This window comes from Cryptomeria japonica, chromosome 6, assembly GCF_030272615.1.
Source record: "Cryptomeria japonica chromosome 6, Sugi_1.0, whole genome shotgun sequence".
Classification (NCBI taxonomy): Eukaryota; Viridiplantae; Streptophyta; class Pinopsida; order Cupressales; family Cupressaceae; genus Cryptomeria; species Cryptomeria japonica.
Window position 1 is genome coordinate 646,645,537 of NC_081410.1, and position 144,179 is coordinate 646,789,715.

At 37.1% G+C, this 144,179-nt stretch overlaps 1 protein-coding gene across 14 annotated transcripts; it reads right to left on the reverse strand.

Annotated features, from left to right (window-relative positions):
* Positions 1-22,861: 22,861 nt before the first annotated feature.
* Positions 22,862-88,017, reverse strand: LOC131060688 (E3 ubiquitin-protein ligase RING1-like). Of its 14 annotated transcripts, none has more exons than XR_009110414.2 (4): positions 86,888-88,017; positions 80,186-80,274; positions 79,486-79,531; positions 78,857-79,328 (listed from the first exon to the last, which is right to left on the reverse strand). XR_009110414.2 is itself a non-coding variant. In XM_057994016.2 (2 exons), exon 1 carries the CDS (start codon positions 87,863-87,865, stop codon positions 86,912-86,914), a length of 954 nt encoding a protein of 317 aa, XP_057849999.2. In that variant the 5' UTR covers positions 87,866-88,017; the 3' UTR covers positions 22,865-23,206; positions 86,888-86,911. The 14 variants fall into 14 exon arrangements, 5 of the variants coding, with proteins under 5 accessions (XP_057849999.2, XP_057850000.2, XP_057849997.2 ...); XR_009110417.2 differs by having other exon boundaries at positions 79,477-79,531; XR_009110418.2 differs by lacking the exons at positions 78,857-79,328; positions 79,486-79,531 and adding an exon at positions 22,862-23,206.
* Between the last annotated feature and the right edge of the window lie 56,162 nt (positions 88,018-144,179).

The window sequence follows — 144,179 nt, forward strand, 5'->3', positions numbered from 1 at the left end:
GATAATTCCTAGTGGATTGGTCCATAAGTATAAAAATGAAATCATTTTTCTAGTCAGTAAGGACCATTGTTGCATTCAAGTTGTTGAGCCAAGGACTGGTTGGTTGTCAGAGCTACCATCAAGAAGAACATTAATATACATATCCATAGGTAGGAAGATTTGGGTCAACTATTGAGATTCTAAACAAGATGATTTAGAAGAAATCTAAGAAAACTTATGCTAAAATAATGGAGAATTTGTACAATAGTATCAACCTACCCTCAGTGTATGAGGATTTTAGTAAACAAGCTCAGAGGAAAACACAATTTGCATCTACTTCCCCTTTGGTGAAGATTGGTTCCTTTAGAATCCTTGTAAGGGTTGTGTCAAGTGAGAAGAAGGGCTAAAGACCTAACCAAAAGACCACAAGAGAGAAGCCAAGACAGGGCAACATGAGATAAAAAGAGGTATGATGTGGATGTAGAGGATGATGTCCCTCTCATCCAAAGAAAGAGAACAATGGTCTGTTGGAATTTGATTGAAGATTGCATTGATGTACTATTGTGTTGTCATTGATGTCAATTATAACCGGTAATGATGTTATTAGGACATTGTTTTGCAACCGATAATTGAGCAAGTAAAGGAAACTGATATTACTCTAGAAGCAGTGAGATCAACCGGTAACCCTACTTGTTGACATGCCAAACCCTAACTGATGGAGCTTGGTGAATTGGTTGTGTTGATTTATGATCAAATGGTAATCGGTAATGATTATGCCACATATGCATGTTTTATGTGATGAGTTTCAAGTGGTTTTTGGCACGTAGAGATAATGGTTTTATCTTGGGAATGAGCGAGTACATTGCATGAAGAGGAAACTGCATGATGAGTTATAGGATTCGATGAAGCTATGATCAAGGAGTGGTCGAGGTTGTCTTGTATAATGTGCAATGATTGCTATGTAATCCAACGGTCATACTTGAACCGATTTGTTTTTAATCTCTATGAGATCTTAGGTTTGTGATGTGTTATCGACCTATTGTTTTGCTTATAAGGTCGATGAGTTGTTTTGTTGTAGAGTTGGCAATTTTGGTTAAGTGTTAGTGTGATTGATTTCTAAACCAAAAGGAGTATCTGGAGTATGTGTGAAGGCAGATAGGAGCATGAAAAGGATTTGATCAAGCAAAGTAGTGCTATTTACCAGATCAACAAATCCATGTTGTTCTCTAACAATTACAATAGTTAAATCCCTTAGCCAGGTAAGCTTTAACAAGGTTAGTGTTATCTAAATCCTCTAACAAGATGATCCATTAGCTTGGATTTCAAATACTCTATCAAGGTTACTCCTAACAAGGTATTGCTCCTAACAGGGCATTATAGTCAATCCATTAACCGGGTGGTCCCTAACATGATCTGTTCCTAATAGGACATTTTGTAAAGCTTTAACAAGCTTGGCTTCTAATAGGGCGAACTTCAGAAGAGTTCATAATACTTGTGGGTATTCATCCACACCGTGGTTTTTTCCATTTGGGTTTCCACGTCAAAAATCATTGTGTGAAGTGGTGAATGGTTTTTGTGGTTATGTTTGATATGGTTAATTTGCTTAACTATTAAATCCACTTAGTTAAGTTAAGATGACCGACAGTAATCTGAAATGTGCTTTTACTATTGTTAGTAAAGTATTTTAATGTTTTGGACATTGTATTTATGTATTGGTAATACTTATTCTACCTTGCTACAAAAAAAGTTACTACAAGGACAACTACAATAGATGTTGCAATGATAGATACAAAACTGTAGCACCATAGACTTGGGCACATGAGTGAGAAGGGGATGAAAATCCTTCACTCTAAAAATTTGTTGCTAGGATTGAAGCAGATTGATTTAGAACTATGTGAAAGTTGTGTTTATGGTAAATAGAAAAGAGTTAGATTTCTCAAGGTTGGGAAAGAGAAGAATAGTGGGAAATTAGAGCTTGTGCATCGGATGTATGGGGACCGGCTCAGGTATTATCTCTTGGTGGCTCTTGTTATTAAGTTATTTTTATAGATGATGCAACCAGGAAAACATGCATATATTTCCTAAAAGAGAAATTAGATGTTTTTGAAACTTTTAAGAAATGGAAAGCTTTGGTTGAGAATGAGACAAGAAAATAGTTGAAGTGTCTCAGATCTGATAATGGAGGGGAGTATTGCAGAAAATCATTTGAAGATTACTGTTCTTTCAACGGAATCTGAAGGCAAAAAATTGTTCTAGGAACCCCACAAGAAAATGGTGTGTCTAAGAGAATGAATAGGACCATCATAGAGCATGCAAGGAGCATGAGATTACATATTGGACCGTCCCTACAATTTTGGGAAGATGTTGTACATACTACTATTTATTTGATAAATAGAGGACCTTCAAATCCTTTGGATGGTGGCATTCCAGAGGAGGCATGGAATGGTAAAAAAGTAAACTATTCTTTTCTAAAAAGATTTGGTTGTGAAGCTTTTGTCCATGTTGATAAAGAAAACATAAACAATCTTGATGCTAAATATAAAAAATGTACCTTCATTGGATATGGAATGGATGACTTTGGTTATCGGTTATGGGATTTTGAAAATCATAAAATAATTAGAAATAGAGATGTTATATTCAATGAGAAGGTCATGTATAAATAACGGATGTAAGAAAAGAAGCATGAGCAGGTCAAAAAGGAATATGTGATGTTGGATGAGATTCCTAAAAATAAAATGCCATTGGTACTAGATTCTCAGCAACAACAAAATATCCCATAAACTCTTGCAAGTGTTATACGTTCTACGAGGTTAAGTAGACCTCCTAAAATATTTTCTGCTTCTTTGTATTCTATTTTATTAATTGATTCTGGTGAACCAGAAGGATATGAAGAAGCAATGCAGGTGGATGCCAAACAATAATGGGAGCTAGGCATGAAAGAGGAAATGGATTCCTTGATGAAGAATCAGACTTGGGACTTAGTCCCATTACCTACAGGAAAAAGATCCTTGCCAAATAAATGGGTTTATAGGTTGAAGGAGGAGGATGGAGGACATCAAAGATATAAGGTCAGACTTGTGGTTAAAGTTTTTGCATAGAAAAAAGGTATAGATTTTGATGAAATATTTTCTCCAGTTGTAAAAATGAATTCAATTAGAACTATTCTAAGTCTTGTGGCTGCAGAAGACTTGCATCTTGAACAACTAGATGTTAAAACAACTTTTCTCCATGGGGATTTGAAGGAAGAAATCTACATGTAACAACCACAGGGATATGAGGTTGAAGGTAAGGAGGAGTTAGTGTGCAAGTTGAAGAAGAGTCTGTATGGCCTAAAGCAAGCACCCACACAATGGTATTTAAAATTTTATAGTTTCATGGCTAAACAGGGTTACCACAAATGTAATTATGATCATTGTGTTTATTTTAAGAGATTGGATAATGGCAGTTATATTATCCTATTACTTTATGTTGATGGCATGCTTGTTATTGGGTCTAACATGCAACATATAAATGAACTTAAACAAAAATTAGCAAAATCATTTGCTATGAAGGATTTGGGTGTAGCTAAGAAAATCCTTGATATGAGGATTTCACAGGACATGAAAAATAGAACATTAACTTTGTCCCAAAGTGAGTATATAAAGAAGGTGTTGAAAAGATTTAACATGCAGAATGCTAAAGCAATTAGTACACCTTTGGCTAGTCATTTCAAATTGAATAAGGAGATGTGTCCAAAGACACAGGAAGAGGTAAATATAATGTCTAACATCCTTTATTCATCAGCTATTGGCAGTTTGATGTATGTGATGGTATGCACACGACTAGATATTGCACATGCAGTGGGAGTTGTGAGAAGGTACATGAGCAATCCAGGAATGGAACATTGGAATGCTGTCAAATAGATTCTCAAGTATTTGAGAGGTACTTATATCAGGCCATTATGTTTTAAATGATCAAATGCTTCTCTACAAGGATATGTTGACTCTAATTTGGTAGGTGATATTGATACGAGGAGTACTACATGGTATGTTTTTATTGTAGGGGAACTGCAATTTGTTGGATTTCTAGACTGCAAAAGGTTGTTGTGCTTTCAACCACTGAAGCTGAGTATGTAGCCTCTACTGAAGCTAGAAAGGAGATGATTTGTTACAACATTTTCTAGAAGATTTGGGCCACATGCAGGAGGATAGACCATTGTATACTGATAGCCAGAGTGCCATTCATCTTGCAAATAATTTTGCTCTTCATTAAGGAAAAAACAAATTCAGCTCAGGTACCACTTCATACGGTTTGTTTTGGAGGATGGCTAGTTATGGCCTGAGAAAATTCACACAAGTGACAATCCTGCAGATATGTTCACGAAGGTAGTCTTGTTGGCATTGAAGTTGTCATTGATGTCAGCATGTGTGTGCATGACTGAGTCTTTCGAGTAACAAAGAGACATATAGGACACCCACTGGATGAAGATGCAACATGCATGCAAAATGAAGCTGAAATGATTACAATGATGCAAGATGATGAGGTCTCAAAGGAAGATCAAATTGGCTGATATAGTGTTGCACCTAGTTAGCAGAGCTATGTAGGTTGAAGGTATATGCACAGAGGTTGACAAAAGTGTTGATGCGGCATCATATAACACACCATGTTATATGCACAAGGAATTATTGTAGGATTGCATCAAGTGTGTCATTGGGGAATAAAAATGGACAAGGAGGACATAGACAATTGTGTTAAAAATGTATTATGAAATATGGGCTGACTCAGAAAATGTTAGTTGCAGTTGTCAATAACACGCAGGTTATCGCATGCAATTACAGGGAGTATCAGTCGTAGTTGTCAATAACACGTAGGTTATTGCTATTGCTATGTCCTGTGTACTAAAAGGAAGTGTCAATCACATGATGGTTATGTGTCTACAAGTGTCAATAACACGATGGTTAAGTGACCAAGGATGCCTATCAGAGTAACTATTGAAGGCGGAATAACACATTCTTACTATGCTGATAGTGTAAAGTATTCTGACAGAAGAAAAAGTGGAGGACCCCTTTGTAATTTTATCGGAATAACATGCCGATATGGAGGAGGTCTTTGGAGGTCGGTGTCAAAGTAACTATGTCGATGCAGGTTCAAGTTGAGTCATCAGAACATGTGTGTACAGAAAATATAACATCCAAAAGCTAATCTGATAGTGTTAGTTGTTTTGATGGGTGTGCATTTTGAAGTATCCTATGTTGATGAAGTTTGTCACCATGTAGTATGAATTTTGAGATACTTATGATGATAAACGAAGGTAGAAAGTGTGGCATCAGAATAACTTGTTTGGTCAATCTAGCATGATTTTCCTATGCTAATAGTTATGGTTAACCCGATGAGTGATCATTTGGCTTGTAGTTTTTCAGTTCAGAGTAACTTATGCCAATAAGGTGTCTCATCATGGAGACTGTGCTCGGGATAGCGTATGGCGATAAGTGAAATCAGGTGATTTTTTTCATCGGTGTAACTCATGCTGACGAAAGGAACCAAAGGCTCACATGGTCATCAGGATAGCTAGTGAAGGCGAAATAGAGGCAAGTGATCATCCCGATAGTTAAAAATATATCGATGGAGCTCTAAGAAATACATCTTCGAGATAAATATGGCGATGAACGTGAAGAAAGAAAAATATAGTTGACAAAGTTGATCGAGGTAAGTGCTTGTTATCAACCCAATATGTCTGCATAAAATGAAGGTTATTCACAGCAAGGAGTTTGACTAGTCTGAGCAGCCTGATTGTCCACATGGAAGTTGACCTGTCTTGACTAAGTGACCTAGATGACTAATGTGAAGACACATGTACCCCAAGTGATCAAGCAGATATACAAGGATGTTGATTATGATTGACAGAGTGACTTGGACATCGAATATGATGACATGTGTGCTCCAAGTGGTCGAACATAAATGTTGAACAAGGTGTTGACAGTCAAGTGAAGCTACTGATTGATTTAAATAGGGAAAGTAGTTGGAGATTTCATTAATAGCGACCCAATAGCAGACAGTGCGCGACTCAAGATGATCAATCATATCTTATAGATAGGTTATGAGATTGGATAGTTGTAGGTGAGGCAACTAATCTTGCAGATACAAAGTTGACCAAATGAAGAAGCATTCTGATGAGATTTGACAATGGTAGTTGAGTTGTAGTAGAGCAGACAGAAGTAGGGGAAGATCACTAAAGATAGTAATCTAAACCCAATGTTTGAACTGAAGAAGGAAGTTGTTGCATTTAATGATGACGGGGAGAAAATTTCAGGAGCAGATTTAGAGGATCAAATCTTCCTGATCTATCAGATGTACATTTGAACTTCATCTCTCAGCAGGAATGTATGCCTTCTCTCGAGACAAAGTGTGAATGTGCATATGGCTGAGGTGGTTGATGATGTGGTGCGTAGAACCACCACGATGACAATTATGATCTAGTCCTCCTAGTTGAATCTAGCAGATCGACAATTGAGATTCAAAGTTGATCACAAACACAAGTGTCAATTATGAATGCAGTGTGAAGAGCGAAGCAGAATAGTGAATGTGATCTGATAAGGGTAGATGACTCACTATGAGGAGTTGTTGTGAAGTAACAGGAGAGCGTGCTATAAGCTATGGCTGAGCTACAGACAAAGAGTGTAGTAGAAAGCAAGAACAAAGTGTGAAGCTGGTGTGGTTGCAAGGTGACAACACAAAGAGGCAGGGTAGAGAACATAGAGAGAAGAAGCAAAGGAAAGATGAGAACAAGAGTGTGTAGTAGCAGGGCACAAAAGAGAGTTGTTTGTAGACACATGTAGAAAGCATAAATCAGAGTGCAACAGAACCAGAGATTATAGTGTGGAGAGAAGAATCAAATATCATAGTGGGTTGTTCATACTGTGAGAGGCAGAGAGGGAGAAGTAAGCCGAGCAAAAGACAGAGAGAAAAGCGCATAGAACAAGAGCAGAGGCAGATAGAGAGCAGCAAGCAGAGATTGAAGCTTAGGGATAGAGAGTAGAAACGAGACAAGTCAATCTCAAGTGTAGATCTGTAAGGTGTTACAAAATCTCATTTGTAACAAGGTGCATAATTTGTTTTTGTAATTATTTTGATTTTATTCTCTGAGTGGGTTCTCAGAGCTAGGGGTTGGTGCTCCTTGGGTTGGTACCCTAACGTCAAGGGTTGGTGCTCCTTGGGTTGGTGCCCTAAAATCATGGGTTGGTGCCCTAAAGTCAGGGTCTAGTGCTCCTTGGTTTGGTATCCTAAAGCTAGGTTTCGGTGCTCTAAATGTTGTAATTAGTTTAAACTGTGAGGCTGGATTGGAGCAGTAGAATCCAACAACATCACCGAGGTTTTTCTCACAATGGGTTTTCTTCATACATTTTGGTATTATGGATATATCTCCTATGTGTGTGTGCTCATGTGTTTGATACCTCTACTGATTGCTTTGTAATTAAAGTTATTAATAGTTAAATCTTTTAGAAGCTTAAAGCTTTTATTGATTACCACTAACTCACCCCCCTCTCTGTGGTCCATTGTGTTCCAATAAGTCCCACGAGAGAAGTTGATTTCCTCCTCAGTTTCTCTCGGCCTTATTGACTGAAAATCATGGAATTAAGGAACATCTGAGTCCAAGAGTTTTATCCAGTGGGAGCTGCAAGTTTAGTAGTGTCTTCCTGGATCAGTCTCCAAGTGGGATATTGTATGGTGTGGAGCCTGATCAGTCTCCAAGTGGGAGATTGTTGATATATGGTCACTGATCATGCAAGTACTATACACTTTTTATGTACCCTCGTCGATGTTCAGGGCCAGTCTGAGCCTCGAGCGGGGGTTCAGGGGTGCACTACCCAAGGAATTTTTTTTTGCCATTTTTTTGTTGAAAAAATACCGACTTTGAAAAACCCTAAAAAATAACTGACTTTGAGTGTTGCCCTAAATATTGCTTGTTATAAGTGGTTAGGATGTAAAAAGGCAATGTAATGGTGTTTTACTGATTTACTAGATAATAAGAAAAGATTGGATGACCGTGTTCTATGAATGTAGCCCATCTTGGGTGAACCACGTTAAATATATGTGTTATTTGTGTTATGTATTTTTCTTCATCTTGTGTGTTTGTATCTGCTGGCAACTGACACTCAATTGGTTGGTTTCACTATGTTGTCATTGATAGCAACATGGCAGTTTATTCTGGCTTCATGTTTTGGGTTAGTTGTGTACTGGCAGACACTTCATCGACACCGGCCCCGACACTAGCAGGTTGGAGGGAATTCTTTGGTTACCGGCAATGCAGGCTTACATGGTTTAAAATCAGGTTATCGGTATTGGAGGCCAACATCTTTTGGATCCGGCATTGGCAATTGTTTTTTATATTCATGTATTTATGTTATCTAGCCAACATGTATATTAACATTGTAATTATCTTTGTAAGCTGACATAAGGCATGATGAATTGTAAAGGGTATATAGGTTAGTTGGTTAGATCATTTTGATATATGGTATGGAAGCGAATATGGATGTTATTTAATGCGAAATATATTAGAGAGATCATGTATGTGAGCATATTTATGTAAGGGGTATTCTGGTAAAGGATTTAGGGTTTCAGACCAAAACAAACATAGCTTAACTGGAACTGTATTCAGGCATAGAAGATGATATCTTTGCACTTCAATCTTTTCTCCGGATTGTAGTCTGGATTTGTATGTATTTAGTGAGACTCCTTTTGTGATTGAGAATTGTGCTCTAGGCTGTAAGGCTTCTTGCAAGTGCAGGCCCCTATATTTTGTAATATCTCTTCCTATGGCCAGTGGATTGATATTGTGGGTCAAAAATCCCACCGTGATTTTTTTTCTTTGAGGTTTTCCACATATATCTTTGTTGTTATGGTATCTATTTATGTGATCGGCTTATTGGTTGCTTTACTTCTTTCAATTTTGTATGTACCGGTATATTGATTGGTGTATGCATGTTTTAATAAGGTTAAAATTGATCATTCTGGTAGAACAATGATTCATTGCCCCCTCTCAGTGTTCTTGGATTCCAACAATTGGTATCAAATCCTTGTGCCTTGGAGGAAGCTAAACAACTTGAGGGAGATCCAGAATCTAGAATCCATGGATATGGGCTTGGAGAAGCAACTAGAGATGGCACTTGAAGATTATGATGTTGAAAGGATGAAAAACTTAAAGCTACAAGATGAATTGAATTCTTCTAAGGAATTCATTCTTGTCCTACATGATATGTTGTCATCAATTCAAGCTAGGAGGAAGGAACTTTTGCAAAATTAGGATGATGATGAGAAATATGCACTTAAGGAATAGTATCAGAAGCTGAGTCAAGAGAATATGGTCATGAGAAATGAAATGTAAGCTATAACTATGAGAATGTCTAAGGAGATTGAAGACCGAAAGAAAAAGGAAGAAAATATTGTTGTCTCTGAAGAACAAATTTGAAGAATGTGATAGGTTGGTTCATGAGAATGATATGTTGATAACTGATTTAGTACAATCCCAGAGTAATGAACAAGATCTTAAGAGACAAATGATAATTTTGAGAGATGATATGACTATTGCAAGTGACTATAAAGAAAAATTCAAGATTAGTTCAACACAACTAGATGAGTTATAAGAGACAAAGGCAGAATGGAGATTCCAGTGGACTTGGATTTGAGCAAGGAAAAAATTCTCATACTACAAATGAAGATCAAAACCATAAGGCACTGATAAGGTAGTTTAATGCTTATAAATTTAATGGTAGATATTTTTTTTGTAATAAATTTAATCACATGGCTAGGCAATGTAGAAACAGAGCAAATCAGAACCCTCATTCTGCTCCCAGACAATGTTCTAAATATAATAAGTATGGACATAAGACAAAAGATTACAGAATGAATGTTAAGTGTTATGCATGTGGAAAATTTGGACATATGGCTAATCAGTGCAGGTCAAACAATTATACCATTTTTAGCAAAGCAATTCAAAAGAACAATGTTACATGTTATGCATGTAATGAGGTTGGACATATTGCTAAATTTTGTAGAAGCAAAAATCCACCAGATGGTAATGGTGGATCAAATGAGAAAGGGAAAGAAAATAATAAAATTTGGAAAGATCATACCCAGAGATGGGTCAAGAAGACTGAAGAACAATCTACAGATGGTAATGCACCAGTTACTTATCTAGTAGAGGAGGTTGTTCCTACACCAGCAGGAAGCTCAATTGGTAACTAAGGCAGATGCCTTAGGGGTAGAAAAAAAATCATGAAGATGCTGCATATGTCCCAAGAAGAGGTTCTGGAAGATGTTCCAGACATTGGAGATGCTTATCTGGCATGGAGATGTTTTGTTCGAGATCCGGTATCTTCCACCAGAAGTCATTGATGTCAATGAAAGGTTAGGGTTTTTCTTGGAGGATATAAGGTTGAATCCACTTTTTTTTATCACCTTGCATTCAGAGCGATTAAGAGCGATTCTGAATGATTAAGAGCGATTCGGTGTGATCGGATATCTTCTTGAGCAATTTTACCAACGACTGGAAGAGGTCTTCAGGTTTTTTCACCGACAGTGATTCACAGGTATTTATCTTCAATCATGGAAGCATAATCATCATCTGTACCTATCTTTTTTCCAAATCCGACTGTAGTTGAGGTCAAGGACCATCCCAGGATGATTTTCAAGCGATATCCGCATGTGGCTACCTTGGACGATTCGGTTGGAGATTTTTCCCGTGGACCGGAAGGAGTCATGTATGTTGAAGATGTAAGAGCCTACATCCACTGTCATATAGAGGATTTGGGAACAACTAATATCAAGAGAATGTACATGAAGGAGTTAATAGGAAATTCTAGAAAGATTAAAGCTCGATACTAGCATATTGTTGATCTAGGTTTTACTGACATTCTAGATATTCCAGAATTTAAAGATGAAATTATTAGGTATGTTTTTAGAAGAGTACATGGAGAGTTTATCTGGTTAGATAGACCTTATAATATTACAAAGGAGGCCATTAGGGCAATCACCAGTTTACCACGGGTTGGAGAATGCTTGGAGAATGCCTGGAAAAGAAAATTTCAAATGATCAAGTTAACCAGATCACCGACGTAACATCAGACAGGCAGTCAATGAGGATCAATACTATCACCAATATAGACATTAGATTCGAATGCATGGTAATTGGTTACAAGGTAAGTCAATCAAACTGACTGAGTTTTGTTTCTAGGTCCTACATTTACGCAACTGATAAAATGATGAGGGAAAATGAGAAGATAAATCTATGTGGTTGGATGTTAGATGAACTGTTGATAAACCTAGGAAAGATTAAAGGAGAAAAGAAAGGGACTTTCCAGTATGGTAACCTAATTGTCCGTTTAATGCTATTTTTATCAATGAGACTCCCGGTTTCGAGAAGAGACAATGGGCATTTGATATCCTGGTAGGGAGGCAACTGAAACAGTCTATTGCTACATTAGGAAGCCAAAGAGATGACAAAGTATGGGGATATTTTACAGAATTTTAAAAGGCTATGAATTCAAGGATAAGGTTTCCAAAGCACATTGTTGAGAAATACTCAACTAACATATGCTTCATGGTAAAAAAAGATGAAACACTCATGAAAGCGGTCAAACCCCGGAAGATCTGGATTGAGGAAATCGGTTATGAAGTTTATGATTAGATTCTTGATGCTTATGTGAAGATGTTAATTGTTGCACTGGTAGATGAAACTGTAAAAACCTTTGGCACTGCTAAACAAAAGACACAAGAGGTTGAAATTGAGCTCAACTGAAAGAAGAGAGAGAAGTAGGAAGGAAAGGCAAGTAAGTTTGTTGAAAAGGTTTCACATGACATCAAAGCATTGATTGATGTTGTCTCGAAGAAACACAGGAAGAGAAAAACACCAGAAGTATTCATTGAGCATATTGTAGTAGAGTCTAAATCTGAAGATGAAACACCCCTGGCATTGATAGACTTATAAAGCACTGAGAGGGGTGGGTGATTCAATGACACCAAATCCGATACTACTTTAAACACTGACTGGTAGATATACTTATCTAGTTTACTAAACACTATGCAAGCAATGCAAAATGATATTAAAGCATCCACAATAAGTAAAACATCCACCATAACACAAGTGTTTATACATGGAAAACCCAAATGGGAAAAACCATGGTGAGATGGGACTCGCAAGTTAACTATCTACAGTAATAGGTAACTAACCGGTTAAGGTCTACAAAAATGCTCTGCTAGAAGCGAATCCTGATAAAGGTCCCAAAGCTCTGTTAGGAGCTATACCCTGTTAAAGGTAGTACCCTGTTAGGAGTAACCTCAGTAGAGGATTTCTAAATCCAGACTAATGGATCACCTTGTTAAAGGATTTGTACAATGAAACTTGTTAGAGCTTACTCAGTTAGGGGATTTGTCTGTTGTAGTGATTAGAAAACAACAGGTGGTGTGATCTAGAATTAGCACAACTTTCGTAAATAGATCCTCTTCTGCACACTCAAAACTGCATAATCAACATATTCTACAATGCCTTCAACAACTTAACACTTCTATCTTCGCATCAAATCATCTCATATCATATATCAATGATAGTTCATCATAATGTCATTATATAGACATTTAGATTTCATGTCGGCTTTGGAAATTATATCACAATTTCCTAGGTGCAATGTATCTGGACAATCAAACATAACTCGTCACAAATTACTGCCAAAATTTGTCGGTTCTAGGGTAACTCATCACGACCGGTGATAACTCATCACATAATCAATGAATACTAGTTGGAACACCGATGCCAGATGGAGTTAACCATTTCAACATGTAAATCGATTGTCCTCCATTGCTTCTTTGATGATCTCCGCTGGAACTTCAGGTTGATGTCAAGTTATTTCCTGTATATACTGGTTGTCTACATGTACCAGTTTGACACTCTTTAAACCATCATAAAAAAAACTTCTAATATCAGTTGCAATACAAGTAACTTTTAGAAGTAATACCTGTAAACAATGTGAACATATATGTGTGTGTACATGTTCCATCAATGACAACATACAAAGTCATTCATTACAATCATCATCAAGCCAACATACATTTAAAAGGGTACTAAGGAAGAAAACTAAAGAGACCAAGGTAGAGGCGAAGACACAACCAGTTAGGAAAGTCACTATTAGGGTACTGGCACAGAAGAAACACCTTTAGCCCCATCCAGTACTGGAAGAAGGAAGAAGAAGGATGACATTGATCTGGTAATTGAATCTAGTAATGTAACTATCATTCCACCAAAGACTTGTGTAGAATTAGTTGATGAGATTACTATAGATGGTATGTTAAAGAATGTACAGTTTTATTATGAACATTTAGAGAATTATGAACAAAGAGAAGTAGAGGAAGCAGTTTTGTTATATTTGGGTATTTATAAGAAACCCTTGATAGAAATTGAAAACCAAATACTGACAGAATTGTATGATATGTTAGATGCTAGAAGACTATCATCAATGCAAGAGGACAAGCATATAAAGATACACTAGTTGTTATCTATTTGTTTGTCTATTGCTCCAGAAGAGATGGATAAGACACTTGAGGTGGCAGACGGGAAAATCTTTAACAACAAACACAGAATAACCAGTCTTATTTTAGGAAGAGTAAATGAGATAATCAAGGAGACCAACAAGGCATGGGTTAAGTTTTTTGAAGAGAATCGTGGTTTTTATACTTCACCGGAATCTAAGACAGATACTGCAGACATCTCGATTGAAGGAAAAGGAAAGGGTATTATGGGTACTTTACCCTCAATTAAAAAAAAAATTAAGATAGTGGAAATTAAGCCCCTGGTAGATACAAATGTACAGAAAAATATTGAGATATTGACAAATACAGAGAGTGTAAAGGTTGATAATGTATAAGATACTAATGTTGAGGACAACAATCCTCCAGATACAAATGTATAGGATGAGGTTACAGTTCCTAGGGAGGAACCGACAGTTACTGAGACTGCACCAAGTGGCGAAGCCACCAGTGCAAGTGAGGAAGCTATAAAGGATAAATCATCAGAGGAGAAGAAAGAGGAATCCGACAGGGAACTGGTAGTGAGTCCATCATTGTTGTCAATTGACACCTTGCAGGTTGAAAATAAAAGCATAACCGAGATGAGTTATACTAAACTCATGATGATGGTTGCATAGAAAATGATGAAGGAGGGATCTATGGATAAAGGCGTTATTGATCAGTCTATCATTGTTTTGCATAGACTAGTCCCGGAGTGCAAGTTTGGCAATGAAGCGAGCCCATCCGACAAGCTTAAGATAATCAATGAACATATTTCAAAGGATTTTTCAGTCCTTACAATAGATATCAAACCAACAAGCACTTGAGAGGTTCACACAAGCAAAGAGAGCTATATTTGATCAAATGATTGAGTTTGAAAGGAAGGAAATTAATGATAAGTTGAAATTGATAGATAATTCTTTAAAGTAAAGTACAAATATTTACAGAGTATGTTTTAACATAGATTGTCTTATAGTTAATTTAGATAAGAGGATTAAGGAAACTCAAGAGAAAATTGCAGGTATAGAAAATTCCTTTGATGGATTGAATTCATTGACTACATCCATTGATGGTTAGATTTTGGTTTTGGAAGCCCAAGTTTCTTCTCTTGAGAAAGAAAAAGACAAAATCATAAGAAGAGCCAGAATTCATAGAGGTTTGGTGAGTCCCCGGTTGGATTCACTTAGTGTACATAAGAAGGAGTGTATAGATATGGCTGGTAAGCCCACACCAACATAGTTAAATGAGAAAGAGTCATTTGCCCATATGCTAAATGGGCTTGTATCTATTTTTGACACTTTCAAATCTGGTTGGGATACTTATCTAGAGCTTTTGGAGAAGGACTATCCGCATATTTTCAAATATATTAAGCTTCGGTAAGGTATTTTTGGGATATTCATTGTATAGTATCTTTCATTCTTCGTCCCAGTTTTGGATTTTTGGAAATTTTGATGGCATTGATGTCAAAGGGGGAGTGATATAGATGTGAAAAAGAAAAAGGGAGTTGTATACATTAGGGAGATATAAGGAGATATGGAGTATTTTTTATTATGATCATAGATGAATATTCCACTCAGGGGGAGTAGGTTTAGGATGAAACCAACAGTTGGAAACCATGACCATTTTTCACATGAGTGCTACCATCAATGCCAAAGGGGGAGATTGTTGGCAAATGACACTCAATTGGTTGGTTTCACTATGTTGTCATTGATGGCAATATGGCAATTTATTCTGGCTTCATGTTTTGGATTAGTTGTGTACCGGCAAACACTTCACCTACACCGACACCAACAGGTTGGAAGGAATTCTTTGGTTACCGACAATGCAAACCCACATGGTTTAAAATCAAGTTATTGGTATTGGAGGCTGACATCTTTTGGATCCGACATCGGTAATTATTTTTGATATTCATGTATTTATCTTATCTAGCTGACATGTATATTGACATTGTAATTTCTTTGTAAGCCAATATAAGGTATGATGAATTGTAAAGGGTATATAGGTCAGTTAGTTAGATCATTTTGATAGATGGTATGGATACAAATATGGATTTTATGTAATGTGAAATATATCAGAGAGATCAATGATGTGAGGATATTTATGTAAGGGGTATTCTGGTAAAGGGTTTAGAGTTTCAGACCGGAACAGACAGAGCTTAACCAGAACTGTATTCAGGCATAGAAGATGTTATCTTTGCAGTTCAATATTTTCTCCGAATTTTAGTCTAGATTTGTATGTAGTCAATGAGGCTCCATTTGTAATTGAGCAGTATGCTCTAGGCTGTAAGCCTTCCTGCAAGTGCAGGCCCCTATATTTTGCAATATCTCTTCATATGGCTAGTGTATTGATATTGTGGGTCAAAAATCCCACCGTGGTTTTTCCTCTTTGAGGTTTTCCATGTATATCTCGATGTGTTATGGTATCCATTTATGTGATTGGCTTATTGGTTGCTTTACTTCTTTCAATTATTTATGTACCAGTATAGCGGTTGGTGTATACATGTTTTAATAAGGTTAAAATTGATCATTCCTGTAGAACACTAATTCACCCCCCCCCCCCCCCCTCTCAGTGTTCTTGAATTCCAACAGTATCTGCATATTATAATTGTTAATTTGTATTTGCTCTAGATATAACTAAACCCTAATACTAATAACCTAATAAGTGAAGACATTTGCAACTCCATTGCACCCTTGAGACCATAGAACAATCTCATATATTCATTGATTTATCTCTATCACAGGGATAACTGAGAGTGAAGATCTCAAACCTTAGATCTGATAACATTATTACCATATTTGTAGATATCAAATGAGTGAGCCAACTCGGTAAGCTAAGACTTAATGAAGTCTATCTCATCCTTGATTTTATTTGTACTAGTAGGCCATCTCAAACAATACCAATATAACCATGCAACATTATCAATCACTTTTCTAAAATCAACCAAATTAGTTTTAAGATTTTGATGTGCCCTTAGACACTTCTCTGTCATCTTGTTTGCCAAGTTAATCTTTGTGCACGGTTCAATGAATCACTACTATCATTACCAACTAAAGCCATACGCCTAATCAACACTTCTACTAGCACTTTTGGAAGTGAGTCAGAAACATTATTAGGAACAAGATTGTTCTAGAGAAGATATGTCGCAAATGCTTGTTGAATAATTTCTTGATCATATGTAGGAACAATAAAATACAGGTCACCAACATCCTTCAGACTATTAGGTCATCTAATCAAATCAATTACATTATCAACATCAAAATAATTTTCCCCACAAGGAACAAGGGAAGCAACCAACTTTTCTTCTTTTTCAACATCCTTATGCATATTGACCTTTCCCGGTTCTTCTTCATCACTTTCCACAATTATAGTGTCTACACGTTCCATCTTTTTTAGACTCAAATTATCATATTTCAATACTTTAGAGACAAAGAAAGAGGCCTTTACAGATAAATTCCTAGATCTTTTAGCTTTTGATACACTTCCAACATCACCAATTCTCTTTCCGCCAAATTTTCCTATGATCTCATCAAATGTTCTAAATCTTTCTTCACTCAAATCTTTAGGAAAATTGAGAAGTATCTCCAAAATACTTATGCATTCATCTTCAAACACCTCATAGGGAAGCTTTGACACCCATGAAGTACTCGATATTGCTACCTCCATAAAACAATTGTCCTTGTCTACTATGAAAGTAATCTCATTTTTACACCTATCTACAACTTTTGAAGGAATCTAGTTCCTGAAAACCATCTCCTTCCAAAGATCCATAAAGAAATCATATCATTTAACATTAGTATCATCCAAACTATCCAAATACTCCTTAATTTGAGCATCAACATTCACATCTTTTCTCCACACAACATTTTTCATTCCAAGAAATGCATTGAGAAAATAGAATACCAATAAAACAATAAGATAGTCATTACTAAAAGGGATACATTTCATTCTTTATCATCCAAAGATTGTATAGAAACTAACCCCTCAAGAGCTCACGTAAATCATAATCCTTGTTCTTCTTTACCATTTGATAGGCCACATACACTATCGTAGAGGAAGACGATCCTTCCCGATTCTTGAAATATATTGTACGAAATTCCCATAGTTGCATACCTTAAACCCAAATCAACAATGTTGTTGATTCGAAGAGATCGCTTATCATATACAACTCTAGTTAGCCTATTCACTTCCTCATTTTATGAGCATCACCTAGATGCAATGTGTACTAAGTGTACCATTCATTCTCATGAGAGATGGGTTATTGTGAACCACTACTCATGAAACATGGGTCAATGAGTTTGACTCAAAATATACACAGTTGATAGAAATATCATAATTTGACTTGCTATGGAAAATATCTCCTACTTATCACTTGATGAGCTAAAGGGGCTCTATCATGAATGGTTCATAAGGCACAACACTTGCTGAAGGCTTTGCAAATGGGGTTGCAGGCTTAGTGGGCTTAACCTTGGAGGAAACTCCATGGTTAAATGCACTCGAGTTCAAGTAGTATTGGGATGGGTGACCTCCTAGGAAGGCCCAATGCTTCACCTCTATGAGCATCACCTAGATGCAATGTGATGCAGGAGCACCGGTGTAGTTCGTACCGGTTGAGTAGTTAGCAATGAAATTGCTTGGAGATCGTGGCATTTCTTCTTGTTTGAGAGTTTAGCATTGTGGATTTGGATTTATTCCCTTGAGTTCATTGTCTTTATCATGTTCGAGTTTCATGGCATTTGGATTTGATTCTGGTGATATATGGATTTTGGTATTGGCCCGGTTGATATGTTCTTACCGGTTAGTCTTGCAGAGTATTGAGCGAAGTTGGATCGGGTTGAGGTTGATTTTCGTGACTTGTGGATTGTTGATTTATGTTTCTTGTGCCTTGTGCCTTGTCTGATGTTCCTGGAGAACCGCGTGATGTTTTATGCATTTTGGAGATGTTCTTAGTGATTTGAGCCGACTTGTTACTGTTTACACGTTTCATGAACTAGTTGGTCTTTGGGCCGACTTGATCAAGTTATTATTATTTGTAGATGGTATAAATAGAAGTTTGCAAATCATTTGAGGAGACAGGAGATAGAAGATAGAAGATAGAAGACGAAAGTTTGATATCGAGCAAGATGTAGTTTCAGGAGAGATTCTGGTTCGGGGAGACTGAAGTCGGGATGGCTGAAGTCCAGATCAATTTAAAACAGTGTAGAATATTACCAGAGACCTATTCGTCGAGCAAAAGATCTGCGGATCTTAGATTTGTATATTGATTCCGACGAGATTCTGGTATGGGGAGACTGAAGTCGAGATGGTTGAATTTCGGATCAGTACAAAACAGTGGAAGTTGTTACTGGATGATGATTTGTTGAGAGGATGATTTGTGGATCATAGATCTAACTTGTAAGAGTTGTTTTGTAATCCTGGGTTGTGGTCCAACATGTGGCATATGTAATTATTCAAGTTGTTATAAGATTTGTTCATACTGTTTGTCGGATAAGTATTCTAAGATGTTATTGGTTGTTCTTTCTGCTATATCTGGTGTTGTGTTATCGGTTACCGGTATATCTTGCATGGTGTTTGTGTTAGGCTGCAAGGATGGGATGTCCTTCATTGGATCTCCCTACCTTGACTGCATCAAGTGGTATCAGAGCCGGTTTGTGAGCCTGTTATTGGAGGAAGACCCGGTTATGTACTGGTTGGTTGGAAAAGGAAGTTGAGGGAACTTGGGGACTTGTTTAGATCGCCGAATTAGATCAAGTGATGGGTTTCACTTTTCAATTAACCCCGAGAGTCTGATGCAGGAGCACCGGTGTAGTTCTTACCGGCTAAGTAGTTAGCAATGAAATTGCTTGGAAATCGTATCATTTCTTCTTGTTTGAGAGTTTAGCGTTGTGGATTTGGATTTATTCCATTGAGTTCTTTCTCCTTGTCGTGTTTGAGTTTCATGGCATTTGGATTTGATTCCGGTGAGATATGGATTCTGGTATTGGCCCGACTAATATCTTCTTATCGGTTTGTCTTGCAGAGTGTTGAGCGAAGTTGGATCGGGTTGCAGTTGATTTCCATGACTTGCATATCGTTGATTTATGTTTCTTGTGCCTTGTTCGATGTTCCCAGAGAACCGCGATGTTTTATGCATTTTGGAGATGTTCTTAGTGATTTGAGCCGACTTGTTATTGTTTACATGTTTCATGAACTGGTTGGTCTTTGGGCCGACTTGATCAAGTTATTATTATTTGTGGACAATATAAATAGAAGTTTGTGAATCACTTGAGGAGACAAAAGATAAAAGATAGAAGATGGAAGTTCGAGATTGAGCAAGATGTAGTTTTCAGAGAGATTCTAGTCCGGGGAGACTGAAGTCGGGATGGCTGAAGTTTGAATCAGTGCAAAATAGTGCAGACTATTACCAGAGACCTATTCGTCGAGCAGAAGATTTGTGGATCTTAGATTTGTATATTGATTCTAGCGAGATTCTGGTCTGGGGAGTCTGAAGTCAAGATGGCTGAGGTCTGAATCAGTGCAGAACAGTAGAAGTTGTTACCAAATGATGATTTGTTAAGAGGATGATCTGTGGATCATGGATCTAAGTTGTAAGAGTTGTTTTGTAATCCTGGGTTGTGGTCTAGCATGTGGCATATGTAATTCTTCAACTTGTTATAAGATTTATTCATATTGTTTACTAGTTATGTACTCTGAGATGTTACTGGTTTTTCTTTCTTCTTTATCTGGTGTTGTGTTACTAGTTACCGGTATATCTTGCATGGTGTTTGTGTTAGGCTGCAAGGATGGGATGTCCTTCATTGGATCTCCCTACCTTGACTGCATCACAATGAGTGCTAAGTGTACCATTCATTCTCATGAGAGATGGGTTCTTGTAAACCACTACTCATGAAACATGTTCAATGAGTTTGACTCAAAAGCTCCACAATTGAATCCTGATAGCAATATCATAATTTGACATGTTATGGAAAATATCTCCTACATATCATCTTTTATATATATTTTTCAAAATCTAGGTATACTAGTTATTTCTCTATACTAGCTTAAACTTAAGCTATCTTAGTAAGGTTTCTAATGCATTTTCTTTGAACAAATCATTACTTGTTCTTCTTGAATAAGAAGAGCAAAAAGTGTTGAAATATTAGAGAGATTATCTTTATGTTAATATTTCAAATTCAAGATGGAAATAAATTTCTTAAATTGTTCATAAATACTCAACTGAACTATTAAATATATAATTCTAGTTTTTTATGAGATCTCTACAACTACCTAGTTTCAAGATTTAATATTATTTATTCTAATAATATAGTTCACCACTTTTTCATTTCCTTTCATGGGTGTCATAAAATATTCTAATATTAGCTTAATTATTTTAGAGAGCATAAATCCTCCATACATGAATTATATCAAATTTCATATATTTAAAAGGTACTCCTAAGTTATATATATAAACATGAATTGACAATATTTCTTTTGATCTCATTTAAAAAGATCATAAAATTTGCTTTATTCTAATTTCTCAAATAAAATAATTATTCACACTTAACATGTCATATTTGTTAATATTTAACACATAAGATATCATAATGAATTTATTCAATTTTAATTTGAATATAATGTATATATCACTAAAATAAATGAATTTAAAATTGCCATGCGAATTTTTAAAACATGTGTAATTTTTTAAATCAAAGAAAGGAATTTATAAAGAATGCAAACATTAATTGCCTTAGTATACGGCAGATCCAACAATATTAAAGAAAAGGAGCATCCATTTTGTTTCTTTTTGCAAGTAAAATGGAGATACCGTATGGGGATTCACATGGTACTTGTGATAAAAATGGGCGTCTTTTTATTACTTATTACTTATGCTAGTACCTTCCACTTAGGGTCAAAGCCTTGCCCAAGGATGGTTTGTCCTTTTCTATTTTGTTTTTCTTGTTTGCACTATTGTAAAATATCATAAATTTTGAGGACAAATTTTATTTGGTTTTATATGAAATTTACATAATTGTTTTAATTGATACAAATATTTGGTCTAAAATTATTTAGAAAATATCAGTATAATAATTGTGATATTGCTATCAAGATTCAACAGTGTAGTTTTGAGCCAAACATTGACCCATGTTTCATGAGTAGTGGTTCACAATAGCCCTTCTCTCATGAAAATTAATGGTACACTTAACACTCACTGCATGTGATGCCCACAGAGGTGAAAATATCTTCTACTTATCTATGAGTATTATAGTTTAATATAAATCGTGTTTAAATGTATAGGTTTATTACTATAGAGAGTCTATATGTTTTGTTTTTTTAAATGTAATAGTATGAAGAGAAATAAAAGAATCTAGAGGAAAAAAAATTGGGGGATTTGAAGGTTTTGTGGAGAAGCAACTGAAATTAGTTTTTTATCAACGATGATTTTCTAAAAATATTAATCAATATTATTCTATTTTCTCACCATTTTAAATTAAGAGTGATTAATATTTTTTTTTCTATATAAAATGTAGTCATGATATAGCTCAATTTTCTTTAAAGAATATTATAAACAATAGACATATTAATTTTTTAGGCTAACAAAATCTCAAAGTTATATCATTATCAAGGTCTTATCAATAAAATGTCATAAAATTACAAAAAGAAAATGTGTTATCTACCTATGACAATAAAGTATCTTTGTAATTTCTAACTTTCAATTGTCCTCGTCCTCTAAATATCACTGAATAGGGAAGTTGTATATTTTGTATTGGTCTTCTCACTTAAACCCACAACTTACTTCAAGAAATCCACCACTTTGGTTTTTCATTTCTTTGCCTCCATCAATGGGTTATAGTTGGTGATGAATGGTTTGTAATGCACAATTATAAAATTGTTGGTCTCCAAAGCTACATTCCCAATGGGCACTCTAAGGCCAAGGGCAAAGATCTACAATGTTTCTTATAAACCACCAAGAACATGTTTCTTCACTATCAAATCGGTGATCACTCTCATTTTTTCCTTTCCTTCTCCCAAGTCCAACATAACAACAACAAACATGGAAGAAATATCACAATTCACCTTGTATTTATGAGCTATAACCAATAACTCCTCCCCAAATAACCATCAAGAATAGTATATAATAATAGACCTAGCCTAGTTTTAAGTACATTTTTGAGCCTCCATTTACAGATAATCGTTAGAAAATTCATCTATTGGATGTCACTAATTAACCAAACACATGTATCTATCATTTTCTTGCATCTACCAATGACTGGAGATGAGTTTATAAAGTCAACATCTTTTTTGTATTGAAGAAGCCAAGTGAAATAAAGTACAAAGAAAAAGAATAAGTAGTCCAACAATGGGACTGCATAAAATGAAATATAAATTGTTCACTACCAAGACTAACTATAGCTGAAACAATTAGCTATGAACAACATAACTAAATAACACATCTGTGAACAACAAACCATAGAATAGCTGGAATAGCCAACCATTAAACAATGAACATGGTTGTTTAAATAAGACAAAAACAATGTTGAAAATTAGACACATAGACAATAGATACAACAAGGACAACCAAACTTTAAACTTGAAACTTGAAAAACTTATACAGGAGATTGGAGCACTTAAAATCTCTTTCTTGAAGCTGCAAAAACTGATATGTAATCTGATCCAAGTGATTGCTGAAACGCGCACCATCTTGATGACCATGCCTCAACTATGAACACAAAAAAATGAATTTGTGAATGAATTGAAACACGATGTCATAGTAAAACATTAGAATATCTACTTCTTGATGCAAAATATGATTAGAAAACATTGCTTTACATCTACTTTTCCAAATATGTAATAAAATGCATTGCCTCATAGAATCTGCAATCACATTCTTATAAAGACTAAGACCAAACATTGCTTCTTTCCATCTAAGAGGATGACCAAAAAATACTAGAAGATAATTAAACATATTATTCCATTTCTTTCTTTCTCTAAAATAGTCCCAAAATATATGCTTTAAGGTCTCAGTGTTGTGACAAAAAGGGCACTTTATTGAATATAGTTTTAGATATCTTAATTTATCACCCACACGTAGTTTCTAATGCAAAACTTTCTAGGCTAGAATTTGTGCATTTGCCTCAGCCTTAGAATTCCAAACTTGAGCACTTAGGCTCCTCCATTTCTTCTCTTTAATTTTGCACATCCATTTTGTATTGAGCCTTGGGTTTAACTTCATTCGAGGAAGAATATAAGTATAAATCTCTTTCAGATGAGAACATGAAAATGGATACATTCCAAGCCACAACCAGTCTCTGAAGACACTACACTGTAAGGGAGTACATAACTCCTTCATAAGCAATTTCATAGGAACCAATGACTTGACAAAAATAAAAAACCCTTTAAGCTTGTTATTAAGATTGAAGGAAATCTTGCAACTCTACCAACTAGCACAATTCAAGGAGTTGAAGTCCCATAAATCATTAAATTTTGGAACTCCCTTCTTAAAAATTTATCTAGATTGCTTAAGAAAAGAGATAGACAAGGGCTAACCATGATATTGCACAAGTTCATTCCACCAAATGGTAGATTAGCAAAGCTGAAACCATGTTGTGGTGAGTTTATTCTCCAGTTTAAATATTTACAAACAAGTTTCCAAGCCTTCAATGTGGATTGTGATGAGAATGAAGCTTTGATACGAAAAAATGGAGCAAACAAAATCTTATCAAGAAAACCCACATTTTGCCACCTATTAGTATTTTCTTCCATCCCATGTTATAATAGCAAGTAGATTTATTAGTCTCTTCCACTTCACACTACAACAAGTCTTGCTCCATTTAAGTCATTAGAAAACTCAGCCAACCATCATTCATGTATGCTCCAAATACTTTTGCAATCAATCCTTATGAAAATTGGAGTTAATATTATAATTAATATTAATAACATTGTCAATAAATTCAATGGGAAAATACCCCTTTAAGTGGCCTCTCTTCCAAATTTACAATTTTATTTCAACTTGTCAGGGAATTCATTGGGAGGATAATTACCTCAGTAAATTGGAAAGATGATAAATATTCAAGCTATAGATGTATCTACCAATAGGTTGGAAGAACAAATTCTAGCCACACTGGAAAGCTATGAATGAATGACCTCAATAAATAAAACTTTCTTCAAATGAATTGCAAGGCCCAATAAAAAATTCTCTCAAAATTGGAAATTTTGGTTAGTATGGATCTCTCTTCTAACAACCTTTCACGTTTGATCCCTACATCTCTAAATTTTGTGAATGCACTTCAAAATTTGAACCTGTCTTTAAATAACTTGAGTGGGGAGATCCCTAAAGTAGGCAGTTTTTAAAATTTCACAATTGCATCATTTAGGGGAAATATGGGTCTTTGTGGAGAATGGATGCAATTACCTGCATCCCTTGTTCACACCACAACAATAGAATTCGAATAATAGCAACAATGGTTGGAAATGTTATTGTTCCTATTCTTTTGTTTATTGATTTGGGGAGTAATTTATATGGAGCACAAAGTCAAGTACATTGTTCCTATCTTGCCTCTTAAAGTCGTTGATGATAGTGGTATTTCCTATAAAGAAATCGTTAACGCCACAAATGAATTTAACTAGGAAAACTTGTTAGGGATTGGTAGCTTTGGGTCAGTGTACAAGGGCATCATGAGTGATGGAAGAGTGGCTGATTTCAAGCTTTTAACTTTAAATAATGAGGAAGCTATCGAGAGATTTTGTAGGGAATACAAAGTGTTGGCAAAAGTTAGGAACAAAACATTTGGTAAAAATTATATCCTTTTTGTTGGCTTGATGATGATGATATAATTGTAATAGGATGTTTGATGACTTTATTTGTGTTGTCATTGATGGCAACCATATTTTTTTAGTCATCTAGGTCATCTAGACCAACCGGTAGTGGAATCAGTTAGACAACAAAATTGCTAAGTTGTTGTCAACCGGTAAACGGGAACATAGTGATGATCAAGCGACCGATACAGACGATTGGAGAAGAGTTAGATGTTGCAGTTTTACAAGAGTGTTGGAGACAGGAACATGCACCTATGTTACAAACTGCATCAGCAGATTCAATGTATTGAGTGAGTTATGATCGGAAGAATAGTTACAGTTGGGAAGAATAGAGAACTGGTATAGCAAAGTTACTTTGATTGGTAACCAATAGACTTATTGTTATGTTTTTAAGTTATGAATTGTTTGGCCAACATAACTAAAATTTAATGAGCGAGAAAATGTAAAAGGTGACTAGATTAATTGAATCTAGGGAATTGTTCCAAGGTTCTTAGCCGACTTAACAAAGTTTTTATAAGGTGATGTAAGTTGTATGATTTCATGGATCAAGAGAGAGAATTTGATCATGTGGTGGAAGAAGAGGAAGTTAGGGTTTGATGTTTAGTCAGTGATAGAAACTAAGCAGAAAAGGATCTAATTAGGCATAGAGGTGCTAACTTCAGATCAGTTGAACTTGTTGTCTTCCTAATAGTTATAGCAAAAAAATCGTCTAACAAGATCACTCCTAACAAGGTGCGGTAGGATCCTAACAGGTCTGAGGTGAAATCTTCTAACAAGGTGACACATTAGCTTGTGTTTGTAAATCCCAGTAATGTGGGTAGCTCCTAATAGGGTTGGGTCCTAACAGGCCTTATTGTATATCTCTTAACCGAGCTAAAACACTCTTAACCAGGTCTACCCCTAACAAGGTGTTGTATGAACTTAACCAATCAAATCTCTATACTGCAAATAGTTGATCTTTGTGGGTACTAATTCTTGTCGTGGTTATTCCCATTTTGGTTTCCACGTGAAAAATCATTGTGTTATGGTTTGCATGCTTTGTTGGATGTTTGCTTATGTGGTTATATTTTTTGCATGCTTATTGATCTTCAAGTTGGTGAAAGTAGTTATCAAATTTATTAAGTTTTTTCTTGCACTGACTCACCCCCCCGCCCCCTCTTAGTGCCTTATAAGTTTATCAATTGGTATTAGATCCTAATTCCCTTAAGGCTTAACCGCTTGGGAAGGATCTCTAAGGCTAACATGGGGGAAGGTTTAATGAGTTACATAGAGCTTTCACACGGGCTTGCAGAATCTGAAGAAGCCCTTGGTGAACTAAAGGTCAAGTACAAAGCTTCATTGGCTAAGAGAAAAGATTTGGCTAAGAAGTTGTTGGAACTCAGTGAAAACAATTCATTTGATGAAGCAAACATTTATGCCTTGTCTAATGAGGTGGAAAAGATGAATGATGAAAAGTCAAATCTGAGGAGAGAGTTGGAAACCCTTACCATCAGGATGAGTCAAGAGTTGGAAGCCAGGAGGACAGCTTAAGACAAAATAAGAGCTCAGGAGCATGAGATCGTTAAGTTAAACCGGGAGATTGGTACCCTGCATGCACATCTTCATGAGGAAAAAGAGGAAATACAAGCTGATCTAGACATGGCTATGTCTCTTAGACTAACAGTAAAACAACGTTGAAACTCACAAAACCTTTTAACTAAATCATTCAAATACTTTACTGACAATAGTTAAAACATGTTTCAGATTGTTGTCGATTAACATAACATATCAAAGTGGATTTAGCAATTAAGAAATTCAACCATCTAAACATAACCACAAAAGCATTCACCACTTGACACAATATTTTTGATGTGGAAACCCAAATGGGAAAAACCACGGTGGGGATGAATACCCACAAGGATTCTGAACTCTTCTGAAATTCATCCGGTTAGGAGCCAAGCCTGTTAAAGCTTTACAATAAGTCATGTTAAGAACAGATCATGTTAAGGACTACCCATTTAAGGGATTGACTATAATTCCCTATTAGAAGCAATGCCCTGTTTGGAGTAACCTCAGTAGCAGATTCGGAAATCCAAGCTAATGGACCACCTGGTTAGAGGATTTAGATAACACTAAGCTTGTTATAGCTTACCCAGTTAGGGGATTTGACTGTTACAATTGTTAGAGAACAACAAGGGTTTGTTGATCTGTTGAATAGCACTACACTTGCTTGTTTAAATCCTTTTCATGCTCCTATCTACCTTTACACATACTGCAGATATATTATCTATTTTGGAAACCACACTCTCTTACTCTCAACTACAAATTGCCAACACTTCAACAAAACAACTCATCGACCTTAAAAACAAATCAATAGGTCGGTAACACATCACAAACCTAAGATCTCATAGAGATTATAAACAAATTGGTTCAAGTATGACCATTGGATTACATAACAATCATTGCACATCATTCAAGATAACCTCGACTGCTCCTTGATCACCGCTTCATTGAACACTGTAACTCATCATGCGGTTTCCATTACATGCAATGAACTTGCTCATTCCCAAGACAAAAACCATTATCTATACGTGCAAAAAATCATTTGAAAGTCTTCTCATACAACATGCATATGTGTCATAATCATTACTGCTCATCATTTGATCATAAATCAATACAACCGATTCACCAAACTCCACCGGTTAGGGTTTATCATATCAACAGGTAGGGTTTACTGGTTTATCTCACTTCTTATCTAGCAATACCGCTTTCCTTCACAAGATCACTTATTGGTTACAAAACAACATTATTACAACATCATTACTGGTTAATTGACATCAATGACAACATAACATTTCATTAATGCAATCTTCATACAAATGCCAACAAAATCATCCCAAACTATGTGACACTAGTTGGGATGAGAGCCTATAAAGAGATCCAATTTGACCCACAACTCTTTCTTCCTAATGCATGAATTAGGACCATAAAATTTCACCAAGATGAATTGTAGATTTGAGGAAACACTTCTAATCTTGAAACCAATCCAATTGGACCCCTCTGCCAATTTGTCCAAGCAAATGGATTGAGGCTTCCAGAAAGTAGAAAAACCCCATTAGGCCCTAGTAGCCTGATGATAGCCTGAACCACCATCACTTGCTAAGTTCTCAATTTTCTCCTAATTTTTTCTAAATCTATGATGGTAAAATTGGAATCCTAAATCAAGAAGTATTCTTTAAAGAGATATATATTGCACTTGACCAAGCGCTACTTGTTATGGCATATAAGCCCCTAAAATTCCAGAATGAGAGCCTCATGGCTCCATGGGAAGGGACGGTCCCTTCCCTGATCTCAACATCATTGTGATCTTGACCTAACCTTTATCATCCCCATCCATAGATCTCTTCTCCTGATTTGTTTTCTTTCCTTTGGACTTTCTTTTACCACAATCTAGAGTAGTTTTCATGGCTAAACTTTTGACTAATGTCTAGTTTTTCAATGTTATCTACCAGAGTACTATTTGGTTTTCTATCTATTGGTTCACCACGACGAAAGAGTTGCTCTTTCTCTATTAACTCCCCTTAATCTAACAATTTCCCCTAAAAATATATAATTCGTTGGGCAACTTGATCTAGATTTGTAGACCCATCCCATATGGTATTAATAGTGTCCAACAAATTACGATATACCTCCATGAACAGAGCATTGATGTCTATGGGGGAAAGAGGAGTCATTCACTCCGCAATTGGAAGAAAATCCATGATTGCATTTGGGGTGAAATTTGGTTGTGGACTAATTTCAAAGCTTGAGTGGGGTGCGCGAGCCTCTTCAAATTCAACCAAAGCAAGAGTCAAAATGGTTTTCTCAACAAAAGGGGTGCTAACCCATAGCCCATGTATAATAGAGGGGTTCAATAAATTTTCAAATATTTGTTTTCCTTTGAAGCCGTAATCAAACTTTCCTCTAAAAGAGGTTGCTTGCTTCTATCTGCTACTCGAGCACCCACTGACTCCCCTACTACTATGTTGGCCACAAGATCTTGTTTAGGGTAAAATTTTGCCAAACAGGGATCCTTATATATCCTAATCTGCTCTAATTTTTATGAACCCTCATTAGGATCACCTGAATCCAAACCCTTTACACTATAATATATGCCCCCGCCTTACCATAATCTATAGAGATTCTCGTAAACCATCTCCCATTTTCAGTAATGATTTCTAACTCTTCTGACACCCCATCCTCTTGATCGATACCTACACAAATCCTTTCCATTTAACTCACCTTACCAATGATGAAATCCTCATCTACTCTAAAAAGGACCCAAAGCCTTCCCTATTAACCTCAAAGACTATATATTCCAAATCAAGTCCTTTCTAATGTGGTGCTTGGTTGGCTCAAAATTAGGTTCTCATTCTAGACTATGAAAATTGTAACTTTAGAAGAAAAAGGCACTATCATGCAAATTTTCATTTTTCAATTACATGTTTGTGCACTTCATTAAAAAGAAATAATTTTGTGATAATTTGATGCTTACCTATTCAATAAAAATGTTGTTCCATCAATCCAAAATTTCTCTCCTAGGACATCCTCGACTACACCATTTGACAAAGAGAAAACGTTCCTTGAGGCTATCTGTCACTAAGCATAAACTTTTTAAGGGTATAATGAAGGCTATGATCTTCAAAGGATTTATGGCATCGCTTCTTTCCTCCATTATGTCTCTATTGTTCTGATTTCATTCTTTTAAGAGCAAAGCCTTCATTATCCCAAAAAATAAGCCATTGCCCACTTCTCCTGAGCATTTCTTGTGCACTAAAACCCCACATTTTCATCAACATCTCCTCCTTTTAGTGGGATAGAATGTGTCATTGTAATGAAAGCCATAATTAATGAAGAAAAGTTCCCCATATGTCTTTGCTACCTTTTTTGCCTAGATCTTGCGTGCAAGCCATTTTTGAGACACTCACTCAATGTTTTTGATTAAAAAGTAGTGTTAACTAGGGAAACAACCCTTTAACATAATTAGATACTATCAACAACACATTAACAACAAAATCATGTCTAACCTTCGACAACCCAAACCCAACTCAAGGAGGGGTAGGGACACCCGAACCTTGGCAAGGAGGGGTTTGGAGGGGCGGGGAGAACTTCCCCTTTTTCTTGGGACAAACAATAGTCCAGGTGATACTTTCATTGGGACCATCAAGATAATGAACAGGAGCTAAGGACCTCACTTGGATACCATCAATAGAATCAAGAGAGTGTGGTTGTAGGGCAAGAATCGGCTACTGCAGAATAGCAAGGGGTTGTTGTGGAACAATAGTAGGTTGTTGCAAAGGAGCAGCATCAAGAGCAAAACTAGTTGGTGTAGAATGGAGCTGCAAGTCAGAGGTGACAGGAGTTGAATCCTCATGAACAACAACAACAACATTGTCGACGAAGGGTGGCTCATCAGTTGAGTCAGTAGCATAGATAGTCAGGTGATTCAAGGTGGCATCCATCCACCAAGTAGTCGTACTCTTGTTATGTGGGAGGGAGCAATCCAATGCTAAATGACCTGTGGCAAAGCATTTTCTGTAGCAAAAGGGGAGGCCCTCAAAATCTAGTGATTGAGTCCTAGGCCTATCCCCAACCATAAGGATCACATCCCCGAGGAGCGTCGAGGAGATGTCAATATCCACCAGGATACATGCAAAGGTGGAGTGGCCCATGAAAGTTGTCGCATCATCAACCATCAAGAAACAACCAATAGAGTTGCCAATGGCCTCATAGCAAGGGTGTTCCCAAAAATGAAGAGGAAGATTTGGAAGTCAAACCCAAATTGGACGCACATTTAGTGGTTCAGTAAGGGGATTGAAAGTAGTCCAGGTCTTAACAGAGAGGGAGTGAACTCCCTAGGCCCACATATTGCCCAAAATCATGTCACGATCAGATGAAGACGTAAAGGAAGCAATGAAGAAACCTTTAGCACAAGGAAAGAGTTCAATATTATTCAGCAAACAAAGGCTTTCATGAGTTACTCACCAAGCAATGAAGGTTTGGGAAAGAACGCCAAACTCAGAGAATCTGAACACCAAAGCACAACATTGGTAGAACCCAATGTTGTCCATAATGTCCAGTCCATAGACCACCATAGGGGATGACTTAGCATAGGCAAGAGGTTGAACCCCTTTGGGAGACTGGGTAGCAGATCTGGCCACATGAGAAAATCTATGCTTATTAGCAAAGGAAGGTTGAGGCAGATCATTAGCACCCACAACACGGTTTCCAACAACATCACCAAGCTGAGAGGAATCCCCAATAACCAGAGTATCCCTAGCAACATAAAGGCCATCTTCACCCAAAGCAAGAGCAGAGACACCTATCATAGGGGAATAGGCCACAGATTGGTCACCTAGCGTAGGGGTCATGGGTGCATAAGATTTTGCACCCACACCGACAGAAGGGCCACCAACGTAGACACCAACAGCCGAAATGGGGGTGACAGGGGTAGACACACCAACTGAAGCCACTGGCCTACATGTAGGAGTGCACAGAATGGTAGACAACAAGGCATTGGAGGAAGGAAATTTAAAACTAGGGAGAGTGAGAGAATCCATCTCATACTCTATTTGCGTTGTGTTTCCATTGATGTCAACTGGTATAGGATGGCAACCGGTATGGGTGATGTAGGTGCAGTACTGTCATTGGTACATACAAGATGTGATGTCTTTGATGTCACCTTCATCGGTACACAAGTTAGTGTTTGACTTGTTTTGAGGATATGGACAGGAGATTGGCATGATATAACAACCGTTAAATGATGACATATGTAAGACAACAAGTATGTTGGGTTGTTGATTGTGATGAAGAGGGGGAATGATAAACAAATCACATCAACACCGAAGGTGAAGTATGTGCAGTCACCATATGAAGAGATGAATAAAAGCGAATGTGCCCAACCAGATCACATGTGCATGTTTGAAGATATGCATGCTCAAATAGGGTAGCCACATTGGTGCAATGCAGGTTGCAGATGACAAGGATCCACTCCCTCTGGTAAGTGGAGCTTATCTCCTATTATACATGAATTGCATCATAGTTATCAGAGATAAGATAAAATAGTTAAAGGCAAGTGTTTAAAGGCTCACATCAGATCAACTGGTGAAACACTAAGTTGCCTTAGGTGCATGAGATCAGAGATATGCACTGGATCAGTCAGGTAGACATGATGAGTTGCCGGTACAGAGAAGGAAGGATATGTTTGTCACTTTGATAAACCAATTGATAGGAGAACAAGTCTATTGAATGAAGAAGGCAAGGTTGAGAAGTTGTAGATAGATGGAGTGTGTTGAAGATTGATGACATGGTGTCATCAAGGTGTTTACCGGTAAGTATGACAAAGTGCAGATGCAGAAAGCTCCCATCTGATGAAGATGCACATGAGGTAGGTTGGCAGGTGTGTTGACCGATTTGGGTGGTCCACTGGAAGAGAAGAAAAGTGCAAGGTTGAAGGCAGACTGGTAAGGGTATAACCGACAGGGTCTTTGAACCGGTAGATGAACCCAATTGAATGGTTGGTCAGTGATCCTATCTGGACTAACATAACCGACCTAGCAAAGGTGGATGCCAACAAAGGGGCCACATGGAGGTCAAGTGGCATGCATGCACAAGTCAGTGCGGTGAGTCAGTGAGGTTGTTGGCAACTATGAAGCTCGAGGAAGAATGGCAAAGGATTGTGGCTTGAGATCAAGGAAACAATAGAGATCCAAAAAGACTGATCTTGAGGATTGAAGAGGATGAAGGAAACAACATCACGCATGTGATCGATTAGACAAAAGGCTGAAAATCATGCTGCAGATGGCTAAGGAGAGAAGACGTGGTTCGTAAGGTAAACAGTTGGGCGATGCTCATTGATTGAGTGTTGAACATCGATCAAGGACATGATATCAGATTGGATATGATATGTCACGGTGATCAAAGATTAGATCGAATGCAAATTCGGTGCATGGTGGAAACCCTGATGTGCAAATGTTCAAACCCACGTTTAAGCGAGAAAATATGGATATAAGAGTGTGAGCCAAAGATGTTGTAGGTGTTGTTGCGGGAGAGGAGAAATCAGTCAAGTGTTCAACGAGAATCAGAGGAGAGACTGTGTAAGAGAGAGAATTGGGTTGAAGAGTTCAACCAGCAACAGTAAGGCAATGGGTAGTCTGTCATTGATTCTGACAGAGGAGTACACCCGTGGTGACTGAACCGACAGAAAAGAGCTATAGAAGATTGCAGAGAAGGGAAGCTAAGAACCGACAGGAATCAGATGGTAGAAATTTGACTAACTTATCAAGACCCATGGTGAATAGAAGCAGTGTGACAGAGACAAAAGAGAACCAACAGAGTGCAAAACCGACAAAGAAGAAGAAGAGGTTGAACCGGTAAGGTTGCAGTAGAGAGTGAGTTGTAGAAAGAGATAAGGTTGTTGCAGTGAGAAGGTGAGCAGAGAACTGGCAAAGGATTGAAGAGAGGAGAACCGGTGGAGAGACATACATGAGAATTACAAAGTTCTTTTGTAACAAGAAGATAACTTTTGTATTCAAAATATTATTTTGTAATCACTGATTTGGAGCTCGATGCAAGGGTTGGTGCTCCTTGGGTTGGTGCCCTAAAATTAGGGGTTGGTGCTCCTTGAGTTGGTTCCCTAAAGCAGGAGTGGTACTCCTTGGGTTGGTGTCCTAAATGTTGTAACCGAGGTTTTCATTGTGAGGCTGGAGTGGAGCAGTAGTCTCCAGTAGCACTTCTCACCGAGGTTTTTCCCATCTTAGGTTTTCCTCGTATATATGGTGTTATGTAGTGTCCCTTTTATGTGTGGTTGCATTTGTGTCATTCTCCCTATTTTTTGGTAAGTCTGGTTTATGTTAGATCTGTTAACTGGTTTACACACATAGGTTAGAAAAGGGCTAAGTTTGGAAATCACTAATTCACCCCCCCCCCCTCTCAGTGACATCTTGTGTTCAACAATTGGTATCAGAGAATGGGTGCACTGTTGATAAGCTTTCTCTAGCTTGGGTAGATTCTGGTATCTGAACACAATGATTTGTTTTGTGTCAATCCCTACTCCTGTATTTGATGGCCCAAATTTTCCTGTTTGGAGTTGTAGGATGGAAGTCTACCTATTCTCTTTAGGGTTTGATGTATGGATGTTGGTTGTAAATGGTTTCCCTGGTAGATTCAGTCCTCCCACCAATTCAGAAGCAGAAAGAAGAAACTAGTGTAATGATATAGCAATGAAGGCTATACTATGTGGGTTATTAGATGATATCTCCTCACAGGTGGACAGATCCAGATCGTCAAAGAGTTTGTGGGATAAATTGAAGAAGCTCTATGGAAATGAGCCTACCACTGCAGAATCAGTTTGTGAAGAAAAGATGAGAAATGCAACTCATGCATCTGTAGATGATGAAGGCAGATCTGTTAGCAGCCGCAAAAATGATGAAGAAGGAACTCACCTCTTCGTGGCTCAAGAATCAGAATATGAGAGACACACATCTAAGAATGATCATGTAGATCACTCCTACCAGCGATATGTGTTTGGCAGTGATAGTGAAGGTGAAGAAGAAGATGAAGCATAAGTGAATCTTGAAGGAGAACTTGTAAGTGCACTCAAAGAACTTAGTAGAGTGAGGAATGAATACAAGTTATTCAAGAATGTTGTAGTTGTGCAACAAAACCAGTTGATTAGATGCCTTGAAGAATTTGAGAAGTGTATCTTAGAGTTGAAGACTCAACAAGAAGAGACCAAGGAGTGTTGGTGTAATGATCTAGCATCTGAGCTAGAGGCTAAGGATAAAGAATTTCATAAGCTAGAAGGAGAAATGGAGAATCTCCTAAATGACCTTGAGAAGTGTCAAGATGAGCTCAAGGTTAGGATCTAGTTTGATGGCAGCAGTGATGCCTTGGACAAAATGTTGAAAAAGCAAAAGCATTTCAAGGACACCAGAGGATTAGGAAGTGGTGTCGGTGAATGCTCCACTAGCGAGAATGTCCACCACAATGACATTTTGTTTGTCTCCTCAAATGGAGATAACAAGGGACAGACCTTCACTGTCTGGAATACTCCCCAGAAGAAGGTTGATCTAACCACAACCGGTGAAAACAAGAAGATTAGTGTTGCACGAAGGAGAAACAATGCAAATCCCAAAGGAAAAGGGAAGATGGGAGAAGGCAGCTTCACCGGAAGCAAGAATAGAAGGAGACAGCATAGAAGCCCTCCTACTGGCAGAAGACAAGGAAATGTTACTACCCACAAGACAAAGCAAGTGTGGGAAAAGAAGAGATCGGATGGAAGAGTTGCAGAGAATGGACAATCCAAGATCCATCCCAGGAGAAGCAGAAATGGAGATACTAAACCGATAAGATCTCCTCTAGCGTGGCAAAACAAATTTGTAAGTTATGTGCCCCCTTTCTCCCATTATTGTTTTGCATGCAAAGAATACAGCCATAGGATAGATGAATGCAGAATGAAGTCTAGGAATAGACAGTATGCTCTTCCTATAAACAATAATGTCATTTGTTGGAGGTGTAATGGCTTTGGCCATAAAAGTCATAACTGCAGAAGGATGAACTTGCAGTCACATGACAACCGGTGTAGCAGTTATGCTCAACATGGAAATAGATATAGAGCATATGAGAGACAAAATGTTGCATGGAATAGAATTAGAAGAGGTTTTGTTCCTACAAGATCACAAGGTCCATCGGTTTAGCTAGCCAGTTACAATAGCATGACCAGAAGAAGATGGTCTAACTAGTTTGACAGAAGGTCCTCCAATCATGCATTTGGCATGAATGTTGTTTGCTTCTACAACAAAGTCTTCAATCATGTGGCAGAATTCGGCAAAGCAAGGACCCATCAGAAAAAGAAGGTAACATGTGCTCCCAAGACTGAAAATGGGAAGAAGAATGGCATCAAGCGGGTATGGAGGAAGAAGAAAGAAGATGCAACCATGGGCCGGCACTGTGCATTCAATGCACAGGTGATATCTCCTAAGGCTTAAGGAAATGTAGGACCTTGGGGCAAGTAACATATTGATCAGATCATCCACCCCCTTAGTGGAAGAGGAGACATGGAAGAACAAGTTGTTGTCAATATGAAGGAAGAAAATGAGAAGATAAGTGTGTGTAGTGGTTGCCTTGGCTACACACCTATAGATGAAAGATGGATCACTTTTGCATGTGTCAATGGTTGGCGAATTTGTAATTGGGATCAGATGCAAATTGACACAAGAAGACAGGAATTAGAGGAAGGTGTTCTGGTAAAAAATGAAGTACTGGTGCAGGAAACTGGTATGTGCAGAAGGTTACCGGTATGTATGCTAACAATTAATTGCATATTATGTAAGACAATGAGTTTGAGGATCATTGCATTAGCCCCGGTTGCATGGAATGAGGATTTTATGTTTCGGGTAGTACTGGAGAAGACCTGAATGACATATGGTGGCCCGATTGTTGATCATGTATCCATGCATCCTTTATGGGCTAACCGGTTTGATTTATGGCATGATGGTGATATTGTATGGCACTGTGTATATCTAGAATCATGTCATATGTTGTGATGGATATAATGGAGCTGAAAGATCATCAGTTGATCACATATGCACACCTCAACTGGTATAGGGGACAAGTTGGCTTTAGTTTTGAACCTGACAGGCAATGAGAACCTGAGATGTATGACTCGGGGGGAGTTGACAACCATGTTTTCTGATTTGTATCAGACTTGCTAGATACAGACGGTGTGCAAGTGTCTATGGTTGAACCGGTATGATTATGTCTTTGGAAGTGTCCGGGGTTGTGAGATATTTCAATGCCTATTCAATTGAAATCACAACTGGACCACCAGGAGTGTTGCTTGCAAAGAGGGAGAGTTACCTACACAAGAGAACATGCATTTGGTATTAGAAGAGATACAATTGGTAACAGTGTTAGCTTAAACACTTGGTATCAGCAAATTGGGGTCATAATAGGTTTTGCATATCAAAGAGAGATGATGTCGTCTGACCGGAAGGTATGTTGTATTCACTGACACGTGTACCTTCAATTGGTTTTAGACTTGTATATGCATGTGTTTCTGGTTTGCATATACACTTGGTTGCTAAACAATTGGTTTCAGTCGATGGTTGTGCCCTCCATATCAAGTGATGTGATTTGAGACGATGAAATGTATGATGGTCAAAGGAGGAAAAGCATCCGGTAGAGAAAAAGCAGAGAGAAAGCTCTGTCAGTGCTTGCTAGACACAAGGAGGAGAGAAACCCTGTCAATGCCCTTTGCCATTGTTGTCAAAGGGGGAGAGAGTGTTGGCTTGATGATGATTGTAATGAATGACTCCATATGTTGTCATTGATGGAACATGTACACACACACATATGTTCACAGTGGCTACTGGTATTACTTCTAAAGATTACTTGTATTGCAACCGATATTAGAATGTTTGCTTGTGATGGTGTCAAACCGATACATGTCGTCAACCGGTATATACAGGAATGACCCAACACCAACTTGAAGATCCAATGGAGATTATCAAAGAAGCAATGGAGGACAATCAGTTTATATGTTGACAGAGGTTAACCCTAACTGGTATCAGTGTTCCAACCGGTATTCATTGATTGTGTGATGATTTATCACCGGTCGTGATGAGTTATCCTAACCGACAAATTTTGGCGGAAATTTGTGATGAGTTATGTTTGACTGTCCAGATTCACTGAACCTAAGAAATTATGATATAATTTCTAAGGCCAACCTAAAATCTAAATGTCTATATAATGACATTATGGTGAACTATTTTAGAGATATGACGAGACATTATATGAGATGATTTGATGTGAAGACATAAGTGTTAAGTTGTAGAATATGTTGGTAATGCAGTTTTGAGTGCGCGGAAGAGGATCTATTCAAGAAAGTTGTGCTACTTCTAGATCACACCACCTGTTATTTTCTAATCACTACAACAGTCAAATCCCCTAACCGGGTAAGCTCTAACAAGCTTCACTGTACAAATCCTGTAACCAAGTGATCCATTAGTTTGGATTCATAAATCCTCTATTGAGGTTACTCCTAACAAGGTACTACCTTTAACAGGGTATAGCTCCTAACAGAGCTTTAGGATCTTTAACAGGATTCGCTCCTAGCGGAGCATTTTTGTAGACCTTAATCGGTCAGTTACCTATTACTACAAATAGTTAACTTGTGAGTTCCATCTCACCGTGGTTTTTCTCATTTGGGTTTTCCATGTATAAACACTTGTGTTATGGTGGATGTTTTACTTTGTGTGGATGCTTTAATATCATTTTGGATTGCATGCATAGTGTTGAGTAAACTTGTTAAGAATATCTACCAGTCAGTGTTTAAAGTAGTATTGTTTTTGGTGTCACTGATTCACCCCCCCCCCCCCCCCGCCCTCAATGTTTTACAAGTCTATCAATTGGTATCAGAGCCTAACTTCTTTACAACTTAATCACTTGGAAGGAAATCCTAAAGCCACCATGGGGGATATGAGCTACTTTGAGATGGCTAGAGTGCTTGAAGCTACCAAGGATGAGCTTGAAACCCTAAGGGTCAGATTCAAAGCTTCACAAGTCAAAAGGAGAGAGATAACTGAACAACTATTGGAAATATCTAATAATAGTTCTTCAGATGAAGCTAACATTGATGCATTAGCTTAAGAAGTTAAAAAACTGAATGGTGAGAAGCTAAATCTAAGAAGAGAGTTATAAGCCCTAACCATCTGCATGAGTCAAGAGCTGGAAGCTGAAGATGTTGTCACAGAAAGAGATCATGAGATTGCTAAGATCAAACAAGAAAATGCAACTTTGTATAAGCATTGGCATGTTGAAAAAGATGAAAAAGAGGCTTTGCAGCTAGATCTTGAAATGGCATCATCTATGAGAGAGACCCTTTCAAAACACAATGAAGATCTTACCAGAGAACTCATTGCGGTTAATGGAAAGCTGGAAAAGTTCAATAGAAGTTATACCATGCTAGATGAGCATATTCAATCACAAAAGATGAAAGGTGATACATCTGGACTAGGCTTTAACATATCTGAGAAAGGAGAGTCTTTCGGAACCAAAAGCAACATTCACAAGGACAAAACTGCTCCTAAGGCTAACAAGCCTACCAATAAGAAATTTTTTAAATATGTTTGTTTTGTTTGTCATAAGCCTGGACATACTGCAAATGTGTGTAGAAACAAACCCAATGGAAATACAAGCTACAATGCAAATACTAGGTATGTATCTAAGAGATTTTAAGGTCATTGTTTCACATGCAAGATGTATGGACATAGATCGGTTGAATGCAGATATGTAGAAAATAATCCAGTACCTCACATGAATCTGAGACCTAATGGTGACTAGATGAGAACCTATGATAACTGAGGTAACTTGAACTGGAAGAGACCCTATGTCAACCGGTTTAGTCCATTTGAGATGGAAAAGGTAACTAATGTCATTTGCACCATTTATAACAATTATGGTCATGTGGCTATGAATTGCAGAAGAAGAACTAGAAGAGGCAATACAGGACCTTGGAGATCATCTTGAATGGCATGCTATCATTGTCATAAACTGGGACACATGACGAAGTTCTGTAGATCCAGAAAGAACAAACCGATTAATCATTCTAAAGATCAAAAACAAAAGCAGAAGATAAATGTTGAGGAAACCAGAGAAGAGATGAACCAAATCTGGAAAAAGAAGAGCAATGATATACCTGCAGAAGAACCTAATCCTTCACCCAGTGTGGAGAATCCTAGACCGGTGAACTAAGTCTTTCAATAGGGCTAAGGGGAGAATAGCGATAAATCTACTTCTGGACCCCTTAAAAGATGAGTGGTAAGAGAGTTTGAATTTTGAGTTGTTAAGTGTGAAATCTTGATATCTTTTGCCAATCGATTTTCCAAAAGTTTATCAACCGGTTTTACACCTGTTAATATTGTATGTATCGTTAAGCGGTGTATTAGGGTTTGTAACCCTAGTGGTCGAGCATTTAATGCAGTAGGTAAAAAGGATAAAAGCAAGTTTTACTATGTTATTTTTACCCTAAATGCATTGGAAAGAGAATTCTTGAGCACTTGTAGAGTGAAGAGAGAATTGATAGCTAGTATTAGTCAAATTCATGACGTGATTTGCGTGATTGAAGTTGATTCGAAGGTTAGTGAAGGTTGAACTGGTGTGCATTAGAGTAATCAACCGGTAACCAAGGCAGCGCGTGTGAATTGAGGTATTTCTTTGTAAATCCCATTTTGAATCTAGTTTATCTGAAATGGCTTCATCACCTAAGCAAGTAGAGAGGTTAATGATCACATCAGAACCTATGGAGGTTGTGGAGTCGAAACGAATTGTGTCTTATAATGCTTTATCTCAAGTTCTTGACGGTGTCATTGTAAAAGGTGATTTGTCTAGCTACATTGAGTGTAAAATTGAATATTTAGGATCATTGTCAATTTATTTTAATTTGAAAACCCTTTGCGATAAGAGCAGAAAGATTCAACCCGAGTATATTAGGGTTTATGAGAAAGGTTTTCATAATGCAGCTTATTTTCTTGAATCATTCTGAGTCGTGTTCATGGTGAGAATATGTATTTGGAAAGGACACACACTATAACCAAGGAGGCTATTCAAGGTGTGAATGGTTTTTGGTCAATCGATGAAGTGCCTACGCTAAGGCGAATTTCTAAAGAGACAGTAACCACTTTAACTTCATCTACCTCTGATGGGCGTGTTTTATCTGTTAATAACATTAAGGACCCAGCGATTAAACTAGCTACTATGGCTATAGGCTACTGGATATTCTATTCCAGTAGAATGAACAGTGTACCATCTGCAGCAGTGCATACTGTCTATAAAATGATTGTTGAGAATGCAAATTATGACTTGTGTGAGGCCATAAGGAGTCAATTGATGTTGAATCTACAGTCAATCAAGAAGGACAATAGTCAGAAGTTCAAATTTGGTCAGTTATTGATTCGTTTATTCTTTTACTTTCATAATTTCCTATCGGGAATTGGTGATCTTGAATGGTCTAAAGACCTACTGGTAACTGCTCAGATCAAGAACAGCATTAAGGTTGTTAAGAACACTTTCTTTGCTGCAATGAACAAATATTTCAATGAGTTTCAGAAGAAAATGAGTATGAGGGTAAGGGTACCTAAGGATGTGGTGAAAAACTTTGCTAAGGACATCATTTTCATAGTCACCACTGATTTCTGTCTGATGGAAGCTATTGAACCGAGAGACGATGAAATGGAAGACATGAGCTATGAAGTCAATTAGGACTTATTGATTGGTTATGCCAATAACCTGTTGGCATCTCCAGTGGACAAGAAGAGGAAAAGACTGGATATTGTTGAGGAGCAAACTATAAAAGTTGAAACCAGTAGTGGTAAAGGAAACAAGAAAAAAGTTGAGCAAGCGCCTCCGGTGTCAAAAAGTACTAGAGTGACACGAAGTGTCAAAACTGAAAAGGAACCGGCACCTAAGGTATACATAAAGAAGCAGACAGCAACAAAGAAAAGAGGTCAGCAACTGATTCTTCAAGCAGAATCTGATGATACTGATACTGAGGAAGAACCAAAGAAGGTAAAGGCAACTGGCAAGAAGTCCAAACCAGTTGAAGCCACCTCTCAGCAGACTATTCCCATTAATGCTTTGTCTTACAAGCCTATGACTAATTTGGAGAGAAAGGTAAAGACATTGGGAAGGAATAGATTTGATAATGTCAAAGAATATTTTGATTCATTTGATGAAGATCAGAAGGAACAAATTGTTCAACAGGTAATCAGCTATTTGTGCCATTACAATCGATTACCTCATGATCTAGAGAAGGATATTTATGATTCTTTATATACTATTCTTTTTAATCAATGGGAAGAAGTTGTGAAGCTAGAAAATGAAATTATTGATAATGTGTTTTTGCAATATTTTCCTGATTTGTCAAAAGATGAGTTAATTGCATTGCTTGAAAAGCACAAAGCTCAATTTTATTTTAGGTCAAGAAGATTGAAGCTACTCAGTGGGAAGGTGCAACATGTTGAAGTTGATACTCATCAGATAGCGAAGGAAATTCAAAATATGTGTAAACTGATAGAGTCCCAACAGGATAATGAGCAAGATATTGTGGATTTACCGGAAATGGATGAACAAGAAATAGTGCAAGTTGATATTGTTTATCCTATCAAGAAGAAGGACGACACTACTTCCCAACCGGTAATTTTTGTTGATGATATTAAGGATACAATAGATCTATCTGGAAACATCATTGCACCAGATATGCAGCCACCTAAAATTACTGACTCACAGGTTAATATAGTGGAGATACCGGCAACTCAAACGAGTGTGGATATTCCACCCCCACCGGTAAATGATCAACAAGTGAAACCCCAACTCCCATCGGTTTCACAGGCTACTAAGGAGGAACCTTCTGAAAAAGTTGATGAACAGACCTCTGAACAGGAGAAGGAAAAAGAACAAAAGGAAGAGAAAATTGAGAAGGAGAAATCAGTTGAACAGGAAAAGGCATTGATCAAACAGCAAAATGATGATGATGATGACTCATTTTGCATTAAAGGGCCTATAATTGTTGATAATATAATTGCATCAGAATTACTGGAGTTTGCAAATGTGATGCAATCTAGAGCCCAGAAGAAGAGGCTTAAGGAATAGAGAATGGAAGTTGAAACCATTCAAAATGTTTTAGATATTCTGTCAAGCCTTCTACCGGAAACTGCTACAGGGAACTTGTCAACTCCCATTGGAAAGCTTTGCCAGTTGGTTGTTGATGCCTCTGACTAACTTGTTGGCATATGATGAACCGGCATGTTGATATGATGATAATGTATGTTTTCATTGATGTCAATAAGTGTAAGTGAATCGGTATGCAAATTGAAAGAAGTTGGTCAACCGGTATGAAGAAATGCACTGAACCGGTGTATGGGTTTCACTGAGTGTGACTACCGGTTGGTAGTCTCAGCTCTAGGGTTTCCGGTTTGGCAATCTCGCTTGTGCGATGCAACCGATGACATTTTGTGTTAAGTTAGCTAAGAGATGAAGATGAGATCGTGATGCCACGTCATCTTTGTGCACGTGAAGGATTTCCTTGAGGATCTTGCATGAGAAGATCGACTGCATTAAATGTATCCCTCGGGAATGAACATTCTTCTTAGTGGTATGAGAAGAAAGCGTGATGAGTTATTGATTTCTATGTGCGGTGAATAATGGATGATGCAGATTGTCTTGTGATCTGTTTGAAATTGTATTGCTCTATGCAAAATGTTTGGACGGTCAGGATTGGACCGCTTGTATTGTAAACCTAAAATGCTTAGGGTTTAGGGTTTATGCTACCAACCTAATTGTTGTCTATAAGGTCGATGATGTTTGTTATTGTAAGTTGTTGGAAAATGTTGTGTGTGTATCTGAGTGATGAGATACTTGCCAGACCAATAAGAGAAAATTGCAGAGTGTGATTGCATATAGTGTTGTTATCAAATCAAAGCTTTACCTGTTATCTTCTAACCATTTCAACAGAAGGAAAATCCCTTTGCTGGGTAGCTTTAACAGGCTTACTATAAATCCTCTAACCAGGTGACTCAAGTTCATTGAGTTCTTCAAATCCTCTAGCAAGGTAACCTTTAACAGGGTTTCAACCCTTAACAAGGTATATAGCCATCCCTTAACCGGGTGATCTTTAACAGGATCGGTTTTTAGCAGAACCTTATTGTAAAGTCTTTAACCAAACTAGGCTCCTAACAAAACGAGCTTCAAAAGAGTTCAAAAACAAGCTTGTGGGTATTCATCCCCACCGTGGTTTTTACCATTTGGGTCTCCACGTGAAAAATTTGTGTGTCATGTGTTGTGAATTTTTCATGTGATGATTAAGTGTTCTTTGTTTAAGTGATTATGCATGCAGAGCTAATGGTTATGGTATTGGTGACACACCACATGCATATGTTTATGGGTAAAGTAGCTATCAAGTATTAAATGTATTTGAAGTGTTCAGACTTACTGATCTATGTTGTCTGAAGTCTTACTGTGTTTAACCAATATTGCCATGGTTAAGTTCAGTGATGAAAACAACCGGTTAGTATTGTTTTAGCTTGATAAGATTGTTGGAAAGTTTTTGTATGTACTAATTCATCCCCCCCCCCCCCCCTCTCAGTACTGGTTAGGGTATCTATTGTTCATCATTATTCATCAATTGGTATCAGAGCAACTCCAGGTCCTCGGTGATATAAGCTTCACTGCTTGAGATAAAAGATCCTGCCTTAATGATGAAGAGGGAAGGTCCTAAGTTCAATAGAGATAACTTCAAAATATGGAAGGATGGAATGAAGATCTATATGAAGATTTTGGGTGCTCAACACTGGAGCTATGTTGAAAATGTCTATGTAATTCCCACTGGCACTTTAACTGATGATCAAAAAACAGAGATTCAAGAAAATGGGCAAGTCATGGAAGCCCTTATTAGCATTTTGTCTGATATTGAGTTCATTGATGTACAAGATAAGGACACTCCTAAAGATGTATGGGACACATTGGAAACTATTTATGGCGGTGATGAGCATGTAAAGAAAGCTAAGGAAGAGAGCCTTAGAGGAAAATTTGAAGACATGAAGATGGTTGAAGGTGAGACCATTCAGCAATATGGCATAAGAATCAAGACTGTTGTTGGAGATATCAAGAGCACTGGTGGAACAATTGATGATGCCACCGTTGTCATTAAAGTCTTGAGATCATTGTTACCAGTCTATGCAATCAAAGTTGTTGCTATTCAGGAACTAAGGTTTATTGACAAAACCAAGGTATCCTTAGACTCTATCATTGCAAAGTTAACTGCATATGAGTTGAATAGCTATGATGGCAGTATTCAGAAGACTGAGTCAGCTTTTAGAGCATCTGTTGCACCAACCAAAAAAGGAAAAGAAACAAGTACCAGTTATGAATCCAAGCAAAGCAGAGGTATAGATGATGAAGATATTCTGATGGAGTTTGAAGCTCTTCCTGCCAAGAGACTTCCAAAAGGTACTGGAAAATACATAGGTAAGCTTCCTTTAAAATGTTTTTCTTGCAATAAGATAGGACATGTAGTTGTTAACTGTCCTAAAAATGAGAATAAGGATAAACCGGAGAGGTTTAGAAAGTATAAAGGAGGAAATAGAAGAAATTGTCTTGTTGCGGTGGATGAAGGCATTACTAATGAATAATCTGAGGATGAAGAAAATGAAGACATAGTATTTGTAGTTGTAAAGGAAGAAGTGTCTGACAAGAAAATGCTTGTCTCTCGCATCGACAACTCTAATGAGTGGATAATTGATAGTGGTTGTTCTCACCACATGACTGGTGATAGAAGAAAGTTTTAGTCTCTAGAAGAATATGATGGAGGTGTTGTCACATTTGGCAACGATGCACCATGTTTTGTGAAAGGTAAAGGATCCATCTCACTGAATGGAAAGAGCAGTGCAGATGATGTCTACTGGGTGGAAGATCTTAAGCATAACCTATTGAGTGTTGCTCGGCTAAATGATAAAGGACTCATTCTGGAGTTCAAAGGTGGAGTCTGCAATATAAATGGAAAAAGTGGTGAACTTATTGCCACCGGCAAGCAGACCAGAGGTAACCTATTTCAGTCGAATGCCAAGATAAGTCAGTGTTTGATGGCGAAGTTTGATGACAGTTGGATATGGCATAGCAGACTTTGTCATGTGAACTTTGATAATATTGTAAAGGCTAGTAAGATCAAGGCAGTAAGAGGATTGCCTTTGCTGAACAAACTAGAGAATTCTTTGTGCAGAGAATGTCAACTTGGGAAGATGTCTTCTTCAACTTTCAAAGGTTAGTCTTTTTCAGCAGAAAACTTACTTGATCTTGTGCATACTGATTTGTGTGGTCCTATGAAAACTAGAAGTATTCATGGAGATAGATATTTCATGATTCTTACTGATGACTGCTCAAGAATGATGTGGGACACATTCTTGAAAGACAAGTCTGAGGCATTTGGAAAGTTCAAAGCCTTTAGAGCATTAGTAGAGAAGGAAAGTGGTCAAAAGATAAAATGCCTAAGAACTGATCAAGGAGGTGAATTCACTTCTGATGAATTCAACAAGTACTGTGAAGATAGCGGTATCAAGAGGTAGTTGTCTACTCCAAGGATACCACAACAGAATGTCATAGTAGAAAGGAATAACAGGACTGTAGTTGAAGCGGCTAGAACAATGTTGATCCAAGGAAAGGTTGCTCACAATTTTTGGAGAGAAGCGGTGAGCACTGTAGTCTATACTATGAACTGGGTACTCATCAAGAAAGGTAGAGTTAAAACCCCTTATGAGTACTAGACCGGGAAAACTCCCACTATGAGTTATTTTAAAGTGTTTGGTAGTAAGTGTTATATCAAGAGAGATGAGCATCTGAGCAAGTTTGATGCTAAAAGTGATGAAGGAATATTTCTGAGATATTCCACTAAGAGCAAAGCTCTAAAGTGCTACAACAATAGAATACAGAAAATTGTTGAGAGTATCAATGTCAGGTTTTATGAATCCCTTGAGGAACCTAAGGAAACCTGCAGCGAAGAAGTGGAAGATGAACTGGGTATAGCCTTTTGGGAACCGGTTAATAAAGAAACAAGTAAAGATCTTAGTGTTCCTGTACCAGTAGAAGCTGCAGTAGGAGGAGAAGAAAAGGTAAGTGAAGAAGAGGAGGAAAAAATAGCAGAACAAGCTAGAGTCATTCCTAGGTATGTGAAACTACATCATAATCCGAAGCAAATCATAGGAGATAAAGATGCAGGGATACTCACAAGAAGAAAGGTGAAAGAAAACTCTTGCATGATTTCTGAATTAGAGCCCAAGACTTCTAGAGAAACACTTACAGATGAAGACTGGATTAAAGCAATGGAAGAGGAGCTAGACCAAATAGAAAAGAATGCAACATGGTCCTTGGTACCCAGACCAGAACACAAGAATGTCATAGGTACTAAATGGGTCTTCAAGAATAAGCTAAATGAAGAAGGCACAGTTGTGAGGAACAAGGAAAGACTTGTATGCAAAGGATATGCTCAGGAAGAGGGAGAAGATTATGAAGAAAACTTTGCTCCTGTGGCTAGATTGGAAGGTGTTCGAATGCTACTTGTATTTCCAGCATTTAAGGGATTTAAGATTTATCAGATGGATGTGAAGTCTGTGTTTTTTAATGGAATCCTAGAAGAGGAAGTGTATATTAAGCAACCAGAAGGGTTTGCCTTATCAGAAGATAGTAGCATGGTGTGTAGATTACACAAAGCCCTGTATGGATTGAAACAAGCACCTAGGGTATGGTATGAAAGGTTACACTCTCATCTTGTGAAGATTGGATTTCAAAGAACAAGTGAGGATAGAAACATCTATCTAAAATCTAAAGGTGATCAGATTCTGATCTGTGAAGTATTTGTAGATGACATAATCTTTGGAGGAGATGATAAAATGAGTCATGCTTTTGTAGATGAAATGAAGAAAGAGTTTGAGATGTCTCTGATTGGAGAGATAAAATTCTTCATTGGTTTACAGATTCAGCAAATGAAAGAGGGTATCTTTATTACCCAGTCCAAGTATGTCAAAGAATTATTGAAGATCTTTGGCATAGAGGAGAGAAAACCGGTTGGTACACCGATGGTGACCGGCTGTAAACTGACCAAGGAAGATGATTCAGCGTTGGTGAATGAGAAGGAGTACCGGTCAATGATCGGTAAGCTACACTATGTGGTGCATAGCAAACCAGATATTGCTCATGCAGTAGGCCTAGCTCATTTTCAGAAAAGTCCAAGAGAATCCCACTTGGTAGTTGTCAAGCAGATTCTTAGATATCTAAAAGGAACAGTTGACTATGGATTGTGGTATCCATATAATGGTGACTTTAATCTCAAAGTATATACCGATGCCGATTGGGTAGGTAATGTGGACGACCAGAAGAGCACAACCGGTGGAGCGTTCTTTCTTGGTGGAAGACTAGTCTCATGGACGAGTAAGAAGCAAAGCTGTATTTCTCAGTCTAAGGGCTGAAGCAGAATATGTGGTAGCATTTATGAATTGCACTCAAGCAATTTGGATAAAACATGTATTGGAAGGTTTCAAAGTACCTATATCTGAACTGATGAATATTATTTGTGACAACACAAGTGCAATAAATATTTCCAAGAATCTAGTATTGCATGCTAGAACTAAGCACAGTGAGCTTAAGTATCACTTCTTGAGAGAAAAGGTTCAAAATAAGGAGGTTGTACTAGAACATATTTCCAGTAAGGAGCAGCTAGCAGATACACTAAGCCCTTAGCAAAGACTACATTTACCTATTTAAGAGATGAATTAGGGGTTCTGCCCCTTCATGAATTCAACTAAAGTTGTGTGCTCCACATCAGTCAGGTACTACAGTGTCAAATCTTTCAGGATTGATGTGTTGAAGGATGCTACTCCATAGGGGGAGCAGCATAGTGGAGAATGGAAGCTTGCGCCTCCACTTTGGCCTTGTTGTCAAAGGCGGAGAAGATATCTGATGATGCAAAATACACTAGTCTATGATGTCTACAGTTACAATGCTACACTGAGTATTGCCATCAATGCCAAAGGGGGAGATTGTTGGCATATGATGAACCGGCGTGTTGATATGATGATAATGTATGTTGTCATTGATGTCAATAAGTGTAAGTGAACCAATATGCAGATTGAAAGAAGTTGGTGAACTAGTATGAAGAAATGCAGTGAACCGGTGTCGGGGTTTCACTGAGTGTGACTACCGATTGGTAGTCTCGGCTCTAGGGTTTTTGGTTTGGCAATCTCGCTTGTGTGATGCAACCGATGATATTTTATGTTAAGTTAGCTAAGAGATTAAGATGAGATCGTGATGCCACATTATCTTTGTGCACGTGAAGGATTTCCTTGAGGATCTTGCATGAGAAGATCGACTGCATTAAATGTCTACCTCGAGAATGAACATTCTTCTTAGTGGTATGAGAAGAAAGCGTGATGAGTTACTGATTTCTATGTGCGGTGAAGAATGAACGATTCAAATTGTCTTGTGATCTGTTTGAAATTGTATTGCTCTATGCAAAGTGTTTGGACAATCAGGATTGGACCGCTTGTATGGTAAACCTAAAATTCTTAGGGTTTAGGGTTTATGCTACCGACCTAATTGGTGTCTATAAGATCGATGATGTTTGTTATTGTAAGTTGTTGGCAAATGTTGTGTGTGTATCTGAGTGATGAGATACTTGCCAGACCAATAAGAGAAAACTGCAGAGTGTGATTGTAGAAGTAGAGGAACTGAAAAGGATCTGCCTTAGCATATAGTGTTGTTATCAGATCAAATCTTTACCTGTTGTCTTCTAACCATTTCAACAGAAGGAAAATCCCTTTGTCGGTTAGCTTTAACAGGCTTACTGTAAATCCTCTAACCAGGTGACTCAAGTTCATTGAGTTATTCAAATCTTCTAGCAAGGTAACCTTTAACAGAGTTTCAACCCTTACAGGGTATATAGCCATCCCTTAACCAAGTGATCTTTAATAGGATCGGTTTCTAGCAGAACCTTATTGTAAAGTCTTTAACCGGACTAGGCTCCTAACAGAGCGAGCTTCAAAAGAGTTCAAAAACAAGCTTGTGGGTATTCATCCCCACCGTGGTTTTTCCCATTTGGGTTTCCATGTGAAAAATTTGTGTGTCATTTGTTGTGCATTTTTCATGTGATGATTAAGTGTTCTATGTTTCAGTGATTATGCATGCAGAGCTAATGCTTATGGTATTGGTGACACACCACATGCATATGTTTATGGGTAAAGTAGCTATCGAGTATTAAATGTATTTGAAGTGTTCAGACTTACCGGTCTATGTTGTCTGAAGTCTTACTGTGTTTAACTGGTATTGCTATGCTTAAGTTCAATGATGAAGACAACCGGTTAGTATTGTTTTAGCTTGATAAGATTGTTGGAAAGTTTTTGTATGTACTGATTCACCCCCCCCCCCCTCTCAATACCAGTTAGGGTATCTATTGTTCATCATTATTCATCACAACTTAAGTCCCTTGAGGAAGCAGCGCAGACCTATGTAGAGAAGAGCTACAGGAAGAAGCGAGGAGAACAGATCATGAAGGATATTGATACAGGGAGAATTGCCCTATACCTGAATAAAGATCTATTAAGAAAAGCTATTGAGACGGGAGGGAAAATTCTTGCATTTACATCTAATGTTTCATTCTTTTATACCAATATCAATCAAAGGCAGACAAAGACCGAGCAAGAACTGGAAAGGATATGGCATGCTTACATACCTTTACAGTATTCAATCTTAGCTTTTGGCAAATCTGTGGATGATTTGCAAAACCCGTTAGATGTCTATGATTGTGAACAGGCAAAAAGACTATGATCCTTGAAGGAGTTGAAGAATTTACTCAGACCAAAAGTAGACATGTTACAAAGAGCATCAAAGAATGCAGAAGCAATTTTGGCTACTCAAAAGACGTGTACACTTGATTCAATGGAAGAATTATGTACACAGGTCATGACTACAATCGAGCTCACTGAAACCTTGCTGGAGACATGGGAAAATGATTTTTCTCAATTGAAGTGTACTTTTAGTGACATTTTTCTGAGAATTGCAATGAACAATCCTTGATTCAGATTTTCAAGTGTTTGTATATGTAAACTTTTGCTGCAAATTTTTGCTATATATGTATATATTTTACTTTTTCCATTTGGCATTGTTGTCAAAGGGGGAGTTGTAATATGTATGTGTGTTGTGAAAATTTTGTACATATTAAGGGGGAGCATGTATGGTGATATGTGTGTTTTTTTTGTAAGCACACTTAGCTGTATAGTTTGAAAATTTTATAAGTGTTGCAATCAATGCCAAAGGGGGAGATTGTTGGCTTGATGATGATTGTAATGAATGACTTCATATGTTGTCATTGATGGAACATGTACACACACACACATATGCTCACATTGGCTACCGTTATTACTTCTAAAGATTACTTGTATTGCAACCGGTATGTTGTTCTCCATTTTGAAAACTTATGTTTCTTCTCTTTAAAAGTGAAAGCTACTGCCTCAGTGTTGCAATGGAAGAGAACAACAAAAGTTTGAAATAAAGACAACCATATGAGGTTCCAAATGAGGAAACCTCCTACACTTTAAGCCTTTAAAAGCTTGGGCAGGTGAACCCTTTTAAGACTATTTTCTTACAAAAATAGCAAAAGGTTTACAGAAAACCAGTGTAAATTCCTGTCAACTTTCCTTTCTGACTGGTACAACTAAAACATAAATGGAAAGTTGATTTGATCTTTCAAAAAGGATCACAAAATGCACCTAAAAACCAATAGGTAAACCAGTGCCTTATCTGGGTAGTAGATTCATTTACAACAGACTGCAACTTGACAAAAGAAACTTGTACACAAATCACAAGTCCCTGATCTATCAACTCTGAATATGCCTGACATATACAGAGTCCTAATCTGAACCAGATTTCATCATCAAATCCACACCAAAATTACTGATATCAATGACTTTGTTACAAGTATATTTATATTTTCCTCCTTGAGAAAAAGACTAAAAAACAACTTCATTAGATGCCTATCAAATCATTCAAATAAACAATCCTTGATTATTTAAATAGAATGAACATCAGTACAATGGCATAGAGACCATACAAGTCTGAGTTTAAATTCTCTCGACTATGTACTTCATTCCTATGTCAAAAAGGTTACAAGTACATCATATCTAACTCATAAATTGCTAAGAAAATGACCTCGTATTGATTTTGCCAGACTTTAGCTTGTGTCCCTTTTCAAGGTAGCCTTGGTATCCTTTTATATAAATTAGGATGCAACAAGCTTCGGACTACCTAGAAGAAAACTCTTACCCTAACTGTCATTTACTCCAAAATTTACATTGTTGTGTCGTTGCAGTTGAGGGAGAAACCTAACATTCTTTCTGGGATGCGTGCTTCATTAATTCACTAGGCATTCATTTGGAAAATGCCCGAAAGGGTAAGTTCCTATTACCCAAACACAGTTACAACCACCGACAGCTTCATAATGTCGGTCTATTATCTCATGCCAAAGCATTGATGGGTTTCACCTAAGAAAACACATAGCCGCGCACCATTATGTACTCTACAAATCTCCCTAGATACCTCTCACCAACTTTTCACTTCAGAACAACGTCGGATGGAACTTGCACACCTCTGCCATTAATTCTTTTAAATTTTGGCGCCAATGGACCAGGAAGGCCTTCCTTCTGAGTACATTTCCCTTAGTCGCTATGTCATGGCTTTTAAAGTTCGGACATGTTTCCATTGCGGTATAGCGATAGCCATCCGATCATGGAAAGCTAGCACACCCTTTAACTTACCTAAGTAATCCACTTAGAACGAGCTCCACTACTTCATTCTTCTTTTGTTGAAAAACTTAACCGCTACCACTAGTTGTCTATCGTAACCGTTCGCCTCAACTACCGGCATTAACCGTTGTCTAGGCCCGCCGCTAGTGGTTTGTCGCCATGTTGCAAGGAATAACCATCACACACCTTCGTGTTGCGGTATAGCGACAACCGTCGATCTGCATCGGACCTGCCCAATCATTAACCATTCTATCCTTCAAAGCGAGCCCCTTATCTATTTCACTCGTCTGCAGACCCCTGCCATGTGTCACCTCTGGTTTGCCTTTGGATCCACCTACTCGCCACTTGGACCTGCCACTGGACTTGGGCCTGCCTCAGTTCTTCTTCTATGCTCTGCCACATGGCACATCCTAATTCGTTCTGAGCCCACCTGGACGGCCACCTCAACTGCCACCTTACCAGTCGCTATGTCGCGGGGGATAACCATCGAGCATCTTCATCTCACGGTATAGCGACGCTCGTTGATCTTTTCATCGAGCCATCAGATCTGCTCAACTTGCTCGACCTTTACCTCTTTGTCCATCTGTGCCACGTGTCTCCTCCGGTTTGCCACCTGAGCACAGCCTCCTCTGCCACCTCAGCGCCACCGGACCTACCACTTCCTTTGGTTTGTTCGACATTATTCTTTCGGCCAAACTCCTCCCTCGGCGAGCCGTTTACAAGTCTCATTGAACCTGTAGTTTCATCGATGCCTTTATTTTATCGGCAGGACCAGTTTGGATTTCTTCGATGCACCTATGTCGATGGAACTGAGCCTTCGGCGAAACCCTTTAGAGATTTATCGCGGCCAAGGTCTTCTCGACAAGTCACCTTTGGTTTGTCTACTCATCCAACTAGCCATCATCTGGGCGCCACATGTCTACCACCTATTGCGAGGGTATTCATTTCGGGCACTTCACAACCGTGGTACAGCGACAGTCATGGATAGCCCCGAAATTTCACTCCACCGTCAGATCTTCCTTGATCTACATGCCCTTTAACCAACACTTTTTGGCACATGCTTTATCGCCAAGTCGCGGGGAGTATTCGGCGGCCATCTTTCTATCACGGTATAGTGACGGTCGTCTGATCCTCCTTGATCACCGTTGATCCTCCCTGATCTGATCGACCTTTAGCCTCTTTGAGTGGCTCTCTCTTGTGCCACGGTATCACCATGTGTCTGCAAGGAATAACCATCACGCACCTTCGTGTTGCGGTATAGCGACAACCGTCGATCTGCATCGGACCCACCCAGTCATTAACCATTCTAACCCTCAAAGAGGGCCCCTTATCTATTTCACTCGTCTGCAGACCCCTGCCATGTGTCACCTCTGGTTTGCCTTTGGATCCACCTACTCGCCATTTGGACCTGCCACTAGACTTGGGTCTGCCTTAGTTCTTCTTCTACGCTCTACCACGTGGCACATCCTAATTCGTTCTGAGCCCACTTGGACGACCACCTCAACTGCCACCTTACCAGTCACTATGTCGCGGGGGATAACCATCGAGCATCTTCATCTCACGGTATAGCGACGGTCGTTGATCTTTTCACCGGGCAATCAAATCTGCTCAACTTGCTTGGCCTTTACCTCTTCGTCCATTTGTGCCACGTGTCTCTTTCGGTTTGCCACCTGATCCACCTGAGCATAGCCTCCTTTGCCACCTCAGCGCCACCGGACCCACCACTTCCTTCGGTTGTTCGACATTATTCTTTTGGCCAAACTCCTCCCTCGGCGAGCCATTTACAAGTCTCATCGAACCTGCAGTTTCAACGATGCCTTTATTTTATCGGCAGGACCAGTTTGGATTTCTTCGATGCACCTATGTCGATGAAAATGAGCCTTTAGTGAAAGCCTGCCGCATCCAGCTGGTCATCATTCGAGCGCCACCTGTCACGAGGGTATTCATTCTGGGCACTTCACAACCGCGATACAGTGACAGTCATGAATTGCCCCGGAATTTTACTCCACCGTTTGATCTTCCTTGATCTACATGCCCTTTAACCACTCATTTTTTGTATGTGCTTTGTCGCCAAGTTGCGGGGAGTATTCGGTGGGTATCTTTCTATCGCGGTATAGCAACAGTCGTCCGATCCTCCTTGATCATCGTTGATCCTCCCTGAGCTGATCGACCTTTAGCCTCTCTGAGCGGCTCTCTCTTATGCCACGGTGTCACCACGTGTCTGCCACTAATCTGCCACCTTAGCAGTCGCCAAGTCGCGGCGATTAACAGTCGAGCACATTCGCATAGCGGTATAGCAATGGCCGTCCGATCGTCTGCAACCTACTCGCCCGTTAATTTACCCTTTTACTGCAAAATTTGGCCACTTTGACATGCGAGCACGCGGGGGACCCACCACTTCCTTAATCAGCCACTTGCCAAAATCACATAAGCTTTGACACTAAGGATGTATGCGGCCTTGATTTTAAATGCAACAAATTTCCTCCACGCGGCCAATGTGGGATAAATGGTCTACGCCTGGCCCTTTGCTTGAAAAACCCTCTGAGTCCTTTCATCTATCACACGACTCCCGCCATTTGCTTTTGCTTGAAGGTTTCTGAGCCTCTTCAAGAACCACGCAAGGGCACTGGCTAAACACCAACCAATTGTATTTACTTGGAATTTTCGCGCGAGGGGAGGATGCAAACTGGGTTTTATTTTTTCCTTCTTTGAAAAGAATGCCTATCGAGCTGACCCATTAGGTGGTCCTTTGATAGCTGATGCAAAAATTAGAAATGGGCCTCCCAAATTCATCAAAATTTTATGAGTCCCAACATGGTATTAGAAGTTTTTCTTGTGATGGTGTCAAACCGGTATATGTCGTCAACCAGTATATACAAGAATGACCCGACACCAACTTGAAGATCTAGCAGAGATTAACAAAGAAGCAATGGAGGACAATCAGTTTATATGTTGACAATGTTGGCATTATAACAGACAATAAGAGATTGTTGGCATTTCAATTAGGATATTGAGAAGGTTGTTGATAATTATGGATATAACTGATTAAGGATGTTTACTATCTTCACAATATTATTTTGTCATTGATGTCAAGAAATTGATTTTCTGATTTAGTATGATGTTGCCATATCTTAAGAAGTATGTTTTGAAGAGAATTAAGATGTCGGTAAAAGACACAGAAAGAATGTGATGAATAAGGGGAGGAATAAGTTATTCAATGGGCAACTATTACCGAGTTAGACAATGATGAGATCATGTTGTTTAGATTGTTTTGATATCCTACATATGCTATTGTTTGTAAGGTTAATATTATACTATGTTACCAAGTAAGGAACCTAGTCGGTAAACCCTAAGGTTATCGCTATCGATTAATGAAGGCGGAATGTCTACCGAGTGAAATTTAGTATTTATCGAATTGCAACCGAGTAATAACAGAATGCATTGGATGTATACATGCGTTATTTAATGATGGAAGTTGATGAGCTGGTTATGATTAAATGATTGATACAACGTGTATAAAGTTTGTTAAGGATCTATGGCAATGGAAGATCGGCAGGAAGATCTATAGCTCAAATTGAAGCGCAATACCCTAGCACAAGTTCCAAGAAATGTATGCAAGTTCCAAGGCAAGGTAAAACGTTTTCCGATCGAAGGATACATTGAACCTAGTCAAGATTGAAGATCTGATGGCTATGATTGATCATGAGAAATGTGATCAAAGAGATTAAGCGGTTAGCAAATTGTTTATAAATAAGGAACTGTTGATAAACAAGGAATGCGGGCAAGTGTAAGCACAGGGATACTACATAGTGATTACCGAGCACAGAAGCTTGAAGACCTGTTTGGATAATAGAGTAAGGAGCCCAGCAAAGGGACAAGATAAGTCCTATGACTAGATTGTATTGAGCAAATAAGAATCTGCTTTAGCATGTTAAATGCAAAGTTCCAGACATACTCATTACTATTATTTATTTGTAAGTGACAGAAAATCTCTTAACCGAGTGGACTTAACAGTCTTATTTGTAAATCCTCTAGCAAGGTGACATTCTAATTGAGTGTTTGAAACCCTTTAACAAGGTCACTTCTAACAAAGTGAAGATCCTAACAGATCTGAGGGAAATCCCTTAATCGAGTCACATCTAGCAATGTGTTTGTAATCTTTAACAAGATTTGCTTTTAACCGAGCATACTCTAGAAGAGTATATTTCTTAGTGGGTCCGAAATCCAACAGTGGTTTTTCCCTATTTGGGTTTCCACGTTAAATCTGGTGTTGAATGTGTTGTGATGTTATCTGTTTATAAGTTTGCATGTTTTACAGTTTTGGTTATATATATTTGTTAAAGCTACCGAGGTTGAATCTGTTGATTTCATGGAGGTTTAAGTTTGTATGATTCACCCCCCCTCTCATCTTGTTAGCTTGGCATCTGTACTTAACAATTAGTATCAGAACTATCAAACAAAAGTTAACCCTAACCGGTATCAGTGTTCCAATCAATATTCATTGATTGTGTGATGAGTTATCCTAACCGACAAATTTTGGCGCAAATTTGTGATGAGTTATGTTTGATTGTTCAGATTCACTACACCTAGGAAATTGTGATATAATTTCTAAGGCCAACATGAAATCTGAATGTCTACATAATGACATTATGATGAACTATTTTAGAGATATGATGAGACATGATATGAGATGATTTGATGCGAAGACAGAAGTGTTAAGTTGCAAAATATGTTGGTAATGTAGTTTTGAGTGCGTGGAAGAGGATCTATTCAAGCAAGTTGTGCTACTTCTAGATCACACCACCTGTTATTTTCTAATCACTACAACAGTCAAATCCCCTAACCAGGTAAGCTCTAACAAGCTTCATTGTAGAAATCCTTTAACCAGGTGATCCATTGGTTTGGATTCAGAAATCCTCTATCAAGGTTACTCCTAACAAGGTACTATCTTTAACAGGGTATAACTCCTAACATAGCTTTGGGATCTTTAACAGGATTCGCTCCTAGTAGAGCATTTTTGTAGACCTTAACCGATTAGTTACCTATTACTGCAAATAGTTAACTTGTGTGTCTCATCTCACTATAGTTTTTCCCATTTGGGTTTTCCACGTATAAACACTTGTGTTATGGTGGATGTTTTACTTTGTGTCGATGCTTTAATATCATTTTGAATTGCATGCATAGTGTTGAGTAAACTTGTTAGATATATCTACCGATCAATGTTTAAAGTAGTATTGTTTTTGGTGTCACTGATTCACCCCCCCCCCCCCCCCCTTCTCAGTGCTTTATAAGTCTATCAGAGAGATTTTATAGTATGTTGCATACTACATGTGTGAGAATCCATGAATCACACAAAAGGGGAGAAAGATAATTTGTAGTATGTCGAATACTACATGTGTTGACATCAATGTCAAAGGGGGATATTGTTGGCATTGTGTTGTCATTGATGTCAACCAATATAGGATGGAAACCAGTATGGGTGATGTATGTGTAGTACTATCATTGGTACATACAGGATGTGATGTCTTTGATGTCACCTTCACTAGTACACAAATTAGTGTTTGACTTGTGTTGAAGATATAGATAGGAGACCGACATGATATAACAATTGGTAAATGATGACATATGTAAGAGGACAAGTATGTTGGGTTGTTGATTGTGATGAAGAGGAGGAATGTTACCCAAATCACATCAACGCTGGAGGTGAAGTATGTGCAGGCCACCGGTATGTTGTGTGGATGTGAAAAAACAGGACTCCCACCGGATAAAGATGCAGTCACCATATGAAGAGATAACTGACAGCGAATGTGCCCAACCGGATCACATGTGTCTGTTTGAAGATATGCATGCTCAAACAGGGAAGCCACATTGGTAAAATGCAGGGTGCAGACGACAAGGATCCACTCCCTCCGATCAGTGGAGCTTATCTCCTATTATGCATGGATTGCATCATAGTTCTTGGAGATAAGATAAAAGAGTTAAAGGAAAGTGTTTGAAGGCTCACATCAAATCAACGGGTGAAACTCTAAGTTGCCTTAGGTGCATAAGATCAGTGATATGCACTGGATCAGCTGGGTAGACATGATGAGTAGCCGATACAGAGAAGGAAGGATATGTTTGTCACTTTGTCAAACAAATTGATAAGAGAACCGGTCTATTAAATGAAGAAGGCAAGGTTGAGCAGTTGCAGACAGATGGAGTGTGTTGAATATTGATGACATGATGTCATCAAGGTGTTTACCGATAAGTATGTCCACGTGGAGGTGAAGTGGCATGCATGCACAGGTTGGTGCGGTGAGTCGGTGAGGTTGTTGGCAACTGGTCCATCATTTATGGCGATTGTGAAGCTCGAGGAAGCATGGCAGAGGATTGTAGCTCGAGATCAAGGAAATAGCAGAGATCTAAAAAGACTGATCTTGAGGAACGAAGAGGATGAAGGACACTACATCATGCACGTGATCGATTAGACAAAAGGTCGAAAATCATGTTGCAGATGGCTAAAGAGAGAAGACGTGGTTCGTAAGGTAAACAGTTGGGCGATGCTCATTGATAGAGTGTTGAACATCGATCAAGGATATAACATCAATTGGATATGATATGTCACGGTGATCAAAGATCAGATCGGATGTAGATTTAGTGCATGGCGGAAACCCTAGCGTGCAAATGTTCAAACTCACATTTAAGCGAGAAAATATGGATATAAGAGTGTGAGCCAAAGATGTTGTAGGTGTTGTTGTAGGAGAGGAGAAATCAGTCAATTGCTCAATGAGAATCAGAGGAGAGACTGTGTAAGAGAGAGAACCGGGTTGAAGAGTTCAACTCGCAACAATAAGGCAACTTGTAGTCTGCCATTGAGTCTGACAAAGGAGTACATCGGTGGTGACTGAACTGGCAGAAAAGAGCTATAGAAGATTGCAGAGAAGGGAAGCTGAGAACCGGAAAGAATCAGATGGTAGACATCTGACTAAGTTATCAAGATCGGTGGTGAATAGAAGCAATGTGATAAAGAGAAAAGAGAACCGGTAAAGTGCAGAACCGGCAGAGAAGAAGAAGAGGTTGAACCAATAAGCTTGCAGCAGAGAGTGAGTTGCAGCAGGAGATAAGGTTGTTGCGGTGAGAAGGTGAGCAGAGAACCGGCGGAGGATTGAAGAGAGGAGAACCAGTAGAGAGACATACATGAGAGTTACAAAGTTCTTTTGTAACAAGAAGATAACTTTTGTATTCAAAATATGATTTTGTAATCACTGAGTTGGAGCTCGGTGCAGGGGTTGGTGCTCCTTGGGTTGGTGCCCTAAAGCAGGAGTGGTACTCCTCGGGTTGGTGCCCTAAATGTTGTAACCGAGGTTTTCATTGTGAAGCTAGATTGGAGCAGTAGTCTCCAGCAGCACTTGTCACTGAGGTTTTTCCCATTTTGGGTTTTCCTCGTACATATAGTGTTATGTGGTGTCCCTTTAATGTGTGGTTGCATTTGTGTCATTCTCCCTATTTTTCAGTATGTCTGCTTTATGTTAGATCTTTTAACCAGTTTACACACATAGGTTAGAAAAGGGCTAAGTTTGGAAATCATTGATTCACCCCCTTTGTTAGTGACATCTTGTGTTCAACATACTCCACACTCACTCAATGTTTATTCTACACTTTCTAACTCATTCTCCAATGATTATAATTACTTCATTACAAGTTTAAGGCAAACCCAATTCGTCAAATTTCAAAATAATGTCTTCTTCCTTTTGAAAATAAAAACAATTTATCGGGAAGTTTTCTCTATCCTTTTCCAATTGATTTTTTACTCTTTTAAAAATGGAAATTAATATGTATGTACCCCTCTATAGGTCACACAAAAAAGGAAATGTGCATATTTTCACAAGGACCCTAAAAATCTACAATTTCTTGCAACTACAGGTGGTGATCATGTATGAATGCTAAACCAAGATCAAGTTGAATCATGGACATACTTTTGAAGCATGGTAACCACCCCTATGATACAAGCATCACATTTGGTAATTAATGGCACTCAAGAAATGAGGGACAGTAGGTGGATGGATAGTTGCAAGTAGGTGGATGAGTAAAGACACCCAACACAATTACATTTGGTGCTCAAAACCCTCAAAATTTCTAATAAAACAATATCAAGGCCCTACTTCTTTATTGTGAGCTCCTTCTTGATCTACCAAATGCGTTGATGGCATATTAGAATTATGCAAATGGTTCATATGCTTGAAACAAGTTCTTGGTGATTTCTACAAGCTCCTTCTTAGGTTCTTTGTTTTTTTGTATCATCTTGACATTATGTGCCATCTCTCGAACTTGTATCAACAACCAAAGGTGGTTTTGGAACCACCACAAAAATATACCACACAAACATCTTCTTTATTTATCCCCTTGTTAATATGGATAGATGATTTCTTAAAACCTTGTCGACTCTTTCATGTGCTGATAAAACCACTTAAAAGTTTCAACATACAAGTCACTAAGCCATTTCACAAAGGTTACAAAAATTCTATTGAACCTTGACAAGGTTGTGAAAACCATGTCATGAGCTAACACTGGTTCTTGCACCAAAAAAAGTCAAAAAAGCAACACACGCCATTCCAATATCTTCAAGAAAAGCTTTTAAATTATCATCAAACTTCAATGAAGTTTAAGGTTGTGTAGACTTTGTCGACTTCTTAGAAATGTTTTGAAACCTCAAGGAGAGGTTGACAAATAATGACTTAATCTTCTTTTATTATTCTAAATGAATGACTGGTTGAAGTAGATGCTATGGTTGATGCTCTATCCAAGAGGGATGAATCAATAATCACTAATGTATGGTATTTCCATACTATATATAGATTAGGTAGAATGCACAAGAAGTATGAGAAACTCCAAAATGATTCAAGTTTTTTAGATAAATTTGCATGCCAAGGAAATGCTTTATAGTAAAAAAGACGAGTTGTATGTAAGCATGGACTCAACACTTAAATTTGAGGTTCTAGAAGAATTGCATGCTTCTCAAAAAGGTGGGCATTCCATAAAATCAAGCAAGATATTTTGGGAGAGGCTCAAAGGGAAGGCTAAAAAAATTGTAATGAAATGCATGGTGTGCCAACGAAATAAAGGAGAGAGTATTAAGACTCTAGGTATTTTGCAACACTTATCTATTTGAAGCTATATGTGGGATGAGGTGTCCATATACATTGTAGGTTTTGCCAATATGAAGGAGAAAATGTCATCAAGATTCTTATTGATCATTTTACCAAATATGCATGTTTTAATAATTTTCCACATACCCAGTTGTATAAAACGCTTTAGCAACAAGATTTATGAATACTATTGAGAAATCACATGGAACTCTTAAAGTCAAATTAAGTGATTGTAATCTTATATAAATTTACAAGAAATTTTTAGACTGGCTTATTTTCATGTTTGAGTACTCAATTTACTTATAATTAGATACACCATACCCAATCACATAAACAGACAAAGGTGGTCAATAAATACTTGCAGGGTTGTCTCTATTGTTTTTATTTGGATGAACAAGAAAGATGGATGTAATAGCTACCAATAGTAAAATGATGGTATAACATGTATTTTCGTACTTCTCAAAAAAGTCTATTTGTTTCACTTTGTGGGTACCAACCACCACCCATCGCCTCTTCATTACAAAGCACACAAAGGTTTGAACAAATAAAAAATGCATTTGGTGCCAATAAGAGGTCATTTCTAGCCTCATGAAGAACTTGGCAATCACAAAAAATAGTGAAACAACGAACTAGTCAATACCACATTGAAATGAATTTTCAATTGAAAGATCGGTCTTTGTGTTATTACAACCATATAAACAAATATCATTAAAACAAATAATATATGTATCACAAGCTATCACCCAAGTATTATGGTCCTTTGTAATATCCTCAATGAATAAAATAGAGATTTAACCTTTATGCACAACAAAATATAGCAATATAGAGCCACAATAAATATTTTTGTAAAATCTTGTGTTGAAGAAACAAAATACCCAATGCTTACCAAAAGATCACAATTTTTCAAAAAAAAAATGTCAACACCTAATTGCACAAATTTCATACCCAAAACACCAAAACTTCTTGTATTGTTTATTTGCATATTTGCTTACATAAATTATGTTACTACAGTAATAATAGAACATCAACAACATCCATAAGAAATGAAAAAAAAATTAAAAAAATAAATAAATGTGAATCCACACCCAAAATCAAAAGTTAATCCATTGTTGACTACTCGAACAACTCATAAATTGTGCTAGTATTGGGAAACTCCAAAATTGAAATGCAAAAATGTTGGTACAAGTCTAAAAACACACGTGAACAACCAAATAGCTTCTCTACAACAGAAAACCAAAATCAATAACCCAAATTCAAATTACAATTTAAAACCCTTCATCTACAACCTACCAAAAACACACAAAATCTCCTCCAAACTTGCACCAAACTGGATATAATGCCTAAGAAGAGTAAATCACAAAAAACACAACAAAACTACAACCAAACACAAAACAAAACCTCACGTCTAGAAACTTTTAAGATTGCACAATCAACTCTGTAGACCAAAACAATCAAAATTGTTCAAACCTTGTACTCATTCTGCACAATTGTAAAATTTGAATGAGATTACTCCTTATAATCTAAAGCCTCTTGTCCTCAGACCACCTAAATCGCATATGCATCCCTTCTAGAAGTCTCCTACTTCAATGGGTTTTCATCCAATAAAGGTATCACAAGCTTACAACTCTATGAGAGAAAAAATGAAATTAATCCCAATTGAATTGAATCCAAATAAAAGAAGTTTTTCTTTAATATGCAACATGCCCAAACTAGGCACCATAAAGCCCCTATACAATGATTTGGGAAGGAAAACCAATTTGAATTGAGAAATTGACCCGAGTTTGTAATTGACAATCAAACTCACATCTAGAAACTTTTAAAATTGCACAATCAACTCTGTAGACCAAAACAATCAAAATTGTTCAAACCTCATACTCATTCTGCACAATTATTAAATTTGAATGAGATTACTCCCTATAATCTAAATTTAAATCTACTTTTCGAAGGGCAAGGTTGCATAATTGTAGGGAGGTGAGGCGGCAGATTCATAAAGAATGATGAAACGGAAAGATGGAGCGAAGAGTTGAGCCACCAGGCTGGATATTTGATATGAGGAGGATGATTTGACACCAACTCATGTGAATCCTACTAGGGAGATTTTTTGTACGGAAGATGAGCGCAGGTGGGGTAAGGATTGTTTGTGGAGGCGACGAATGGCGAGCGTCTCTTACAAGGTTCAAATTTGAATTTTACGATTGATAGGGCGTAGTAATAGCTACTTTCTATATTTGTTCATTTAAGAGAAATTTCTCTCAAATGGTGTTATCGACTACGACATAGCTGGCGAGGTCGGGGTCTTGAAGCTCTTCAATGCCTCATTTAAAGAGACGTGTGGTGATGTGGTGGTCATGGAGATTTTTTTATTTCAAACTTGCAGAGTTGGGTGTGTTTCGGGTGCTCCTCTTTTTAGTCTTTGTGAAGCTTTGTGAAATTGGCAGTGCAGGGAATCATTGGTGGGAGCGACATGGAGGCAATTTTTTCTCTGCAATCCTCCAAACCTATGGTCGCTTTCTAGGGGCGAATTTCAGATGAATGTTTAACGCATGTTTTCAAATTTGAAGATCTTGATTTTCTTAATAGAGTCAAGATTGTGTTGGGTAATGAATATCTGAATGCCTAGTTACGCTATCGAACCAATGTTGACATTGCTTCGATATCCTTGGCATGGTGCTTTGAACTGGAGTCGAGGGATATGGTGAATTGGTTGATGAATAATTGTGTGAAAGTGGAGTGGTGTCGAGGTATTGAGAGGATAATTGGGTGGCGAGAAATGGAGAAGGTTTTATGTGCCTTAGTGGAGACTGGCTTCATGTGAGCGATTTTGTTGCTCCGTTAGGCCTTTCCTCCTTTGGAATGCTAACTGCAACAAGGAGGTGCATAGGGCATCTGCTCAGATTGGTATGAATGGTGTTAAAGAATATCTGAGATTAAGGGAAGTGTAGAGTATCAGAGAAGAGCTAGCAAAATGGGGGCCACACGTTGAGAATTTTCTACCAACGGTTGAGATTCCTTCGAAGCATAAGCGCGGGCGACTAGGGGGCTTGACGAAGGAAAAGATGGTTCGTTCTCTGCAAGATGGTGAGACCTCGAGCCATAGGGAGGTCCCAGCAAAGATAGAAAACATGCAATCTTGGAAAGAGATGGTAGATGCCAGGGGTAAAGCTATTCGGGAGGCAAGTTAAAAATGTTGTTTTCATAGTATAGATGTAGTAAATTTTGTATCTGCGGGTTGCCCATTTTGTATAAATGAGTTGTTTGGGTGGTCCAAGTAGGGGTGATTGTTTTTGCAGGCAAACTTTCTCGGGGGTTTTTTTTTTTGATAAGTTTCATGATATTTTTACAAACTATGTACCTTTCCTTTTAATTTAATATAATGCTCTATTAACCAATCAAAAAAACAATTGCCAAAATGACCGACCTGAGTAACAATCATGGATATGCCCCTTGTAAGATGGGTGAGTAAAGTCACAAAATGTAAAATATTCTCTCGGGTCTGAAATTTAATTTGGAAAATAAGCTACAATAATCATGAATGTGTTCATATCAGCTCATATAGCAAGTGTGCAAGATTGCAATCAGCCATTCAACAATATAAATAGAATACAACTATAATAAACTAGTAATATAGACCATGAGAAAGCTTGAATTAACCATAGAATGATTGGAAATCACTCCATAAGTATTTATATACTATTGAAACCATTCAAAATCAACAACCCCTTGAAAATCATTACACAAGAAATATGGAGTGCTAATGTCATGTCATACTTAAACATTTTCTTGAAGCTTCCTTATGGAATCAACTACTTTCTCAAAAGAGAAAATATTTCCAACATTATCGATTTTCTTAAGCATTGCATTCTTAAATACCAATGTCTTAACTCAAGTGTTATCAATCTCCCCAAGAAGATGCTTTATAAAATAGCTCTTATTGAAATATACCCCTAGCTATACCCAATTACTCCCAAGCATCTTTCCAAGCCTTGTTGGAGATTAAAATATCATCAACATAAATAAAATCGAAATTTCTTAGTCAAATTGTGAGGCAAGAACTTGTACTTTGTATGCTCCTTGCAAATAGATATCTGAGAATGGCTTGATGACAAATGAAAATATGAGACAATATTGGTGTATACACAAGCAATGGCATTCTGAAATCTCCTCTCTAATGATGATCCTAGGAATAGTTTTTTTAACACCTTCCTTTGTTGATTTGGAAGCAATGAAATAACAGATTAAGGTCTATGATTTCACCAAAAGATATCATAGCTTGCATATTCTTCACCACCAAACAACTTGCTACCCAATTAACTTCTCCTAAAACACCATACTTTTCTACAAAAAGATGTAAAAATTGAAAAATGAAAAATAAAAAACATGAGTTCCTTACCTCCATAGGTTTTCAAATGCTTCAGCAGTTGCATTATCTTGAATGTCAAGAGTACTAATGATATAAGTCCAGTATGGAAGATTTGTCAACTTGGAATCGTAAAAATATTTCTTTGTAGCGAAAGCCTTCTTTTCATCATCCACTTGTGTAGCTTCTAAATCATAACACTTCCTCATATGTGACCTAATCTTCCTTAGATTTTTTTAATCTATAATAACTCATCAAATGAGTGCAACATCTTATCACCTTGGGATGTGTGAAGATTTAACATTTTTAAATTACCAAACTTCTTGCTACCCATGCCACATACTCGAAGAGGATCATGCAACTATCTCTACCTTCATGGTTGCTTTATCTTTGGTATTGAAATGTTTCTCCAAAAACTGCAAATACTAAGATTTAATATCCTTATAAATTCCCATAACATAGAACTCAAGACAACAACTTATTCTTGCTCAAGGTTAAATTCAGTTTTCTACTTATCAAAGATTTAACCCATGAGATGGGCAATCTATTTGAAGCTATGATATTTAACCCATCAAAGATTTCAACCTTCAATTGTCTTTGAATGTTATCGATTTCTAATTCATTGAAAACGGAACCAATGTCCCATACACCCTCATGCATGAATAAGTTGAAACTATTGAGTAGAATATCACCTAGATCCCATATGCAAAAGCAATCTTGATTTTGAATGAATGATGCTACATGTTCTATGCTACATTTTTTTATCTTTGTCTCTATCTCCCCGCTTAGGATACTTTTTATGATGAAAGAATCTTGTAGAGACATAGTAGAAAACATTAAATATAAATGGTTTACATACCTTGTGTTGCAAGCAACATGCTTATCTACATTTTCTTTAAGAGACATTGAGATAACCTCAACATCTTCATTTTTATGACTAAATGCTCCCAACTTACAATTGACACAAGCATTGTTCTTGACTTCATTTCCAAAATCAACAAACTCCTCAATCAAAGAGATAGTCTAATAATCTTCTTGTTCATCTCAATTTCATGTTCTTCCTCAATGATGCCCTATAAATCTAACTTTAATTGCCCCTTTCACCCCTTGATTTCTTTATCCTTATCCACCTTCCTTCTTCTTATGTAATACCTATCAAAAGGTACTACAAATTTGAAATATTCAAGTTTTACCCTAAAACTCCTCAAAGATGTAGATAACCTCTCATTCTTGGAGCATAACTCTCCTCGTAAGCTACACATATTTATAAAATATTAAAAAAGTCTTAAAATCTTCAAATTTCATTATATATTCAACATACCAACAATTTTGGAAGCTAAAATGCCATTGTCCCAACTCTTGAACAGAGATTCGAAGAAACCTCTGAAAAAACCTCTCATGGTCAACAAATCAATACCCTATATCTAGGCTTTAATACCACGATGATATCCCCAAAGAATAAAATGTGGAAATTTTAACCTTTATACACCAAAAAGTATAGAATCTAAAGGCAAAACAAATATTTTTGGAAACACTTATGTTGAGGAAACAAAATACCCAATACCCACTAGAAGATTTTACCAAAAACTATCAACATCCCATTGCCCAAATTTCATACTCAAAACACCAAAACTTCTTTATATTATTTTTTTTCAAATATGATTACATAAAATATACTACTTTAGAAACCATAAGATGGCAACAATAACAAGAAGAAATACAAAATAAAATGTAAATTTGCACCTGAAATTATAAGTAAAATCCACTACTGACTACCCAAACAACTCACAAACTACACCAATGCTAGAAAACCCCAAAGTGAACATGCAACAATGTTGGTATAGGTCTAAAACACACATGAACAACTAAATAGTTGGCCTATAATAACAAACCAAATGAATAACCCAATCTCAAGTCGCAACTTCAGACCCTTCACTTACAACTTGTCAAAAACTCACAAAATCTCCTCCAAACTTCCACCAAATGGGATATGGCACCCAAAAAGAGGAAATATCAAAAAAAACATAACAAACCTACAGCCAAACACACAACAAAAATAACCACAACACCAAAAATCGCACCTAGAAACTTTGAAAAATTGCACAATCAACCTTGCAAACCAAAACAATCAAAACTACTAATACCTTGAACTCGTTCTACACAATTGCACCCTTTGCATGAGATTACTCCCTATTATCTAAAGCTTCACGTTCTCAAACCACCTAAAACTCATTAGCATTTGGTCCACAAGCCTCCTACTCCAATGTGTTTTTGTCCACTCAAGGTGTCACAAGCACATAACTCTATATGAGATAATGAAAGAAGTCCTAAATGAATTCAAGTGGGAAAAAACAAAAATTGCTTTTATATGCAACATGCTCAAATTAGACGCCCAAAAAACCCCCAAGCCATGATTTTTGACAAGAAGCCAACTTGAATTAAAAAAATTGGTCCCACTTTCTAATTGATAGTAAAACTTTGTAATTTGCACAATTCAATGTGATGAAAAAATGTCAAAGTATCCCATGCCCCACTTGTGTTGATAACACTAAAAATATAATTTAATATTTATTTATTTGTCCAAGGGATGTATATCATACGCAAACAATATAAATATTAAATAAATATTTTTCTCTATGTATCTTGTTACCTCAGACTTATTTGAGGGAAACTTAATAATTTTGGTAAGTGATATTTTGGGAAAAATGGACTTAACATCAATATAAGATGTTGCAAAGGATTGGCAATGTAACATACTAATTAAAATTACAAGTCACCAAAAATACTTTAGTGTTCCACACTCGAAGTAAGTTATCAAACAAAGTTGCAACACAAATGAACTTACCAAAGATTGATAAAAAGGATAGAATGACCTTAAACATTAAGGGAATTCTTCAAACATGCAATAAGAGGTTGTAAATGAGGACAATCAAACAATATTCAATCAAATGAAAAAACTCTATGGTTCAAGATGCTACATGGTTCAAGATGCTGCATGGGAAAATAAGAATTTTGAGCAAAACTTTTAATAATTAATTGATAGTAAAGACAACCTTCTCTAAAGAGGAAGTATGCATTGTGCCCTTAATCCTATAATCAACTTGTGGCTAGCTTAACTCTTAATATATCATATAATAATTAATAATATTATATAAGTAATTAAGTCAAGCTAGGTGACATTCAAAGTAAACGTATGATACATATAAGAACTAATTGTTAGTTTATGATCATCATATTGTAAATTGAACTCTTCTTGGAGATTTTAGGATGTTTGCATCCTTAAAGTTGCATATTAATATTTTCAAGTATTTTCAACAAATTTCCTATTGCATTCTTCTCTTGTACAAATTATTTCATCACACCAATCAATAAGATTAAAAAAAAATTACGCAAAATAAATAAATCTGACTCTTTAAAAATTCATAAAAAGTAAGACCTAGCTTATTGAATGTTGTCTTGTTTTTCTCTGCGGATAATATCAATGATTTACAAATAACTAAGATGATGGGAAAAATGTTTTAACAATCATAAATTTGAAAATACTTTTACAAACAAAGTGAAACTTAAATCTAATTTATCCCATATTGCCCACCATAACCTCAAGAAACTTTCAATGAGATATGCGTAGCACGTGCATAAATTATGCATTCGTTATTGCTAATTTAATGATCTATATATTAATATTAATTCATTATAATCATAAAATAATTATGTTACCAATTATATATTATTGTAATATCTTAAAATATAATAATTTATATTTAACTATACCAAATATTATATTATATAAATTAACTATAATATAATAAATAATAAAATTAATATATATTATTTTTATTATTTTATTGATTAAAAGGGGTAAAAACTATTCAATCAAAGAAAGAGATACAGAGCCAGAAGAGTCACAAGCCCAGCATAGAGAAAATTACATAACCCTGTCAGCGTCCACTAAAGAATCCAACACCTTGAGACATTTCAAAAGATAACTGCTCTCTATCCACAATATTTCATCCCTACCTATGATCAGCAACGCATTTGACCAAACAATCAGCAACTCCATTCCACTCACTAGGAATATGACAAAAAGTAACAAATTCCAAAGAATTGCAGAACGAAAGAATTTGCCTAATCACCACAGCTAAATGCCAACTAAACTCATCTAGTCATCGCTCATTCAGCAAGGTCACCACCACTTGAGAGTCTGACTCATAAATAATCTGATTCCAACCAAGAACACAACTACACTCCACCGCATGCAAAATGGCAAGAGCCTCCATGAGATTATTAGTATGGAAACCCTTGTAAATAGAGAAAATAAACTGAATATCTTCAAAGCTATTACAGCCAACCCCACCAATACCGGCATGGTCAGGACTCCCCTGAGATGAACCATCATTGTTGATTTTCAAGATCCTCTGAGGAGGAGGAGACCCCCCTGAAGAGAAAAATTGAGCCAGTTATAGATATCAACATCCCCGGGATGCACACCCCCCACAAAGTCACACTTCACCAAGACAGTCTCTTGAAGAGAATGAATAATTCTCCACCACAAATATTGAACATCCATCCTAGCATCCTGAAAAATCCTACGATTTCTCTCCAACCAAATATACCAAATAATAAAAGGACCAATGGCCCAAGCAACCTAGAGGAAATAAGACTTAACCAAAGAAGAAACATGCCAACAGGTCTGATTCCAAAGTTCCCACCAGAGATGCCAAATAGCCCTAGAGAAGGAGCACTGAAAGAAGAGATGAGAAACACATTCCTCGCTATTGCAACAAAGAACACACATAGAGGGACCTTGGAAACCACGTTTGCACAGATTATCCCAAGTAAGACAACGGTTTTGGACAACCAGCCACATGAAAAAGTTCCATTTAGGCCAAGAAAATTTACTCCACACATGTTTCCACCAGTGAATCTCCTCCCCTCCAAAAAAGTGATGAATAAGTTCCAAGTAACCAGCAGCAACAGAATATTTACCAGATGAATCTTTGCCCCAGGAAAGAACATCACGTCCCACCAGGGAACTACACTCTCGCAAACCAAGAATCCGAGACAATTCATTACAAGCCTCCTCAGAACCACCTAGTGGCCAATCATGAGGGTCCTTCCAAACATAACCAACAGTCGCCCCTAAATTCTAAAGTCTTATAATGCTCCACTTTATTCCAACTCACGATAGAAAAAATGAACACAGAGGTTGAAGATGTGGATACATCAAGAGGATAGGAGGATAACCATCCCAAGAGTCTAACCAAAAAAGAGCTTTTGAGCCCTTATTGCATATCCAGAATAAGCCCCTCTTAACTAGTTGAGACCCAATTTTCAAGGTATGCCAAATCAAAGACCCCCTTCCTTCCAAAACATATCGAGGACATCCAAAAAGTTAACACCTTTAAGATACTTATAAGTAAGAATACATGCCCAAAACTGATTTTGACAGGTACACCAACACCAATATAATTTGGAAACCAAAGCTTGCCCATTCAAGGTAGCAAACCGCAAACCAAGACCCCCCTCTTTAGGTTGACACACTGAATCCCATTTAACAAGGCTCCATTTACAAATATTCAAATTACCACTCCACAAGAATTGGCGAGAAAGAGCATCAAATTCCTTAAGAAAATACACAAGGGTCACCAAAACCAAGCACCTGTAGATACGCAGAGCCTGGATCACGAACTGAAGAAGAGTCATCCTAGCAGCAGTGGACAATCATCTATGGGTCTAGTGATTAACCTTGCGACGAAGATTATCCAACAAATCTTGTCAATGCAGTCTAGGTAGTCTGCCAGAAGAAAGAGGGATACAAAGGTAGACCAAGGGAAGAGAGCCAATCTGAAACCTCAAAATATTGGCAATCCTTCTCTGAATAGCCTCAAGAGTATTGAAAAAATAGATAGAGGATTTATGCTCGTTGACTTTCTAACCTGAAGCAGCCAAATAAATATCTAAAGTCACTCTAAAAAATTCAGCCTCCCAAAAACGAGCAACCCCCATAAGAGCAGTATCGTCCACAAACTGAAGATGGGAAAACAAAGGCAAGTCATGACCCCACCTCCAACCTTGAATCAAACTGTGAGAAACTCCAGACTTAATAAATCTGCCAAGGCCTTCCACCATAAGAATAAACAAATAGGGAGAAAGAGGATCCCCCTGGCGAAGACCTCTGGAAGCACCAAATAACTCAGACGGCTCCCCATTGATAATAATAGAAAAGGAAGATGAAGTAACACGGCTCATCATCCATTGGACCCACTCCTTACAAAAACCAAAAGCAATAAAAAGTTTTTCCAAGAAACACCACTTACTTTATCATAGGCTTTGGCCATATCCAGTTTGATAAACACACTTTTCCTTAGACGTCGCCATAGAATGAATGGCTTCATAAGCAATCACAACCCCATCTAAAATTTGTTTGCCTGCCACAAAACCCCTTTGCTCATCCGAGACCATAGTTGGAAGCCAAATTTTGAGCCTCTCAGCAATCATCTTAGTAATAATTTTATAGACCACATTACACAAAGCAATATAAAAAAGTCCAACTTGTTAGCACCTTCCTTTTTAGGAATGAGAACAAGGAAAGCATAATTTAGAGCCTGAAGCATTTGCTTACTACCATAAGATTCACGAACCACTTCCAGCAAATCCAAATTAATGATATCCCAAAATTCCTGAAAAAAATCAACTGGAAACCCATCTAGACTTGGGAATTAACCCTTGCACATCCCACAAACAACCTCCTATTCACACAAAGAAATCGGACGCATGAGAGAATCATTCATCACATTGGTAACTAATGAGGGAATACAAGCAAGGATCATATTCTCCTCATTCTAAACTGAAAGAGTCTCTTCAAAAAAGAGACTAGAATAGTACTGAGAAGCCTCACGAGATAAAGCCTAAAGGGAAGTCAATCAAATTCCTTCCGAACTCACCAAGGAAGAGATATAACCCTTTTGTTGACAAGCTTGAACAGTTTTATGAAAAAAGGTTGTATTCTTGTCACCTTCTTGAAGCCAATCAACACGAGCTTTCTGCTTCCAGAAAATCTCCTCCCGAAATTCCCACTCCTCCAAATCACTCACAGCTTGGTCCTTGGCCCTACCCAAATCCACAAAGAAACCAAGGTCCCGAATTTGGCGAGTAATAACATCCAGACGTGCTTGACCATTCCTCTTCATAGCATTAAGGTTACCATAACACAATCTATTCCTTCCCTCAAGTTGGAATTTGACAGACTACAATTTCTTAACAAAAGAGTACATAGCAATACCATAGGCAAGGCCACCATCTCTCCACCACCGAGTCATTAAATCATGAAGAGAAGAGTCATAGAGCCACATAAGTTAAAACCTGAAAGGAGGATTTTTAGAAACAGAAATAGAAGCAAATGAAAATTTGATTGGCCAATGATCAAAACCCCTCCAATCAAGAATTTCAGAGGTAGTACATAAATTACCACCAACACAAAAACAAGAAACAAGAAACCTATCCAACCGTTCAGATATAGCTTCAACTCCACACCGGTGGTTGTTCCAAGTGAAAATTCCATTAGAGGGTTTAATATCAATCAAGTTCAGGGAGTCCACATTCTCACGCAGAAGATTACTGGAAGGACTTAAACGAGCCAGCCCTCCCCTTTTTTCCTCCACACTTAACACTAAATTGAAATCCGCAGCTAGAATCCAAGGAAAGGTGCAAGTGATCTAACATACCGAATATGAGACAAAAGCATAGTTTTGCCGCAAAAATCAATCGGAGCATAGACATTAGTAACCAAAATATATGCTCTTCAGATGCCAAGCAAGAGGCAACCACCAAAAGAGTAGAGTGACTATATATCCACCAAAGCGGAGCAATCTTTCTCGAATCCCAAAAGAGAGCCAAACCTTCAGAAGAACCCAAAGAACCAATGCACTGACATTGACCAAAACGCCAAATACTACAAGCACTCTGAAGCATAGATTCAACTGAAAGCTTAGTCTCCTCGACACAAAAAATGTCTAGAGAATGAACTGCAACGAACTCATGAATAGCCTTTTGTCGAAGGATGCTATTCAATCCCCTAACATTTCAAGAGAGAATAATCATGAGAGAGATGGGGAGAAGTGAGCATCAATGGGTTTGACAGACCCGGATTCCATCAACATTTCACCAGCTAATTTAATCTTCTCCTGATCCTTTTAAAGACCAACTTTTGAAAAACTATTAACATAAGCCTTCTTATGGGACCTTTGCAACAAACCCAAAGCCTAGGAAGACCCTCTTCCTTTACCAAAAGCCATCACCTCCTTAGCCAAGTCTGCCAAGACCATATCATCTTGCAAAACTGCAGAGTCATGTGGATCTCTCGAATTAGAAGCAAAAGGGGATACCTCCTGTTGAGGCACATCAGCTAGACCCATAATAGTATTACTTTGCTCCTGTACAACATCCATACCCATACCATTAGCCCCAAAAGAAACATCTACAAAGATCCCTTCCTCGAGGGCTAAAGTGTTCAGTGCCTCAAACTTGTTGAAGCCCTCATCATTCTGGCTATCCCTATAGGATCTCTTATGTCCTCTTCCCTTAGTGTGGGACTTAGCAAGCGTAAAACCATCCTTATTAGGACCACCATCTTTCACAATGGCTTTTCCTTTGTCCCCATTATTAATAATATTTAACAAAAAGAAAAAATATGAGTATAGGATAACTGATCGGACACACAATTTTGAGCATGTTTTAGGCTAGGGTCTCATGGAGGGGGTTTCCTATAAATAGAGCTGGAGCTGATTGGATTTTTTAGGGATATTTCAAAGCTGCTAGTCCCATGAATTTCGTAGTGCACTTGAACTTAAAAGTTCAAGCTTCGGAACTTAAGAAAGCTGGTTGCATGTATCTTTGTCTCCAAAATTAGATTTTAAATGAAAATCTAAACTTAAATGTTGACAAGTGGCAGATAACGTTCCTAAGTTGGTGGAGCAATTTCCATTTTCACTAGCTCAAATATGCAAGCCTAAAAAGTAGGATCTCCTATTTTCCAGGAAAAGATTTCAAATAACCCGGTAGCAATTTTTTTCCCTTCATGGGGCATCCTCTTCCTGAAAAATAGAAGCTTAAGCCCCTCCTGAGATCGCACCATAAGCCAATAACTCCAAATGGTTACCAATGATGCTGAAGATAGTCTAGTTGAAAAATGGTGCCATCAACAGTCCAAATGAACTGGTTGGCAGATCATAGCAGAGAGGTTCAAGTTGAACATCGTTGGTAAATGTTCCCCTTGACAACTCTGATAACGCTGATTCACATCCGTGGCAAGAAAAAGGCAATGAGGGGCTTAGAGGAGAATCTACACAACACAACAATCGATACAGATTCAAAAACGCTTTAGCAGCAAAATGTGTTCTCTCCACCCAACAAAGAGGAAAAATATGGCTCTCTATTCACTTGAGGTCGAGTGACACAACAAACAAAACTTACTCAGAAAGAAACTGGGCCACAAATTTTAGATTTAAGAATGTAATTTAAAACCATATATTTTAAGCCAACGGCAAGTTAGTGCATAATAGCTAAAATTCTCGAAATACATGCCCGAACCATAGGGCCCTAAATCAGGGCCCAAAAATCCTCTTCTATAGAGAGCTGTGCATTTGATGATGTCTAAAAGACATCTTCTAAAGTATTTCCTGCAAAATATATCTGAAATCACTCGTGCTCCAAAGCACAGAGAGAAACATATCCCTTGGGAAGATACAAGTAGCAAGCAGTTTAATATTGGAAAATCAACTAGTAGACTTACCAAATAAGCGTATACATTGTTGCAATCCCCACATGCTCCTCCATCCGGGATATAATTGGAATTGTGGTCACAACGCAATAAATTGTAGGAACTGTCAGGAATGCAATCAAATGAAACAAAGGAAATGAACAAAATAAACAGATATCCTGTTCAACGTAAAAGTAGCTTGACTGAAGGCTAGAGTAGGTTTCCATATTTTTAGCAAATACTCAAGAAACTAAAGATAAAAAGTGATTTGGGTTACCATTGATTGTTAAAATCATGTAAAAAGGATTTCTCCAATTAGTGATGAGGATTTTTCATAGCATGAAACTCAAAAAGGGAAGATTTCAATTTTTCAAAAAAATTGTCTTATAGTTTATTTAATTTTGCCAAATTTGGGCTAATCAATACAGTTTTAAAGGGTCAATCTTTGCCAAACAAGTTCCACTCCTTTTTCATTATCATATTAATGTCTTGCACTTTCTAACGCTTTTTGACTGGGATTGTTTCAAGCTATAGTTGCGAAGGCATGGCCCTAACAAGATAACCTGGTAGTTTTTTTTATACTTTTCAAAACGTTGCCCTAAATCGTCACCATCAGTCAACCCCTTACTAGAAAGTACTGGCCCCATTGCTTCTAGTTCTAATTTCTATGAACACAAGGACATCTTCATGCAAAAGTGATCCTCTTACACTCGTGTGGTATAACATTTTTTTTGTACTGAAATTGTTTTAGGAATGCCATCAAACAAACATGCGTCCATAGTGGGTTTAGAAGTTTCTCCTGTGTCCAAGACTACAAGGAACAAACATGTGTCCATAGTGGGTTTAGAAGTTTCTCCTGTGTCCAAGACTACAATTCCTTGGTCTCATTTCTGCCTAAAAATATTACATACTCCCCAACCATCTTTACCATGAACTTATCAGTTATTTTCTTCTACACCTTTGAGCCCATTCCTTTGGTTTACTTTCCAACTCTAACCAATGAATCATAATGGATAATTAAAGTGCTAAAAATCAGATGGTTTTATAGTATTTTCATCTAATTTTTCTGTATCTCTTCTCACTTATCTGCAGATAACTCAATCTTACTACACTGGCAGCCAATGGCACTTTTGCACAGCTTAGTTGCATCTTCCTTTGCTTCAAAGAATCCTTTGCCTACAAATCATACAAACTGAAAACTATTCTTCAACATTTCTATCACCCACCTCATCATGTGCCTCAGGCTGTCTTGCAACTGTTGCTTCTCATCTCTTGTGAATCAATTCTCTTCAAGGAGCGATTTGTGCTCATTCTGGGGTACTAAAAACAGATCCACGTCTTAGATTTGTTCTTTAGGGCACTTCATTCTGCAAGCCTTTCCCATAAGGCCTACAAGACCCCTTAAAAATGCACACAATTCCAAATCTTGTACAAAAATTTTCAAGTTGATTGAAACTTAATGAATAACAGGGTAAATTGTAATAAAATTAAATTGAAACTGAGTAATGTAGGAGGTAACAATAAATGAGAAGAGATTTGACACAACAAAACTCTAGTATTTATATTCAGATCGAAAAACTCCTCAAAATGAACAGTTCAAAAGTAGAAAACAAAGTGTTCCACCTTGGAATGCAAAAAACCATGTGACAAGCTTCTCCCAAGACGCTGTGAAGATTGATCATAACATGGAACTCACAAAAAGGCAAGTGCCTGATATAATTAAAAATTTGTAGCCCTTTCAGGGGTCATACTTCGTCGAAAAGACATTAGCACCCTTTCATCACATTCCAAACATCCAAAGCTTTTCAATATTTTTTAAATGCTATATAGCTAAAGTTCCTGACAAGGTGACCTCATGGTTTTCTGGAATTGTCAAAAATATCGAACTAAAATTATTTCTTGAATGGCCATAAATAGTACTACTAAAAGCAAAATAGATTACAAGACTATTGACAAGCCCAATAAATAAAGCAATGAAAAGTAGTCTAGGAGCCTCTCATGAAGCAATCATGTCCCCTGGCTCTGGAATTGATATTCTTAAAGTTCTCAAAAAGCTTCATGTGCGACAATGTGGCGTACAGTTCAATAAATGTGTGCTCAATCATACTAGGCCTATTATAATTCACTTCTAAGCCATACCATGACTTATGACCAAGATAAACAATGTGCTGAGACCAAGTGAGACTGGAACCCAAGCCCTAATCATACTAGGCCTATTATAATTTGCTTCTAAGCTATAACATGACTTATGAATAAGATGGTCAATCTGCTGAGACCAAGGCAGATTGAAATGCAAGCAAATAACTTCACTACATAGCTCTACAAAAGTAAAGGCAAGTGAATCCATGAATGGGAAGCAGAAACTGTTAGAAAACGTCACAAACAGAACAAGCAATGAGTTAAACTTCTAGGGATCAATATCTGCAGAAACAATTGCTAGTTCTTCATGAAATGCTACAGTGAAATCTCATACCAACAAGGGAGTAAAATACCTTAATAAAAATTATCCACTCTTGAAAATCAACTAAGGATCAAAGATTCAAGGATAGAAATAAAATCCAAGGCATTTGATGCAAATACATGCTAATGCCAAAAAAATTGAGTTGCTAAATTTAAAATCAAAAAATAGGCTTAGATGGTGAATGAGGTGTAGAGCAAACAAATCTAGCAAATGGAAGAGAATAAAAAAAATGATCTTTAATATTCAGATCCTTGTGAAGTTCCAAAAAAAAGGAATCTGGAAGCAACATAACCAAGAATATCGATAAACCATTCCCAAATTCCAAGTAGACTACATGCTCCTCATGGAGGTGGAATATCATAATAATATATCAGGATAAGGCCTGTAAGTACAACGTATTACAGAATTTGAAATCAGATTCTAGTGAAAATTCCTTATATGCAAATGTTGATCCCCATAGGTCAAACAAAGCCATTGTGAAGTTGATAATTACATTTCAGAAACTAGTAATAGCAGGCTGATATTCACAAGCTCAATAGATTCTGACAATAAATTCTTTGAATTCTCAAAATAGAGGTCGAGGACAACAGATTGACCAAAGAGGGAGATCCAGATACAACCCATAATTTGTTACAATGCAAACAAACCCTCAAAAGCTTAAAAAGGTGGTGAGTATTTTAGTCAAATTGTGCTAGTAAGCTAAAGAGCAGGCAATCTGCACATAAAGTTCTTTTTTCTTCTTCAAAATTAAAGAGATCTCTTTTTTGCAGGGCAGCTTGGCACTCTATATCTTCCTTTCTTTCTTTGAACTCAGTTAGTCATGTCATCTCTTCATTTGTGAAAATAGAAATGGTGGGCCCACAAATTATCTTCAAAGGTCTTTGAATTTTTTGGCTGTAAATCTGCTTCGTGCAATAGTGTTGTACATAAATTGGACTAGATTCCAGTCAATTCATTCAATGTCCCACACCTATATGGTCTCCAGGCACAAACCAACAAACCTAGATTAAACCAAGAGTACGCTATCAAACCCAAGTATAAGAAATGAGACTCTGAGTTTATTTTGGCAAGCCTATAATGAAATAAAAAATCAAATGACTAAAATTTGAGATAACCACCATGTTTACCAATTTTAGGTCCATTTTTTTGGAGCACCCCTGCAAGGCTGAAAGTCTGCATCTCACGATGGTCCTCAAACAAGAGATAGCAGATGACAAAACACATATGTTGCATCAGATAAAAACAAATGCAGAACACCAGCCAAACACCAGCAAGTTCAACAACTTCAAATATGTTCAGTGGGTAAGCCGTAAGACAACTGCTGGTCCAAGGGAAAAAAAAGACCTAAAATATCTAAAAAAACAGAAGAAGAAATTTGCATGACCTCTTTAGCTTTCCAAAGAATAGTCTGAAACTCAAAGAAAATAGTAAAAACACATCATAAAAAGAACTAATCACATTTGCACCACAATAAAATATTTAAAATATTTCTATTATGTCAGCCTCAAATTGTTGAATCAAGATTTTATGTATAACCAATAATTATCTGAAAGCCTTGATATTGCCTCATTCTTAATAATACGGCTGCAGGAAGAAATTGCAGTAAAACTTGGAAAATTATTTATTGCAGGAATATTTATTAAAAACACATCAAGATAAGAACTCCAGGAAGCTTGCACTTATTTACACATTTTGAAGTAAAGAATTATTTTTAATGACTACGTCAGTCCTAAATGGTTGAAAGCATTTATGTATAACCTGAAAAATCTGGAACTACCTCATTATTAATAAAACAGTTGCAGGAAGAACTTGCGATCTAAACAATACCTTAGAACATTATATATGGCTGATAAATATGATGACACATACGCATGAGCATCAGTGATGTCCAGGAAGAATTCATACATACGACCCCTCTGTCAAACAATAAACAATCTTACTAAGACCTTTGCCATAGTCCCTTGTCCAATTTTTTTATGCACTGGTAACATGCTTCAAAAACAATCTCCATGCTATCAACACAAAGTAAAAAAACATAATTCAAATCTGCTGTTTAAAAAGTATTTATAATGCATGTTAGATTGGACACATGACATGCATTGGAAAGACAACCTAGAAAATGTAGAAAATCCTCACAGGGAGAGAATTGAAATTACACGGTATTTTAACAGCAAGATAAGCTAAAACATGCAACCAAAATGACTAAATTGTGTGCAAACCGACCATCAAAATTTTCCAAGATCAAATATCTCAAACATATTAAACAAAGCTCAAAAAAAGTTTACTGGGCAAAATTACCAATGATTATGAGAATCCATTTTTCGAAAATGAATTTTTATGAGAACAATGAATTGAGTTCTAGTCAAGTGCTTATTTTTTAATTTTTATACAATCAATCATTTTGGTGTGCTGCAAACGCTAACAGCTATATTTTCTTCAGATGTCACATTTTCATGGTAGCCAGGAAAATTCAGTTCCTTTGTAAAGGCCATAATTTAACAATCATTTAATGCCTCACTGTACAACATAAAGGACATTTATAAAGGTTGACCATTTGTGCAAGCACTTTCATCCTTTTGGCCTGCAAGTATACATAGACATTCATTTCCATCTGTCCATGGATCAAACAACTCTATACAGTCTTCCTGTTCAAAGAGGTGAATTACAGGAGACTCATCAACACCAATAGTCATTGTTTTCAAACCAAGCATCTACATTTCAAATAATAATGGCTTGTCAAAAAAGATTGCATTTGGTAATCTACCATACATATTGATGTTTAAAAGCATACGTGCATGCCAAAGGTTATCAAATAACTCAATATGGTCTTTTTCTCAACAGGCAAATTTCTGAAATTTCATCAATGCTGCCACTAACAGCATCTATGTGCCATATAAAAACAGCACATCAAAAAAGTTCATATAAAGTCTACCTACCACTTATTCTGAATGTTAAAATACATACATGTATGTCAAATACTACTATAATTACAAATAAATTACTCCAGCCAACAACTGCGCAATCCATATTCTAGAGAACGGTTTATACTTTAAACCATATCCAAACCAATAATGTAGAAGCAATAAATACATCCTCCCATCAAATATCTCAACTAAAAAATATACAATTGAGAACTCATAGAAAGTTGCAAAGAGCCATAATTAAGTCATTCAAATTTCCATGGGTAGAGTTTTTGATTTTCTGGAAACACTGTCGTTTCTTTTTTTACCAAACTGACAAAAACGAATTATTCAGTAGTGAACAAATCAGTGAATATAATGGGTATGGATGAAGCTACCAAAGCAAAGTTCATAGAAACAACCTGAAAGGCAAATTTCAAAAATTAAAGTCCGGCCAGAAAAAATATACCATGATAATAAATCAAAAACCCTCCACATTATTTACATGTAAGCATCTAGTAGTAGCTCAGTCTATCAATGCCTCTGGCTTGAAACATGGAATGCTTTCTTTAACAAATTAAATAGAATAAACTGAAACAGCCAAAGCACATTCCTATTGATTGCAATTTGCTTGACAAGCATGAAGCTAGTTAGTAGCTTGGCTGCTTGATACATGATACTCATTGCTCCACGCATGTAATATTTTTCAGTTTTTGCAATACTCGAGTAGAAAATATTCGATCAATAGAAATCTTATTGACTGCATCAACTCATATTCAGTGTCAAATGTAAATGCTATACATAGTTCCACAGAGTTTTACAACGGGTATAGGGGTGGATTTGGGAGACAATGGGACCAAGGTCCTAAATTTGAGGACGGGAAAAGGGTGGCAGGGAAATGGTGGGGTAAAATATTACAGTACTTGAAAACTTTGTTATTAAAAAAATGTATAAGAAATGAAAAATTGAATTGTAAACTAAATGTAAATGCCAAATATCAATATATAATATTCAAAATGGGAGTATAATGATTACATTCAAAATTGAAACACAACTGGCCAATATGCCTAATCATCATTCCCAAAGATCATGGCAAAATCCTCAGCATTGGTACTGCTGGAACTATCCAGCTCAAGCTCCTCCAATCGGACACCAACCAACCCTAGTTGTGCTCCTCTACCTTTACATCCCAACATGTTGCTAGAATCTCCTTGCATGTAACCATGTTGCAAACAAACATACGCGGGGTGCTATGAACAACTACAAGCTTTTCCATCCTGCTAGACATAAGTTTATTCGTCTTGCTAGAGTGGATAAAGTTGTTTATAGACCAGTCATCTAACCAACAGATGAATTAGAAACCTGAGACAAGAGGCAAATGGCTTGTGTGGTTCCCAATGAATGAGGCTCATGCATAGTCCACCCTACCATTGGATGCTCTTGTGCTATAGTCTTCCTATCCAACTTTGACTCTTTTAGATATCCCATAAGCGTGGCAAAATTTGGTCTATTCTACACAAATGGTGGCAAAATTCTCAACACTAAAAATCTTTTGAATTATCTTCATAAACCTTGTCTTCACCTCAACATCTACCTTAGAGGAAACTCTACTAGGCCTTTGCACATACCACTTTGGGTTTGATGCATATGTAGCCAAAGCAAGGAAGTGTTGAGATTCTCCCACCTTTTCTAAATGATAGGCTGAACATGATTAGTATGTAACTGCAGGGTAGGGTCCATCGCTTGTACAATGTCCTCCATTTGGCCAAGCATGATGTCATTCACACACCTCTCCAAAGTTTGGATCTTTAGCACCCCCATGCCCATATCTAATGTTTGTAAATATTGGAAATATGATTGAGACAAGTATTTGGAAACATCCCATAAAATGTCAATCTTCACCACTTCATTCACACTCTTCCCGTATTCTAAATTAGAATGAGGCCACCAATTCCACTCAGTTAAGACCATTAATTGCAAACCTCTTGCAATTCAAGCATCTGCTTCAAGAGAATGAGGCACGACACATATCTAGTCTCTACATGTTTCAAAAATTCCTTCTTAGAGGAGGTCCGAAATAGTGCATGTGATGTGTGGTGGTTACAAAATAAATATCTACACATCTCTCGCATCAAAAAACAACCAATTTGATCCAATAAGTTTTCTCCATATTCTTAAATGCATTGTTAATGACATGCACACAACAAGGAGTACACCATGTTTGTTTGTAGAGTTACTTGACCAACTTCCCCATTGCTCTACACACACATGCCACATTTGTCAGGACCTACATCACATTCCCATTACAAGGAGAACCACCATATATGTTTGTAGACCACCTCAACCAACTTATCTGTTACTTTGCAAAGATAGGCTGCATATGTCCCAACCTACACCACATTCACAAAGCCGAACAACCTAAGCAAGTAAAGGCCCTCTATACATGTCAACCTGATATTCACAAGTGGAGAATGCCTAACATTCGTCCACCCATCCATGACAATATTGCATCCACTTGGAACCCCCCATGTAGCCTTCACTTTCTCCATAAAAAATGTTAATCTTGAAATAGTTTGTATCCAAGATCATAGCTCTCATTTCTGTTTCCCCTAGATATGAAAGCCCCACTCTTATATTCTTAGCCACAACCTCTTTATGATAACAAAAGTGAGTCAAATGGAATGGAATGCCATAGACCTCATCTCCCATTTGAACATCAAACAACTATACCATTGGGTTGGGCCAAGAAATTGTCATCCCATGTTTCCCCTTAGAATTTGCTACAATAGATAGAAAAGGAGGGAATCATGGCTCTTGGAAAGAGCTACTACCCTCACTATCATAGCAGCAATCAGTCAATCTTCACCTACGCCAAAAAAATTAATCATCTATGCCCTCTATTTAAGTGACAACTGGTCATATACCCCACACCTTTGCCTAAAATGAGAACAAGATGCACATTAATTCTAGTAGTGCTACCTTGGAATTCAAAGTCACAAAAATGGCATTTCCATAGCCTAGTGATGTCCCAATGATGTGCCAATTTCTTTTCTTCTATTTTGATGGCAAATTGTTTTAAAGGAGCTTCCTTATCAAAGAGACCCTTGGTTAATTTTTAAAACAACTTGGAAGGACAATTGAAATGAGCACTCTGCAAGAAATTTTAATTCAACTATTAGGAAAAAGCATTAAATTCTTGAATTAAAATTTTAACATTTAAACTTAATCAAAATTCTAATTTTCATTTTACTTGGTTTTTCTTACTTCAAAGCACGAAACTCAGAAGCAAATGATATAAAAAAATCAAATGAAAATCCAAAATCAGCTATATCATCATGCAAACTTGCAAATAAACATTTTAAAGTAAATTATAGATAAATTGAACTCCTAAAACACTAAATATAATAATATTTAAAACAATCCTAACAGTTGCTGTTATATAACTCCTAAATTATAACAACAACAACAATTAAACAACCCCAAAACAGCATTAAATAATTCCTAAACCCTACAAATAATTTCAATTTGAGTATATAACAAACATATGTAAAGATTAGTGTGATCATATTTCAGGCAGAAGATAATAAAGGTATGAGGGTGGTAGAAAATTCTGCCAAAAAGAAGATACCGGCCTTACTTTGTGATGGTGATATTGCTTATTCCTTGGGTGAACGGTTTCTGTGTATGTATAGTTCCAAACTTTAATGTCAACTTGGTATAGTGAGTGCGTGGCAGTTTTGGGGATCTTATATTGGTGGAAATAGTTGTATATTTTGTGATTTGTTAGTGGTAGTATGGCTCTTTTTCCTCCCTCTGACCTGGGCTCTGATGTTTGTCAGAGATATGGATAGGTTGGCACTATGTACAAGTCTAAATAGGTGGATGTCTATATGAATAGAACAAGTTTTATCATTTGAATGTGTTTTTTGGTGGTTGGTACAAATCCAGGCCTGTGGGGTTTGGGATCAGAAGTTATGACAAGGTGCATTCTTCAATGATAAGGAAGGAGAAATCTGTGTGGGAATCGTCATACAGTTTATGATCCTTTTTTGGCATATGCACAGTTGAATCACGGGTCAAGAAGCGATTATAGCAAGATAATGTATTGTCAAGTATAACCCTGATTCTCATAATATGATTTTTCAGTTTGATAAAATTGGAGATGTATAATTCTTTTATTTTTAATTTTTTTTAATCGATTTGGTGAACCATAAGTTACCAAAATCCACACTTGGACACTAATTTTTTTGCAGCTCTTGGGTGTCTAACCCAGCTTATATCAAGAAAATATATATATATATTGAATATTTGAAGTGAAAACTAAAAAAATATGATCATTGATTTAAAATCTGTAAAAAAAAACACAAATGACAAAATCAAAATGTGAATTTCAAAATTTATGGAGTCAGACCTTGTAGGCTTGATGAATGCTTTCAATGGTTCACCGATGAAGACAATTCAAGTCATCCCCTCTTGATCTTGCTTAAAGAAATGACAGAGTGGATGGTCATTTGGATTGAGGGTAGACATGCATGTTTGTAGTTTTTTTGAGTGTTTGGGGTGTGACTGTGGCACATTAGCATTTTAGGGTTAGGGTTACACAGTTAGATTTTCAAAAACAATTTGTTTTTAAAATGACCTTGTGACATTGTGAAGTATCTGCACTCTCTTCCCAGTAACCCCTCAATGTCCCAAACAAGGGGAGCATCCCAGAAATGCCCATTCTAGTGGCAGAGGCAAAGGAACACCTGCTCCATGTCCCCACTTCTAAGGGATGTCTCCATCCCCCGAAACAAACCCTTTCTTTTTGCATGGCATAGAAGGCGGACACACATCCATATGGAACATGGGTAAACACAAAGAATTTCTTACCCAAAATTAAAATAAAATTAGAAAACTTTTGAACAATAGAAAAACTACTGATTGTGTCAACTCACAGATTCAGTGCAAAAAAGGAAATTTATGGCCTAACCAAGTTTCTTCTTGCTTGAAACAAGAAATAATTTCAATTTTCTAAAAACCTTGATTACATAAAATTGGAAAATATTTGGTGTTATCGATTGCGTATAATAATAGATTCAGTTCCAAATGCAAGGATCTTAACAAAAAAAAAATGAAATTGCGCTTCTCTAAAATAAGTAATAATTTTGATTTTCTTCTAATACCTTAATTGAGTAAATTTAACAATGGAAATCATGTTGATTTCAGAAATTCACATTTTCTCAGTAAGATATCACAATACAAAGAATCAAAAAACCCAGTTTTAAAGAAAATAAACAGAAATGCGACTCATGTCCATAAGAAATTTCCTTCTGCCTACAAACAAGTAATAATTTCAAAGTTCAACACCTCGAAAAGAAGATATTATCTACAGAAATCATATTGATTGCAGCAACTCGCAAATTCTGCGTAAAATGCCAGGTACAAAGAATATCTAACCCCACGCTTCAATAACGTAAACAGGATATCAACTCATAAGCTTATCAAACTTCCTCACCCGTAAATACAAAGAATTTGCAGCCCCGGAAAGAAATCTAGGCGAAATCAAAGAATTTATAACCCTGGAATTTTCTTTAAAGATGCTCGGGATGACATAAAAAATTACTCGAGATAAAAATGAGCTACCTACCGGTCAAAAGCTGACAACACATGATCAATCTAGGTCTTCATGCCTTGCCTCTGACATTGGCTGATCCCCGCCACTATTATCATTATCATTAGCGTTCCGCGGTGGCATCGTACTGTCTTGGCCGGAGCTACTCCCGCCGGGGGCTGCATCGCGGGAGCGTAAAGGAAACTGAAACATGAACCTCCGCCCGCCAACGCCACTAGCGCCACCAGCTGTATCGACAGGTCTTGCATTGGAGCCCTCGCTAGGGTTTGACGATTCTTCAGGGGGCATTTCGTAGCGGCATACTGGACAAGTGGAGTGCAACTCGAGCCAGGGTAAAATGCAGTCGGGATGATATATGTGCTTACAGGGCATCTGCCGCGCCTCGGATCCTTCTTCAAAAGTATCTTTACAAACGGCGCACTGCCCGGCGTCCGAAGTAAGATGCTCTTCCGTAATTTTGATCACCGGCATGTCTTGCACCGCGGCCTTGGCTGCCGGCGGGGTGCCGTAGCGATTTGGATCGTTCTCAGCCAATTGCTGAATGAGCTGCTCCAGCCCGCCGCCCAGATAATAGTCGCCGATTGTAGCAGGAAACCTAATCCCTCCTCCTCCGCCTTCCCCTCCGCCTCCTCGGCCGCTATGATCGAACACAATTTGTATACTGCCGCCGCCTGGCATCAACATCATGTGATTGAATCCAGTGCCTCCTGTTGCCGTCGCCGCCTCAGGACCGCCCAATGCAGCACCGATGTGGCGCTCCATCATCCGACTGAAGAAGTCGCCAATGCGTCCGTCCCCTATTAGATTGTGCGTCGCCTCTCCTTCTGCGGCGCTGGGTGGGGGGGGAATCGGATGAGGGCTTTCCATTTCCTCCACGAAACCCCCATGACACTGTGCACAGGTAACCTCCTCCCCTGCTCCTAGCAGGGGCGTCACCATTGTATCGCACAGGTGGCACCAGTATCTTTGCCCTTCTCCTCCCCCGCCCGACATCCTTCCTTTCTCTGAAACCCCCCAAAATTGAACTCCTGCTCAATTTTCTTGACCCTCTGGTCTGATATCACTGTTCTCGTTTGCTTATCTTAAACGACAGCGTAAGTCAGAGGAGAGATAATTATTTTGTTTACGGAATAGAAAATATGATGCCCTCACTTTGATCGCTTATGTAATGTGCTTGCTTGGTCACAATTCGCTGACCTACGATGATTGTTTAATTTCTTTCATTTTGTTGGCAAGGTATCAATGGATGCACTTTTTAACCAAAAACAAAATAATTTAGGTAAAAAGATTATTATTATTATTATTATTATTACATTATTTTTTATTTCATTTTGTTGGCAAGGTATCAATGGATGCACTTTTTAACCCAAAAACAAAATAATTAAGGTAAAAAGTAGTATTACATTATTTTAATTCTTTGAGTGGGTAGCTTGAAAAAATTTAAATAAGTTTTTAGGTCAATGGAAAATTTTAAGAAGTGGTGGTTCATGATTTATGTTAAAAGAGCATGAAAATTCTAAAATTTTATGTAGGGTGGTATTTTTTAATAGTTTTATATAGATTGAAGTTTTTAGGTTAATGGAAAATTTTAAGAAGTGGTGGTTCATGATTTATGTTAAAAGGGCATGAAAATTCTAAAATTTTATGTAGGGTGGTATTTTTTAATAGTTTTATATAAATTGAAGTTTTTAAATTGGTAGGAGAAATTTCCAATCTTACCTACAAGCAATTAGTAAACATTTAAGAGCTTAAAAGCATCAAAATTCTAAAATTTTATGTAGGGTGGTATTTTTTAATAGATCTATATAGATTGAAGTTTTTAAATTGGTAGGAGAAATTTCCAATCTCACCCTACAAGCAATCAGTCAACATTTGAGAGCTAAAAAGGCATAAAAATTCTAAAATTTTATGTAGGGTGGTATTGTTTAATAGTTTTATATAGATTAGAGTTTTTAAATTGGTAGGAGAAACTTCCAATCTCACCCTACAAGCATTTGAGAGCTAAAAAGTAAAAACCCTTATTTTTTATTTAAGATAAGATTGTAATTTATCCTTTAGTAATTTTTTTTTAAATATCATAGAACTTGTTTCTACATAATTATAGATCTTGAAGCCACATGCATTGAATTGATTTATTAGATATATTAGATAGACAATACCCCCATTTATGAGCATGTGTCATGTATATGCAATAATGTCCATGTGTTCTTGGGCCCAATCCTCTCACCTAAGTGTTATTAATGATTTTGCTTGATTGTCCTTAATGGTTATAAATTGTGAGTGTTATTAATAGTGTATAACCAAACTTGACTATTATCAATAGTGAATGACTCTACTTGAGTCTTGTATAGCATCGTTTAAGTATAGTTAATAGTGTGTACCCATACCTAAGTGTCATTGATGATGTATAAATTTATCTAAGTGGTTTATTGTCGTTTCCTCATTTTCAATGTTCCATTGACTTTGACATTTTATTGTTCTTCCATTCAACACAAAGTCATATATAATATGCATTTTGAGTGAATATTGTGCCATTATTTGTTTCTATTCATGTGAAAATGTTACCAAATCCATTCCTACTAGTAAGTAGCTTGCATTGTACTTGAGATTGTGCTACCCCTTGGAAGAAAAAAAAAAATTGAAAATGGCTCCCCTTAAAATATTGATGAACCCTTTATAAGCATTAAGCTCCTTTTTTTATGAAGGTTCAAACTTGCAAGCATATTAGCCCAGCAAGGGCACAAAGCCCGCAAGCACCCCAGCTTGGCGAGAGCCTTCACTAAATAGATTTAACCACCCGATATGGGGGCACAATCTTATAGGATGAAACCTCTTCAGCTAAGAGCTAAGGACTGAGGGGTATCCATTCCGTCAAATTTGCCCAGAGCACGATCCTGACATTGATGGCAACACTCATGGTGCAACATATTGTTTCTCTTTCTTTTGATCATCAGACATAGTCCCACTAGGTGCAATTAGGCGAAATAAGAGAGATCATTGTAGAACATTTTGTGTAAGAAAGAAGAATGTAATTAGGCGAAATAAGGCAGACCTATTATGTGAATTATAGGTTAAGGGTTTATGTAAGAAGCGGAGCAGAAACCAGTACTGGATCTGGCATTATAGATGCTACTTTGAAGCAGTACAAGACACTGGATTTATATAATCTATTTTGTAAGTCGGTGAGACTTCCTATTTTGTATTTGAGCAGTGAGCTCTGATACCAATTGTTAGGATTCCCACAGATACTGAGAGGGGGGGTGAATCAGTATCTAACTGGTTTATAGATTTTCTTAACTTAAAACATGTAGAGCATATTAATATAGTGTACTGGTAAACAGAAAGTAAAACATGTAGAGCATATTAATACAGTGTACCGGTAAACAGAAAGTAATGCAATAAACAGAGATAAAAACAACCACATGAAAAACACACCATAACACAAGGATTTAACAAGGAAACCCGGTGTGGGAAAAACCTCAGTGGGATTCGTGACCCACAATATTCACTTACTGGCCAATAAGAGAATATTACTACTACAAGAGGGGCCTGCACATGCAGGAAGGCCAATTGCCTAGAGCTCACTGCTCAAATACAAAATAGGAAGTCTCACTGACTTACAAAATGGATTATATAAATCCAGTGTCTTGTACTGCTTCAAAGTAGCATCTATAATGTCAGATCTAGTACCGGTTTCTGCTCTGCTTCTTACATAAACCATTAACCTATAATTCGCATAATAGGTTTGCCTTATTTCGCCTAATTACATTCTTCTTTCTTACACAAAAATGTTCTACACTGATCTCTCTTATATAAGAGTCATTTTACAACTTGCCAAGTCGGCTTACAATGATTTTACAAATAATAAACAAAATATATTACAACAAAAATCTTGTTGGCCTCTATGTCGGTATGCTTCCTTTCACTGCCGGTGTTGGTGATCTGAGTGTCGGTGTAGAGTCTGATCTTGCTAGTGCCAGTGGAATGCCTTGTCGGTGTCATAGGATTGTAAGGTTGCCATCAATGACAAAACCTTCAATCACCTACAATGTCTCATTGGAGTGTGCATATGCCAACAATCTCCCCCTTTGTCATTAATACCAAAGGGGGAGTAGCAGTATGAGAAAATAATCTGCTTAGGGGGAGCTCATATATCTTTGGTACACATTTTTGGAAACAATTTTTGGATTACAAGTTTTGGATACACTTTTGAAATTTTCTCATGAGTGTTGCCATCAATGCCAAAGGGGGAGATTGTTGCCATCTCTTGTTTTTCTTTCTTTTGATCATCAGACATAGTCCCACTAGGTGCAACATATTGTGTAACAACATGTTCCCAGTATTGACTTCCTAGACTCTTTATATAGATTTTCATCCTATCACTCCATATTTTGTAGTTTTCCCTATTAAACTTTGGACCTTCTTTCTTCATCATTTTCTTCTAGATCTTTAACTCAAGTTGTTAGGCTTAGACTCTAGACGACCTGAAATGCTCTGATACCAATTGATGGTATGATGAATCAATAAGGATCTGGACAACTATTGAGAGGGGGGGTGAATCAGTAAATAGAAAACTGGCTAAACTTTCACCAAGCTCAAAAACAATCTCACAAGTCAATCTCTGAACTAACTGGTTCAAACACTGAACTACAAACTTCAATAGCATTGACAGTTTATTGGTTTGATTGGCATATCAAAATAGTAGTATAACAACTCTGAAACTCTCAAACCATTTAACTAAAACATCAAAATACTTTACTAACAATAGTAAAAGCACATTTCATATTACTGTTGGTCATCTTATCATATCTAAGTGGGTTTAACAGTTAAGCAAATTAACCATATCAAGTGGTGCAGGAGCACCTGAGCACCTGAATGCTCAAATCCTAGCAGGTATAACATTTTATTGCAAATTAAGCATGTGTGTTTATTTTATGCTTCTAGTAGGTTTAATAGGTTTTTTTTGTGGTTTAATAAGGCTTGGAACTCATTTGTGTTTAAGAGTTTCCAAGATTTTTGTTTTTTTTGCTCGGCAGGCTAAAAATTGTCAATTTTGGGTCCAAATGAGCATTTTTGAATTTTTGATGTTGGAAAGCCTTGAAAGGCATTGGAGCATGTTTATTTAGTGTTTATAGATGATTTTGAGTCATTGGTTTGAGTGCCAAGTCACCGGAAGTCAAAATGCAATTTTTGAGCAACAAAAGTTGTCAAAAAGTTGTCAAAAGTTGTCAAAAAGTGGTTCTTGGTGGTTTTGGTTAGTTCCAGCCTATACCTGTCCGTACAAGGGCTTCAACAAGTTGGCACATGTATATAAACCATGTTCCAATCATTGTATGGGTTGTTCATTTTGGAAAATTAAGAGAAATACTTATTTTGCTCTCATTTTTGTGAGTTTTTAACTAATTTTCTGCACTTTTGAGAGTACAATCCGTACCATGGCTCCATGAGTCCGTACTACTCCTGTTTTTCATTGTTGTGATCTCTCTTGATGTTTTAGTAGTGATCTCTGATCTTTTCGTGGGGTTTGGAACAAGTTTTGTTTGAAGTGCTCTTGAGAAAGGCATTGTTTTGTGGTTCCAATGGAAGACCATTCATGGTCCAACTAATTTCTTCAAAGTCTCTTCACCCATGGATTTGAGGGAATTTGTTGGATCTGTACATACTATACCATACATCCATTTTTCTTTTCTAGCAATGCACAAGTGTTTGTAAGCCCATGGCAAGTGTGTGGAGTGAGCAACTTGGCTTGGGTATCCTTAAAGTTGTTTGAATGGTACTTTGTTGTTCATAGCACTGTACTTTGATAGTTTGATGAAGAATTAAGTTGGAAAGAGTCTTCATTGTATTCCACCATCCTTGTCTCTCTCATGACTTGGTTGGTTACAAGAAGCAAAGGTGTAATCAGATTGTAAAAACAGTGTGTCACTGTTTCATGGATAAAACCTCATTGCCAACCTCCCAAATGGATAGCATGGCATGATGGATTTCTCTTTATGCATCATGGGAATGTATTTGTAAGTGTTTTCAAGGTTAAGAAGACAAGGTACACCATTTGATTGTAAAGGACCTAAATAAGGATCCTAGAAAGGTGTATTTCTTTGTCACAGTCTCATAATGCTGTCATGTTTTGAGGCATCTTCTTAAATGTTCAAATTTACAAGATCCTTGAAGAGGATATATGTATTACTTTACCTTGTTATTAACACCTTTTTGCAGGCCAAGGACAAAGTAAAGAAGCAAACAAAACAAAGAAAGGAAGTTGCTGTCAAAAATGCACCTTATTGCTGTCAAAAAAATGCATTGTTGACTGTGTATGAACAACAGTTATAAAATCCTTTCTTATTTGCTGTGCATGGTGTTGCAACTGATTTAAAACCATTGTTGCATCCCTAATTGATATAATTTCATTGTATATGGTTTGCAAATGTTCAAAATGAATGCTAAACCTTAAAAACATTGCTGTCCCAGGCCTCTAGACTGTTATTTTTGTGTAAGGGCAGCAGTATGGCATTTATTTGTCATAATGTCAGTGTTAGAAGATAAGATTTGAATCTTTGGGAGTGTTTGGTATATATCATAGCAAGTTTTGAAACCTTTAATTTGGGTCTAGCATCATGGAGGAAACCTTTAATTCGCAAACCCTCACCAAAAGTCTTTAAAACCCTTGAAAAGTGCCTATTTTGTGGGACAACACTAAAACAGTCCGTACAGTACTTGCCATAGCAAAAATCCTTGAGCTTTCAACATCAAATGACCACATATCCAGGGGTTTGTCATGAAGTTTAGCAGGTTGAGCAGGGTGAACAAATTTCACTAAAAACTAGGGCTAATTCTAGTAGCCTTTTTGGAGCAAATTTGACCAATTCATGAAATCGGTAAGGAAGGGGAAGAAATTGGTTGTTTCAAATCATCAAAATTGATGAGTAGAGACCTAAGACACCCTACTACAACATCCAAAGCATTGTATTGAGCCATTTGATCAAATTGACCTTTTGCACCTAGAAAGTTGCTTTGAGTATCCCTACGTTCTTTGCATCCAATTGAGAAATTTCCATTCTTGAGAAGTGAAGGACAGTCATCATACTTTGCAGACCTGTTTAGATGCTCAGTCAACACATTAATATGATTGAAATCCTTAAAGGTGTAAACAAAGTTAGGTAAACCATGGTTCTCCAACAGTTGCCCATTCCTGGAAGAGAGGAGATTCAGCCAGTTGGACAACCAAACTTGTTCATTTTTGGTGACACACAAGAGGACCTCATTTCAAACTTGAATGCCTTAGCATGGAAGGTTAGGAGGAGTGATGTCCAATACAATAGGGTACAAACAGTGTTGAATAGAGAGGAGGAGATAGGAGAAAGGTTTGGAAGAATCCCATTTGTGCCTAGGGATTGATTGCACATTGAGAACAAAGCCCACCAACCTCAGAAGAAGGCTAACCTTCTATCATCCCTCCTCATCATAGTGGTATCAGAGCCAATTCAGATTTGGGTTGAGAGATTAGCATATGTCTGGTAGTGAGTCAGTGGGAGACAACACCGACAACATGGTGACCAATGCAGAGTTAGCAAAGAGGATGGAGGATCAGGGTGAAGAAAATAGACTCCTTAGGGAAAGATTACAACAACTTGAAAGAAAGTTGAACCAAGTAGAAGTCAAGACTGAAGAAGTCAGTGAGAGAGTAGAAAGTGCTGAAGATAAGAAGGAAACCTTAGAGGAAGAAGTCCCAGAACCAGATCCAATCTTGGATAAAGAACAAGAAACCTTTTTACAAGCTTTGAAAGCTTTGACTGGAAAGGCCCTAGATGGAGTGTCCCTTTTTAGTGGCAAGATGGAACCAGAAGCACTAATGGAGTGGATAGAGGGTCTAGAGAATCACTTTGAATGTGATGGCATTACTGAAGCACAAAAAAGTGAAGGTAGCCAAATCCAGAATGAGAGGGGCAGCCTTGACCTGGTGGAAATTCATCCAAGAGGAAAGGGTGAAAGAGGGAAAGAAACCCATAACCACCTGGAAGACAATGGTGACTAAGATCAAAGACACCTACATGCCTGAATATTATGAAATCCAATTGCATAGGAAGAGACAAAACTTGAGGCAGAAAGACCTAGATGTCAGTAGTTACACTGAAGAATTCCAAAAACTAAGCCTTAGATCTAAGGTACAAGAAGATGAAAATGTCAGAGTAGCTAGGTATCTCAATGGGTTAAGATGGAATATTCAGGAAGAGTTAAGCCTATGGTGTCCCAACACATTACAGAAGTGTTATCAATTAGCATTGAAGGTAGAAGAGAGAAACAAGAAGAAACAAGAACATAATGGTAGAGGCAGAGGCAGAGGAAACAGAGGCAGTCATAGAGGCAATTTTGGGGGAAGATACACAGATCATAGGTCCCAGGGAGAGTCTAAGCTTATTGAGCAAAGCGGGGATTCTTAGAGCAGACCCAACTATAGGGGTAGGGGATTAGGCAACCCAGGAAGGGGTAGATCTAATGGACCTGGAAGAGGTTCATACTTCTCCACCATGAAGTGTTACAACTGTCAGAAACTAGGCCATCCAGCATATAGATGCCCAGAAAAGCCAAGCTCATCTCAAGGAGGTGATAAGAGAGTCCATTTTGTGCAAGAAGAAACCACACCAAGTCAAAGGTGTCTACCATCAGAAGAAGGGGAAAACCTCATGATTAGGAGGATCCTCATGAAAGAGCCATCTCAGAAAGATATGTCTCAAAGGAAAGCTCTTTTCAGGATCAAATGTAAGATCCAAGGAAAGGTGTGCAAAGTTATCATTGACTCAGGATCAACTGATAACATCATACCAGAAGAAGCTGCTACAAAACTTCATCTACCTAGAATACAACACAATGAGCCCTACAAGGTCACATGGTTGGAAAAAGGGCAGCATGTATTAGTGAGTGAACAAACATGGGTAGAGTTTAACATAGGTGAGTACCAAGATAAGATTTTGTGTGATATACTACCTATGGATGCTTGTCATTTGCTTTTAGGAAGACCTTGGCAATTTGACAGGAAAGCACAATATGATGGAGAAAAGAACTCATACTCATTTTTCAAGAATGGTATCAACTATAAAATTCAGTCCCTTAATGAAGAGAGTGAGGGCAGCAAACCAAAAGTTCCCAACATTTTGTTAGTTGGTGAAAAGGAGTTCATTCATACCCTAAAAGAAGGTGATGGCATAGGTTTTGCATTAGTAACTAAACCAGTTGATGAAAAGAAAGAAAAGAAGGTAGAAATCCCATATGAGGTGCAACAACTTCTAGATCAGTTTAAGTCAATTGTTAATGATGGTCAACCAACCTCTCTACCTCCTCAGAGAGCCATTAGCCACCAGATAGATTTCATCCCAGGTGCATCCTTACCAAACAAAGCTGCTTACAAAATGACACCTGAACAAAATCAGGAAGTGGCAAGACAAATCCAAGAGCTATTAGACCAAGGATTGATTAGAAAAAGTATTAGTCCATGTGCAGTACCCACAGTGTTAGCACCTAAGAAAGGTGGGGCTTGGAGACTTTGTACAGATTCAAGAGCAATAAACAGGATCACAATCAGGTATAGATTCCCCATTCCTAGGATAGAAGATCTTATGGATTGTTTAGGGGGAGCAAAATATTTCAGTAAGATAGACCTAAAAAGTGGTTATCATCAAATCCGCATCAAAGAGGGAGATGAATGGAAAACAGCTTTCAAGACAAATGAGGGGTTGTATGAATGGCTAGTCATGCCATTTGGGTTAACAAATGCACCCAATACATTCATGAGATTGATGAATGAGGTGTTACATGACTTCATAGGCAGGTTTGTAGTTGTGTACCTTGATGACATCTTAATTTTCAGTCAAACCAAGGAAGAACACCTCCAACATTTGCAGATTGTCTTACAAAGATTGAATGATGAACAACTTACTATCAACCTAGAAAAATGTGATTTCCTTAAGAAAGAGCTAGTCTATTTGGGTTTTGTTGTGTCAGGAGGTGATTTGAAGATGGATCCAGATAAGGTAGAAGCCATAGTTAATTGGCCAACCCCTAAGAATGCTAGTGATGTCAGGAGTTTTCATGGACTTGCTCAATTTTATAGGAAATTTATTAGAGGTTTCAGTGAAATATGTGCACCTATGTTGGAAACCATTAAGGGTGGTGTGAAAGTGAAATTTCAGTGGACAGAAGCAGCCAACAGGGGATTTGAATTGTTGAAAGTCAGAGTTGCTACCCAACCAGTGTTGATTCTACCTAGTTTTGACAAATTGTTTACCTTAGAGTGTGATGCAAGTAATATTGCTATTGGTGCTATTTTGAGTCAGGATAATAGACCTGTTGCATTTTTCAGTGAAAAGCTTAATGATGCTAAGAGGAAATACTCTTCATATGATCTTGAAATGTATGCTTTGGTTCAGGCACTTAGGAAATGGAGGCATTACCTTCTTCCTAAAGAATTTGTGGTTTACACTGACAACCAGGCACTTAGTTTTCTCAATTCACAGGATAAGCTTAGTCACAGACATGTTAAATGGGTAGAGTCTTTACAAGCATCTACCTTTACTTTGAAGCATAAGAAAGGATAGTACAATAAAGTAGCTGATGCATTGAGTAGAAGGTTACTTACTGTTCAAGAAATTCAGATTAGAAGTATTGGTATAGAATGTTTTAAGGATTTATATCCACATGATTCTGATTTTGCTGATATTTACAAAGTTTGTCAAGATTTTTAGAATACTTTTCATAGTGAATATGCTGACTATACTTTGCAGAATGGATTGTTATTCAGGGGTGGACAGCTGTGTGTGCCAAAAGGTTCGATGAGGGAGAATCTGATACAGGAAAAGCACAATGGTTGCTTGAGTGGTCACTTTGGTCTTAATATGACTTTGGAATTGGTTCAGAGGCACTGTTTTTGGCCTAAGATGCAGGCAGATGTCAGGAAATATGTTGAGCAATGCATGGTATGTCAGAAAGCCAAGGGTACTAGCACTAATGCTGGTTTGTATCAGCCTCTTCCCATACCTTCTAGGCCTTGGGATTGTATCAGTATGGATTTTGTGGTAGGTTTGCCCAGGACTAAAGCAGGGTGTGATAGTATTTTTGTGGTTGTTGATAGATTCAGCAAAATGGCACATTTCATACCTTGCAAAACTACTAATGATGCTAGTCACGTTGCTTTTCTTTTCTTTAAGGAAGTTGTAAGAATTCATGGTTTGCCATCCAGTATTGTATCTGATAGAGATGCTAAGTTTTTGGGTCATTTTTGGAAAACTTTATGGAAGAAATTGGGTACTAACTTGTCTTTTGGCTCAGCTTACAATCCACAGACAGATGGCCAAACAGAAGTGGTGAACAGAACATTGGGTAATCTACTCAGATGTCTTACCAAAGAATATGGGCAAAGTTGGGATCAACTCATCCATCAGGCAGAGTTTGCATACAATGACAGTGTAAATAGATCCACTGGTAAGAGCCCATTTTAGATTGTTTATGGAATGCATCCTAGAGGTGTTTTTGAGTTAAATGATGTAACTAATTTGCAGCATGTGAGTGGTACAGCAGAAGATATGGCACAGTCTATGAAAGAAATTCATGAGCAAGTACAGAAGTCTTTACAGGAAACTACTCAAAAAGTTAAGGAGAGAGTTGATGCTTCAAAAAGAGATGTTCAATTTTTAGTGGGTGATTATGTGATGGTCCATCTCAACAAGTCACGGTTACAGAAAGGAGTGCCTACTAAGTTGCAAATGAGAAGAGTAGGACCATGCAAAATCTTGGCTAAATATGGCCATAATGCTTACAAAGTTGATTTGCCTAATGAAGTTTCTATGTCTCCTATTTTCAATGTTGCAGATTTGGTGCCATTCAAAGGGGAGCTACCAACAGATTCACAAAGAGTTTCAGATCTTTCTCATTCCCTTTCTGATCTTTCTCTCCCCTCTTCTTCTACTCCCATTCCTCAGCGGGTACTAGATTCCAGAATCATCAAGAAGACAAGACACCATACCTACATGGAGCATCTTATCAAGTGGAAGGATAAACCAGTTTCTGAAGCCACTTGGATACCTGAAAGTGACTTTCTCAAAGCTGGAATTCCTCTTTCTTTACTGCCCAAAGGAGTCACACGACTTCTTTGTCCTTAGGGGAGTATGGTGCAGGAGCACCTGAGCACCTGAATGCTCAAATCCTAGCAGGTATAACATTTTATTGCAAATTAAGCACGTGTGTTTATTTTATGCTTCTATTAGGTTTAATAGGTTTGTTTTGTGGTTTAATAAGGCTTGGAATTCATTTGTGTTTAAGAGTTTCCAAGATTTTTGTTTTTTTTGCTCGGCAGGCTAAAAATTGTCAATTTTGGGTCCAAATGAGCATTTTTGAATTTTTGATGTTGGAAAGCCTTGAAAGGCATTGGAGCATGTTTATTTAGTGTTTATAGATGATTTTGAGTCATTGGTTTGAGTGCCAAGTCACCGGAAGTCAAAATGCAATTTTTGAGCAACAAAAGTTGTCAAAAAGTTGTCAAAAGTTGTCAAAAAGTGGTTTTTGGTGGTTTTGGTTAGTTCCAGCCTATACCTATCTGTACAAGGGCTTCAACAAGTTTGCACATGTATATAAACCATGTTCCAATCATTGTATGGGTTGTTCATTTTGGAAAATTAAGAGAAATACTTATTTTGCTCTCATTTTTGTGAGTTTTTAACTAATTTTCTGCACTTTTGAGAGTACAGTCCGTACCATGGCTCCATGAGTCCGTACTACTCCTGTTTTTCATTGTTGTGATCTCTCTTGATGTTTTAGTAGTGATCTCTGATCTTTTCGTGGGGTTTGGAACAAGTTTTGTTTGAAGTGCTCTTGAGAAAGGCATTGTTTTGTGGTTCCAATGGAAGACCATTCATGGTCCAACTAATTTCTTCAAAGTCTCTTCACCCATGGATTTGAGGGAATTTGTTGGATCTGTACATACTATACCATACATCCATTTTTCTTTTCTAGCAATGCACAAGTGTTTGTAAGCCCATGGCAAGTGTGTGGAGTGAGCAACTTGGCTTGGGTATCCTTAAAGTTGTTTGAATGGTACTTTGTTGTTCATAGCACTGTACTTTGATAGTTTGATGAAGAATTAAGTTGGAAAGAGTCTTCATTGTATTCCACCATCCTTGTCTCTCTCATGACTTGGTTGGTTACAAGAAGCAAAGGTGTAATCAGATTGTAAAAACAGTGTGTCACTGTTTCATGGATAAAACCTCATTGCCAACCTCCCAAATGGATAGCATGGCATGATGGATTTCTCTTTATGGATCATGGGAATGTATTTGTAATTTTTTTAAAGGTTAAGAAGACAAGGTACACCATTTGATTGTAAAGGACCTAAATAAGGATCCTAGAAAGGTGTATTTCTTTGTCACAGTCTCATAATGTTGTCATGTTTTGAGGCATCTTCTTAAATGTTCAAATTTACAAGATCCTTGAAGAGGATATATGTATTACTTTACCTTGTTATTAACACCTTTTTTCAGGCCAAGGACAAAGTAAAGAAGCAAACAAAACAAAGAAAGGAAGTTGCTGTCAAAAATGCACCTTATTGCTATCAAAAAAATGCATTGTTGACTGTGTATGAACAGCAGTTATAAAATCCTTTCTTATTTGCTGTGCATGGTGTTCCAACTGATTTAAAACCATTGTTGCATCCCTAATTGATATAATTTCATTGTATATGGTTTGCAAATGTTCAAAATGAATGCTAAACCTTAAAAACATTGCTGTCCCAGGCCTCTAGACTGTTATTTCTGTGTAAGGGCAGCAGTATGGCATTTATTTGTCATAATGTCAGTGTTCGAAGATAAGATTTGAATCTTTGGGAGTGTTTGGTATATATCATAGTAAGTTTTGAAACCTTTAATTTGGGTCTAGCATCATGGAGGAAACCTTTAATTCGCAAACCCTCACCAAAAGTCTTTAAAACCCTTGAAAAGTGCCTATTTTGTGGGACAACACTAAAACAGTCTGTACAGTACTTGCCATAGAAAAAATCCTTGAGCTTTCAACATCAAATGACCACATCTCCAGGGGTTTGTCATGAAGTTTAGCAGGTTGAGCAGGGTGAACAAATTTCACTAAAAACTAGGGCTAATTCTAGTAGCCTTTTTGGAGCAAATTTGACCAATTCATGAAATCGGTAAGGAAGGGGAAGAAATTGGTTGTTTCAAATCATCAAAATTGATGAGTAGAGACCTAAGACACCCTACTACAACATCCAAATCATTGTATTGAGCCATTTGATCAAATTGACCTTTTGCACCTAGAAAGTTGCTTTGAGTATCCCTACGTTCTTTGCATCCAATTGAGAAATTTCCATTCTTGAGAAGTGAAGGACAGTCATCATACTTTGCAGACCTGTTTAGATGCTCAGTCAACACATTAATATGATTGAAATCCTTAAAGGTGTAAAAAAGGTTAGGTAAACCATGGTTCTCCAACAGTTGCCCATTCCTGGAAGAGAGGAGATTCAGCCAGTTGGACAACCAAACTTGTTCATTTTTGGTGACACACAAGAGGACCTCATTTCAGACTTGAATGCCTTAGCATGGAAGGTTAGGAGGAGTGATGTCCAATACAATAGGGTACAAACAGTGTTGAATAGAGAGGAGGAGATAGGAGAAAGGTTTGGAAGAATCCCATTTGTGCCTAGGGATTGATTGCACATTGAGAACAAAGCCCACCAACCTCAGAAGAAGGCTAACCTTCTATCATCCCTCCTCATCATAGCATAATCATAAAAACCATTCACCACTTGACACAATGATTTTGACGTGGAAACCCAAATGGGAAAAAACACGGTGGGGATGAATACCCACAAGTATTCTAAACTCTTCTGAAGTTTGCCCTGTTAGGAGCCAAGCCTGTTAAAGCTTTACAAAATGTCATGTTAGGAACAGATCTTGTTAGGGATCACCCGGTTAAGGGATTGACTATAATGCCCTGTTAGAAGCAATACCCTGTTAGGAGTAACCTCGATAGAGGATTTGAAATCCAAGCTAATGGATCACCTGGTTAGAGGATTTAGATAGCACTAAGCCTGTTAAATCTTACCCGTTTAAGGGATTTAACTATTGTAATTGTTAGAGAACAACAGGGGTTTGTTGATCTAGTAAATAGCACTACACTGCTTGATCAAATCTTTTTCATGCTCCTATATGCCTTCACACATACTGCAGATACTCCTTTTGGTTCGACAATGAATCACTATGACACTTAACCAAAATTGCCAACACTACAACAGAACAACTCATCGACCTTATAAGCAAAACAATAGGTCGGTAACACATCACAAACCTAAGATCTCATAGAGATTACAAACAAATCGGTTCAAGTATGATCGTTGGATTACATAGCAATCATTGCACATTGTTCAAGACAACCTCGATCTCTCCTTGATCACCACTTCATCGATTCCTATAACTCATCATGCGGTTTCCTCTTCATGCAATGTACTCGCTCTTTCCCAAGATAAAACAATTATCTCTACGCACCAAAAACCATTTGAAACTCATCACATACAACATGCATACGTGGCATAATCATTACCGTTCATCATTTGATCATAAACCAATACAACCGATTCACCAAGCTTCATCGGTTAGGGTTTGGCACATCAACAAGTAGGGTTACCGGTTGATCTCGCTGCTTCTTAAGTAATACCAGTTTCCTTCACTAGCTCACCTACCAGTTGCAAAACAACATCATTACCGATTACAATTAACATCAATGACAACACAATAGTTCATCAATGCAATCTTCATGCAAATACCAACAAATGTTGATTATGCACTATTTCTTATGAATGATTAGATGTTAATTCTACTTATGCATTGTATTTTATAGATGATGAAATGTTAATTTTATTTATGTGTTACTGACCATGGACTAACACATTTCCTTTATGAATGAGTTGCACTATGTATCTTTCTTCTTGTATGTGTGGAGTCTGTATGGGGTGTGAGGAGATGATTTTTCGTCACTCACTTCAGAGAGGCATGGAACGTCATGATTCTCCTTCACCAGTGTGTCTATCGTGTTTGAATGTATATATGTGTATGTGTGGTTCGGTGATGCAGGAATTGCAGGTATAAGGTACCGACTCTACCTGGCTCCATAGGTCTGAATGCACCTAATTAACCCGATGGAAGTGGAGGAGAAAGTCTTAAGGCCCTAAATATCATCTCTAGCCTTGCTCGATTGTGAGCGTTGTCAGTCATTTGTCAACCATATCGGATCGCCAATTAGGCCACCTTTCCAACGGTGGTATGCAGGTCATGTCTTTATTTTTGTTTAGTTGAATTTTACGTGATATGTGTTTTGTGACTTTGTTAAATTCTCCTAAGTGTTGCTTTATGTGAGATTAATTATTAATACTTTAGTGTTATTAATAATTAATGTATATCGTACAACTTGAGTTGGCCTAGTGGTGGAGAACTTGTGCTCTTGAAAGAGAGGTCACAAGTTCAAATCCCACAAGGGGGTAGGGTATGTACACCTTATCGGCTTCGACCCATTACCAATCAAAAAATAATAATAATAATAATAATTAATGTATATCGTCATGCATTAATTAAAAAAGGGATAAATTATAATAGGACCATTATATTATTATAAAAAAAAATCAATCTTACCAAGGAATCTAATCAAATTATTTGTTTAATATATCCTATGGTGGATTTTATATTGTGTCATGTGTTTTTGTAAAAAAATTATTTAGACTTTTAAAATAAAATAAAATATCTTGTTGACTTTTTGTGTGTGAGGAAATTTAAATTTAAATGTATTGAATTTGGAGGAAAGTATTTCAATTTTTATTTTAGGAAAAGTAATATTTTCCATGGAAAAGCTTTTTGCCCGAAAAAGATATTTTAGGTAAAGATATTTTAGATATTTTAGGTATAAGATATTTTAGGATTTATTCCAGAATATGGAGGGTTCCAGCATTTTGAAAATTTTCTCTTTCTGATTGAAGGAAGTTCTTGCATTTGGAAGGATTGGTGTAATCTTCTTCAATTTTCTTCGAGGAAAGCATTTGAAGTTTAGATTTTTAAACCTTTGTTTTGTTCATTTTTATTTACTGAGGATGTGTGATTGTTATTGTTTCTTCTTTCATTCCCCATCTTGTTTGAAATAAATATTTGTTTGAGAATTTCCTTTTTGTTAGCGGGGTATTCAGGGTTATCAAGTTAAATTAATGAACTTATGATCAGTTCATTCTTTTCCTATTTATGGAATTGGGATAGGAGTTTTCAGATTTATCAATTTTTTTGTTAGAGGAAAGAAATTGTTTGTTTTGTTGTTTATATACAACTATGTTTTGTCCATTGCTATTTGTTTTTTTCTGTTTAAAAAATATGCAGATGAGAGAAATTATATTTGTTATTTATCAAATTGAGCCGGGGGGGGGGGGGGGGAAGGGTTTGTTGTTTTTATTTGGTTTTGAGGGCGCTTTTATTTTTCTGTGGGAAACGGGTGGACACCCACAGCGTGGGTCTCCACACACCCACGCCTTCCCTCTCTTTCGTGGGGCCCAACATATATATATATATTTGTGTGTGTGTGTGTGTGTTTGATAATATAATTTTTAGCCAAGTATGTTTTATGATCATCAAATTTGATTTTTTTTATATATCAGTTGTGGAATTAAGAAATTATTGGTGTTTTCTTAGTTGAGAATTATCCGATTTAAATATGTGTGTGTGTGTGTGTGTGTGTTTTCTTTTGAATTTATAATTGATGTTAGTAAATATGGATTAGAGGTTTTTTTTTTTGCTTTTGGGAAATTATTGTAAGAAAATGTTTTTAATTGAAATTTATAAATTATAGGAAAACTTGGTCATTACGAACTAGCTGGAAAAACAAAATCTATATTTGAATATAAATAATGGTTTTGTTTCTTATATGTTTGGCTTTACGCGATTTTAATTAATTAGAAATTATATTGCAAATGAAACTTGGTTTAAGTCTTTTGGTTTGGGAACTTAATGGCTTAACTTTCTTTAAAGGGGAATTTTTTTTATGCGTGTGTAGGTATGGCTTCTTAATTAAGTCATTGTGCAAGTCAATTGGGTATATGTTGACTTAGACCTTTTCATGCGTTTTCCCTGTTGTAAATTTTCTTATCTAGGAGGAATTAATTAATTGAAAGAGTTACAAATGGATAATAATAGTCTTTAATTATATTCTTGAATTGTCTTTATAATTCCTTAAAATGGTTATATGTTTAGTGTGCAAGTGAAACCTTTTTGGATATTTACTTTGTTGGAGGATTTTGGTGTTTAATTTGAAAAGAGTAATTCTCGTGTTTATGTTGGTATGTCGTTGAATGTGATACGATCGTGCAAGTTAAGTGGTTAAGTGTTGATTGTGGTAGTACTTGCTTTATCTCTATTATGGTCTTGTCTTGTGAATAGACCAGTTTGTTCGTATCACACCTCTAGTTGGTTACACCTTGGTAGAGGGTTTGTGTAACCAAATATGTTTCTTCATTTTTGCTTGAACTCCCCGTGTATGCTTGGCTTTTGTGTTTTGCCTTGGAGTTCTTTGGAGGTTGTGTAGTGTCACAAGGAATAGTGGCTTCTGACTAGGGGTCGGGGCCCAAAGTGGCTACCAGGATAACCTCATAAGTTGGATAATTAAGTGATAACCTAATAATCTATTAGGGGTTTGGGTAGTTAAAACATTAATCAAGATTAATTGTTCTCCGCTCATGGTTGAGTGCTCGTACAGACTCAAGATGCAGTGGGAAAGCCTGAAATGGCAAAACCAACCACCTTGTCCTCACGAAAGGTTTGTTGGGTCCGCATGAGTCATGGATGGGGGCTGGGGGTTCGGAAGAGGCTGCCAAGATAACCTAGGATGGGGGTCAGGGCCTATGGAGGCCTGCCAGGATAACCCATACCAACTATGTGATGACACTCTTCCCTTATGTTCACTAGTGTGTAGTCTTGTGTTGGTTTTACTTGGAGCATTATTGTGGGAGTCATATTTGTATGTTTATGCCTTGTGTGAGTACCTGATGTACATGTTAGACCATGTGATGCTTTATTGTGGTTTGCTTGAGGGGCTTATTACTATCTCCTAGCATGGAGGGGTGATCCCTTTTTGGGCCACATGGTCGGGTGGTAGTGCCACTTTCCATTGGGTGTTTTGTTTGTTCCTTTCTTGCAAGGGATTAGCTTCACAGGTGCTCCAGTTGCTCTCTTGGATTTACTCCATTCCATGTTCTAGTTGGATCCTCTTTGTTCTTCTTGGATCATTTTTGTATCTCTTGGACTTTATGTGGTCAGATGTATCATATGTTTATGTATGCCTTCATGGCAAGTTGTAATTTGATGTAACCATTATGTATTTTTATGAGACTTTGTAACCTAAATGTAATGTTATTACGATGTGACTTAGATGGTAGATCTTGTATTTTTATGAATGGAATTATTGATTAAATGCAATGATATGGATTATGATGTATGTAGCCTTAGAAATGTAAGGTAATTGAACACAGTTGTATGAATTCAATCATGCTTATTGCAATCTCTTAATGAAACTTATAGCTATGTTCATGTCGTAATCATTCTATCATGAGTTGTTTTAATCAACCTTATTGTTAATTAGTTTAATTGAGTAATCTTCGTTGGAAACCATTTAGGAGTTTAGGTTAAGTCTTCCGCTTGTGCAATTTCTAATGCAATGTTTATCTTAATTCGTCTTTATGTTTAGTATTGTTAAAAAGTATATATATTTTACACTCTTTTCGAGTGTTTGTAGTTGTATCCTTTAGGGTTTCTTGGCGGGGCATTACAATTGGTATCAGAGCCTAGGTTTGCAAACACTGGGATCTCTGGTGTAGCTTGTGATCTTAGTTTGGTGTACAATATATAGTATTTTCGTCGTATGCTTGTCCCTCTGATGTATGCTCGTGATTAATGCATAGGATCTTGAAGATCTTAGATGTCTTGTGCTCTGTTCCTTTTTCTTACTCTGTTTGAAAACCCTAAATGAGTCTAACATGTGTATTTAGTTCTTGCTCTTCCTTATTGATGTTAGTGCTTGTTATGTGATTATATGTGCTTTGTTTTCTTGTAAGATGTTTAGGTCTACGATTACTTTTATTTTTAAAGATAATTGTATGTACCTCCCTAACTGATATTGTACTCTTTAGACTAGCTTATTAGGTTGGATAATGCATTGCCTTAAGTCTGAAATTATGATATTGCGCTTGTGTTATATTTGTAATTGGACTTAGTGTCGTAATTATGAGAACTTGTATAGAAAATGTTGAGTGCATATTCATAGTGAATTGAATGTATTTCTTCCTTCCTCCTTCTCTCTATAAATTAAAATATTTGTATCTTGTGTACTTATGGTTGGGTATGTCTTCTTGTTGCAAGCGAATGTTGTGATTTTCTGAAACCCTTATGTGAGTCTTGGAGAGGTTAGTGTGTACTTAAATGTTGGAAAAGATCTTGGATGTGTTTTCATTAAAGATTCCATTACGTGTTTCATATGACCGACTCAAATAATGACCTGTATGAACAGTACAATAATGTACTCGCATTTGACATATCTAATTGACTTTGTAAAAATAGGATGTGTAAATGAAGAATGTGTTTGATGTGCATACATAACCAAATATTAGTTAATTGATAGTTTCATTTTCCTTCTCCTCCTCATATTTTGACATTTAATGAACAATCATAGTTAATGATGTATTTTTATCAATTAGGAGTAGTGAGTGTTTTGGCTAGAGGGTTAGTATGTAAGGAAAGATTATTTTTTTATAGATCTCATCTGGAAATTAGGACACTAGTGGCATCTTTAATATGAGGAAATATCATGATAAGACAATTCGCAATATTCTATATCGGTAGTGAAATGAAAAATAGTACAATAAAGATGATAGGCACATAGGGAGAAATTTAATCATACTTGTGTGATCTTGTTGGTTTACGTGCATATGTATGAATTGGTTGACTATTGAAATTATCTCTCGCTTCTCTCTATCTAGTTATAAAGATTCATAGAAATGCTACAAAATAATATATTTGAAATTAAATAGAAATATTTAATTGTTTGTTAACGAATATGATGAGGCATTTATTAAGGAATGTTTATTTCATTCTGCATTGAAGACCAAAGTGTTTTGTTTTGCCTATTAGGACATCATGTCAAGTAAGTAGTAAATGGAATACTTTTTGCATATACTCTATAGGTAGTCCATATGGCTTAGGTGTTTGATAGATCATGATCTGGGGAACAAGTATTGATTAAGATAATCTTATCACTGCATGTAGAATGTGTATAGAGAATAGGAAATTATTCTTTTATGGTTTTGTTTTATTTTGAAAAATAGAAGTCTTAGCTTCGCAAAACTTGTGCGTAATTGTTAAGAGATATAAGAATGTTGTGATTGATCAGTGAAAATATAGAAATGATGCTACTTCCTTACCTTATTTGAATTGGCAATTCTAGTAAAATGGATAAATGATAATGTTGGGAAGGTGATACTTGTAATAGAGATATCGTGTAGAATGAGAGTTGCCTTGAGTGTATATCCTTTATGTGTGAAATGTTGTCTCTTTACCCTACTTGCATATGACTCCTTACATAAGGATAATTATATGAACATTAATGTTTATAAGAGATTGCATGGTATTAAAGAAATGTAGTTAGTCTAATAGCCTTAAGTGTATAATATTCATTCTCTAACACACTCAGGATGTGTAATCTTGGGTGTTCTGTAGCGGTTAATCCCTATGGTGTGGCTAAAAATGGTCACTTTGTTTCGAGTTTTGATTGCGACGGTGTTTTGACTGTCTTTTGACTAGTGTTTTGTGACCATGGGGCTAGCATTTTCTTTTGAGATTTCTTATGACAAAATGACCACTAAATTCTCGTTTCTTTTCATTTAAACTCGACACTTGTCATGTTTTTGATTTTGTTGATTTTCGAAATTGCCAACATCTTTCTTTATTTATTATTGTACTTGGCGATTTTCATTTTGGATGACTTTCTTTTGAGGTTTTTTGTGGTCATTCTGAATGCTTGAATTAGTTGGCCCTAGCTATGTGTTAAGTGTTATATCTATCATGTTCACTTGAACCTCTAATAGTGTGTTAAGGGAGAACACCGCAGAGAGTGGATCTAGGCATAATGGGGTAACCAAATAGTATTGATATCCATTAAGGAAATAAGTGTATTTTCTTAGATGAAAATTGGTTTGTAATCATCCAAATCATAAGGTGTATTAGGAAGAAGTGTGAACTAAATCTAGTGAATTGTGTGATAGGTTTTAGATAAATATTAATGATCTACAGACTTATTGTTTCGTCGAGTGTTTTTCTAATTGAATTAAGTAGACATTAGAAGGTTGGATGTAGGTAATTATATTCATTTCCTCTTTTGAATGAGGTTGTATCGTGCTTTAGGATTGATGTTTTGGTGTTGTTGTTGATGTGATTTTTATACCATGAACCTTTATTCATTCAATGTGTATGCATTATGTACCTTAGAGGTAGTACGATATATTAGTTACGACTAAATTTTAGAGTTTAATCTGAGAGTGTGTGTGTGGTTACCCTAGTAATGCAGGAAAGTGTGTGTATATGTAGGATGTTGTAGTAGACATATAAATATCATCCTTATGATGCATATTGATGTAAAATAGGTGTTTTCATATTTGGATAGAGTAAGTTATGATGTTTTGTACACTATGATATGTATACTTTTGGATAAGGATTTCAGTCAAAAGATCTTGTCTTGTAAGAATGCATGTTGGAATAGTGGTTCCTAGAAGTTGAACTTAGGTAGTGAAAGATGATGCATCTTGTTGTAAATATTTTAGCGCATTGGTTTCTAGTAATTGAGGAATGTGAAAGAAAGATTTGTTCAATCTTAATTTACTTGATTTAGAAAAGGAAGGAAATAATTATGTTAAGATAGTTGATTTGGATGTTGATTTCTATACATTAGTAGATTGATTTTGTGGATTGCATTCTCCTTAAGATAAGTCAAGATTTTGGGTTATATAATGTGAGTATTATGACTTATGTGTCCTTGTTGTCCCATCCTAGCCTTGTAAATTCTAGGAGTAAGTCAAACCCTAGGGGGGAGGATGTAATACCCCTTCCCTAATCAGACTCTATTTGACCTAGTTGACCATGGTTGACTTTTTAGTGGCTTACGTGGATGGTTGATACATTATGTTGTGATGTTTTTAATCCAGGTACTGTGATTTGGAGTGTGTTTTAGTGGACGTGATTATGCATTATTGCTTATTGAGGAGTAGATGTTGATCATGCACTATTTATTATGAATGATTAGATGTTAATTCTACTTATGCATTGTATTTTATAGATGATGAAATGTTAATTTTATTTATGTGTTACTGACCATGGACTAACACATTTACTTTATGTATGAGTTGCACTATGTATCTATCTTCTTGTATGTGTGGAGTCTGTATGGGGTGCGAGGAGATGATTTTTCGTCACTCACTTCAGAGAGACACAAAACGTCATGATTCTCCTTCACTAGTGTGTCTACCATGTTTGAATGTGTGTGTGTGTGTGTGATGCAGGAATTGCAAGTACAAGGTACCGACTCCACCTAGCTCCACAGGTCTGAGCGTACTTAATTAACCCGATGGAAGTGGAGGAGAAAGTCTTAAGGCCCTAAATACAATCCCTAGCCTTTCTCAATTGTGAGCATTGTCAGTCATTTGTCAACCTTATCAAATAGACAATCAGGACACCTTTCTGACGGTGGTATGCGGGTCATATCCTTATTGTTGTTTAGTTGAATTTTACGTGTTATGCATTTTGTGACTGTTAAATTCTCCTAAGTCTTGCTTTATGTGAGATTAATTATTAATACCTTAGTGTTATTAATAATTAATGTATATTATCATGCATTAATTAAATAAAGGATAAGTTATAATAGGACCCTTTATACTATAAAAATGAATAAATCAATCTTACCAAGGAATCTAATCAAGTTATTTGTTTAATATATCATATGGTGGATTTTATATTGTGTCATGTGTTTTTGTAAAAAAGTTATTGTTTATGGTGAAAATGGAAACAACAATATTGAAAGACTAAATAGATTCAACCACGAAACCCTAGCCCAACAACAACAAAGATCCACCATAACATATGAAGATTACCTAAGACAATGCAAATCAACAAAATCACAACGATTATACCATCACATGTCCACTAGGGTTTGAATCTCCATTCTTCCTATCTCCATTGATCTTGCTTGATATATTTTCTCTCAGATTTTATGTGTGCACAAGAGCTCAACAAAGAACGAAAATGTGGTTGATAACTAGATCACATATGAAAGTTTGAAAGCGTAGTTGAGTGCTATAATGCCTGTGATGGATTGATAATGAAGGAAGTATCTCCTTATATAGAAGACATTATAAGAAATGGAGGGATAATATTAAGAGGTGTAAAAGATAAATGGTCGGCTAGGATTAGAGGGTAGGTAAAAGAAATAAGAAAATAATAAGAGGGTAGGTAGTGTAGAAATTAAGAGATGAATGACACGTGTCATGGGTAGAAAAGGTTAATGAATTAATTTAAAAAAATTAAGATTTAATTATTTAATAGAAGAAGTGGGATCAATTAAATAAATAAGATATTTATTTAATTTAAGAAAGGACAATTTAAATAAATAAAAGTATTCATTTAAATGAGGAAAGGCTTAGGAGATGATTAATGAATTAATTAAATAAATAAAGATTTATTTAATTAATAGAAGAATTAGGATAAAATAATTAAATAAATAAATAATATTTCAGGACAATTTTAGGTGTCTACAGTTATTTTTACTTTTTAAAAAAATAAAAAAATCTTGTTGACTTTTTGTGTGTGAGGAAATTTAAATGTATTGAATTTGGAGGAAGGTATTTCAATTTTTATTTTAGGAAAAGTAATATTTTCCAAGGAAAAGATTTTTGCCCAAAAAAGATATTTTAGATAAAAATCCTTTATATTGGGGGATTTTTTCCAGAATATGGAGGGTTCGGGCATTTTGAAAATTTTCTTTCTCTGGTTGAAGGAAGTTCTTGCATTTGGAAGGATTGGTGTAATCTTCTTCAATTTTCTTCCAGGAAAGCATTTGAAGGTTGGATTTTTAAACCTTTGTTTTGTTCAATTTTGATTTTCTGAGCATGTGTGACTGTTATTGTTTCTTCTTTCATTTCCCCTTTCTGTTTGAAAGAAATATTTGTTTGAGAATTTCCTTTTTGTTAGCTGGGTATTCAAGGTTATCAAGTTAAATTAATGAAATTCTGATCAGTTCATTCTTTCCCTATTTATGGAATTGGGATAGGGGTTTCCAGATTTATCGATTTGTTTTTAGAGCAAAGAAATTGTTTGTTTTGTTGTTTATATATAGCTATGTTTTGTCCATTGCTATTTTTTTTTTTTCTGTTTTAAAAAAAAAAGTAGATGAGAAAAATTATATTTTGTTATTTATCAAATTGAGGGGTGGGGTTTGTTGTTTTTATTTGGTTTTGAGGGCTTTTTTTTTTGTGTGTGGGAAACCCACAGTGTGGGCTACCTGCCACGGCTATGGGGGTGGACACCCATAGTCGTGGGTCTCCACATACCCACGCCTTCCCTCTCTTTTGTGGGGCCCAACACACACACACACACACACACACACACACACACATTGTAGTCACATAAATATGTCCATTTTAATCAAATGAATATTTGCTATTTATTTGTTTAAAAACCCACTAGCCATCAGTTAATTAAATTAACATTTAATTAATTCATCTTCAAAACATTCTCCTATTAATTAAATAAATTATTCAATTTATTTTAATTAATTCATTAAACCAAATTCACAATCAATTAAATAAATAAATCCCCCTTTTCTCTTTTAAATAAATTAAATAAAACATTTATTTAAATCATTCACCCCCCCCCCCCCCCCCCCCACACTTGCATTTTCCTACAAATGCAAGTTGCAACCACAAGTTGAAATAAATTTATTTTATTTTAATTAAAATCCTATTTTCCCTCACCCACAAAATCCACTTGCACTCCTAAACCCCCTTCTAGATTCTTCTAACCCCTTCCTAATTAACCTAATCCATCCCCTAATTATTGTCACATTCCTAAGCAACTTGGAGTCACTTCTCAAAGACTTCAAAGTCTTTGAAAAACAGTAAATGCTTTGTGTGTTCAACAAATTAACCTCTAAAGTCTTCCAAACCACTTATGGCTCTTACATGACCATTTATAGTTAACCCCTAACTCAACCCTCATGTGACTCATGTGTCTCCTCAAGCATTTATTGCTTTGACCATGATTATCCCTTTAACCTTTGCACAAGAGTTTATCCATTAGATAAAAGCATTATTCTTTGGATAATGAATTTATTCACTCAACCCAACCTTGACCTTAAACTCCCAAGTTAACTCTCAGGTCATGTCAAGCATTTAATGCTTATTCCCTCTCCTCTCAACCCCTCTCATATTGACACTTGTCATCCTGGGATTGGGTTGAAAGTCCCCACATGGATTGAATATCATTCAATCCTAACTCCAATTGAGATTACTCAATATCAACCATCCATTGCTCCATTTTACCTATAAATAGAGCTCATTTCTTCATAATCCAGATCCTGAAAACTTGTATGCATCTAAGTTATGCAGAATTTTAGAGAGCATTTAGCATAATTAGTCATATTCACTCTTTTGGTTAAAATTAACAAATAGCATTTAGATAACTCATCTTTCTTTGGTTATTAAGCTTGCATTTGCATACTTTTCATAATCATCTACAATCTTGAACCTCCATAAGGCATCCATAGTGCAAAAAGCTGCTGAGAGCTACACTAGTTTGGAACTTGGAGAGGAGAGGAACAAGGGAGGAGCCACTATGAACGTTTTGGTCAACATTTGGAGGAATTTAGTTTACTTCTTGTGTCTTTGCATGCTTTCCATTTCTTATTTAGTATCTCTCTTGATATGCTTGATTAGGCTATTGTTTAAATTCTGATTTGCTAACACTAACGCTTGTTGTTTGTGTTTTTGTCATCCTAACAATTTCCTTTTTGCAGAGCATCATTTGGTGAACTAACTTTTTGACTGTTTAGCTTGACACACGGGTCGCGCTTTGGCGCTTTTATTCGCGCTTTAGTGCTATTGAAATTTGATCTTTTAGCGTTATTGTCTCAAATTTAGCGCTATTGTCCATGTTGTAACGCTTTTGACTATTAAGTAGCACGTTTGTCCATATTTTAGCGCATTTGTATTGTTGTCTAAGTCTTATTCTTTAGCGCTTTTGTCTATACTTTCGCGCGTTTGTGTTAAGTAGCGCTTCTGTTTTTACACAGAGTAGCGTTATTGTAACAGAACGTTGTAAAAAAGGCCATGTAATTGATAAAATATTTTTTCTTAAGCTTGTGGAAGCCCACCATATGTTCGGATTTTACTAACTTTTCGCTTCATATGTAGGTTTTAAAACTAACCCTTTTTGTTATTTAAGATCAAAACTTTCATTTGGTGTTTTTAAAAACTTACAAAAATAAAATAAAAATTCATGCAAGTTGAAAACAAAAACTCAAACACTCCATTTTGGTGCTTAAAATCAATCAAATCTTCATTTGGTGCTCTAAAATTTACAACACAATTTTGTTTACTTGCAAGTTAGGAAACAAATCTTCATTTGGTGCTCTAAAATTCACAACACAAACTTTATTTCTTGCAAGTTAGGATTAACTTTTATTTGGTGCTTCAAACAAGACAAGACAAATCTCATTTCTTGCATCAAATTTAAGAAAATTCACAATCAACACTTCAAATTTTGTCCAGGTAAAAAGAACAATCAACTTGTCTCATTTTGCAAAATGATTTACTTCATGCATACATGTTTCAATTTCAATTGACCAGGATTTCAAATTCCTAGTTTACTCAAACATATTGCCTTTGAAGTTAAAAAGAACATCATGGTTGATTGGAGCAATATCTCTAATTAGATAGAACATCATTGCAATGACAAGTTAAAAAGAACAAGTGTATTTTGTGTTTGGCACACTTGTGCAAAAGAGTTTGTTGAGTGGTCTTACTTCTAACACACACTATCCTCTCCCTTGGCTTTCGTGGTCCTAGGTGCAAGAGAAAAGTGGTAGTAACACTCAAATTTTATCTTTTTAAAAGAGGCCTGCCAAGAGACACATCACTCTTGGGAACGACCTCGCACGATAAATCCTTCGAGCCGCTATAGAAATCAGGTGAGAGTGAAAGTTGTAGCCTTGGGTATAGTTGTTCCTATAGTGTAACTTGCCGAAAGGACAAATGGGCCCCACCACAAGTTACAAGGCTCTTAAGTGAGTCACTGCAGAATGAACTTATGTCCAAAAACATCAAAAATTACTAAACACCTTTAAGTAGTAGCCCACCCGTTCTATTGATTGAGGATATTTGTGATAAATTCAGTGCAAGAGCATAGAAGGTTTTGCTCCCAAGATACTCACCATACATATTTCCTTCAGTAGAAACATAGCTTTTTGAAAGGTTACTTGTAGCCTGATAAAAATGGTGACTCCCCCATCATAGGGATCATCTATTTGTTATGCTCGTGCAAGACTTAGTATATCACATCCTTACCTGCCACAACGAGATTCATAAGGTATGTAGTACCAAAGTCGAAGAAATATCAAGATGTGGGCTGAAATTATTGCAACAGGCCATTTGACCTTAGGGATAAAGAGTGTTTGAAGTGTTTTCATTTTTTAGTCAAGACCAGTGCAAATTGAGCCAACTTCAGGCTTTGGAAATACCTAAAAATACATTTGAAGGAAAGGGTCATAAAAAGTTCAAAAGATTGGGTTGATCTAGACCCATACTTACTTGTGCCTTTTGAGGCAACATTCTTATGTTTGTGTGCTTGCTTTGTTTTCTTGTCAACGAAACATCATAAACCCAAATCAAAACAAGTATTCATCCAACATTAAATTTTCAAAACACAAAAAGATCAAAAACAAAGAGCAACAATCAAAAGTATCAAACTATGCGACCATTCTTCACATCTTGAGAAATAAGAATCTTCATCAACATATCAACTTGAAGCAAAGACCATTGAGCTCAAAGGCTTTCATCAAAAGAAGGAAATTCTTCTATCTTAATAGACAAATCTTTGTCTCACATAGAATCTTCTTACATCACATGTGTCTTTACCTTCAAGGGAAATCAAACAAGTTTGATCAAGAGTCATTAAACCGCAGAGCTTTTACTCAATATAGAGCTTTGAGTTATCATCAAAACAAGGGAGGCAAGATCAATCCTGCCTTCTTTCCAGATATTTGTATCATGTATAACTCAGCTAGGGTAGAACCACCAACCCCTGAACAAGAAGAGGAAGAGTTTGTTCCTTTTGTAACACAAAGTTTCTATTGAAGTTCACATCTCATCCATTATCATATTCATCTCATCAAATCCATTCCAACTCTCAAAACATCAAAAGGTTTTTGTCCTAAGTTCTATTTCGATATTGCTTGAATCAAACACAATACATCACTTTTAGAGTGTCTCTAAATCTAGGATAAACTCATCCTAAAGAGGCATTTCTACGCATGTTAAAACTAGTCTATGAGTGAATCCTCTCATTACTAGGTAGTTAAGTCTGTAATACATCTCAGATTTCTCTAAACCTTATCACATCAAACATTGTCAATCAAACACAACAAGCAATTTCAAGGAAGAACTTTGGTAGCATCTACCTTTAGTGCTAGAGATCTGTATGCAAAAAACTTCACCAAACATCAATCTTTCATTTCATCACCAACTCATCATCATTTTCATCAAACTTCAACAAAAACTTATAAACAAAATGGCTCATACCAAGTCCAGGTCTAGACAACAAGAAATTGAAGAGAAAGAGGAGGAAAATATCAATGAATTCCAAGAAGCCCTTGGGGGAAACGTAAATGATGGCAATCCAAGTACTCCTACTCCGGCGGCAGTAGAAAGGGCACAACACAACCCTCTCTTTAATAGAATTTTTGATGAAATACTCAGGAGCAATGTCGATGCTCACTTTTTAAGACTTGCTCAAGAGGGGACTAAACTACCCTCTGACTTTGATGTTTCACAACTAAGGCAAGCATCAGAATGCCAAAGTTGCAATGAGGATGAAAGAGGTCGAGATCACATCAAATATAACCTTCATCAAGGTAATCCCCCACCACCTCCTCCTCCAAATGAAATAGACATGTTGCGGCAACAACTCGAAAATCTCACCCAACAACTTCATAGTGGTGTGAAAACTAATCAATTTTCACTCAATGAAATTTGTCCCTATCCCTTTGATAGGAATCTTCATATGCCACCTTTTCCATGAGGGTTTGAAACACCCAAGTTTGAAAAGTATAGAGGAAAAGGAGATCCTCGTGATCATGTTAGAGAATTCCATTCATCTTGCCTCAAAGTGGCATACAAGGACACCTACCTAATGCGACTCTTTCCCCAAAGCTTGGGAGGAACAACCACATCATGGTTTTCCTAATTACCGGGTGGCATTAGGACATTTGAAGAACTCGTCCAGAAGTTCTTGGCACATTACTCACACAACATTGAACATGATATCACAATGGCTGATCTATGTAACATTAAACAAAAACCAGGTGAGCTATTTTCAGTCTTTTTGCAACAATGGCGTCAAATGTCTAGCAGACGTTCTCTTCAGTTACCTGAACAAGAACTAGTGGAAATATTTATTTCTAACTTAAATGATGAAATGGAATTTCACCTGGATGTCAAAGGCATGAACTCTTTCAATGACATGATAACAAAAGGTTTAAAATGTGAACGAGCTCTCATAAAAAAAGGGCTTATCAAAATATATAATATCCCAAAGGATGGCCCTCGCCCATGCTTCAATAGTGACAAGCCTAACTTCTGGAACAAAAGCAAAAATGTCATCAACGACGGGGTTGTGGATGCAAGAACTATCAAAAGTGCACAACCCGTGGTTCAATTTGCAAAATAGAACCCCCCACCCAAGAATAACACAGTTACTCCTCCAAATCAAGGACGCAATACATCTCAAGAGGAACCCAGACAATGTCAACAAAATTTTAAACCAAAATGAACATACACTCCCTTAGGGGAGCCCATTGAAATAGTGTTACGTCAGTTGGTTTCTCAAAATCTGGTTACCTTACCCAAAACATCAAATTATGAACCTCAAAACAAACCTTCATGGTGGAGGGATACTGAACATTGCGATTTCCATCAAGGCAAAGGGCATAAGACAAGCAATTGTCACAGAATGAAAGATCTTATTCAGGATCTTATTGATCGAGGTGAAATAGCAATCGAAGGACATGACCCAAAAATAATAAACAATGATCATCTTATGTTCAAAAATCCACTTCCATCACAAGATCAAAGAGGTCCTTCCACTTCAGGGAGAAACACAAATACCACTAATTATACGCAAGCCGCATATAATTACACTGTGAATCACCTATGTGATGCCAGTGAACAAATTGCAACTATTACCATCAAAAATCCCATCTCCACTTGCAATGTTGTTACATGTCGCGACAATATTACCATAAAAGCAAATCCACAAGGCACCCCATCTATCCCAAAGCAGTATAACCTTGTGGAACAGTTAGACAAAACGCCCGCACTGATATCTATCTTAGAGCTATTACGCCTATCTCCATCCCATAAAACAATCTTGGATCAAGCTCTCCAAGAGGCATCAGTCCCTGCAAACCTAAATACAGATCAGTTCCAAGCCATGGTTGGAAACCTAAGGTCATCACCTTGTCTCACTTTCTCTGAAAGTGACAACTCATCCTTCCAGCAACCTCACAACGCCTCACTCCACATTGAAGGGTTTATCAACCAACATAGGATCAAGCGAGTCTTGATCGATAATGGAGCAGGCCTAAATATCAGCGTACTACAATTAGTCACAGCTCTGGGATATGCAATTGAATAAGTGGATCCCCGCAAGAAGATCACAATCAAAGCCTATGATGATGCAAAACGTTCATCCAAAGGAGTTGGTGTGCTCCCAATCCGAGTAGGCCCAGTGGTGAAACACATCATCTATCAAGTTCTGGACCTTCCTCTGCCATATAATTTATTGTTAGGGAGACCTTGGATACACGCCATGCAAGTCGTTCCATCCACCTACTATCAGTGTATCAAGTTCCCGCATAATGGTGTAGAAATCACAATCCTGGGTGATGCAAACCCCTTTGCATATTGTCATAATATAAGTCATCAACCAGAGATTAGCGTTCCCAACAACAAAGAAGCCATCTCATCCATATCATACATAAGTCCAGCCTCTCATTCCAGTTCAAACACTACTATACCCAAGCAAGAGAAGCTCAAGATGAAAATAGTAGAGGAAGGTCCTGGGGAATACAATCTCAGTCAACTCTTTTGTGTTGGACAAATGCCCACTTCTCCTAGAACACATGGAAAACCTCAATGGTTACTTCAAACGCCACTAGTCAAGCCAGCATGTACTTTGACATCATTCATCCTTGGAAAGAGTCAAGAAGAAGAAACCAAAGATGAGGACTTAGCAGAATGGATCTATAAAGACCTAATCCCTGTGGACATCCCACAAGCTAAGCTTCCCATAGATCAGTATGGCAAAGGCCTTCTCATTATGCAAAGAATGGGTTATGATGGTTAGAGTGCTTTGGGACCTTGCAAGCAAGGACGACATGAACTGCTGCAGCCAGAATTAAAGCCCAAAGATAACACAAGACTAAGCTTTCAAAAGGAGATCCTTCCTAAGCTTAAATTCAAAGGGAAACCCAACAAACCAATATATCGGCCTATTACAAAGAGGCCATCTTTGGTTATATCAGCAACACCACGCACCATAACAACAACCCTATTGAGGCTAAAAATCTCAGCAAAACCATCCACAACACCAGTCATCCCACCAATCAAACCAGCAACCCCATCAACCGCAACAACCGCATCAACAACACCACTAGCACTATCAGAACCCCCAACAGTATCTACGACACTGACAATTCCAGCAGAAGTAGCAGATTCAACACTAACAATACTCCTCGTATCGAATTCATTGATCCCCATAATCCTTCCTGCAGCACCAATCATTTCATCTACAAAGGTACATCAATCGATCACACCTGCAGTGTTTAACTCAAAGGACATCCCAGTATGGTATAGTAATCGGATACTGGAAAGCGACTTAGAGACTGACTCACATGAGTGGGAATTTGATTCCATCCAGCTTAATACTTCAGATGAGGAAGACACATCACTACCTCCACCCCGCAAAGACATCCATGTTTACGGAGAAGCACAGATAAAGACCTCTTGGGTTCCTGAGCTGGAAACTCCTTCCACAAACCCTACATCACATCCTACGCCTGATTCTAACAGGAAGAGTACCATCAATGACCTTCACCACAACGTCTTAACCCTCACTAACACATCTAACGAACTTAACCTAATCGATGAGGTAATGCCCATTATCCATCCTGAACTCATTGAATGGAACCAACCTAATCCCCCATGTCTTGACCATTTCCAAAATGATGAGGTGATCATTGACTTTTTGGAACTACGGGATAACATACCAAGTGGGGATCACAAAGCTGGATTCGCTATAGAACTTAATAGCGCAACATACTTCAGGGTGGATGCCAAACCTTTCAGCTACAAAAATATAACAATAAAACATGGATCTTCCAGTGAAAACCACACTGTGGCACTGTTTGATCCCACAAAAGTAAAAAGAAAGAGCATATCCAATGGTGAAAACCTCTTTGAGGTGCTTGAGGATGAAAGGTTTGGCAATCTCCCCTCTAGTACACAGCAGGAACGATCAACAATTCTCATTGAAGAGACAAAAGAATACAATGTGGGGACTCCTGAAACTCCTCACCACATACATCTGACATCTCTTTTAACTCCAGAGGAACAACCTAAGTTTGTTAAATTCTTCCAGAAGCGCCATATTAACTTTGCATGGTCATATGTCGTCACGTCTGGTCTTGATCCTGATTTGGTTATGCATTACCTCACCATCGTAGAAGGAGCCAAACCTGTCAAGCAGAAGCTTCGCAAGATGCACCCTTAGATTGCAGTACTCGTCAAAGAAGAACTTAAGAAACTCCTGGATGTTGGTTTTATTAGACCAATTGATTATGCGGATTGGATATCCAATATTGTGCCTGTCGGCAAACCAAATGGGGGCATCCGTATATGTACTGACTTCAAAGATCTGAACAAAGCATGTCCTAAAGATGACTTCCCCCTACCAAACATCGACATAATAGTGGGCCTAATAGCAAGACATGCCATGCTTTCACTCATGGATGGCTTTTCAAGGTACAATCAGATAAAGATCGCACTAGAGGATCAACATAAGACAACCTTCACATGCCCATGGGGAACATATTGCTGGAATGTAATGTCTTTTGGTCTAAAGAATGCAGGAGTGACCTATCAAAGAGCAATGAGCACCATCTTCCATGACATGATGCATACCATAATGGAAGATTATGTTGATGACTTACTAGAAAAATCACTAACAAGAGAAGGTCATCTAGAAATATTAGAGAAAATCTTTGACAGACTGGAACAATATCATGTTCGACTCAACCCAAAGAAATGTGTCTTTGGAGTAACCTCAGGGAAGCTTCTAGGATATATTGTCTCAACCAAAGGTATTGAGGTTGATCCTGCAAAGGTCAAAGCAATCATGGACATGCCACCACCAAAGAACATCAGTCAACTAAGGACATTACAAGGACGGCTACAATCCATCCGAAGATTCATTGCACAATTGGCAAATAAGTGTCACCCATTTACACACTTGTTACACAAGAACATCCGCTTTCAATGGGATACCAAATGCCAGCAAGCATTCCAGATGCTTAAAGACTATCTCATGAATACACCATTGTTGATCCCACCAGATCCGAGTAGACCTCTATTGCTCTATATTTCAGCAACAAATACAACATTGGGTGTACTATTGGCACAACACAATGCAGAAGGGAAAGAGTGTGTTGTTTACTACATCTCTCGCACACTGGTCGGCTATGAAATCAATTACACACCTATTGAGTGAGCTTGCCTAGCAGTAATCTTGGTATCTACTAAACTAAAGCACTATCTGTTGACACATAAAGTATAACTAATTGCAAAAATTGATCCACTCAAGTACTTACTCAACAAAGCAGAATTGACAGGCCGCTTAGCCAAATGGGTGATGATTCTAAGTGAATTTGACATTAACTACATGGATCGTAAGGCTATCGAGGGTCAGGTTATTGCAGATCAGTTGGCCGATGCACCACTCATAGGCAATCATCCTCTCGTTTCCAATTTTCTAGATGAAGAGATATTTATGATCACGGTAGCACAACCATGGAAACTATACTTTGATGGTTCATACACTAGGCATGGCTCGGGGGCAGGCATTCTATTTATCACACCTCAAGGTGACAGCATCCCGAAGTCTTACAGGCTCACATTTACATCCACCAACAACATAGCTAAGTATGAGGTCTTGATCACAGGACTCTAACTGACTGTACAATGGAAGTTACAAGAACTACAAGTATATGGCGACTCCCAACTAGTCATTCGACAAGCAACAAATGAATATCATACCAAGGATGACAAACTCATGCCGTACAAACAAATGGTGGACAAATTAAAGGCATCATTCATTACTATCACCTTTGAGCAGATACCCAAAGATTAGAATCAAGCTACTGACGCTATGGATACCATTGCATCTCTCCTAGATCTCCCACAAAATTCAACACGCTACGAGTTCTTGGTAGAACAACTTTGGATTCCCGCTTATGATATCCTTGAATCCGAGATGATATGTCGCCTTGTTGATTCTGAATCCCCATGGTACAGTGAGTACTACACCTATCTCCGCGATCACACATTTCCTCCTGACCAATCAAATAACCAACGTAAAACCTTCATTCGCCAAATCACTCGATATACCATTATTGTTGAAACCCTATACCGACGCAGTCTTGATGGTACTCTCCTTCGATGTTTGGAACATGATGAGATAACAAAGGCCTTGGAAGAGGTACATGAAGGAATTTGTGGAACTCATGCAAGCGGACCGTCACTAGCCAAGAAACTCATGCGCACTGGATACTATTGACCATCCATGGAAAAAGACTCCTACTACTTTGTAAGAAAGTGCAAGAAATGCCAAGTTCACGGAGACCTGATACATGCACCAGCACAGGAATTGCAACCAATCACAACACCATGGCCCTTTTGTCAATGGGGACTTGACCTTGTGGGTAAAATCCATCCATCTTCTTCCAACAACCACAAATTCATTATTACTGCCACATAATACTTCACAAAGTGGATCGAAGTTGTTCCACTTACCCAAGTCACTGGCAAGCAGATCGCCTCATTCATCCTTAATTACATAATTTGTCGGTATGGTGTACCCATGTCCATCATCACAGATAACGGGCTCCCATTCAAAAATCAGGATGTCCGTGAGCTCTATGAGAAGTTTCATATCCAACACCGCTTTTCCACTCCCTATTACCCACAAGGAAATGGTCAGGCCGAAGCATCAAACAAGAACATATTGAGAATCCTCAAGAAGACAGTCAATGATGTCGGCCGTGATTGACATGTTCAATTGAATCCAGCACTATGGGCATATCGAACTAGCATTCGAACCCCTACAGGCGCAACTCCCTACTCATTGGTCTATGGAGTAGAAGCCATCCTTCCTATTGAGGTCGAGATACCATCTCTACAGGTTTCCTTGCATAATCTCATAGATGATGAAGCATACAGAGTCTCACATCTCTAAGATTTAGAGCTACTTGATGAGAAACAACAAGTTGCATACAATCACCTCAAGGCCTATCAACAGCGCATGAGCAGAAGCTATAATCATCAGGTTAGACCTCGTATATTTGAGGTAGGTGATCTTGTTCTTAGAGAGAATCCTAGTAACCAACCAAACAGAGAACATGAGGGAAAGTTTGAATCAAACTGGCTGGGTCCATATGTTATCACTGCTGTATTTGGGTCTGGGGCATATCAGTTGGCTACATCCAAAGGAGAACCGCTAGCAGATCCGATCAACAACATGTACCTCAAATGGTTTTATACCTAAGTTGTGCAGAGCATTAGGCTCCCCTACATACCAGAAAAACACCAAAAAAAATTAGATAAATGTCCTGAAGAAACTACAAAAAAAACAAAAAAAAAACATCAAAATAGTAAAGAAAAATCATGCATCCAAAACGGTGAACAACCACTCCGGTGGCACCTTGGGGAAGTGCGATGGTGAAAACCTAGCAAACAGGCGCCACTCATAAAGGCTATGGCTCCATTGTCTTTCAGACTTTTTGCAATCACATTCATTTCATCCACTCATCCATCAGTCCAAAACCATGGCTTGTTATTGATTTGCAATCAAGGATAGTACTCCATGCGTCTTGCATCCCGCTTTTTCATAGTCGTGTAGCATCCTAAAATTGTGACACTTGCAATTTCGACTGCATTTGGGTCTTCACGATGGCGGCGCAACGTTGAACCTGAATGGAGACCCCAAAACCTGTTTACAACACCAAAAACTGCATTTTTCTGCACCCTGGCCTGATCCCTCCTTGCACCCTGCTGTCCCGGGAGGCGGGACCATGGCACCCAACGCCCTGGTCCTTCAGGACTAAGGCGCCCAGCACCCTGGTCCCCCAGGACCATGGCGCCCAGTGCCTTGGTCCTTGGCCCTATTTTGGGCCTGGTCTCCTTTTGGGCATCGGGTCTTTAAGTTTGCAATTCGGGAAATAATGTTTCCTGGTCGGCCTAAGGTCGAAAAAATCAGTCTATCAACCCTAATTGACAAGTATATAAACTAATTTTCCTCTCCTAGAAAGGGAGGAAGGAAAGAAGCAAGAGCAAGACGCGGAAGCAATATTCAAACATTCAAACATTCAAGCATTCAAGCATTCCTTCAAGCAATTGAGCATTCTAAGTCTCCATTCAAGGCTAAGTGTTGCATTCAAGACAAGGATTCAACCATTGAAGAGGAGATCACATACAACATACAACATACTACATACATTACACCTTCGCATGTAAGAATACAAACATTCTTACAACAAGGTATCAGTACTTGTTTACATTACAAACATTTACATTTACAGCATTCTCATTTCTTGGTTAATTCCAAAACCGAGGTTTGACCTAAAGGCAAACCCCTAATCCCTAACCCCCCAATCGTCCTCTCTTTTTTGTGTGTAGGTTGCAGGTACACGGCTATAATTGAAGATCTGGAATCCTTGTGCAGAGACGAACAGATCCACCTTCGTTTCGCGGATTTTTCGGAAGACCGTGTGCACGCCGGGCGCCATCATCCTGTCAAATTTCATTCAAATTTGCAGAACAACACCGTCTCGACATTTTACTGCTAATTCCAGGTCCGCAGCTTCATCCCATATCCCTATCTCTGTTTACAAGCAAATCTTTCTTGCTTCTACATACATTCCTAGTTCAATCATTCTATCTATATTCTTTACAAAAGAGGGTATCCTTGATGTCACAACCCTTGAAACTCATTTAGAATCCAATCCTGCATTGTGTGGGATTGGATCTTGTGGGTTTCAACCCCTCTTTTGAATGTAAAGTCTCTCCTAAGTGAAAACCATCAACCCCAGTGACTCTCCCTTCTCTCTCCTTGGAGTTGGGGAGGGGAGAACAACTAGGGTTCGATTTTTTCGCTTTACATTTTGGTGAACCCGACGTGAACATCCTCATTCTGATTATTCATGGTTAGATCTGAAAATTTTGTTTCCTTAATTACATTTCCATGTTTGATCTTTTGCAAATTTCAGAGGTTAATTGCATAAAAACCCTAAAATTTTCTTTTTAGTAATTAAACTTGTGGAATGTTTAATTGTTAATGCTTGTTTCAGATTTACCCTTCTATTGCAAATTGTCAATTCATATTTGTACTTTAATTCTGAAAATTAAGTGGTTAAATGTCAAAACCCTAATTTTTAAGACCTTCTTGATTCAACCTTTGACTGATAATTTCACTAATCAAAACACCTCCAAATCGGCTGTAACTTTGGATTCCGCAACAAAATCACAATATCTTTCATCTCTGAAAATTTGGAAAAAAGTTGCGAGGACCGTGTGCACCCCGAGCGCCATCGTCCCCGACATTTTTTCCGAAATTTCAGGAGCTAGATCTTACTGTATTTTTCTGCTAAAATCCAGAATTTTGGCTGATTTTATCAATTCTAACACTTTCAAAATTAAAGTCAAAGTTGGTCTAGTGATTGCTTGGATTAAGGCTTCTAATCATTCAAAAATTGTTGAAATTAAAATTCATATCAAAATTGTGTTCCTTACAGTCCTAAATCTGAAAAGTGTGTTGGCATTCATTCGAAATTTCAGTGCTTTATTCAAATTTTTACAATTTGTGACTTTTGAAATTAAGTGTTTAATTGCAGCAACTTTGATTTCCACTTTCAAAATTTGAATTTTGCATGAAATCGAGTCAACTTTTAAATTTCAAAGCTTGCATTGCTTTCAGTATTCCCTCTAAAATCATAAAATTCAAAATTTCAATTTCCCTCTCTTTTTCAAAATTCAAATTTTGCATTTTTCAACAATCTTGGTAGGGTTCAATTTTGAGATTGCAACTTTAATTTGGCCTATCTATAGATCGTAAAATCACTCAATTTTTTCAGATTAGCTTTAAAATCATCATAACTTTCATCCCTGAAAATTTCGAAAAAAGTTGCGAGGACCGTGTGCACTCCGTTCGCCACGGTCCCTGACATTTTTTCTGAAACTTCGGGAGATTGTCTTGATTGTATTTAACAGCTTAAATCTAGGAGATTGGCTGATTTTATTGAAATTTGCTACCTCTAAAATTCAAAATCTTCTCTCTCTCTTTTGTGCATGAGTTTTACAACAATAAGCCCTACTTACACTATTCCCGTTAGACGAAACCTTAGAATTAAGTCCTTCCAAGGTGTAATTACTGAGGAGATGGAACCTAATTTGAATGGCCTTTTTAATGAAGACATGGGTAATTCCTCTAATCCTCTTAATGATGAAGAAGCTCTCCATGAGGTTTTTGTAGAACAACTTTCGAAATTGGATAACCAATTTGATGATTTTCAACAATGGATGTCTCAAGAATACCCTGATAGTCAAGCTCTTTCCTTAATTGAGGGTCTAAAATGTATGGTTCAAAGTGATAAGAATGGAATTGATATTTTGCATGGTATTGCACACAATGTGGATTCGAATGTGATGCCGATGAAAAGTTGTGCCGAAACTTTAGGTTATACACAACCTCCTACTCAAGTCAATCATTCTATTCTTTTGACAACTCCTATTGCTAGTATACCTACTTTTACATCAAACATAATGACTACTTCAATACAAGACATTCCTCCTATGATCACTAGTCATGGGGGCAATCCCTCTTCTTCAATCAACCCTCTTCCTTCATTCAATCCAACTTCTTCACTCATTCCTTCAATGAGTGTTCCTGTTATATCTCCACAAATGAACATGACGCAAGGGGGCAATTCGTTTAATCATTCCATTCCTCCTTGTAGTGTTCCTCCTTTCCAATCATCTCCTATGACTATCTATCATAGTGTCCCACCACCTTACTCTCAATCAATACCTTCTTTCAATAACATAATACCTCCATCACAATCTAACACGTCTAATATGAACTCTTCGACTGAAGCTACCATCAACAATCTTGCACAAACCGTCTCTTCTTTACAGCAACAAATTGCCTCTATGAATCAATCTAAGTTTACTGTGCCCACATTTGATGTTGCGAGCCCACTTTCTCTTGACATTGCTCGAGCTATCCCCCCTAAAAATGTTGAAATCTCGCATTTGGAGCTTTATAATGGTAAGGGTGATCCTCTAACACATGTTAAGACATTTCAAACAATATGCACCGATTTTGCTTATGACCAAAGGTTGCTTGCAAAACTGTTTACTAGAACATTAAGAGATAAAGCCCTACAATGGTATTGCTCGTTGCCTTCTTATTCTATTACTTCTTTCGAACAACTTGCAAATGCTTTTATTCAACAATTTCAAAACAATATAAGTCCTAAAGTTACTTTGATTGATTTAATGCATTGTAAACAAGGTGTTAAAGAAAAAGTGACTGATTTCATTGGTAGATATAAGCATTTGTATGCTCAAATTTCTTTTCCAGTACGTGACAATGATATTCAAAGAATCTTTATTTCTAATTTACAAAAAGATATTAGAGAAAAACTTTTGTTTTCTGAGTTTACTTCTTTCCAACAGTTGTGCGCAACTTTTCACAATTATCAACTGACTGTGAGTCAAATGGAACAAGCACCGTCTCGACATTTTACTGCTAATTCCAGGTCCGCAGCTTCATCCCATATCCCTATCTCTATTTACAAGCAAATCTTTCTTGCTTCTACATACATTCCTAGTTCAATCATTCTATCTATATTCTTTACAAAAGAGGGTATCCTTGATGTCACAACCCTTGAAACTCATTTAGAATCCAATCCTGCATTGTGTGGGATTGGATCTTGTGGGTTTCAACCCCTCTTTTGAATGTAAAGTCTCTCCTAAGTGAAAACCATCAACCCCAGTGACTCTCCCTTCTCTCTCCTTGGAGTTGGGGAGGGGAGAACAACTAGGGTTCGATTTTTCCGCTTTACAAGTCGTATCTAAACTGGGGGCAATACCCTTAATCTAGTTGATGGAAGTGGATTCTACATTACTTATGATTCATTGAGTTCTTCATTCAAAACTATCTCACAAAACTCCAAAAACATTTAAAACAATCATCAAAATCCCAAAAACATTGCAAAACTATCTCACAAAATCCAAAAACATGATAAAACATAAAAAATCAAACAAAAACATGGCAACACCCTGTACATACACTTTTGAAAGCAGATACCAAACAAACATTATGAAAATAATCAAACGATGACTACTTATCCGATCAACCAAACAATCAACATCAAATGTGCAAACTGTCTAAACAAGGATGCATCCTTCCTTACCAAAACAAAGACAATATCACATTTTCTTTGACAATAAAATTTTGTTTAAGCTATCAAGTACTTGGTTAGATTTGTGGGTTATTTATTCATTTATATCAGGTTCCTACGCTACTCCGGGATATCCACAAGTGATTAGAGTGGTCGGGATGGTTCCTAAGCATTTTTTGTATGTCTTCTGTGAATTATTCCAATGAAGTACTGGGGCATGTCCTAATGGTGTCTACATGGGAAATTTATTAAGCTACGTGATCTCATGCAAAATACAGTCATGGATCACTATGGCTTGCTGACTACAACGTATACCTCGACCATATGAGCATGAACCATTATCGAGGGTCCATATTCTTTATTCTTTATTTTATGTTGTATGTTTGTAGGTACGATGCTCCATCCTTGGTTCCTACTGCCTCATCCAAGTTCGATATTATCATGCTCAATGATGAAAATAAAGCACTATGGATTGTCATTCCATCTCATCTGTTTATATTGCATTCTGTTGCATGTCACCCATCCATTTACTCATTCATTATTCATATGCATGGTTTTGTATGCAAGTGTGAACAAAGTTAATATGAGCAGTTATGTGAAAATTGAGTTGGTCTTGGATACAATCACGACAGAGTACTCTGATACATCATCAGTGCATCATGCAAAGTCTACACAACCTTGCATTGATCTATCATAATTACATCTTTATCATTACATTTAGTTGCATTTGCATAGAGTGCATTTCATATCATTTAGCTGCATTTAACTACATACAGTTCATTATCATTTATTGGCATTAGTCTCATTATATCATTTCATCATTGCATAAACATGACATTTAGAGTCACTTATATGATAAAATTGTCCTTGTTTGCATTTACTATCATTATTCGCCATTACTATGCATTCATTTAGTGTCATTTACCGATCATCATTTATCATCATTTAAAACACGTGTACCATGCATTTGTTTAGATTCCCATAGTTGCATACATTTATTTATCTATCCATTAGTTAAGTGCATTCATTTATCCATTTAGTATATTCTTATACTCATTCATTTCATTTAGGATTCATTACAATGCATTCAGTATCCTTTTAATTGCATTAAGGTGCAGATATTCGTTACCCATGAGTTGGATTATCATTACATTATCATTTCACTTCATCATATTTTTCACCATTTAGAATCATAACAAAACCATTTTTGTTTCCACATAGGTTCATACATTATACATATGCATTCATTTAGAAATCATCATTTATACATTTATACTTTACATTTGTTTATCCATATCACACTCATCTAACAACCATCTAGATATATTTATATAAATGCATCATTCATTTAACACATTATATCATAACATCATTGCATATCATTATCTCATTGTCTCATCAACATAAAATCAAAAGTACCATCATAATCATCATTTACCTATGCATACATCATCATCATAGCATTTACACACATAAGGCATGACATCAACAAATCATGCATATCAACTTGCATCTACATGTTAGCATCCCATTCATACAAACATACATATAAACATCATGTAAGAATACATCATCATGAAACATGCATAAACATAAGATCATCATATAGCAAGTACAAGTATCCATCTAAGCATAAATCATAAGATCATCATCCTGCATAAGCATCCATACATATCATCAACATGCATATCAACACAAAAATATGGGATCTCCTCATATATCATATCATATCGCCAAAAACATACATGTATCAGAGTATAATGAAGTCCAAAATATCGGCTACCAAGAGCCATCCAAGACACAGTCCAAAATGACAATGTCAAGGCATACAAGAATACTCTCTCAGATGCCACTCTGACTAGATGTTGCACCACCATCACCACCTACTCCTCCACTAGTCCCCGCACCACCTGATCTATCTCTCCGTGGAGGACCCATCACACCACCACTGCTCTACATCCTCTGAGACCGCTCTGATCTCTCCCGACGCATCTATGAATAACTCAGTGTCCGTCGACTAGATGGCACCTCCTGCTCATATAGGCCTCGCCAGTAATCCACCTCTGCACCTGCTCTTCGTACCTCCCTCGCCAATGCCTCCACAGACGACCCCTATCCCTGTACTCCCTCCAAGGCCCGCACTCTCTCCTGTAACTGGATCACCCTGTCCATGGCCTGATCTCTCTCTCCCGCAACACTACAGTTGGCTCTGACTCTCGTGCAAACAACTGCATATCTCTAGCGGCCACCTCTGCCTCCATATCCTCTAGTCGAGTCTGCAAAAATAGTATCATATGGTTCTGCAGATCTCCACCTGTAGCTCCCTCCCCCATATCCATAGGTACATCTCTAGTGGCTCCCTCCCCTGTATCCATAGGTGCCTGTCCCTCACCTGCATCCCTGCCACCTAATCTCATGCCTCCCTGCATCAAAGGTCCCTGAGATAGCCGCAAAGGCTGCCCATCTCTCCCTCTTGCGCATCTGTAAGACGCAAAGATCCTCCTACACACGTGCATTAACCATCATCATCAGTTGTTTTGTTTCAAACTTTCTTAAGTTTAAACCTAGACTATCAACAGATACTTTGATCAAGTATCTTCGGGTCTCAACAAGTAAGCAATCATGGCACACCTAGACTACAATAGACATTTATCCTAATGACCTAAGTCTCATCAGGGCTACTATGGTTCAAAACAACTCTCACCTCATATCTCCATCCATCCATCATTGGCATCAGGAGATTCTTTTTTAAACACACTGGGGAATCTATTTTCCTACACAAAAGCGTTATTCTGAACACAACAACAAAAGCGCTAAATCAACAATAGCGCTACATTGACTATGCAATAGCGCCACCTCACAACAACATCGCTCAATCAACTACTCAATAGCGCTACACAAACAAAAACGCTCAAACAACTATACCATAGCGCTAGACTTGACAAAAGCACTAAAACCACTATGTAATAGCGTTATAGCAGCACAATAGCGCTAATTTAGTTGACAACAATGCCAAAACACAGTTTTAGCGCTATTGTGTTGACTCAACTTGGACTAAGCAAAAAACATACCAAAAATGCATGAAATTCAAAAATTCAAATTCACATACCGGTAGTCCGTAGTCATCTAGCCGCTGGAATCGTCATACTCACTCTAAACGGTGCTCTGTTATGGGAACCGACATCCTGACTGCTCCTTTCTCTTCTAAAAAGTCACACCCAAAGCTCAATTTTCACTATGGACATGAATGCAAATGACCCTGTTTTCACCCCTTCGCCATAACCCTAATTTTCCCCCGCTCACCACTGTGGTCACCGTGAACTTCCCGAACCTCCCATTTCTCCATTTTAACTCCGATTTCTTCTATTTTTCATCAGTATTGCTAAAATCTTCTCTTCTACCACCCCGCCAATTTTCATTATTTTTCAAGAGATCGCCTGAATTTTCAAAAATTTTGGCCCATCTCTCGAGGGGGCATACCACCCATTAAATTAACATTTTATGGGGCATATTTCTTCACACCTATTTTTCTTTCTTTGAAACAACGCGATAAACCGCACCATCTCAAAGAGGGGTAGATGTAGTCACATAAATCTGTCCATTTTAATTAAATGAATATTTGCTATTTATTTGATTAAAAACCCATTAGCCATCAGTTAATTAAATTAACATTTAATTAATTCATCTTCAAAACATTCTCCTATTAATTAAATAAATTATTCAATTTATTTTAATTAATTCATTAAACCAAATTCACAATCAATTAAATAAATAAATCCCCCTTTTCTCTTTTAAATAAATTAAACAAAACATTTATTTAAATCATTCACCCCCCCCACCCCCCCCACTTGCATTTTCCTGCAAATGCAAGTTGCAACCACAAGTTGAAATAAATTAATTTTATTTTAATTAAAATCCTATTTTCCCTCACCCACAAAATCCACTTGCACTCCTAAACCCCCTTCTAGATTCTTCTAACCCCTTCCTAATTAACCTCATTTATCCCCTAATTATTGTCACATTCCTAAGCAACTTGGAGTCACTTCTCAAAGACTTCAAAGTATTTGAAAAGCATTAAATGATTTGTGTGTTCAACAAATTAACCTCTAAAGTCTTCCAAACCACTTATGGCTCTTACATAACCATTTATGGTTAACCCCTCACTCAACCCTCATGTGACTCATGTGTCTCCTCAAGCATTTATTGCTTTGACCATGGTTATCCCTTTAACCTTTGCACAAGAGTTTATCCATTGGATAAAAACATTATTCTTTGGATAATGAATTTATTCACTCAACCCAACCTTGACCTTAAATTCCCAAGTTAACTCTCAAGTCATGTCAAGCATTTTATGCTTATTCCCTCTCCTCTCAACCCCTCTCATATTGACATTTGTCATCCTGGGATTGGGTTGAAAGTCCTCACATGAATTGAATATCATTCAATCCTGACCCTTGTTGAGATTACTCAATCTCAACCATCCATTGCTCCATTTTACCTATAAATAGAGCTCATTTCTTCATAATTCAGATCCTGAAAACTTGTATGCATCTAAGTTATAGAGAATTTTAGAGAGCATTTAGCATAATTAGTCATATTCACTCTTTTGGTTAAAATTAACAAATAACATTTAGATAACTCATCTTTCTTTGGTTATTAAGCTTGCATTTGCATACTTTTCATAATCATCTACAATCTTGAACTTCCATAAGGCATCCATAGTGCAAAAAACTGCTGAGAGATACACTAGTTTGGAACTTGGAGAGGAGAGGAACAAGGGAGGAGCCACTATGAATGTTTTGGTCAGCATTTGGAGGAATTTAGTTTACTTCTTGTGTCTTTGCATGCTTTCCATTTCTTATTTAGTATTTCTCTTGATATGATTGATTAGGCTATTGTTTAAATTCTGATTTGCTAACACTAACACTTGTTGTTTGTGTTTTTGTTATCCTAACAACCTCCTTTTTGGAGAGCATCGTATATATATATGTTTGGTAATATGATTTTTAGCCAATTTTGTTTTATAATCATTAGATTTGATTTTTTTATATATCAGTTGTGGACTTAAGAAATTATTGGTGTTTTCTTAGTTGAGAATTATCGTATTTAAATATAAGTATGTAATATATGTATGTTTATGCCTTATGTGAGTACCCGATGTACATGTTAGACCATGTGATGATTTATTATGTTTTTCTAGAGGGCCTTATTACTATCTCCTAGCACGGAGGGGTGGTCCCTTTTTGGGCCACATGGTTGGGAGGTAGCGCCACTTTCCATCGAGTGTTTTGTTCATTCCTTTCTTGCAAGGGATTAGGTTCGCAGGTGCTCCAGTTGCTCTCTTGGATTTACTCCATTCCATGTTCCAATTGTTAAATTCTGTGAGAAGCAAGAATTGAGCCAGGATCTGATGTCGGTCATAGATCACATGCAACTCCAAGCAACGGATGATCGAAGATCAAAATAGCTGAATGAAGATAAATCTGATATGAGAGAAAAATAGAGATAAAGAAGAGAATTTAGAGAAGACTCTCACCGAGCTATCACTTCACTTATGAAGGTGAGAGTATATTGCTTATTATATAGAAAAATAATAGCATATACAACCAAGAGGTGCATTAACTCCCACCTCCATAAAAAGTGGGAGGTTTTACCTACTACCCCATAAAAGGTGGGAGGTTTTTACCTACTTGGTAAATGCCAAAACATGTGGCATAACCTCCTTACATGAAAACAAAAAAGGAGTTATAAGAGGTGGCACATAAAGCCAAAAGAGGGTGAGAAACCCAACTACCCCATAACCCACTTAGGAAATGACAAAATAGTGGTTATGAGAGGTGGCACAACAAGCCAAAAGAGGGTGTGTAACTCAACTACCCATGTGAGGTGGAGAGTTACACATGTAGCTAATGTATTCTGCCACGTGTCCTCATATTAACCACACCTAATAACCTAAGCAAGCTTAATAATATATGTGTAGGAAAAATAAATACCCCCTAACATAAGGAAAATAAAAAAACCTACACTAACACCCCCCCTTAAGCGTAGCTTAGGTGGGTGAAAAGATGGGTCCCGACAAATGATGCCATGTTAGGTACCCATGTACATAAATATCCCCCCCAAAAGAAGAATCCCCCCCATAAGAGGAATAGACCCCCCCTAAATAGAGAGAGAAAGAATGAAGGACTAAGAAGCCCCTCCTGAAGTAGACACCTTTTGCATCCCAAGCAAAGATCGCAAATGAAGGAACTTGCTTTCAGTGAAAGGTTTGGTGAAGATGTCCGCAGTTTGCTCCGATGTAGAACAATACTTAAGATCAATGATGCCTTCCTGAATGAGCTCCCGAATATAGTGCATATGTATCTCAATGTGTTTCGTCCTCTGATGATGAACTGGATTTCTTGAGATCTGTATAGCACTCTGATTATCACAAAAGATGATGGTAGGCTTTCTAACTGGAATACCAAACTCAGTAAGAATATTTTGAAGCCAAATAGCCTCAGTGGTGGCATTGACTGCCCCTCGATACTCGGCCTCTGTCGATGAAAGAGCAATTGCAAACTGCTTCTTGCTCGACCAACAAACTGGACCAGAACCAAGTGAGAAGCAATACCCAGAAGTAGACTTGCGATCCTGAGAATCACCTGCCCAATCTGAATCCGTATATCCTACCAAGTCAATATCCACACCTGCTACATACTGAATTCCATAATTGTGAGTACCCTGAATGTAGTGGAGGATCCGCTTAGCTGCTTTCCAATGCAACTCATGTGGCTCCTGCATGAATCTAGAGACCATGCCCACAACATAAGAAATGTCGGGTCTCGTATGAGTCAAATAAATGAGGCTTCCAACAAGCTGTCGATATAAAGTGCCATCAACCAAGGGTGAAGAGCACTTAGCCTCAAGTTTGACTCCTGACAAAAATGGAGTAGGTGCAGGCTTACAATCAGCCATGTGAAATCTAGAGAGCATATCAAGTGCATACTTGGGTTGTCTAAGGAAGATTCCTGAAGATGATTGAGTGATCTCAATTCCCAAGAAGTAATGCAGAAGACCCAAGTCTGACATCAAAAATCTATCATGTAGAGCAATTTTCACTGCTTTGATGGTGGATGAGTGACTCCCTGTGAGTAACAAGTCATCAACATAGAGAACTAGAAATGTGAGAGTTTCATCCTGTTGCAGAATGTATACGTTCGGATCAGAATGGCACCGAGTGAAACCAACTGTCAGAAGAAATGAGTCCATCTTGGCATACCAAGCTCGAGGAGCCTGTTTGAGGCCATAGAGAGACTTTCGAAGTCGACACACAAGTGAAGGATCCTGAACAAACCCCTGTGGTTGCTCCATGTAGATTTTCTCCTGAAGGTCACCATGAAGAAATGCACTCTTCACATCCATCTGATGAACTTCCCAACGATGGGCTGCAGCTATAGCAAGAACAAGTCGGATGGAATTCATCTTAGCAACTAGAGCAAAAGTCTCAGAGTAATCAACCCCTGGAACTTGGGAAAAACCTTTTGCTACCAAGCGAGCCTTATACTTATCAACCGACCCATCCGCTGCAAATTTTGTTCGATAGATCCACTTGCATTGAACAAGTTTCCTTCCCTTAGGAAGAGGAACTAAATCCCATGTGTGATTCCTTTCCAAGGAATTGACCTCTTCTTGCATTGCAGCATCCCACTCAGGAACACCTGAGGCTTCTCGAAAGGACTGTGGATCAGAAGCTGAAGCAATGAAGAGATGTGGAGCTTGCTGAAATTGTGACCTTGTTCTTCTAGTATCTAATGGATCACCAAGCCAATCTCCTGCTGACTCAAATGTTTGTCGAGCCCAAAGAGGCACTGAGGCTGGAGAGTCTGGGGGAGAATCATCAACCTCTGAATGATGACTATGAGAGGAATGTGAATCCTCATTATCACTGTCACCATCTGAAGTAGAGGAAGAAGACTCCTCATCAAGATTAGAAGGATTAAGATCCTCTGAAGAACTGTCATCATAATGCAATTTCTCCAATGTGATAGTGGATGGAGAGGTGGTATGAGAAGAGCTAGAAGAACTCTCCTCAAAACGAACACTCCTCTCAATGAACAACTCATGAGCAGTGGGATGGAGAAGCCTATACCCTTTGACATCATCTGGATATCCAACAAATATGCAAGGCTTACTCTGCGGATCCATAGCCTTGCGTTTTTCAGCTGGAATGTGGGCCCATGCAAGAGAACCAAACACTCTAAAGTGTTTAACTGTGGGTTTTCGACCAGTCCAAGCTTGAAAGGGAGTTACCCCCTTCACAGCTTTATGAGGAACTCGGTTCTGGATGTAACACGCACAGTTGATGGCCTCTGCCCAATACTGAGGTGCCAAAGACTTGGAGTGAATCATACAATTAGCCATCTCCTTCAAGGACCTATTTTTTCGTTCTGCTACACCATTTTGTTGAGGACTGTATGGAACTGTGTGCTGCATGTTGATACCTTCTGAAGCACAAAACTGTTCAAACTGATTATTAACATATTCACCCCCATTATCTGTACGCAGAATCTTGATGAACTTCCCAGATTGTTTCTCTACAAAAGCTTTGAAATCTAGAAAATTTTCAAAGACTTCAGACTTTTGTTTGAGAAAGTAAACCCATGTATATCTGGAAAAGTCATCAATAAATGTCAAGACATATCTAGCCTTGCTGAAAGATGGTTGTGGAAATGGTCCTGCCAAGTCACTATGTACCAACTCCAATAGTTGTGTAGCTCTCCAAGCTTTACCTTTATCATACTTCTCCTCTGGATGCTTACCAAGAATGCACCCCTGGCAAACTCCATCAGAAAATCGAATAGAAGGCAACCCTGAAACCATTTCTTGTTGACTGAGTTGTTGCAAGTAACGGTAGTTCAAGTGGCCAAACCGTTGATGCCACAAACAACTCACCTCATCTGCATGAGTGAGTAAAACTGTCGAAGGAGAATCAGGAACAAAGTGAGAAAACTGATATAATCTAGAATGATGATCTGCTTTTCCCACAGCAACAGTAGACCCATTATGCATTTCGCTGATTACCACTGCATCTGGTGTGAACTCAACTCGCTTGCCAGAACCAGTGTGAGTGATCTGATAAACAGATAGGAGATTAGTTGATAAAGATGGAACACAAAGGACATCTTGAAATGTTCCTTCACCCACATCAACAGACCCTCTCCCATGCACTTCAACAGGAGTGTCATCACCCATTAGGATGGAAGGCATAGAACATGGCTCTAAAGATGTGAAATCATCTTCTGAAGAAGCCATGTGGTGTGAAGCACCTGAGTCAATTATCCAAGAATTTGGTTGTGAAGCAATAGCAACTAGGGCCTTACCCTTTCCTTTCCCCTTACTCTTATCTATGTCCTTAGAAGATCCTTCCGATGAACTCTGTTTGACTGAATCAGGAACCTTGATATTATTCTTTTCAAGAAGATTTGAAAGGTGATCAATTTGTTTCCTTAAACACTTATGTTCATCATGACCAGGCCTCTTACAATAAGAACACTTGACCTTCTCCTTCTTAGGTTGTTCACCTTTTGATGAAGAGGTCTCATTGTCTGCTTTTGAAGTAGCAGATTTCTGATCTTTCTTCTTCTCTCCTTGGTTCTTTTGTTTCTTATCTTGCTTACTAGACCCTTTATGTTCTTTTGTGCCTTGATTTACAACTAAGGCATGTGACTTAGAGGGCTTTATTGTACCCATTTGAACCAATTTGTCTTGCTCCCTAGTGAGTTCTGCAGCAAAATCATCTAAAGAAGGCATTTTGAATGTGGTACCTAGGGCACATTTGGTAGCATAGAATGTAGAAACAAACACTGAATAGTTAGGACCAAGCTTAGAAAGAATACTCAAGATCAGTTGCTTATCATCTTTCTTAGTTCCACACTGTTCCAACTGCAATCTTATATACTTAAGTTTAGTGAAGAAGTCTTGTATAGTATCAAAATTGGTTGGATTCAACCCTATGAGTTCATTCTCCAATTGATGACCTCTTAGTTCATCCTGCTTACCAAAGAGGTTTCCCAAAGTAGTCCATACTGCATTTGGTGTAGTAGCAGATTCAATGTGAAAAAGAAGGTCAGGAGAGACTGACATGCAGAATGTACCAAAAGCTTCATCACATTTATTAAACCATTTAATCTTTTCTGCAGCATCTTGAGGTTCAGTTTCAAGTCCCATAGTAACACGATGATATCCATGTCTTTTCAGATATATTATCATCTTAGATTTCCATTCAAAGTAATTATATGGTGTTAAAAGTGGAACTGTAGATGCATCCATGATAGCAGAAAAGAAGATTGCAAAGAGTCAAGAAGAGTGCAAGAAAGAAGACACAAGAGACACCCCCCCTTTTCACTAGTCTTTGAAATCACCCCCCCAAATATTACAAGGTTGGCACTTTATAATTAGTGCATTTACAAGGCTTTTATCAGATTACAATGCTTTCTAAGGCTTTAATGGCCAAAATAGAAAGTTTAAATACATATAAATTTAACACAAAATCTGAAAAAATTAGCCTTATAGCTGCTCAATGTATCTTAATACCTTTCCAAAAACTATTCGTTTTTGTAAAATAGAGTTGTGAGAAGAAAGATATGATCTCTAGAAGGGAAAAAAAAACATGCAGCTGATTCAACTTGCAATATCTAAAAAAGAAGGGTAGAATATTTCAATAAGACCTGCAATTATGAAGAGTGCTCATTTCCAGCTTTCCGTCAAGTACTCTGATTTTTTTTACTGTGTTCTCCAAACTCTGAATTTGGTGAAATAAAAGTCACTTATGATTTTCACAAGCCTTCTGGACACTCTGGAAATGCTAAAGAAGCCTCCAATATTACCAAAAATGCTGCAATCACCCAGATCTCAAAGAACACATATATAAAACCAGATTTAACTAGAAGCTTATTTTCCTTTAAACTGTTCTGATTCTCCAGATCACACGAAAATGCAGGAGAAGAGCATACTTGGTTTTTAAGAAAAATATTAGCTATCTAACAATCTCAAATCTCTCAAATAAATCAGAAAAGCAATGAGCTATACCAGACAACACGGCTCTGATACCATGTTAAATTATGTGAGAAGCAAGAATTGAGCCAGGATCTGATGTCGGTCATAGATCACATGCAACTCCAAGCAACGGATGATCGAAGATCAAAATAGCTGAATGAAGATAAATCTGATATGAGAGAAAAATAGAGATAAAGAAGAGAATTTAGAGAAGACTCTCACCGAGCTATCACTTCACTTATGAAGGTGAGAGTATATTGCTTATTATATAGAAAAATAATAGCATATACAACCAAGAGGTGCATTAACTCCCACCTCCATAAAAAGTGGGAGGTTTTACCTACTACCCCATAAAAGGTGGGAGGTTTTTACCTACTTGGTAAATGCCAAAACATGTGGCATAACCTCCTTACATGAAAACAAAAAAGGAGTTATAAGAGGTGGCACATAAAGCCAAAAGAGGGTGAGAAACCCAACTACCCCATAACCCACTTAGGAAATGACAAAATAGTGGTTATGAGAGGTGGCACAACAAGCCAAAAGAGGGTGTGTAACTCAACTACCCATGTGAGGTGGAGAGTTACACATGTAGCTAATGTATTCTGCCACGTGTCCTCATATTAACCACACCTAATAACCTAAGCAAGCTTAATAATATATGTGTAGGAAAAATAAATACCCCCTAACATAAGGAAAATAAAAAAACCTACACTAACACCAATTGGATCCTCTTTGTTCTTCTTGGATCATTTTTGTATCTCTTGGACTTTATGTGGTCGGATGTATCATTTTTTTATGTATGCCTTCATGGCAAGTTGTAATTTGATGTAATCACTATGTATTTTTATGAGACTTTGTGACCTAAATGTAATGTTATTACGATGTGACTTAGATGGTAGATCTTGTATTTTTATGAATGGAATTATTGATTAAATGCAGTGATGTGGTTTATGATGTATGCAACCTTAGAAATGTAAGGTAATTGAACACAATTCTATGAATTCAATCATGCTTATTGTAATCTCTTAATGAAACTTATAGCTATGTTCATGTCGTAATCATTCTATCATGAGTTGGTTTAATCAACCTTATTGTTAATTAGTTTAATTGAGTAATCTTCGTTGGAAACCCTTTAGGAGTTTAGGTTAAGTCTTCAACTTGTGCAATTTCTAATGCAATGTTTATCTTAATTCATCTTTACGTTCAGTATTGTTAAAAATATATATATTTTACACTCTTTTCGAGTGTTTGTAGTTGTATCCTTTAGGGTTTCTTGGCAAGGCATTACAAGACACAATGATTGTGATTGAAAAAGAGATGGAACAGTCCATGAAACTACTAGACTAGGGTTGTTGTTCTGGTGCTAGTTCTCTACTAGCTTTTCTGTGTCTTGTGTTTTTTGCTTTCTCCTGTTTTTGTTTTGTGCTATGTCTAGTATTTTCCCCTTTAATGTAATGTGGTTAATTTGTATTATGGGGCTGTTCACTTTTTGTGCTGTTTGTTGGCTTAATTTCTTGTTAAGACTTCACTGAGGTTTGATATTGTTAAAGGGTTTCCGGTCCCTTCAAAACCTATTTTTGCCTTAATAAAAAAACAACTGAAATCTTCAATAAATTATTTATTTATTTCAAAAATTGAATACATATCTAAGATTCCCTATATTTGTGCCTTTTATTTTATTTTGGTATTTATACATAAAGCTCTTAAGTGATGGTCATGTATTAGGAGGGAAATAATATAGCATAAATACATTATCCCTAACCAAGACCATCCATGGTATAATTTGTGCCCTTGGTTAGATGCACTCTACATGCCCCTTCTCAAATTGCACCAACTAACTTGATTTGTTATGCAACATAATTCACTCTCAAAAATCAAGTTTTATAATTTCTATACAGTTTTAGACAAGAATACCCTCTCAATTTCTTATCCTTTCGTTGCAAATGGTGCCTTAAAAATCAATATAATTATTCCTTTTTAATTGTTGGGTAAAGAGTTATATATCAATTTTTCCCCATGTAAATTAGTTGGTGTCCTTATGAACATGGTGTTTATCCACATCAAAGATTGCAACCAATAATGCTTAGTCAAATAAATGTAGATATTACCTATGAAGATATTCATTTTTTCCCACAAAATAATAATTACATCACAAAACCCTTTTTTCTTTTATTTTAGCTCCACCAAACAATCTATTCCTTAATTTTCTAATTCTTCTATTAATAATTTATTTAGGTTTAATTTTCCAATCAACCACATGTTTATAATTAAAAATATATTTTTTAAGGTGATCATTGGCTCAATTTAAAGACCTTTTTTAGGGCCCAACACAACATGTAGGACTAAGAACATGGAAAGCCTTGCAAATAGCAATGTAAGTATGCTATGAGGGTGGTTCGTACAAGACAATCTTCAAGATTGGAGGGTTGGCTTCCTATCTATCTTAGTCATAAGCCTAAAGTTGTGTTGATGGAGATAAGATGAAAAGGGATAGAATTTGTATAAAGCAAATAAAGCAAAATAAAAGGCCCATGTCAAAAAAACAGTTGTCTTAACTACTAGAGCAAAGCTTAAAAACTTATGATGCAATGATTAATAAAAATAAGCATAACTATAACAACTTATGGTGCAGAAAGAGAAGTTGAGATTCACTTCAAACAACATGTGCTTCTTATTAAGCTCACTAATCATTGCAATGTTGCATGCATCCTTATTAGAAATATACATAAACTATCTTGTATACCAAAAAAGAGAGGTGGGAATCGAGTAATACATTGGGCTCAAAAGCTTAATGAGTGCCATGTGAGAGTCAACTATCATGCCAATGTCTATAGCTCATTTGCATAAAGTGTCATCTTTATTATGGACATATAGGCTCCTATTTAAAGACCAACCCACAATGATTTTCCTACCTTGTATTTTGAATTTGAATTTCACATGGGAAAAGACTTCTCCACAAACTCTCTACAAACTTTTGCACCTTAATTTCTCTATTCATTGGTTGTGCATGATTGTGAGATCCTTAGTAGGTGACTCATAAAGTCTACCACCCAATACTACACTATTATAGTGCTAGTAGGTAAAACTTGCCTATATGGGCATTATGCAACTAATAGCCACAAATGCTTAGCCTTACTATTTTGGGAAATTTGGATTTTGGATGTGATTGATCCTACATCTACTACTCTAGTGTCCTACACCTACTTAAGGTGATACAAGGTGTGATGAACACCAATTCATCTATTCTATACTACACAAAATTTCTCTAACAAGCACCATATAATTATTTTTACAAACAAAATAAATAAAAATATTACAATTTTTTGTTTTGAAATGAATACAAAATATATTACATTTTTTTCATCAGCTAAACACAATTCTTTCATCAATTATTACATCTTACAAAGCGTTGCTTGATAATTCAATACACAAGTACATGTTACAAGTGTCATAATAATGACATGGAGTACAAACCATCAATAATAAAATATGTGAAATAAAGATAATTTCTATAAAAATCAAGTATTTGATATTTCTCAACCGTGAGAGGGAGAGCATCACCTGAATGCCTTTCCTCCAACCATAGACCAATGATCCCTCGTACACCTTCCATTAGGAAGTGTGTTATGATCCTAACGTGATATATTCCTAAGTATATATCATATATATTTCTAAGTATTTATTATATATTCCTAAGTATTATTAGGATAAGAACCCGTGACATGATTAACCCTAACATAAATATTAACTTTAGTACACTAATATCTCTTAATTAGGATGAAAGGATACGTCCCTGTAGACACCTAAAATTGTCCTAGCTTAATTAAATAAATATTTTATTTATTTAATTATTTTATCCTAAGTCTTCTATTATTAAATAATTATTTATTTATTTAATTAATCATTAATCCTATTCTAGCATTTCCTTATTTAAATAAATATTTTTATTTATTTAAATTATCTTTTTTTTTTAAATTAAATAAATATCCCACTTCCTCTATTAATTAAATGAATTTTTATTTATTTAACTAATTCATTAGATTTTTCTCTTCATGACATGTGTCATTTATCTCTTAATTTTCCTATACCTACCCTCTTCATATTTTAATATTTCTTCTACCTACCCTTTAATCCTATCCGACCATTTCTT

Excerpts from the sequence above, each read along its gene's own strand:
- LOC131060688 (XM_057994016.2), bottom strand. The coding sequence starts at position 87,865 with ATGTCGGGCGGGGGAGGAGAAGGGCAAAGATACTGGTGCCACCTGTGC.